Genomic DNA, 144,179 nt, shown 5'->3' on the forward strand with positions numbered 1-144,179 from the left:
GCGTGAAAACTTGTTTATGGTGACATTTGAAGTGAGAAATAATTAATTAGCATTCTAAGTATTGCCACAAGACAAGGTTTCTTTGATGCTACAGACGACAGTCTTCAACAAGGGAGGTAATTACAATTCGAAGACAATTAAAAAGGAGTTCCAAACGGGTACTTGTTTTATCTTTGTCCTTGGCTGAGATAAATAGTATATGACTGTCTTTACTGCAGTCGTTTAGGTCCTCTTACACTGAAATGCCTTTCAATGTTTGTGATATTGCCCAACAGTTAAAAATGGCAATATATATAAAAGAAATGAGCAGCTCATTGAACATTGGTCGGTCCAGGGGCATATTTCATCACCTTATTATATTCAAGTTAAACACTATGGGTAAAAACCGAAATACGGTTAATGATTGTAAAAATACTACTACTACTACTACTAATAATAATAATAAGAAGAATATAGCAAACAAAAAGAAATGGTTTAACTCAGAGTGTTACAATGCTAGAAAAGCATTTAAGGAGGCTCGGAATAGATTCGTAAAAAATAAACATAATATCCAGTTACTTCAGGAATACTTTAATGTTAAAAAAAACATATAACAGGATTAAACGAAAAGAAAAGAAACTCTTCCTTAAAAATGAGGGTTTTAGAATTGCTAAGCTGGCAAAAACAAAACCAAAACAGTTTTGGAAAAAATATCAAAAACCAGTACAAGAAAAATATACCCAGCTCTGAAGGTTTATCTATTGATGATTTGTATGATCATTTTAATAACCTTTTTGGTGCTACAAATAATGAACAAGATTTTAATGTGCCCTTTTTGGCGGATGAATCGCTGGATGGGATTATCTCGGAATCGGAACTCAAGAATGCTATATTTTCTCAAAAAAGCGGGAAAAGTCCCGGCAATGATATGTTAATTGCGGAAATTTTTAAGAATTCATTTGAAATTACTTCCCCATATTTGCTCAAATTGTAAAACAGAATGTTTAATAGCGCAGAATACCCGCAGTCATGGGGAGAAGGTATAATAACACCAATATTTAAAGGTGGTAACGCTAGTGAATCTAAAAATTATAGAGGCATTACGTTAAGCAATATATTAAGTAAGGTGTATTCTCAGATATTATTAAATAGGCTGACTAAATGGACAATTAACAATGAAAAAATAAGCGATTCACAATTTGGTTTCCAGAAAGGAAAATCGACTATTGATTGTATATTCGTGTTATTCTCTATCATTGCTAAAACCCTTAATGGTGGTAAAAAACTGTATTGCATTTTTGTTGATTATGAAAAGGCATATGACAAAATCGATAGAATTAAGCTTTGGACAAAGCTCATACAAGAAAATGTAAGCTCTAAAATAGTACTTTCACTTAAGGTGATGTATTCTGCGGTCAAATGTTGTGTTAGATACAAACAGTCAAGATCAGACTGGTTCGAATCTGGCACTGGCCTGAAACAAGGTTGCCCGAGTTCAAGTTTATTATTTTTATTCTTCGTGAATGACGTCACTGTCTTATATGAACAGTAATCAGGAAGGAATATTTACTATAAACGACATAAAGGTAGTTCTCCTTATGTTTACGGATGACGCAGCTTTATTTTCACATAACCCAAACTCTCTACAATGCATGTTAAATGATCTCCAAGATTATTGTAACACCTGGGTGTTAAAAATTAATGCTAAAAAAACGAAAGCTATGATTTTTGAAAAGGGCCGTCACACAGCCTACCAATTTTATCTCTACGACGCAGAGATAGAAATGGTTACTTCCTTTAAATATCTTGGGACGCATTTATATAAGAACAATAACTGGAACAGAACACAAAAGCGATTAGCACAGCACGCCTCATATTCTATGCACCTACCTATAAAAGAAAAAAAATATTGATAGTCTAGTGACACCAGTTCTTAACTATTCGGCAGAAGTATGGGGTTTTCACGATGCCAAAGATGTTGAAATGATACATACTAAATTTTGCAGAAAATTATTATGTGTTTAACGATCAACAAATTTAGAATGTTTGTATGGTGAATTAGGAAGGGTCCCAATGAAAATTAATAGAACGATTATAATGATCAGATACTGGATTAAAATTCTTAACTCCCCGAATAATATCCTGATCAAAATAGTATAAAATATGCTACGTGATGACATTAGCAATGATACTACGTATAACGGTAATAATCGGGCTTATCATATACAATCTTATTGAATCGCCTTGGGATGAATAACATTTGGCTTAATCAAGATACGTTATCTATTGATATAATACCTATAAGGATAATAATAATCGACAATTATAAACAGACATGGTATGGACAAATAAACAACCTACCTAAACTTTGCTCATATTCATTAATTAAACATGAGTTTGATCAGGAAACGTAACCTTAGTGATATCACTGAAAATAAATTTAGAATTGCTTTAACCAAACTAAGAACTTCATCTCACGATCTACAAATAGAAATAGGCAGATATACTAATACTCGTCGGCACGAAAGATTATGTAATAATTGTAACATGAGAACTATTGAGGATGAATACCATTTCCTTCTAGTTTGCCCTAAACACAGAGAATTGCGAAAAAAGTATTTAAGCAATTTTTACTGCAGATGGCCAACATTAACAAAATTCGAAAACCTTGTTATGTTATGTATGTACGGTATACATGTGTCATACATCATTACACCTGAACTATTTAAGTACGCTGAAAGTAAATCGCGTAGTAATTTCAATTTAGGACTTAACTTAATGAATTAACTTATGGGAATCTTAATTAATTAAGTTCGTCATTAACATGATTCACTTAAATATCGATGATATGTAGAAAGGCTATATATCATGTAAATACACAATGGAACGTGTCAGTCTCAATTTAAAATCGACTGATATTTTCTAACCGCTATGTGCAACTGCCTCATGCCTATCATGACAAACCATGTGCCGCCGTTGTTTACCAATAATGCTCGGTCGTTATAGTTTTACTGTATTCCGTAAAGAATTAAAATAATTAGAATTTCCGTATAAGATTATCACTCTATACTTCATGTATTTACAATATACTTTTTGTTCTCACCCTAATTTCCTAACGTATCTCCGATTCTTTTAAAGCGACAATTTCGATATGAATAATTGTTGATAATTTATCATACGATTTGATATAGATTAATAGCAGTTTATAACATGAAAGATGGGAAGGTAGTTGGAAGTTGGTGATTGGGGATTCGAATATTAAACTTACCTGCTAGATGCCAGTTGGGGATTCGAATATTCAACAACCAGCTACGTGTGTAGTATTGCCAGTCCGGAATACGAAAACAAAGATTTAGATGTATATGTTTATATTGGACATATCACGTGACTTAGTTTACAGGTGAAAATATTCCCATGTGAAAAAAGAGTCACTTAATGGATTTAAAAGCAATTTTAAGTATTTTTTTTTGCCGTGGATATGTACCTAATAAGTTTTCTACGTGGTTATTAAGCTTTTGAGTGCTTTATTGGATTTAAAATATGGCAAATAGTGATTTTTCTGTGCCAGTACAGAACAGGTATGGGGCTTTGTCCGAGCGGGAAAGTGGACAATCATTTCCTGGGCAAATTACAAGGCAAGACCTTATGCAGAGTTCATTAGACAATAAGATGGTGCATATGTTTGATGAGTTACGTTTTATTAGAAACGAGCAAGTGAATTGTAGTAAGGAAATAGTTTATCTTCATAAAACTGTTGTAAATGTCAATGAAAAATTGAGTCAAGTTATTTCAACAACAAATGAACAGTCGGACCTCCTTAAGACATTGGCTTATAAGTCCATTGATGTTGAAGCCAGATCTCGACGAAATAATTTGATATTTAGGGGATTTATTGAGAACAATGGAGAGAATTGCACACACATCTTGCTTGACTTTCTGAAAAACCATTTCGATATTGACCCACGTTGCATATACATTGCCCGAGCGCACAGACTAGGGTAGAGACATCCACGGAGGCAACACCAAAACAGGCCGATCATCGCTAATTTCCGCGACTTCGGAAACGTCGAGCTTGTGATGAGTAGCGTCCGGCGACTGAGAAACACCCCGTTTTCTATTGATTTTGATTTCCCGCGTGAGATCCAGGAAGCTCGGGGGCGTCTCTGGCCAAGATACAAGGCACTTAAAAACCAGGACACGCGATCGAGGGTGCAAATTGTGTACCCGGCCAAGCTGATCCAGGATGGTACCCTGGTGCACGATGAACTACCTGAGTGGGGCCAGTATATAGCGGCAAATAGACTCTCACAATTGGAAAACCTTAAAACGGTAAAACCCCAGTATATTCGTGATGAAAAGGAACTTGATCATCAGACTAACGTTTGCATTACAAACTCACCCTCTGCAAATCCCACCCCTGGTGTTATCCAACGGGATATAGTCGGTCATAGGGGCTGTGCAGCGCCGGTAAGCGGGGATGTGACACGGACGTACCACTGGTTAACTCTCGAACGCAGGCACAGGAGCCGCAGCACGTAATGCCAGTAAATAGCGCCAGCGGTTCGGGTAGGTCCATAACTTGTGAAAGTCCCTTAGTCATGGGTTTGGCAGCAAATGACGTTTCTGTCACCTCAGTGATGTCTACCAGTAACAATTCTCCGTATCCTACGCAAGCAGTTAGTGATACCTATGTGCAAAATCCGGTAACCACGACGCCAATCGATTTAAGCACAAACTATCCCACCGTTACGGCAATGGATGAAACTTCTGTTAAATCCAGTTTTATTGACCCTAACACTCTAAATATCAGTTCCGACGGAAACACACCTGCACATGGCCGCCCTAGGGTTGCAAGGTCTACAACAAGGGCTGATAGGCAGTCACAGTCAGCCATTCCTTATAAAAGACAAAACTCGTCTTCGAAGTCCAGAGTGAAAAGTGATCAGTCGGTTTTACCCAGTCACAAAAATAGCTCTCCGGTTTTGCCAAGTGTTAAAAATAGCACATGCACTCAGAAAGTACTGGCGAGCGTGATTCACGTGGGCGAAGATAAAGGACAGCAGCCGAAATCCGATGACGGGCGAAGCGGGGTTAACAACTAGCACGTGTTACAGAAGGCCATTTTGCGTTTTGCTTTATTAAATGTACAAGGACTAGCGACAAGGCGTGTAAATAAGTTGCAATCTGAGGAATTAATTAATGTGTATAACTCACATGACATTGTATTGTTTACAGAAACATGGGCCAATAACTTTTCAGATTTACAAGTAAATGGATTTGAGTATTTTGTCTTAAATAGAACCGAACTTTTAAAGACCAATAAAAGGTCATCAGGTGGAATTATAGTATATATTAGGAATGAATATGTTTGTAAAGATACACTTGTTTTTAAATGTCACGATGATATTATATGTGTAAAAATTTCAGCACCGAAAATATGTTTAGAACATGATTTGTATATTTGCTTATGTTATGTTGTACCAGAGGGTAGCTCGCGGCAAGCGATGGTAGACAGTCATACATTTGACAGGTTACTTAATTATGTTTGTGAGCTCGATTCTAAGTGTGGCGATAATCGTAATTTAATTGTGTGTGGAGATATGAATGCACATACATCCGATTTACCAGATTATGTGCCGGATGAAAATTGAAACCATATTGATTATTTGCCCGAAGGCTATTTTATTGATACATGTATTGCTAGAAATTCCCAGGACAAAGGCCGCATTAACAATAACGGCTTAATTTTATTAGATTTTTGTAAACAGACGGGCATGCGCATTTTAAATGGGAGATTTGACGATGATAAAGAAGGCCATTTTACTTTCCTTGGTAGAGCTGGGTCTAGTTTAGTTGATTATGTTATTTCAACGCCTGATATATTTAAATGTGTTGATAAATTCTGTGTTTGTGACCCAAATATTTTATCTGACCATTGTTTAATAGATTTCACGTTTATGTTTAGCAGTTCAATTTCAGTTGCTACGAGTAACAGTGAGACTGAGGACGAAATACAGAGTATACCTCATAAATATGTTTGGAATAATGACCATAAACAAACATATAAAGAAAGATTAAGCAGTGAGAATATTATTGATAGTTTAAATACATGGAATGATGTTGTTAGTAATAGTACTTCAATGCATGATATCGATGCTAGTATTTTACAGCTCAATGACATATTAGATACAGTTGTATCCCCTATTTTTAAACGAAAAATAAGACCTAACAATAATGATGCTAATATTGATAGCAACTCTGCTCATAAAGTTTGGTTTACTACTGAGTGTGCTGGGAAAAGAAATATATTTTATAGACAGTTGAATATTTATAGAAATGATAAGTCGGATGAACATAGGGTTTTACTTAATGCTGCCAGGTCAGAATATAAAACATGTATAAGAAAACATAGGCTTAACTATGATAAGTTACAGACTAAAAAGCTTGAGCAAGCTAGATTTAAAAATGCTAAATTATATTGGAATATGCTGAAGCAATCTGCTGGTATTCAGAATGCAAATGTCACATTGGGTGCTTTTGAGCAGTATTTTAAAAGTGTTAACAACCCAAATAGTATGTTTTTAAGCCAGATGATGATGTAGTTTATTTTTTGGAACGATATGTAAAAAATGAATTTAGTGTAATGTTCGAAGAATTAAATATACCGATCAATGTTGAAAGTATTTCTAAAGCTATTAAGGAATTAGATACTAATAAAAGTGGCGGTCCAGATATGCACTCAAATGAATTTTTTATTCACGGTAAAGATGTACTATTACCATATTTACATACTCTTTTTAACAAGATATTTGATTCCGGTCATTTTCAAGCGTCTTGGTCTGAAGGTTTTGTTGTGCCATTACATAAGCAAGGTAGTATAAATGATGAAAATAACTATAGGGGTATAACGCTACTAAGTACTCTGGGGAAACTTTTTACACGAATTTTGAACAACAGACTATCTGAGTGGGCCGAAGGTTACTCTGTATATATTGAAGCGCAGGCTTCATATTTAGGTCGAATATGGGTACTATAGATAATATTTTTGTACTTCATGGTTTATTAACGCATGTTCTTAATCAAGGCAAGCAACTGTACTGTGTATTCATCGATTTTACTAAAGCCTTTGATTATGTTGTTAGGGATAATCTCTGGAGTAAACTTATTAAGTTAGGATTACGAGGAAATTTTTTTGGTATAATTAAATCCATGTACTCGTCAGCGAAATCCAGAGTAAAGTATTGTAACCAGTTGAGTGGAACATATGAATGTGTGATAGGTGTACGACAAGGAGAATGTTTATCGCCTTTCTTGTTCTCGATGTTTTTAAATGATTTAGAGTCAATTTTTTATGAATAGGGTATTAATGGTATCAATATTGATTCGTTTAAACTTTTTCTAATACTATATGCTGCTGATATTATTGTGTTTGCAAATAATGCTGTGGAATTGCAAGAAAGTCTGAATTTATTGTCAGAATATTGTGAACGTTGGAAATTAGTTGTGAATACTGATAAACAAAAATAATTGTTTTTAGGAAGGGAGGACGGCTCCCGACAAATATTCATTTTTATTATAATGGTAATGAAATTCAGATTGATAATAAGTTTAATTATCTGGGAACGGTTTTACTCCCAGGGGCTCATTTTCAGATGCCCAAAATACAATTGCAGGGCAAGCTTTAAAAGCAATTATTACGATGAACAAATATTTGTATAAATTTACGGACCTTACTATTAAACACAAGTTAGATTTGTTTGATGAGCTTATTTCGCCCATTCTAAATTATGGTAGTGAAGTGTGGGGCTTTGTCAAAGGTAACGCCATAGAGCGAATACATATGCAATATTGTAAAAGATTGTTGGGTGTTAAAAGAAGTACACAGAATGATTTTATTTATGGTGAGCTTGGACGTGTAAACTATCAGACAATTAAATACAGTAATATTATAAAGTATTGGGTTAAGTTATTACGTACAAGTGATAATAAGTTTAATAAGAAAATATATCTTACTTTATTGAATGACTGTGAAAGGTACCCCTTAATAAAAGTTGGTGCTCGTTATTACGAGATCTGTTGAGTTCACTCGGTTTTTATGATGTATGGCTCTTCCAAGAAGTAGGGAACGATAAATTATTTCTTGCTTATGTTAAACAGAGACTAAATGATCATTTTATCCAAAACTGGAATGGAAGATTAGAAGCCTCTAGTAGAGCTTTGTTTTATAACAATATAGCATGTTTTAAACTCCAACCTTACTTAATCTCATGCAGTATTAAAAGTTTCGATTTAGTTTATCAAGATTACGTGTATCTGCACATAGACTTATGATCGAGAGTGGAAGATGGGCGAAACCCAATCCAATACCCGTTGATGAGAGAAAATGTAATACATGTCAAGTCGAATACCACTTTGTTCTGGAATGTTGCCTATACTCTGATATAAGACGTAAATATATACCAATATTTTATAGACGTAGACCAAACATGCAAAAGTTTATCCAATAAATTACATCTGATAAAGAAGACATATTAAGAAATCTTAGTATATATGTTTACAATACATTTTTAGTTAGATCAGTTGACATGTATGCGTCCTAATTATTGCACATGTATTGTGATCTATCCGTTTATCATGTAACGTTTTGTATTGTGTAGTTAGTTGTAAATATTTACTAGTTAAACAAACATGTATGATATACTTTTACATAGAAGTACTGTTACATAAGTGAGTGTTCAGCTTTTATTATTTAGTAAAACAAATTCGAAAGTGATAGTTGCATAAATGATGTATGCAAATACTTCTGGTGAAGTATCTCTACCTGAAACAAAATAAGTACGCATGATTGCTTAAATCCGTATAAGTATTTATTAAATATAACTTTTCACTTCGACACACACTCTCTGTCTGTATTGTTACTAGACTGAATATTTGCACACAGTGTTCATGTACAATGATTCTCTAAATTTTGTTACATTTACAGTCATTATCTAATCTTACCTGATTCAGATATGACTATTACAAAAGTGAATTTTAAAGTGTAAGTGATTTCCCTTAGGCTTCCTATAGTTTCGTTTTGTATAGGTTGTCCGATATAGGGAGTTGCAGATATTTTGCAAACACAACTCTCATTATAGAACAACTATTGTATATATGTACATGTATTTATTTCAACTTATCTGTGAATAAACATATAACGTTATTGACACGTTAATTTAATTAATAGATTGCATTATAACATATTTTGATTTACTGAACTTATGAAGTTGGTGTTTTTGCGTATTTGATATTTATGTTGTTGTTTTTTGTGGGGTTTTTTGTGTGTTTTTTTTTGTTGTTGTCTAGTTTTGTTATTTGTATGCATGGAATCACCTGAAAACACTATGTTGTATATATATTTGTCCACATGGGCTATGGCCTTCTGGATATTCTGTAAATAAATCTTGAAATCTATTAAGCTACTCGACTATTTCCAGTTGGATATTCCGAATATTCAGAAACAGAATTTGTCTTGTTTATGGTTAAAGGGTACACATCTAAAGAAATCAAACAATTATTGTATTTTATGTATGTACACATATATATCTTTGTAACAGAAACTGTTTAAAATCACCTTCAATCGTACATTCGCCAGTCGGATATTCGACCATTTCAAGTCGATTATTTACGAATTCTCAACTACTAACCAGTCAGGAGTTGGTGATTCAGATTTTGTCTATTGATATAGTTTGAAAGGTCACATATGGAGACATCACACGTCAAATGTATGTTTATGCATGTACACTACTGGGTCTTTGTAACAAACTCGGTTTTATATCACTATTATTCGTACATTCGCCAGTCTGATATTCGCGATTATTTAAATACGTACCAGTTGGTAGCTGGGGATTCAGATTTTGTCTTGTTTATGGTAAAAAAGTACACATTGAAAGAAATCAAATAGTAATTGTATTTTATTCATGTACACAGTAATAAGTATTTTATTAATTAACTATTACGTATGGTTCGACATTTTGGTTAAACTAATAACTTACCTCAAGTTTATATTTGAAACCTGTATATCGCTTGTTCATCCATTGTGTCTGCTTTTCTAGACTTGACTTGGCTGATTTTGACATGCATCCTTAAGCGACATTGCACTTATGAATAAAGCACTGTACAGTCTAAGGTAGCATGTCGTTTTGTTTTTATTTAGTAAATTGTTTGCCAAAACGTCAAATTTTCCACCTTCGTCGTCCATTTTGTCGATGTACAAAAACATTATACTCGTAAACCCACCAACGGGTTAAATACAACTGTAATATAAAACCGTACAAAGTAGTTAAAATATTTAATAGGGTAGTTATTCCAAACAGGTTTAAATGAATAATATAAGTCTCATATTAGGCGAGTTTCGACAGCCAATGAAAATGGCCCATTACTCAAATCAGATATTTGACAAGTTTTGTAGCCAATCAAAACGGAGGTAACTCATATTGGCCGAGTTTGGTTGACATTGGGCGAGTTTGGTCGATATTGGCCGGGTTTTGGCATATATTGTCTTCATTTGTCTGGTATTGGTACCGCGATTGTCTTCGTATCGCGTCAAGAACGTAATAGTTGATTAATAAGTACATGTATATCTTTGGTTTGTCTGTCTTGATTTGTAAGGCTTACCAGTCACTGTGACGTTGGCAGTTGGTTTTAGTACACAAAGTGTTCATCTGTATAAATAAATGAAAGTTTCATAAGCTCTTTCCCTATTTCAGTCTGCCTATCGGGGCAATATGTCGAAGTTCAATGTTGTTTGCTCTATCATCTGGATAACGTAATATCAACCACATTTTAATCTGTGAGCTCAATGATTTAATATACTAGTAATGTATAAGTTATCGTTCTCTTACAAAAACAGACAATGCTAACCTTCCCTGCAGCATGTGAGCTCTACGCCTAAATCGTGAACTGTGTTTAAATCATGTCGTTAAGTTATACAACCGCATTGTTTTCTTATTATTCTCATGTCGATGGATCTCATAAAACAATAAGCTATAAGCCGTGAGGACTTACTTAATGCTAAAATAGATCCAATGTGCTCACGGTGTTAACAATCGCACTACTCTTTTTTATAGTTGAAATACAACAAAATGCTAATTATAGTAACGAAGGCATTGTCGAAGCCACAATTAGTTCTCTGATTCATTCGAGGAGGCAATGTTGCACATTCAACATCTCTGTGTCCGATGATGTTTAGTTGTATACAAGTTATCATCCTCTGTGCGGTATGTTGTTAATATTTTCTACTCAGTTTTGAAATAATATTTATTTGAAAGCATACACATTGTTTTATCATGTCTGCCAATTTATGTTCAGTATCTTTTGAGTTTGTTCAGTAATTTTAATTCAATATTTATGTTCAGTATCTTTTGAGTTTGTTCAGTAATTTTAATTCAATATTTATGTTCAGTATCTTTTGAGTTTGTTCAGTAATTTTAATTCAATATTTATGTTCAGTATCTTTTGATTTTGTTCAGTAATTTTAATTCAATATTTATGTTCAGTATCTTTTGAGTTTGTTCAGTAATTTTAATTCAATATTTATGTTCAGTATCTTTTGAGTTTGTTCAGTAATTTTAATTCAATATTTATGTTCAGTATCTTTTGAGTTTGTTCAGTAATTTTAATTCAATATTTATGTTCAGTATCTTTTGAGTTTGTTCAGTAATTTTAATTCAATATTTATGTTCAGTATCTTTTGAGTTTGTTCAGTAATTTTAATTCAATATTTATGTTCAGTATCTTTTGAGTTTGTTCAGTAATTTTAATTCAATATTTATGTTCAGTATCTTTTGAGTTTGTTCAGTAATTTTAATTCAATATTTATGTTCAGTATCTTTTGAGTTTGTTCAGTAATTTTAATTCAATATTTATGTTCAGTATCTTTTGATTTTGTTCAGTAATTTTAATTCAATATTTATGTTCAGTATCTTTTGATTTTGTTCAGTAATTTTAATTCAATATTTATGTTCAGTATCTTTTGATTTTGTTCAGTAATTTTAATTCAATATTTATGTTCAGTATCTTTTGAGTTTGTTCAGTAATTTTAATTCAATATTTATGTTCAGTATCTTTTGAGTTTGTTCAGTAATTTTAATTCAATATTTATGTTCAGTATCTTTTGAGTTTGTTCAGTAATTTTAATTCAATATTTATGTTCAGTATCTTTTGAGTTTGTTCAGTAATTTTAATTCAATATTTATGTTCAGTATCTTTTGAGTTTGTTCAGTAATTTTAATTCAATATTTATGTTCAGTATCTTTTGAGTTTGTTCAGTAATTTTAATTCAATATCTATGTTCAGTATCTTTTGAGTTTGTTCAGTAATTTTAATTCAATATTTATGTTCAGTATCTTTTGAGTTTGTTCAGTAATTTTAATTCAATATTTATGTTCAGTATCTTTTGAGTTTGTTCAGTAATTTTAATTCAATATTTATGTTCAGTATCTTTTGAGTTTGTTCAGTAATTTTAATTCAATATTTATGTTCAGTATCTTTTGAGTTTGTTCAGTAATTTTAATTCAATATTTATGTTCAGTATCTTTTGAGTTTGTTCAGTAATTTTAATTCAATATTTATGTTCAGTATCTTTTGAGTTTGTTCAGTAATTTTAATTCAATATTTATGTTCAGTATCTTTTGAGTTTGTTCAGTAATTTTAATTCAATATTTATGTTCAGTATCTTTTGATTTTGTTCAGTCATTTTAATTCAATATTTATGTTCAGTATCTTTTGAGTTTGTTCAGTAATTTTAATTCAATATTTATGTTCAGTATCTTTTGAGTTTGTTCAGTAATTTTAATTCAATATTTATGTTCAGTATCTTTTGAGTTTGTTCAGTAATTTTAATTCAATATTTATGTTCAGTATCTTTTGAGTTTGTTCAGTAATTTTAATTCAATATTTATGTTCAGTATCTTTTGAGTTTGTTCAGTAATTTTAATTCAATATTTATGTTCAGTATCTTTTGAGTTTGTTCAGTAATTTTAATTCAATATTTATGTTCAGTATCTTTTGAGTTTGTTCAGTAATTTTAATTCAATATGTATGTTCAGTATCTTTTGAGTTTGTTCAGTAATTTTAATTCAATATTTATGTTCAGTATCTTTTGAGTTTGTTCAGTAATTTTAATTCAATATGTATGTTCAGTATCTTTTGAGTTTGTTCAGTAATTTTAATTCAATATTTATGTTCAGTATCTTTTGAGTTTGTTCAGTAATTTTAATTCAATATGTATGTTCAGTATCTTTTGAGTTTGTTCAGTAATTTTAATTCAATATGTATGTTCAGTATCTTTTGAGTTTGTTCAGTAATTTTAATTCAATATGTATGTTCAGTATCTTTTGAGTTTGTTCAGTAATTTTAATTCAATATGTATGTTCAGTATCTTTTGAGTTTGTTCAGTAATTTTAATTCAATATGTATGTTCAGTATTTTTGTTCAATATTTTTGTAAGTATTTGATTCAGTATTTTTTTTAGTATAAGAGCTTTTTATAGTGATGTCGTACTGAATAAAATCCATTCGGATAAGCGTCTGGTCGCTCTTCACTTAAAGCTGCACTCTCACAGATTTACCATTTTTATAACTTTTTTATGATTTGTCTTTGAAAGAGCAATTTTTTGCGTAAATATCTGCAAACAAGTGATATAAGACTGCTGACAAAAAATCAGATCGTAGATTTTCATATTTCCATTCGAAAATTAATGTTTCATGGCTTAAAACGTTACTAACGGTTTAAGAAAAATGCATAAAACGTTCATTTTTGAACTTAAATATAAAAATCTGCGATCTGATCTTTTGTCAGCAGTCTTATATCACTGGTTTCCATGGATTTTCTCAAAAAATGGCCCGTTCAAAGACAAAAAAATAAAAAAAGGTTGTCAAAACGTCCAGTCTGTGAGAGTGCAGCTTTAAAAGAACATGCATTGATTATCATCCATCTTTGTTTGGGTGTAGAAAGAAGAGAAAAGACACGAAACATCAGTCAGCTTGAACACGTTGTCTTTGGTTGATTTGACTACGCGCGCAAAACGGTTTACAGCCGATGCAGTATCGAATGAAAGCAGTAATATTGAAAACAGGAGTGCCTTTACAAAATCATCATTACTTTATAATTTACAATTTATACGCCGATAAAAAAACGATACCTTATGCCTTTTGTTTGATCTTAAGCTTTATCATAACAACTCGTTGTTTGTCGGGTTTCGGCGAGTTTAAAATAAGCCGTTAATGGTAATTCGGAAACAATGACCGCATACACTTCCAGAGCAGGTTTGTAGTTAAACGGTTTTTTTTTTGGTTTTTTTTTGCGACAACTTATTACGACATTGTATTAATTACTGTCGTTGGCACGATGTTACGCAAGATTGAAGTCATATGTCGAGGTCGAGACCGGAGTACTCGAAGAAAACCAATTTTTTTCATGAGCCCCAGATATTTATTATTTTAATTAAAACCATAAAATACAGCAGCTAATCGTAAAACACTGTAGTAAGTTTGATTCATTAAAATGATTGGATTGATTTGTATTATTATATATTTAATATTTTAGACATGCGACCATAGGAGTCCCTCATTTCTCCAGAAAATATGTTGTTTTTTTGCTCTCTCTCGATAAAATCATATCGGTGTTAAACAAATAAATATTCTTAATTCATTGAAATAAAAAAAACGTGGCAACTATTTGCTACAGTGCTTGTATGCACTATAAAGGGTGATTCGTTCGAATTATAAGCAGCTTAAAGTTTTGTTTCGATTTCATCCATGCTCATAAACGGCCAACTGTTATAATTCTTTTTACTTGACGCAAAAACTGTAATTCTTTCCCTAAATAAACCACCGAAATCTTAATTAAAACTAATGTTTACGCTCATGTGTCAGTCGCTCAGTATAATGTTTACGCTCATGTGTCAGTCGCTCAGTATAATGTTTACGCTCATGTGTCAGTCGCTCAGTATAATGTTTACGCTCATGTGTCAGTCGCTCAGTATAATGTTTACGCTCATGTGTCAGTCGCTCAGTATAATGTTTACGCTCATGTGTCAGTCGCTCAGTATAATGTTTACGCTCATGTGTCAGTCGCTCGGTATAATGTTTACGCTCATGTGTCAGTCGCTCAGTATAGACTATTTAGACAATATTGAGAAGACCTTAAATATTCCAGAAATGTAGGACCCATTTTTAGTCTATTTTTGTCTAGCATATGAAGACAAAAATAACGTACAAGTCCTTGTTCATTTCTATCTTAAGTCGATAGAATTCAAGCAGTAGTTTAAGTTTTGACTTCACTCGCGAAATAAGGCATTTGGTGCTCACTCATTGAACTATATGACAAGCTTACACTGGAACAAACAAGTATCACCTATATTTCATTATAAATGCAGAATTCACATTAACATCTCGGAAATGACCATTGTTTGTAGGGCAAATTGCACCGATAAGGAGGTGATTACTCAGAGTTACATGCTGTTTTTTTAACACATGCAACCAAATCAAAGTGTGGTCAAAGTCAAAGCCGGATGGGGAGAGCTATGTCAAATTACCACAAAATATCAAGTTTTACCGCAATCCATATAAGAATTATGACATTTAAAAACGTTTCTACCATTCAAATATTAATTTTTATGGCTTTTGAAAATTTTGGTAAAAGCTATGGAAGCCGACGAGGGTCACCATGGACACCAAACTGATTTCTTGCCGATTTTTATATATATTAATATTATATGTGTCTTTTAACGACATTTCTATACAGCTTGATTATGTCGGAAAAGACAGAAAAAAGGAGTGAAAAACTTATCCATTTTTTTTCTTTCGCAAAAACCGAATGTTGTCTATATTAGAAAAGCTGTAAATTCTGTATTTTATGAAAAAGAACTTTAACTTATCTTGTTTTCACTTGGTAATGTTTAACTTATGTAAATAATGAAGTTTTATGAACAAGACGAAAACACACCAATGCCACTGAACATGCAACTTTATCAATGTTCTAACTGAATTAGATTTTCACCCGGCTGGGAAATTTATAATGCAGTCATGTCCCCCTCCCCAAAACCGTATATTTATACACAACCTCTGTTAATTTTTCTTAATCTTATTGCTTAATTGTCTTATCAGATCTCCTATCTAAGTATCCTGCTGTGCAGTTTGGGATGTTTGATTATGAAAATGGACCCTAAATGGCCCTGTCAGCCAATAAACGAATACACAGGACCGTACTGTGACACCAGTGCAATTAGCAGTAGATGCACAGCAGGGGATTATCATGCCAAACATTCCTTAAACTAGGCCTTTAAATTAATGTCGATTTAATAGTAAGATCAAGGTTAATTATCAAAATAGCTCCCTTTGAATTAAAAAAGAGCAATGTTTTTCTCCCACCTCAGATAAGTAGATAAAAAATGGCCATGCTGGAAATTCTTTTAAGTAGATTCAAAAATTTAATCATGCTCGAAATTCTTATCTTGCCCACGGGCAAAGATAAAACAAATAGCCGTATGGACCTCCTTTCTAATTGTCATCACACAATTACCTTCCTTGTTGAGGACCGTCGTCTGTAGCATTATGGAAACCTTGTCTGGTGGCAATATTTAGAATGCTTTTGAATTATTTCTCGCTTCAATAGCACCATAAAACAGTTTTCACGCACCTTTCAAGAAATAATGTTTCACTCACCTCAAAACTATTCAAAGACCGATTTGACTCTTAACATAATCTGAATCACTGCGCGCATATCCATGATCTCCAATTATCACATATCGCATTTTTATTCACTACGCAAAAAGGAGTTCCAATTATAAATACATTTTTACTTTATTTTGTTTAACTGAGGTGGGAGAAAAACTTCTACCATAGCCACTGGTATAAGATAGGTTAAACGCAAACCTCGCGGGTCGGGATGAACTTATCTTACACTCTCGACCATGGAAGATACTTATAATCTTGCAAACGGGCAACGATAAAACAAGTACTTGTATGGAATTCCCTTTTATTAATGTCACGCAATTACCTCCCTTGTTGCAGACCGTCGTCTATAGCATCTAGGAAACATTGTCTCGTGGCAATATTTAAAATTCTAATGACTTATTTTCGCTTCAATTGGCACCATAAAAAAGGTTTCACAATGTTTACTAGAAATAATGCTGCAATCTTCTCAGAACTATTTTAATGGCGATTTCACTATTTACATAATCTGAATAACTGCGCGCATATCCATGACAACCACGAGTGATCACATATTATTTTCACTACGCACACAGGAGTTCCAGCGAAAAAAATACAATTTAACTTTATTTTGTTCAACTGAGAAGGAAGAAAAAGCATCTGCCATGGCCGAGAGTGTAAGAACCCTCGCACATGTTGTTCTGCGGAAACTCTGTAAACCTCGTTTCCGCAAAACACCCTACATTCGGGTTGGGATGTAACTATCTTACACTTTCGGCTATGAACGATACTTATAATCTTACACTCTCGGCCATAAAAGATACGTATACTTTATGTTGTAGTAATTACTTGCTGTTTGTAATCGCTATACAATACAGGTTGTTGTTATTGTTGTTGTTGTTGTGTTTTTTCTTCTAAACAAAATTATTTGAATTTATAATGGTACCAGGCACATCGAGATATATTGATCATTTGGGCCGTGGAGGGGGTAACCCTTACCTTCCAGCCAGATTTTTTTTAAATCATCTCTTATACACTTAATTTGCAGCACTTTTTACGGAGGTTTAAAAGGGTTTCATATGAAACAGTAGGCGAGGTCAGCTGCCTGAAGAGAAGTACATTATTAGAAAAGTTAAGGGTCAAGAAAAATAACTTATCATAACGGTAAATAATTGGTTCCGCGTTAGACCAGGAAAACAACGAGTTACCGTACAACTAACTGAACAACAAATGTTAGTGTGGTGTTGTCGCTAAGAAGAAATGAATTCTTCAAAGCAGTGCCTGCATCACCAAATTGTGGGAGTCGTACCTGACAATAGAATACTTTCATTCTTGATCAAGGGGTCCAACGTATTTTGTGTTTGCCGAAACTAAAGTGATGGAAGTGTAGGATGCCGAAAGGATTTAACTGTTTGGGGAGGATATTTTCACCTCGTAAGCGAGTTATATATTATATATTTCTCGCAACATAAATACGCCTACCCGGAGGCCACTAGTGTAAGCTCCTCTCAGTTTTTTAACTTTTGTTTCTAGAGGCCTTAACAAAATAGTTATTGAATGTATAAGTGAACGATTGGTTGTTTACAAAGTGATAATATAAATTGCGTGAATTGTGTTTTTAGTCAAAATGTACCTTCTTGTACCTTTTTAGCTTGATACACTTGCATACTATTTTAGTTATTCATATATGTGCTTATTAAATTATTACTCTTTATATTAATGTAAGAACTCTTGATGTAACACGAACGTCTCGCAATACGTCAAAAAATGAATGCAAAAATATTAGTCTGATACTATTTTACTACGAAAATCAAGAAAATACGTTTAAATCAATTGAAGTCCCCCCCCCACACACACACTTACTCACCAGGTCAAAATATCTCTCAAAATCCTTTCCAAAATGTCATTTTGATCCGCATCCAATATTTTCCTCACTCTTAAGGTTTCGGCAAACGCGAATTATCCCCTGTTTGATGACTAAATTCGGCAACTCATATCACATCATATTTTATTAATAGATATAGTAGTAGTTTTATTCGTGCATTATGTCAATAACAGTACATTTTACATCAATATAGGATATATCACATATTGTATTTGCATGCTATTTAGAAAAAATACCAAAGCAACTATATAAAAATTGTGCGTATTCTTAGAAAGCGCACTTATATTCATCTAAAATTTATGAATACAAAAAGACAAACTTTTCAAACAGATAACAGAAAATGCATTCGACGCTTTGGAAATATCAGGCAATCGCTTAAGTTTCTTTGCAATAGCACCTTTTAGATATACGTAGATTACTATTGTAAAAATTTAACTAATTACTCTTTATGGATCCATATATCAAGTAGGACATCTAATTCCACCTCTACCTGTGTTAACGTTTTTTCTTATTTTCGTTGTAGGTAATACCAAATTCCATAAACGGGATTTGGCCGTCGTTTTTTGATGATTCGAAAGAATATGACGAAATCTCCAGGGATAAGAGAGGTTCCATGCGGGACGACGACTACATAGACTCAGACAGCGACGATTCATCGGACGTTACCCCCGAGAGCGACAACCCTGATCAGACATGCAAGTGGTGCTTCAGATCCATCTGCCATGATCTACCGGCCCCCTTTGATAAGGCTTGTGACATCAAAGAAGGTACTCATTGTCCCCTTTGATAAGGCTTGTGATATTAAGGCTTGTGGTATTATAGAAGATACTCATGACCCCCCTTTGAAAAGGCTTGTGATATTAAAAGAGGTACTCATGTGCCCCTTTGATAAGGTTTGTGATATAAAAAAGGTACTCATTGATATTAAAAGTGGTACCTATGGGCCCCCTTTGATAAGGCTTGTGATCGTAAAGAAAGTACTCATTGTCCCTTTGATAAGGCTTGTTATAAAAGGAAGGAATTCATTGCCCCTTTGATTAGGCTTGCGATATTAAAGAAGGTACTGCTTGCCCCCTTTGTAAAGGCTTGTGATATTAGAAAGGTATTCATTGTCCCCTTTGATCAGACTTGTGATATTTAAGAAGGTACTTATTGCCCCCTTTGTCGATTGTTTAACTCCCTGACTACGCTCTTAGAAAAATATGTCTTTTGAAATATTTATATTTCAAAGATCGCATTTTTGAACTGTTTTCTGTTTTATCTTGTGACTTTGTGCCCTTTTATCAGGGTTCCCGTTAATATAGATTAATAATGATTTGTTGGGCAATGTTCATCTTATAAGGCGTAACGATTTATCTGGTGAGCCGTATCTAACACGTGTTGGAAAGTTCCATGGTTAGCCTTAAATTGTGACACGAACATTTAAAATGTATATTTTTATGTCCGCTTGTTGTTTGAGTAATTGATTTTAGAATACACATGGATCGAACATATTTTTCTTTGAAGATCAACATTCACATTAATTCATCCAATAAATTCCCAGGCCTGTATCTCCACCATTTACTTTGACTATTTGTGTGTAGCGGTTGGTCCCGGTGCCGTCTGCAATAAGAAGTTGCCGGTGAGCTGCATGGGTGATTCGGTGTGCCAGACCATGGGATGCACGGACATGTGTGTCTGCCGACCCGGTTACGCATTTTCGAACATCAGCGGATGTATCACCTGCCAGGAAAGTATGTCATATCTTAATATTTGCAAATCAATGACTTTAAAGAACTGATACTACAGTACAACTGCAACACCTTTTTAAACAATCTTGTTAAATTCACTTTTCTGAATGAAAAACTTTTGACTATTACTAAAGCCAGGTTTAGATTTAAAAAAGATCAACGCTTATACGTCTCCTAATAACAGAAATTACTAATTTACCGTTTAATGAGGTAAAATTCCAAAACAAGTCTATTGCTTTACTTTCCTTATATCTTTGGCCATGCTCCTATGCTAGCCATGTTTATGCTAGCCATGTCAAATATTAGTATGCTAGCGATGTCTCTTATGATAGCCATTCCTCATATGCTAGCTATGCCTCTAAAACAAGCCATGCCTCCAATACTAGCCATGCCTCCTATGCAGCCATGCCTCTTATACTATCCATGCATCCCATACTAGTCATGCCTCATATGCTGGCCATGCCTCATATGCTGGCCATAACTCTAATACTAGCCATATATCCAATACTAGCCATGCCTCATATGCTGGCCATAACTCTAATACTAGCCATATATCCAATACTAGCTATGCCTCCTATGCTAGCCACGCCTCTTATACAAGCCATGCATCCCATTCTAGCCATGCCTCATATGCTAGCCAATTCTATTATGCCAGCCATGCCTAAAATACTAGCGCTGCCTCATATGCTAGCCATGCCGCTTATACTAGCCATGCATCCCATACTAGCCATGCATCCCATACTAGCCATGCCTCCTATGCTAGCCATATCCGCTATGCTAGCTATTCCTCTTATGCTAGCCATGCCTCCTATACTAGGCATACCTCCTATGCTAGCCATGCCTCCAAAACTAGAAATGCCTCTTATGCTAGCAATGCCTTATATGCTAGCCAGGCCTCCAATGCTAGCCATGCTTCCAAAACCAAAACTAGCCATGATTCCTATGCTATCCATGCCTTTTATGATAGCCATACATCCAAAACTAGCCATGCCTCATATGCTTGCCATATCTGCTATGCTAGCCATTCCTCTTATGCTAACAATGCCTTATATGCTAGCCAGGCCTCCCATGCTAGCCATGCTTCCAAAACCAAAACTAGCCATGATTCCTATGCTATCCATGCCTTTTATGATAGCCATACATCCAAAACTTGCCATTCCTCTTTTGCTAGCCGTGCCAACTTTGCTAGCCAGGCCAAATATGCTTCCCATGGCTCCTATGCTAGCCAAGCCTCCTATGCTAGCCATGCCTCCTATGCTAGACATGCCTCATATGGTAAGCATGCCTCCTATGCTAGCCATGGCTACTATGCTAGTTGACTCTTATGCTAGCCATGCCTACAACACAAACCATGCCTCCTATGCTAGCAATGCCTTCTATGTTAGATGCCTCTTATGCTAGCCATGCCTACAACACATGCCATGAATTATATGCTAGCCATGCCTTCTTTGCGAGTCATGCCTCCCATGCTACCCATGCCTCCTATGCTAGCCATGCCCCCAAAACTAGACATGCTTCCTATGCTAGCCATGCCTCATATGCTAGCCATGCCTCCTATGCTGTCCATGCCTCTTATGTGATAGCCATGTATTTAAAGCTAGCCATGCCTCCCATGCCTCCTTTGTAGCATGCCTCATATGCTAGCAATGCCTCCAATGCTAGCCATGCCTCCTATTCTAGCCATGCCTTATATGATAGCCATGCATTCAAAAATAGCCATGCCTCTTTTGTTAGCCATGCCAACTATGCTTGCCATGCCAACTATGCTACTCATGGCTCTTTTGCCAGCCAAGCCTGCTATGCTAGCCATGCCTCCTATGCTAGCCATGCGGCCTATGCTAGCCATGTCTCTAATGCAAGCCTCTTATGCTTACCATGCCTCCTATGCTTGATATGCCTTCAATACAAGCCATGCCTCATATGCTATCCATGTCTCCTATCTAGCTATACCTCCTGTGCGAGCCATATCTCCTATCTATCCATGCCTAGTATGCTAGCCATGCCTCCTATGCTACCCTTGCATCCTGTGCTTGCCATGCCTTCTTTGCTAGCCATGCCTCCAAAACGAGATATGCCTCTTATGCTAGCCATGCCTCCTATGCTAGCCATGTCTCATATGCTTGCCCTGCCTCCAAAACTAGTCATGCCTCTTATGCTAGCCATGCCTCCTATGATAGCCAAATCCGCTATGCTAACCATTCCTCTTATGTTAGCCATCCCTCATATGCTAGCTATGCCTCTTATACTAGGCATGCCTCCTATGTTAGCCATGCCCTCCTTTGCAAGCCATGCCTCCTATGCTTGATAAGCCTCCTATGCTAGCCATCCCTCATATGCTAGCCATGCCTTCTTTGCGAGTCATGCCTCCAAAACTAGCACCGCCTTTTATGCTAGCCATGCCTCCTATGCTAGATGCCTCCTATGTTAGCCATGCCTCATATGCTAGCCATTCCTCCTATGATCACCATGCCTCCTATGCTAGCCATGCCTCAAAAACGAGACATGCTTCCTATGCTAGCCATGCATCCTATGCTGACCATGCCTCCACGGCTATCCATGCCTCTCAGCTAGCCATGCTTCATATGCTAACCATGTCTGTAATGCTAGCCATGCCTCCCATGCCTCATATGCTAGCATGTCTCATATGCTAGCAATGCCTCCAATGATAGCCATGCCTTCTATGCTAGCCATGCCTTATATGATAGCCATGCATCCAAAACTAGCCATGCCTCCTATGCTAATCATGCCTCCTATGCTAGCCATGCCTCCTATGCTAGCCATTCCTCTTATGCTAACCATGCCTCCTATGCTTTACATGCCTACAATACGAACCATGCCTCATATGCTATCCATGTCTCCTATCTAGCCATACCTCATGTGTGAGCCATATCTCCTATCTATCCATGCCTTCTATGCTAGCCATGCCTCATATGCTACCCTTGCCTCCTGGGCTGGCCATGCCCTCTTTGCTAGCCATGCATTTTGGGCTAGCCATGCCTCATATGCTTGCCCTGCCTCCATAACTAGCCATGCCTCCTATACTAGCCATATCCGCTATGCTAGCCATTCCTCTTATGCTAACCATGTCCTCGAAATTAGCCATGTCTCCATCGCTAGCCTTGTCTTATATGCTAGCCATGCCTCCAAAACTAGCCATAATTCTTATGCCTGCCATGCCATTATTGCTAGCCATGCCTTCAGAAGAAACCATATCTCCTATGCTAGATGCTTTCTATGCTAGCCATGCCTCCTATGCTTGATGCCTCCTATCCTTGCCATGCCCCTAAAACTAGCAATGCCTCTTATGCTAGATGCCTTCTTTGCTAGCCATGCCTCCTATGCTAGCCATGCCTCCAAAACTAGCCATGCCTCTTATGCTAGTCATGCCTCTTATGCTAGTCATGCCTCTTATGCTAGACTTGCCTCATATGCTAGCCATGCCCCCAGAACTAGCCATGTCTCCTATGCTAGCCATGCCTCCAGAACTAGTCATGTCTCCTATGCTAGCAATGCCTCCATAACTAGCCATGTCTCCTATGCTGCCCATGTCTGCATAACTAGCCATGTATCCTATGTCAGTCATGCCTCCAGAACTAGCCATGCCTCATTTGATAGTCATGCCTCCAGAAATAGCCATGCCTCATATGCTAGCCCTGCCTGCATAACTAGCCATTATCCTATGTCAGTCATGCCTCCAGAACTAGCCATGCCTCATTTGATAGTCATGCCTCCAGAAATAGCCATGCCTCATATGCTAGCCCTGCCTGCATAACTAGCCATGTATCCTATGTTAGCCATGCCTCCAGAACTAGCCATGCCTCCTATGCTAGACATGCCTCATATGCTAGCCATGCCTCCAGAACTAGCCATGTTCCCAGAACAAGCCATGTCTCCATTGTTAGGTGCCTCCAAAGCTGGCCATGCCTTTTATGCTAACCATGCCTCATAAGCTAGCCACACCTCTAAAACTAGCCATGTCTCCTATGCTAGATGCCTCTCCTATTGTAGATGTCTCCTATGCTAGACGCCCCAGTGTGCTAGATACCGCCTATGCTAGCCCAGCCTACTTTGCTAGCAAAGCTTAGCCATATTTTGTTGTAGACGACCATGACCTGAACGGGAGTTGTCCGGACCAGGCATGGTGCCAGCAGGCCAACTCCTCGTGTGTGAACAACACATGCGTCTGTCAGGAGAAGTACTACGTGGAGCTCGATCAATCTGGGCGGAAAACATGTGGTAATTTATTAATACCGCCTTTCTGCGTACTTCTGCATTTTCACAGAAATTATTTCTAAACTGCGACAAATTATACCTGTGTAGCTATGATTATACATCAAAATGGATCGAAAGGAATCCCGCATATCTAGGTATATGTAAAACATCTGTTGTGATATTTTCAACAGAACTGCGGTCTATGACCTGTTGTAATATTTCAGTACTTCCTCTGGGAGCGGACTGTGGCGTCGGGGATAAGTGTGGAGGAGACAACACGAGATGTTTCAATAAAAAATGCGCATGCTTGCCAGCTTATTTTCTCGACAGTCAAGGACAGTGCCAGCCGTGTAAGTAACTATTGTTAACTAAAGCGGCATACTGTTGGCAAACAATTACGAAGGTCCTTGTGTAATGGCACAGTGCTAAGTCTCAACCGCCACTTAAGCATAAGGGTAAAGACACAACTTTAGAAAATAGACAGACCGACCCCACGTGTATCAAAATAATTATATTCATTGATAAATGTTGTGATAACCGTCTTGGTGCCGTCAGCGAATGAAAGTGGAGCCTTGGGCTTTGACTAGTTTAGGTGCGTAGAGCCTCATACGTGTAACAAAGAGTGTACATGTACGATGAGGACATCAGGTATAGAACAAAAATAGGTATAGATGTTACACGCTGTCTTATGATCATTATTGGGGTAACGTTGTCCAGTTGTTACTTATAAAGCTATGCTCCACATTAATAGTTTTAATAAAAGTAAGGCATGCATTTTATAGGATTTGAAACCTTAATGGACTTTAGTCACTTATGGATTTCAGACCGAGATATAGGTGAAGCGTGTGGGACGAGGAACGAATGTGCTGACGAGTATACTGTTTGTGAACTCGGAGTGTGCACGTGCAATGGCTCCTTCAGCTATGAGTACACGGAAGGAGCAGAACGCTTTTGTGTTATTTGTATGTATTTTATTCTACAATATTAAGTTATTAACGTAAATTATTACTTCCGTGGACAAGGAATTTCTTATTCGGTGTGTGAAACATATAAAAAGGCCCGAATCTCTTTCTAGCAGTAGCAATTTATCAAAAGATAATCGCTTACTTTCAGAGAGTTAAACGCGCATCTGTTATTGGTAGGTATTACAAATGTCATGCTTTGTCCGAAAATGTCCCATGAACAAAAAGACTTAGTGATATGGTCAAAAGGTCCAGTTGGTGTGCGAGCACTTCGTAGCATAATGAAGCATTTTCTACAGTGACATGCTTGTCGATGTTCTACAAGCAGACGTATCTAGAGATCGTATGACTTACAGTGATTTGTTTTGGGCGCCAGCTCCTTCCCTGTTCATCTTTTGCTCTCAATTATAAAATAATGAGTTCTTGTACTCTACGTTGCATAAAATGAACAAAAAATATACATTTGTTCGTATATTTTTACATGTTTTTTTCATACAACTTTCATAATTCACAAGTTATGAAGATTCGCAGATTTCGGGTTGAGAAGTATGTAAGTATTCGAGCCCCAATCTCGAAGATTTATTTAATAAAACAACTGCATACGTGGCATTTATGTGTAGTATGAAGGTTCATAGCTCAACAAGCAAAACTAGTCGTATTTTTACAAGTTTCTTCAACAAAACTGGCTAAAAAAACAATATATTTACCGACTCAGATCTTTTGAGCTAATTGTGTGCATTCACACTAGCTCGTCGTAGCCGGACCTGGCATGCACTCTATAACTGTATACACCAACAGGAACCAGTCACGAAGTTAACAACGCCGTTTATTTTTTCTTTAAATTTTCCTGGTGCCAGCAGAGAACCAAGAGATCGGCCTCAAATCCAATAGCTTCCTTCGCAGTTGCAAGTAAAAAACATATTTTGAAGTGATCTTTTCAAAGTCAACAACTTTACTTTGTAAGCTTTCGGGCTATAGAAGATCCTATTGTTTATAGTTCGATTCACGGACTTGGCACGTGTAAATTTGGTTTGTGGTCACTAAGTCTGGCTAGTGGGTTGCCTCCGGTTTCCCCAACAACTCAATACTATACTCTCTGGTAACATCGTGGTATCTTAAATGTTGTAATAACTTGTTTCACTATTACCAGCTATTAATTATAAAATAGCTGTTGTTATCGAGAATAATCAACCCGTTTCATCATCTTGATGTTTACGTTTGCAATACACATCTAATCATTCAACAGATCCGCTTGAGGGCGCCTTACAGTAAATACGTAATCAAAAGATTCCCGCGCCCGCCAATTTCATTAAAGCATTTCATTGGTTAAAACTTAAAAAAGTGATTCAGCGCATGCGCTAAATCGAGCGCGTTACTACACCGCTTCACTTTCGTTCAGGCAGTCGAACCGAAAGGTCAGTTTTTTAACAGCTAGGATTGCTATTTAAGAAAAATTCCCTCCCTCCCACCCAATTGCCGTGCCTTTTGCTGCTTAGCTCTTGATTAGTTTACAGTTATGTTCACGAATTGCGGCATGTGTTGCATTTGTCTGCGCCCGTTTTGCATATCTGTTTTCAGCAGAGCTAAAACATCCATGGTCGTGTAAAGCCACCACGACGAACTTGCAAAGTCGCTGACCACTACGCAAGTTTTAACTAATGAAATGCTTTAATGAAATGGCGGGCGCGGGAATCTTTTGATTACGTATTTACTGTAAGGCGCCCTCAAGCGGATCTGTTGAATGATTAGATGTGTATTGCAAACGTAAACATCAAGATGATAAAACGGGTTGATTATTCTCGATAACAACAGCTATTTTATAATTAATAGCTGGTATTATCGATAAATCCTCAACTTACATGAACGATTAGAGCGCTTAGCTTCTCTTACTCGAAGTTCAACCATAACCATAACTTTCTTTCCCATATACAATAAAACAACAGAACAAATAACTTGTCAATATTTTATTTTGTTTTATTTACATTTAAAGTTTGGATTCAATGGCGAGGCTCCATGTTATTTACACAAGCACGAATTCACCAGCATAAACAGCGAACGAAGCAATCTGGTCACCTGCCAACTTGGCGTATTACTGGCGACCGCCCCAAAGGGCAAAGCAGCAGTTTTTCATAGCCCCCAGTGGGCTTTACGAGTTAAATGATGAAATAAACTTAAGTATATGAACGTGAATTCCGTCAAGGTGTGCTATGGCCGGAACTCACAAGTTAGCATTTTAATTTCAAATCTACTGTCCGTATTTATATAATTCAAATAGCTTAATACTTGTTTCACTATCGATGTAATATATACTAGTAAGCTAAAACTAAATATGGTTTTCTTGTTTATTTTGTTTTCTTTCCGACTCACCATTTTCCCCTGCTATGATCCTTTTTTTCTCTCGGCTTCCCTTTTCCAAGATTTATCAAAATTTTCCTTGGACGAATTCTTTTTTTCTGATCTGTGATGATTCCTTAAAATTAAAGTGGTATTTTCTGTGTCGATTTCTGGCAATTAAAGGGAAGACACTTAGTAAATGATCCCTGCTCCAAAAATATAACCAAGGGGAAGAACAACTTATAAAAACATTAAAGGTGATTTCCCTTAAATAAAACAGTAGTAACCCTAACATTATTTCGGCAAAATAACCTGTTTAATCGACAAATAATCTGCAATGATGTATCTCTTCGATTCAATAACAAAACAAGTACTTTACAGGACACCATCTTTCTCGTCTCCTCCGCTTTGTATATTAATATGGATATGGAACCAAATCATACACAATATATTTGTCTGTAAATCAATCTGTTTTCTTTTCTCTTGCAGACGAAAATGTCCTGAACAGAAGTTGTAATATTGCAGCACAGATGTGTGTTGGTCTCAATGTCGTCTGCAGTCCCGAGGGAACATGCGTTTGTGCGGATGGTGCCGAGGAGAGGGACGGAATCTGCTGTAAGTACCATCTAGTCTCTATGTATTCGATCGTTTCAAGAGGCGGCGGAGGATTCTCCTCGTGGCGCATGTACGTGAAGTTAGCGGTCTAACGGCCTAGCGCCCTAGCGGCGTGAAGTTAGCGGCCTAGCGGCCTGGTGGCCTAGCGGATTGAAGTTGGCGGCCTAGCGGCCTACCGGCCTGGCGGCCTAATTGTTTTCTCTATTTCCAAGCAATTGTTGATGCTTTTTTTATTCATACAGTTACATAGCAACCTTAAATTGTTTTCTATTCAGAACATTTTTCTATACGTTTTAATTTAAAACAATTATAATTAACTGTTTTATGCACATGTTATCACTCTGAAGCGTTTTTAACTTTTTTTCAAAAAAATCGATCAAGCACTTCAGCGGCCTAGCGGCGTGAAATTAGCGGCCTAGCGGCCTAAAATTGAATCCTATTTCAAAGCATGTAAACAAAAGTCGATCGAACACTTTAGCGGCTTAGCGGCGTGAAGTTAGCGGCCTGGAAAAAAATGTTGATAATCGCCTCAGAGTGATAGTCTGTGCATAAAAACAGTTAATATATCATTGTTTTAGAAAAAATGCATGTATACATGCTTTGAAATAGGATAGCATTTAAGGCCGCCAGGCCGCTAATCCGCTAGGCCGCTAACTTCCCGCCGCTAGGTGCTCGATCTACTTTTTTTTTTTAAAGTTGAAAAACGCTTCAGAGTGATAATTTGTGCATAAAAACAGTAAATATATCATTGTTTTAGAAGATCAGGCATGTTTAATGCTTTGAAATAGCTGACTGCTTAATCGACTTTTTTGAAAAAATATGTTGATTATCGCTAATAGCTTCAAAGTGTTAATTTGTGCAATCAAACAGTTAATATGCCATTGTTTTAGAAGAAAATGCATGTATACATGCTTGAAATAGGAAACCATTTTATGCCGCTAGGCCACTAACTTCACGCCGCTAGGCCGCTAGGCCGCTGAAGTGGTCGATCGACTTTTTTGGAAAAAAGTTGAAAAAACGCTTCAGAGTGATAATTTGTGCAGTAACAGTAAATACATCATTGTTTTAGAAGAACAGGCATGTTTAATGCTTTGAATTAGCTGACTGCTTTAACGACGTTTTTGAAAAAAACAAAACATGTTGATAATCGCTTCAGTGTGTTTATGTGTGCATAAAACAGTTAATATGTCATTGTTTTAGAAGAAAATGCATGTATACATGCTTTGAAATAGGATTTAATTTAGGCCGCTAGGCCGCCAGGCCGCTCATTTCACGCCGCTAGGCCGCTAGGTCGCTGAAGTGCTTGATCGATTTTTTTTGAAAAAAGTTGAAAAACGCTTCAGAGTGATAATTTGTGCATAAAACAGTTAATTTAAAATTGTTTTAGAATAAAAGGTAATGAAAAATGTTCTGAATAGAAAACAATTTAAGGCCGCTATGTAACTATATGAATAAAAATCTTTGATTTATCATGGTTTTTTAAAAAAAACGCATTAACACTTGCTTGGAAATAGAAAAAAATAATTAGGCCGCCAGACCGCTATGCCGCTAGGCCGCCAACTTCACGCACTAGGCCGCTAGGCCGCAAGGCCGCTAACTTCACGCCGCTAGGCCGCTAGGCAGCTAACTTCACGCCGCTAGGCCGCTAACTTCACGTACATTCGTGGCGCTTGGACTACCCAGATATGTATTTCGGGAAATGTTATTATACACATGCTATTGACTCTTATGTTTTATTTTACGATATTTCGTAAAAAAAACACTTTTATGGCATAATAAATGTACCGCCTCGAGAATGAGGCGATAGACCGCTTATAAGTATCAAGCGTACCGCCGCTTGGAATTAGGCGATAAGCCACTGATACATATCAAGCGTAACGCCACTAGGAATTAGGCGATAGACCGCTAATACATTACAAGCGTACCGCCGCTAGAAATTAGTCGATAAGCCGCTGATACATATCAAGCGTACCGCTGCTAGGAATTAGTCGATAAGCTGCTGATACATATCAAGCGTACCGCCACTAGGAATTAGGCGATAGACCGCTGATACATTACAAGCGTACCGCCGCTAGGAATAAGTCGATAAGCCGCTGATACATATCAAGCGTACCGCTGCTAGGAATTAGTCGATAAGCTGCTGATACATATCAAGCGTACCGCCACTAGGAATTAGGCGATAGACTGCTGATACATTACAAGCGTACCGCCGCTAGGAATAAGTCGATAAGCCGCTGATACATTACAAGCGTACCGTCGCTAGGAATTAGGCGATAAACCGCTGATACATAACAAGCGTACCGCCGCTAGGAATTAGTCGATAAGCCGCTGATACATTACAAGCGTACCGCCGCTAGGAATTAGTCGATAAGCCGCTGATACATTACAAGCGTACCGCCGCTAGGAATAAGTCGATAAGCCGCTGATACATAATCAAGTCAAGTCAAGTCAAGTCAAACAACGTTTATTCTCTCATACCATATACTATGGCAAATGAGGTATATAAAATGAACATAAATGACATGGCGGCAGATGCATGTTTAAATGAAGAATATGATACCCAACATGGGTATCGGAGAGTAATGAATTTGAACACACACAAACATACACACATTACATATATTATATTTTTTGAATTGAAGCAGCAATTTCTAACAAAAAGTCACTTGTGGAGTAAAGTACTATATTTTCTATTCCTATATGCATTCATTTGTATCGTATCACATACACATAGACGTAACTCGTTGATTAAATCACGATACAAATAAGCTGTACATTTAGTATATGCTAAGCTGTACAATACAATTAAAAGAATAATACAACCATATGAAAATCATGAAAATCAGTATAGTTAAAAATGACTCAAAATTACCACCAACCAACTACCTAATCTTTGAAAAAATAGTAGTTATTAATCTAAACAAATTTGTTTGCGTTTGCTTGTTGCTTGAATTCATTAATATTTCTAACTTATATGTATTAGGGTGTCTATAGAAGTATGGTTTGAGAAACTGTTTTCGTTCGTCATTAAAAAGGTTACAATCAAACAAATAGTGAAATTCATCACCAACTTTATTAACGCAATGATTACATACTCGTTCATTTAGTGGTATTCTAAGCCAGTTGCCAATTTCAATAGGCATCCTGTGATTTCTTGTTCTAAATTTTATAAATGAAAATAATTGCTTGTTTGGCGTTTTACTAAGGTTTTTTTTCAAGGCCAAATTCTTTTTTGAAAATTCTGTAAAAAATACTATTACTTGCATTTGCTATATTCGACGCCCAGTCATTTAAAAATAGATCATTTAACTTTTGCTTTACATTGTTTCTTAACCACGTAGGATTTATAATCTCTTGACTAATTTTATAAGGATAGTTTTAATGAAGTATATCCAAGGAATTTTTTCTTTAAAATGATATCATCTAAAGGCGATGCTATATTGTATATTACTCTATTTATCAGGGATGAGAGCTTTTCATGAGTGTTATTGTTAGGATAAAGTAATCTCCCCAAAAATGCTATACTTTTTTCTTCTATATTAATCGATACAGGTTTCATTCCTGTTTCGCCGTATATCATGTAGTTTGGCGTTGAGCGTTTCAATTTGAGTATATATTTTAAATATTTAAGTTCAACTCTTTCCAATATTTCATTGTTTCCAAAACCCCAGATTTCTGAACCATACAGCAAAATAGGTTTGATTGTTTTATCAAAAAGTTATATGCGAAGGTCAATGGGTAAAGATAAACGATTGGAATTTCGGATCAGACTATACATTGCTCGGGTGGCCTGAGCAGCTATATGCTTTTTGCGGCTAGCAAATGAACCGGTTCTACTAAAATAGATCCCGATGTATTTATATTCATTAACAACCTCTAGAGTGTTTTCTTTGAATTTGAAATTATATAACTTTTGTCGGCCTTTACTGAAAACAACTATATTTGATTTTGATGTGTTGACTGTTAATTTCCATATATCACAGTAGTTGTAGTATGTGTTTAGAGCGTTTTGTAACCCATTTTCAGTTTCTGACATGATTATTGTATCATCGGCATACAGCAATATAAATAGTTTTAGAAAAGTGTGCATACTGTCATTATGAACATTATCTTGAATGTCAACACCATCATTTATTATATTTTGAGCAAAATAGGAGTGTAAATCGTTTAGAAATAGTGAAAAAAGAAGCGGAGAAAGATTTTCACCTTGGCGGACACCCATATTACTTGGGAAGAAGTTTGAACATTCTGAGTTGTTCGATACACATGACTTTATATTTTTATTCTGAATCAATTTCAGACATTTTCCATTTATATTTGTATTAATCATTTTTTTCCACAGCCCAGATCTCCAGACTGTATCAAATGCTTGTTGTCCGTAGTGGAATAACCTTTTCTAAAACCGGCCTGACTACGATCAATAAGGTTATTAGATTCAACGTATTTATCAATTCGGTTATTCAGTATGCAAGTAAACAATTTACCAAGGCAACTTAACAATGTAATAGATCGATAATTTTCTGGACGACTGGGATCTCCTTTATTCTTATATATAAGATTAATAATACCAGTTGTCCAGCACAGGGGAATATCTCCTTTGTCTAGAATTAAATTGAATAATTTTTACGTATATATCCTTAAATATGTTAAATGTGCTTTCGATATGTTCATTTTTAACTTGATCAATCCCACACGCTTTATTATTTTTTAATGTTTTAATTGCTTTTTCAATCTCGTCAGCAGTAATTCTTGAATTTATTTCTTCATGGATTTCATTATTTCTTTAAGTTTCGCAAGTTTCTTATATTTTCGTTTTTTTCTCTATTTTTAAATACGGTCATTGTGGACTTGTATATTTTACTTTTACTTTTTAGATTTTCCTTGTTTTCTATATTTCTACGTAGTTTATACATATATTTAGCCCGATGAAAATCCCTGCGAGCTTTTTTACATTTATTTCCAAACCATTTTGGAACATTCGTAGTGTTCTGATCGTTTGATTTATTGCGGTCTATATATCCAAATGTACTTTCACATGATGATTTGAATACGGTATTTATAGACTCTACTATGTCATCTGCTATTTGTTGAGTAAACACGTTTGTTTCAGAACAACTTCTGAGACGTTCAAGTATAATTGAGACTTCTTGCTGATCAACTTTTTCGACGAAATTATTACATTTTTTATTTTCCCATAGTTTCAGTTTGTCTCCCTTGCATACAGCATTATGTATGTCATTGTCTATTTTAAAAGTGTAGCTCAAACTAACCGGAGTGTGTGCATCAGATAGCATTGAACAAAAGTCCATAACATTAAGACAATTTATGTACTTATCTAGCGTACCGCCGCTAGGAATTAGGCGATAGACCACTGATACATATCAAGCGTACCGCGCTAGGAATTAGTCGATAAGCCGCTGATACATATCAAGCGTACCGCCGCTAGGAATTAGGCGATAGACCACTGATACATATCAAGCGTACCGCGCTAGGAATTAGTCGATAAGCCGCTGATACATATCAAGCGTACCGCCGCTAGGAATTAGGCGATAGACCACTGATACATATCAAGCGTACCGCGCTAGGAATTAGTCGATAAGCCGCTGATACATATCTAGCGTACCGCCGCTAGGAATTAGGCGATAGACCACTGATACATATCAAGCGTACCGCGCTAGGAATTAGTCGATAAGCCGCTGATACATATCAAGCGTACCGCCGCTAGGAATTAGGCGATAGACCACTGATACATATCAAGCGTACCGCGCTAGGAATTAGTCGATAAGCCGCTGATACATATCAAGCGTACCGCCGCTAGGAATTAGGCGATAGACCGCTGATACATTACAAACGTACCGCCGCTAGAATAAGGCGATAAGCCACCGATGCATATCAAGCGTGCCGCTGGTAGGAATTAGGGAATATACCGCTGGTATATCGCCTCACAGCGATGTGATATAAAAATTATTAGTATCGCCTTTAATTTCACTACAATTAAATAATCAATATGGCAATAGCCAATATACACAATAAAAGGTGTAGTGTGGGGTATGAAAATGGGAAAGATACCAACATTTTACATATTAAAAGTAATTAATATTTAACTAAACATAACAGATTGTTTATTCAATTTAAGCATATATAGCTCATCGTTATAAACACAGAAATTAATACACATATTAAATATTGCATGCATGATAGAAAAACATGAATGGTTTTGCATTCTATTGTTTACAATCAAGTTATACAACACCGCGAGAAAAAAAGCAAACTTGACAATAATAATTTAGCAGTAGTGAATATGAGGAGGTCTTAAAGGGTGATTTATACATTCAAGTCTCTTATTTTAAAAGCTTTGGTACAAAAAATAGCTAATCGTACTAACAGAGATTTATTGTCAGAATAGAGTAATGATGTAAATTTTACCATACTAGGATGTCTGACATTATATCTAGGAATATACTTCTGCCTTATATCATTATACATTTGACAAACTAATACAAAATGAAATTCATCTTCAATATCGTTTAAATTACACAGTATACATTTCCTATCTTGTCTATGAATATTGTTATTTCTTCCAAGTTCAATGTTTTGATTATGGGAGGATAATCGGAGCTTAGCTAAAATATTTCTATATTTGAAATTTTCCAGTAAAACAATGTAATTTGATATTTTAAACGTTTCCTTGATTTCCTTAAACAAATACAATAATGAAAGTGTTTCCATGGTAACATAACTAATTGTAACCTAACATGGTTTTAAGGGACAAATCGGGAAGTTAAAACTATTTTTTTATTCAGATTAAAGGTACACTATTTGCAAGAAACAATAGATCATATTTTTACACTTGTCTTTGGTGTGTAAAGGAGTTGAGCAAATTCTAATGGCTTAGGTTTGGCTTATCCCTGTAATTTTTTATGATATTGTTTAAATGCCGCTATCACTTCTAGCGATATGAATATGTTTTGTGTCAAAGTATTCCATATTATTCAATCGTCAATATAGTGTGGTATAATGACGTTATCTTTCCACACAACACAGATATAAAACAAAAATGTGACTAATTTTCTTCTTCGTTACAATATAAGTTAAAATCTTTTTTTAAATAAGAAGAAATAAAAAGGTCAAAATACATTATTTGTTGGATGATTACAAAGAGTTTGGTACATAAGTCTATTCCCATATTTTTGTATAACATTTAAACACCCAAAACTATGTTAATAAAAAACCCGGCCCAGAAATAAGTTAATAATTAACCCGACCAGCAAATATGTGAGTAATTAATCCGACCTGCAAATATGTGAATACTTAACCCGATCAGCAGATATGTGAAAATTAACCCGACCAGCATATATGTGAAAAATTAACCCGACCAGCATATATGTGAAAAATTAACCCGACCAGCAAATATCTGAATAATTAACCCGACCAGCAAATATTTGAATTATTAACCTGACCAGCAAATATGTGAATTATTAACCCGAGCCACACATATGTGAATAAGGAACCCGACCCGCACGTATGTGAATAAGAAACCGGACCCACACATATGTGAATAAGAAACCGGACCCACAATATGTAAATACGGAACCCGACCTATACATATGGGAATAAGAAACCTGACCCACACATATGTGAATAAGGAACGCGATCTACACATATGTGAATACGAAACGCGACCTACACCTATGTGAATAAGGAACGCGACCTACACATATGTGAATAAGGAGTCCCACCAATACATATGTGAATAAAAAAACAGTCCTATACATATTTGAATAAGAACACAGACTTTTATATACGTGAATAAGGAATCCGACCCACGCATATGTGAATAAGAAATCAGGCCCATCATTTTTTGGATATTTGAAACCCGAATCACACATATGTGAATAGGGAACCTGACCAACAAATATGTGAATAAGAAACTCGACCGACACATATCCGAATACTTAACCCGACCCACACATATGCGATAAAATAACCAGACTCAGAATATATTTTATTATATTGATATCATTTGAAAGGTTTTCGTGTGTATATAACTAAAAATAATATTACAGATACAAATGACCTTTCAAAGATTGCAAATAAGTAATTTACGTCAGATTTCACTTACAATCATAGCAAATATACAAACTGTAATACATTTATGTATAATCATGGAACTGTAGAAATTGATACTTAAAAAACATTGAACTTGTACGTTTGAAAGGATAAAGTCTACATTTTGCACACCTTTTGCAAGTTCATTTATGTTTTGTCGAGCCCGCTTGTGAGTTTCAGTACAACCATGTTCATTTTTATACTTTCTGGTATTGTGATTGTGAAGAAAATTATGTTATAGCTAACTTTTTTAAACCAAAGAGAATACCAAATCAAAACAGAAAACAGGCGACTGTACAGTTCATAAGCAGGTTTGATACCGTTATTTGCAGGTTTGATATCGCTATTAGCAGGTTTGATATCGCTATTAGCAGGTTTGATACCGTTTATTAGCAGGTTTGATACCGTTTATTAGCAGGTTTGATACCGCTATTAACAGGTTTGATACCGCTTTTAACAGGTTTGATACCGCTATTAGCAGGTTTGATACCGTTTATTAGCAGGTTGGATACCGCTCTTTGCAGGTTTGATATCGCTAATTTACAAGTTTGATACTGCTATAAGCAGGTTTGATACCGGTTATTAGCAGGTTTGATACCGCTATTAACAGGTTTATAAGCAGGCTTTATACCGCTATAAGCAGGTTTTATACCGCTATTAACAGGTTTGATACCACTATAAGAAGGTTTGATACCGCTATCAACAGGTTTGATACCACTATAAGCAGGTTTGATACCGCTATTAACAGGTTTGATACCGCTATTAGCAGGTTTGATACCGTTTATTAGCAGGTTTGATACCGCTATTAGCAGGCTTGATACCGCTATAAGCAGGTTTGATACCGCTGTAAGCAGGTTTGATACCACTATAAGAAGGTTTGATACCGCTATTAACAGGCTTGATACCACTATAAGAAGGTTTGATACCGCTATTAGCAGGTTTGATACCTTTTATTAGCAGGTTTGATACCGTTTATTAGCAGGTTTGATACCGCTATTAGCAGGTTTGATACTGCTATGAGCAGGTTTGATACCGCTATTAACAGGCTTGATACCACTATAAGAAGGTTTGATACCGCTATTAGCAGGTTTGATACCTTTTATTAGCAGGTTTGATACCGTTTATTAGCAGGTTTGATACCTTTTATTAGCAGGTTTGATACCGTTTATTAGCAGGTTTGATACCGCTATTAGCAGGTTTGATACTGCTATTAGCAGGTTTGATACCACTATAAGAAGGTTTGATACCGCTATTAACAGGTTTGATACTGCTATTAGCAGGTTTGATACCACTATAAGAAGGTTTGATACCACTATAAGCAGGTTTGATACCGCTGTAAGCAGGTTTGATACCACTATAAGAAGGTTTGATACCGCTATTAGCAGGTTTGATACCGCTATTAGCAGGTTTGATACCGTTTATTAGCAGGTTTGATACCGTTTATTAGCAGGTTTGATACCGCTATTAGCAGGTTTGAAACCGTTTATTAGCAGGTTTGATACCGTTTATTAGCAGGTTTGATTCCGTTTATTAGCAGGTTTGAAACCGTTTATTAGCTATAATAGATGTTCAGATATAAGGAAGGCACGAACGTGAAATAATGCAATATGCTAAACTGTAGATACTTCCGAACTTGGGGACCCGTGCACGAAGACCGGCGGTTCCACGTGTAAGACGGAAGGCGCCGAGTGTAGCACTGTTGGGAATGCGGGACTTGTGTGTAACTGTGGACTACTCATTGCGGTGGAGGGAGAATGCTGTAAGTAGTCACATCTGTCACCGTACACGCTCATTGAAAATCTGAAACAGTGTTGTTTGTTGTTTTCAAATGCAAATAGAGACACATATCTGTGCCTTTGTCAAATAAACCAGATGCAATCAAACTCAGCCTCAACAGTATTTCTTCTATCGGAAGCCCGAAGGTTGTTCAAGGTCAGGTCATAAAATATATTGGTGTCCTTTATGCACACGAAGCATAAACTGCATCTGATTTTCGATATATCAAATACTATGACTTTTTTCCAGTTTAATATAATCATCCCGTAATTTTTGCATTAAAAATGTGTAATACAGCATTGTATTTGAATGTCATATGCATTTATGTGTGTGTATTTGTATTTGCTCCATGTTTCATAGTGTTTGTTCAGAAAATCTGTAGTCCATTAAACGAAACTACAAAACAACGCTGTCAAGCTCGCGCATATGACATCAATCGTTCGCTTTCCTCAACAATGTTGATCTCAACCCATTTTTGATAAGTGCTTTTAGTATTTTCTAAAACCAAAAACACACGATAAATAGAATAATGAAATAATATCGGTATCAAATATCAATGCATGTATATGCAACTGCAGTTGAACGATGAATAAAGCTAAGTCTTATTTTTAGATGGCTCGGATTTTAATGATCCTTGCGTTCCTTTCGCTGACACATGTTCTTACACAAATGGGAAATGCCATTCGTCAGAGGCCTCTCCGAGCTTATTCCGGTGCGGGTGTCAAGATGGACTCCAATACCTTCATGAAGAAGGTGGATGTTGTAAGTATTACTATACAAAAAGTGTTACGACCTTGCTTGCTTGTTCAGATAAATTTTGATAATCCTTCCTCAGGTATTGATGAATCTACTATTGTTAATATGTGTCTTCTATTGCAGATGGCGATGATGTTTGTGAGACCTGCACTAATGGTTCCATTAACACATGTTCTGGCGATAGGGTAGAGTGCTTGTTGGACAAAGAAAACTCAATATTCCGCTGTTCATGTCCTCCTGAGTTTGCTATACTAGTAGCTGGCAACTGTTGTAAGTTTTGAATATCAATAATCTTAGGTATAACGCATATTTAAGGTATTGACATTGGAAATAAATGTTGCATCCATATTAAACATTTTCCACATGTGATGCCTAATTATCTTTCGGAAACAGGTTTAACTGGTATTGATTAGTACGCCTTGTATCTAATATACAGATGGAACGAACTATAGTGATCCATGCCCACCCGATTCTTCGAACGCCGATATCTGCACGTATGCTAACGCGCAGTGCATCAACGGGACTTGCGGTTGTGTGGAAGGTCTGGACTATGATGGCACTGGTTGTTGTGAGTTTCAATTATTATTTCTTTATTGTATACACCTAAAATTCAAAACGATTTTGTTTTTAGTTTCTCGTTTAGTACCGTTCGAGAGAAGTCGCTAGAATCGGTACCATACCTATGATGAGATATAGAGTATCACTAGATGATAAGAACATGTACTGTTTCATTTTTCGAACACATCATTGCTTTGAATACCGTTTATTTTAGCCATTGCAGTGGTCATTATTTCAAAAGTAACACTCCTTTCTTTATATTTTAGATGGTAACGATCTATGTGATCCTTGCAACAATGATACTCTGAATTCTTGCATTGGCGATAGATCTGAGTGTCTCTTAGACTCGATCGATAATAAATTCCGTTGTTCATGTCCAGAAGACCTACCGGCTATTGTTTACGGAAACTGCTGTAAGTATAACATTAGTTACTGTTTTCAGAGACGCACTTATATATGTTTAACGTAGATTAATAGTACTTTCTATGTTTTGTAGTAATGATTGGGATTTTGAAAATTAATGAGAAAACAAGTTCATATTGAACAAGACTGTTTCAATTGCAGATGGCACTAACTACAGCGATCCGTGTCCGCTTGATCCAAGCGTGAATACGTGTTCATATGATAATGCGAAATGCATCAATGGGACTTGCGGATGTGAAGAGGGGTTACAGTTTGAAGGCGACGGTTGTTGTGAGTTAAATTACAATATCTAGTGAATAATGCTATGTTTCCTCATTTGTTCATGAATCGGTATTGATCTATTTTTGTGTTTAAATATTTTGCAGATGGCGACGATGTTTGTGAGACCTGCACAAATGGTTCCATTAACACATGTTCTGGCGATAGGGTAGAGTGCTTGTTGGACAAAGAAAACTCAATATTCCGCTGTTCATGTCCTCCTGAGTTTGCTGTACTAGTAGCTGGCAACTGTTGTAAGTTTTGAATATTAATAATCTTAGGTATAACGCATATTTAAGGTATTGACATTGGAAATAAATGTTGCATCAATATTAAACATTTTCCACATGTGATGCCTAATTATCTTTCGGAAACAGGTTTAACTGGTATTGATTAGTACGCCTTGTATCTAATATACAGATGGAACGAACTATAGTGATCCATGCCCACCCGATTTTTCGAACGCCGATATCTGCACGTATGCTAACGCGCAGTGCATCAACGGGACTTGCGGTTGTGTGGAAGGTCTGGACTATGATGGCACTGGTTGTTGTGAGTTTCAATTATTATTTCTTTATTGTATACACCTAAAATTCAAAACGATTTTGTTTTTAGTTTCTCGTTTAGTACCGTTCGAGAGAAGTCGCTAGAATCGGTACCATACCTATGATGAGATATAGAGTATCACTAGATGATAAGAACATGTACTGTTTCATTTTTCGAACACATCATTGCTTTGAATACCGTTCATTTTAGCCATTGCAGTGGTCATTATTTCAAAAGTAACACTCCTTTCTTTATATTTTAGATGGTAACGATCTATGTGATCCTTGCAACAATGATACTCTGAATTCTTGCATTGGCGATAGATCTGAGTGTCTCTTAGACTCGATCGATAATAAATTCCGTTGTTCATGTCCAGAAGACCTACCGGCTATTGTTTACGGAAACTGCTGTAAGTATAACATTAGTTACTGTTTTCAGAGACGCACTTATATATGTTTAACGTAGATTAATAGTACTTTCTATGTTTTGTAGTAATGATTGGGATTTTGAAAATTAATGAGAAAACAAGTTCATATTGAACAAGACTGTTTCAATTGCAGATGGCACTAACTACAGCGATCCGTGTCCGCTTGATCCAAGCGTGAATACGTGTTCATATGATAATGCGAAATGCATCAATGGGACTTGCGGATGTGAAGAGGGGTTACAGTTTGAAGGCGACGGTTGTTGTGAGTTAAATTACAATATCTAGTGAATAATGCTATGTTTCCTCATTTGTTCATGAATCGGTATTGATCTATTTTTGTGTTTAAATATTTTGCAGATGGCGACGATGTTTGTGAGACCTGCACTAATGGTTCCATTAACACATGTTCTGGCGATAGGGTAGAGTGCTTGTTGGACAAAGAAAACTCAATATTCCGCTGTTCATGTCCTCCTGAGTTTGCTGTACTAGTAGCTGGCAACTGTTGTAAGTTTTGAATATTAATAATCTTAGGTATAACGCATATTTAAGGTATTGACATTGGAAATAAATGTTGCATCAATATTAAACATTTTCCACATGTGATGCCTAATTATCTTTCGGAAACAGGTTTAACTGGTATTGATTAGTACGCCTTGTATCTAATATACAGATGGAACGAACTATAGTGATCCATGCCCACCCGATTCTTCGAACGCCGATATCTGCACGTATGCTAACGCGCAGTGCATCAACGGGACTTGCGGTTGTGTGGAAGGTCTGGACTATGATGGCACTGGTTGTTGTGAGTTTCAATTATTATTTCTTTATTGTATACACCTAAAATTCAAAACGATTTTGTTTTTAGTTTCTCGTTTAGTACCGTTCGAGAGAAGTCGCTAGAATCGGTACCATACCTATGATGAGATATAGAGTATCACCAGATGATAAGAACATGTACTGTTTCATTTTTCGAACACATCATTGCTTTGAATACCGTTCATTTTAGCCATTGCAGTGGTCATTATTTCAAAAGTAACACTCCTTTCTTTATATTTTAGATGGTAACGATCTATGTGATCCTTGCAACAATGAAACTCTGAATTCTTGCATTGGCGATAGATCTGAGTGTCTCTTAGACTCGATCGATAATAAATTCCGTTGTTCATGTCCAGAAGACCTACCGGCTATTGTTTACGGAAACTGCTGTAAGTATAACATTAGTTACTGTTTTCAGAGACGCACTTATATATGTTTAACGTAGATTAATAGTACTTTCTATGTTTTGTAGTAATGATTGGGATTTTGAAAATTAATGAGAAAACAAGTTCATATTGAACAAGACTGTTTCAATTGCAGATGGCACTAACTACAGCGATCCGTGTCCGCTTGATCCAAGCGTGAATACGTGTTCATATGATAATGCGAAATGCATCAATGGGACTTGCGGATGTGAAGAGGGGTTACAGTTTGAAGGCGACGGTTGTTGTGAGTTAAATTACAATATCTAGTGAATAATGCTATGTTTCCTCATTTGTTCATGAATCGGTATTGATCTATTTTTGTGTTTAAATATTTTGCAGATGGCGACGATGTTTGTGAGACCTGCACTAATGGTTCCATTAACACATGTTCTGGCGATAGGGTAGAGTGCTTGTTGGACAAAGAAAACTCAATATTCCGCTGTTCATGTCCTCATGAGTTTGCTGTACTAATAGCTGGCAACTGTTGTAAGTTTTGAATATTAATAATCTTAGGTATAACGCATATTTAAGGTATTGACATTGGAAATAAATGTTGCATCAATATTAAACATTTTCCACATGTGATGCCTAATTATCTTTCGGAAACAGGTTTAACTGGTATTGATTAGTACGCCTTGTATCTAATATACAGATGGAACGAACTATAGTGATCCATGCCCACCCGATTCTTCGAACGCCGATATCTGCACGTATGCTAACGCGCAGTGCATCAACGGGACTTGCGGTTGTGTGGAAGGTCTGGACTATGATGGCACTGGTTGTTGTGAGTTTCAATTATTATTTCTTTATTGTATACACCTAAAATTCAAAACGATTTTGTTTTTAGTTTCTCGTTTAGTACCGTTCGAGAGAAGTCGCTAGAATCGGTACCATACCTATGATGAGATATAGAGTATCACCAGATGATAAGAACATGTACTGTTTCATTTTTCGAACACATCATTGCTTTGAATACCGTTCATTTTAGCCATTGCAGTGGTCATTATTTCAAAAGTAACACTCCTTTCTTTATATTTTAGATGGTAACGATCTATGTGATCCTTGCAACAATGATACTCTGAATTCTTGCATTGGCGATAGATCTGAGTGTCTCTTAGACTCGATCGATAATAAATTCCGTTGTTCATGTCCAGAAGACCTACCGGCTATTGTTTACGGAAACTGCTGTAAGTATAACATTAGTTACTGTTTTCAGAGACGCACTTATATATGTTTAACGTAGATTAATAGTACTTTCTATGTTTTGTAGTAATGATTGGGATTTTGAAAATTAATGAGAAAACAAGTTCATATTGAACAAGACTGTTTCAATTGCAGATGGCACTAACTACAGCGATCCGTGTCCGCTTGATCCAAGCGTGAATACGTGTTCATATGATAATGCGAAATGCATCAATGGGACTTGCGGATGTGAAGAGGGGTTACAGTTTGAAGGCGACGGTTGTTGTGAGTTAAATTACAATATCTAGTGAATAATGCTATGTTTCCTCATTTGTTCATGAATCGGTATTGATCTATTTTTGTGTTTAAATATTTTGCAGATGGCGACGATGTTTGTGAGACCTGCACTAATGGTTCCATTAACACATGTTCTGGCGATAGGGTAGAGTGCTTGTTGGACAAAGAAAACTCAATATTCCGCTGTTCATGTCCTCCTAAGTTTGCTGTACTAGTAGCTGGCAACTGTTGTAAGTTTTGAATATTAATAATCTTAGGTATAACGCATATTTAAGGTATTGACATTGGAAATAAATGTTGCATCAATATTAAACATTTTCCACATGTGATGCCTAATTATCTTTCGGAAACAGGTTTAACTGGTATTGATTAGTACGCCTTGTATCTAATATACAGATGGAACGAACTATAGTGATCCATGCCCACCCGATTCTTCGAACGCCGATATCTGCACGTATGCTAACGCGCAGTGCATCAACGGGACTTGCGGTTGTGTGGAAGGTCTGGACTATGATGGCACTGGTTGTTGTGAGTTTCAATTATTATTTCTTTATTGTATACACCTAAAATTCAAAACGATTTTGTTTTTAGTTTCTCGTTTAGTACCGTTCGAGAGAAGTCGCTAGAATCGGTACCATACCTATGATGAGATATAGAGTATCACCAGATGATAAGAACATGTACTGTTTCATTTTTCGAACACATCATTGCTTTGAATACCGTTCATTTTAGCCATTGCAGTGGTCATTATTTCAAAAGTAACACTCCTTTCTTTATATTTTAGATGGTAACGATCTATGTGATCCTTGCAACAATGATACTCTGAATTCTTGCATTGGCGATAGATCTGAGTGTCTCTTAGACTCGATCGATAATAAATTCCGTTGTTCATGTCCAGAAGACCTACCGGCTATTGTTTACGGAAACTGCTGTAAGTATAACATTAGTTACTGTTTTCAGAGACGCACTTATATATGTTTAACGTAGATTAATAGTACTTTCTATGTTTTGTAGTAATGATTGGGATTTTGAAAATTAATGAGAAAACAAGTTCATATTGAACAAGACTGTTTCAATTGCAGATGGCACTAACTACAGCGATCCGTGTCCGCTTGATCCAAGCGTGAATACGTGTTCATATGATAATGCGAAATGCATCAATGGGACTTGCGGATGTGAAGAGGGGTTACAGTTTGAAGGCGACGGTTGTTGTGAGTTAAATTACAATATCTAGTGAATAATGCTATGTTTCCTCATTTGTTCATGAATCGGTATTGATCTATTTTTGTGTTTAAATATTTTGCAGATGGCGACGATGTTTGTGAGACCTGCACTAATGGTTCCATTAACACATGTTCTGGCGATAGGGTAGAGTGCTTGTTGGACAAAGAAAACTCAATATTCCGCTGTTCATGTCCTCCTGAGTTTGCTGTACTAGTAGCTGGCAACTGTTGTAAGTTTTGAATATTAATAATCTTAGGTATAACGCATATTTAAGGTATTGACATTGGAAATAAATGTTGCATCAATATTAAACATTTTCCACATGTGATGCCTAATTATCTTTCGGAAACAGGTTTAACTGGTATTGATTAGTACGCCTTGTATCTAATATACAGATGGAACGAACTATAGTGATCCATGCCCACCCGATTCTTCGAACGCCGATATCTGCACGTATGCTAACGCGCAGTGCATCAACGGGACTTGCGGTTGTCTGGAAGGTCTGGACTATGATGGCACTGGTTGTTGTGAGTTTCAATTATTATTTCTTTATTGTATACACCTAAAATTCAAAACGATTTTGTTTTTAGTTTCTCGTTTAGTACCGTTCGAGAGAAGTCGCTAGAATCGGTACCATACCTATGATGAGATATAGAGTATCACCAGATGATAAGAACATGTACTGTTTCATTTTTCGAACACATCATTGCTTTGAATACCGTTCATTTTAGCCATTGCAGTGGTCATTATTTCAAAAGTAACACTCCTTTCTTTATATTTTAGATGGTAACGATCTATGTGATCCTTGCAACAATGAAACTCTGAATTCTTGCATTGGCGATAGATCTGAGTGTCTCTTAGACTCGATCGATAATAAATTCCGTTGTTCATGTCCAGAAGACCTACCGGCTATTGTTTACGGAAACTGCTGTAAGTATAACATTAGTTACTGTTTTCAGAGACGCACTTATATATGTTTAACGTAGATTAATAGTACTTTCTATGTTTTGTAGTAATGATTGGGATTTTGAAAATTAATGAGAAAACAAGTTCATATTGAACAAGACTGTTTCAATTGCAGATGGCACTAACTACAGCGATCCGTGTCCGCTTGATCCAAGCGTGAATACGTGTTCATATGATAATGCGAAATGCATCAATGGGACTTGCGGATGTGAAGAGGGGTTACAGTTTGAAGGCGACGGTTGTTGTGAGTTAAATTACAATATCTAGTGAATAATGCTATGTTTCCTCATTTGTTCATGAATCTGTATTGATCTATTTTTGTGTTTAAATATTTTGCAGATGGCGACGATGTTTGTGAGACCTGCACTAATGGTTCCATTAACACATGTTCTGGCGATAGGGTAGAGTGCTTGTTGGACAAAGAAAACTCAATATTCCGCTGTTCATGTCCTCCTGAGTTTGCTGTACTAGTAGCTGGCAACTGTTGTAAGTTTTGAATATTAATAATCTTAGGTATAACGCATATTTAAGGTATTGACATTGGAAATAAATGTTGCATCAATATTAAACATTTTCCACATGTGATGCCTAATTATCTTTCGGAAACAGGTTTAACTGGTATTGATTAGTACGCCTTGTATCTAATATACAGATGGAACGAACTATAGTGATCCATGCCCACCCGATTCTTCAAACGCCGATATCTGCACGTATGCTAACGCGCAGTGCATCAACGGGACTTGCGGTTGTGTGGAAGGTCTGGACTATGATGGCACTGGTTGTTGTGAGTTTCAATTATTATTTCTTTATTGTATACACCTAAAATTCAAAACGATTTTGTTTTTAGTTTCTCGTTTAGTACCGTTCGAGAGAAGTCGCTAGAATCGGTACCATACCTATGATGAGATATAGAGTATCACCAGATGATAAGAACATGTACTGTTTCATTTTTCGAACACATCATTGCTTTGAATACCGTTCATTTTAGCCATTGCAGTGGTCATTATTTCAAAAGTAACACTCCTTTCTTTATATTTTAGATGGTAACGATCTATGTGATCCTTGCAACAATGAAACTCTGAATTCTTGCATTGGCGATAGATCTGAGTGTCTCTTAGACTCGATCGATAATAAATTCCGTTGTTCATGTCCAGAAGACCTACCGGCTATTGTTTACGGAAACTGCTGTAAGTATAACATTAGTTACTGTTTTCAGAGACGAACTTATATATGTTTAACGTAGATTAATAGTACTTTCTATGTTTTGTAGTAATGATTGGGATTTTGAAAATTAATGAGAAAACAAGTTCATATTGAACAAGACTGTTTCAATTGCAGATGGCACTAACTACAGCGATCCGTGTCCGCTTGATCCAAGCGTGAATACGTGTTCATATGATAATGCGAAATGCATCAATGGGACTTGCGGATGTGAAGAGGGGTTACAGTTTGAAGGCGACGGTTGTTGTGAGTTAAATTACAATATCTAGTGAATAATGCTATGTTTCCTCATTTGTTCATGAATCGGTATTGATCTATTTTTGTGTTTAAATATTTTGCAGATGGCGACGATGTTTGTGAGACCTGCACTAATGGTTCCATTAACACATGTTCTGGCGATAGGGTAGAGTGCTTGTTGGACAAAGAAAACTCAATATTCCACTGTTCATGTCCTCCTGAGTTTGCTGTACTAGTAGCTGGCAACTGTTGTAAGTTTTGAATATTAATAATCTTAGGTATAACGCATATTTAAGGTATTGACATTGGAAATAAATGTTGCATCAATATTAAACATTTTCCACATGTGATGCCTAATTATCTTTCGGAAACAGGTTTAACTGGTATTGATTAGTACGCCTTGTATCTAATATACAGATGGAACGAACTATAGTGATCCATGCCCACCCGATTCTTCGAACGCCGATATCTGCACGTATGCTAACGCGCAGTGCATCAACGGGACTTGCGGTTGTGTGGAAGGTCTGGACTATGATGGCGCTGGTTGTTGTGAGTTTCAATTATTATTTCTTTATTGTATACACCTAAAATTCAAAACGATTTTGTTTTTAGTTTCTCGTTTAGTACCGTTCGAGAGAAGTCGCTAGAATCGGTACCATACCTATGATGAGATATAGAGTATCACCAGATGATAAGAACATGTACTGTTTCATTTTTCGAACACATCATTGCTTTGAATACCGTTCATTTTAGCCATTGCAGTGGTCATTATTTCAAAAGTAACACTCCTTTCTTTATATTTTAGATGGTAACGATCTATGTGATCCTTGCAACAATGATACTCTGAATTCTTGCATTGGCGATAGATCTGAGTGTCTCTTAGACTCGATCGATAATAAATTCCGTTGTTCATGTCCAGAAGACCTACCGGCTATTGTTTACGGAAACTGCTGTAAGTATAACATTAGTTACTGTTTTCAGAGACGCACTTATATATGTTTAACGTAGATTAATAGTACTTTCTATGTTTTGTAGTAATGATTGGGATTTTGAAAATTAATGAGAAAACAAGTTCATATTGAACAAGACTGTTTCAATTGCAGATGGCACTAACTACAGCGATCCGTGTCCGCTTGATCCAAGCGTGAATACGTGTTCATATGATAATGCGAAATGCATCAATGGGACTTGCGGATGTGAAGAGGGGTTACAGTTTGAAGGCGACGGTTGTTGTGAGTTAAATTACAATATCTAGTGAATAATGCTATGTTTCCTCATTTGTTCATGAATCGGTATTGATCTATTTTTGTGTTTAAATATTTTGCAGATGGCGACGATGTTTGTGAGACCTGCACTAATGGTTCCATTAACACATGTTCTGGCGATAGGGTAGAGTGCTTGTTGGACAAAGAAAACTCAATATTCCGCTGTTCATGTCCTCCTGAGTTTGCTGTACTAGTAGCTGGCAACTGTTGTAAGTTTTGAATATTAATAATCTTAGGTATAACGCATATTTAAGGTATTGACATTGGAAATAAATGTTGCATCAATATTAAACATTTTCCACATGTGATGCCTAATTATCTTTCGGAAACAGGTTTAACTGGTATTGATTAGTACGCCTTGTATCTAATATACAGATGGAACGAACTATAGTGATCCATGCCCACCCGATTCTTCGAACGCCGATATCTGCACGTATGCTAACGCGCAGTGCATCAACGGGACTTGCGGTTGTGTGGAAGGTCTGGACTATGATGGCACTGGTTGTTGTGAGTTTCAATTATTATTTCTTTATTGTATACACCTAAAATTCAAAACGATTTTGTTTTTAGTTTCTCGTTTAGTACCGTTCGAGAGAAGTCGCTAGAATCGGTACCATACCTATGATGAGATATAGAGTATCACCAGATGATAAGAACATGTACTGTTTCATTTTTCGAACACATCATTGCTTTGAATACCGTTCATTTTAGCCATTGCAGTGGTCATTATTTCAAAAGTAACACTCCTTTCTTTATATTTTAGATGGTAACGATCTATGTGATCCTTGCAACAATGATACTCTGAATTCTTGCATTGGCGATAGATCTGAGTGTCTCTTAGACTCGATCGATAATAAATTCCGTTGTTCATGTCCAGAAGACCTACCGGCTATTGTTTACGGAAACTGCTGTAAGTATAACATTAGTTACTGTTTTCAGAGACGCACTTATATATGTTTAACGTAGATTAATAGTACTTTCTATGTTTTGTAGTAATGATTGGGATTTTGAAAGTTAATGAGAAAACAAGTTCATATTGAACAAGACTGTTTCAATTGCAGATGGCACTAACTACAGCGATCCGTGTCCGCTTGATCCAAGCGTGAATACGTGTTCATATGATAATGCGAAATGCATCAATGGGACTTGCGGATGTGAAGAGGGGTTACAGTTTGAAGGCGACGGTTGTTGTGAGTTAAATTACAATATCTAGTGAATAATGCTATGTTTCCTCATTTGTTCATGAATCGGTATTGATCTATTTTTGTGTTTAAATATTTTGCAGATGGCGACGATGTTTGTGAGACCTGCACTAATGGTTCCATTAACACATGTTCTGGCGATAGGGTAGAGTGCTTGTTGGACAAAGAAAACTCAATATTCCGCTGTTCATGTCCTCCTGAGTTTGCTGTACTAGTAGCTGGCAACTGTTGTAAGTTTTGAATATTAATAATCTTAGGTATAACGCATATTTAAGGTATTGACATTGGAAATAAATGTTGCATCAATATTAAACATTTTCCACATGTGATGCCTAATTATCTTTCGGAAACAGGTTTAACTGGTATTGATTAGTACGCCTTGTATCTAATATACAGATGGAACGAACTATAGTGATCCATGCCCACCCGATTCTTCGAACGCCGATATCTGCACGTATGCTAACGCGCAGTGCATCAACGGGACTTGCGGTTGTGTGGAAGGTCTGGACTATGATGGCACTGGTTGTTGTGAGTTTCAATTATTATTTCTTTATTGTATACACCTAAAATTCAAAACGATTTTGTTTTTAGTTTCTCGTTTAGTACCGTTCGAGAGAAGTCGCTAGAATCGGTACCATACCTATGATGAGATATAGAGTATCAGCAGATGATAAGAACATGTACTGTTTCATTTTTCGAACACATCATTGCTTTGAATACCGTTCATTTTAGCCTTTGCAGTGGTCATTATTTCAAAAGTAACACTCCTTTCTTTATATTTTAGATGGTAACGATCTATGTGATCCTTGCAACAATGAAACTCTGAATTCTTGCATTGGCGATAGATCTGAGTGTCTCTTAGACTCGATCGATAATAAATTCCGTTGTTCATGTCCAGAAGACCTACCGGCTATTGTTTACGGAAACTGCTGTAAGTATAACATTAGTTACTGTTTTCAGAGACGCACTTATATATGTTTAACGTAGATTAATAGTACTTTCTATGTTTTGTAGTAATGATTGGGATTTTGAAAATTAATGAGAAAACAAGTTCATATTGAACAAGACTGTTTCAATTGCAGATGGCACTAACTACAGCGATCCGTGTCCGCTTGATCCAAGCGTGAATACGTGTTCATATGATAATGCGAAATGCATCAATGGGACTTGCGGATGTGAAGAGGGGTTACAGTTTGAAGGCGACGGTTGTTGTGAGTTAAATTACAATATCTAGTGAATAATGCTATGTTTCCTCATTTGTTCATGAATCGGTATTGATCTATTTTTGTGTTTAAATATTTTGCAGATGGCGACGATGTTTGTGAGATCTGCACTAATGGTTCCATTAACACATGTTCTGGCGATAGGGTAGAGTGCTTGTTGGACAAAGAAAACTCAATATTCCGCTGTTCATGTCCTCCTGAGTTTGCTGTACTAGTAGCTGGCAACTGTTGTAAGTTTTGAATATTAATAATCTTAGGTATAACGCATATTTAAGGTATTGACATTGGAAATAAATGTTGCATCAATATTAAACATTTTCCACATGTGATGCCTAATTATCTTTCGGAAACAGGTTTAACTGGTATTGATTAGTACGCCTTGTATCTAATATACAGATGGAACGAACTATAGTGATCCATGCCCACCCGATTCTTCGAACGCCGATATCTGCACGTATGCTAACGCGCAGTGCATCAACGGGACTTGCGGTTGTGTGGAAGGTCTGGACTATGATGGCACTGGTTGTTGTGAGTTTCAATTATTATTTCTTTATTGTATACACCTAAAATTCAAAACGATTTTGTTTTTAGTTTCTCGTTTAGTACCGTTCGAGAGAAGTCGCTAGAATCGGTACCATACCTATGATGAGATATAAAGTATCAGCAGATGATAAGAACATGTACTGTTTCATTTTTCGAACACATCATTGCTTTGAATACCGTTCATTTTAGCCATTGCAGTGGTCATTATTTCAAAAGTAACACTCCTTTCTTTATATTTTAGATGGTAACGATCTATGTGATCCTTGCAACAATGATACTCTGAATTCTTGCATTGGCGATAGATCTGAGTGTCTCTTAGACTCGATCGATAATAAATTCCGTTGTTCATGTCCAGAAGACCTACCGGCTATTGTTTACGGAAACTGCTGTAAGTATAACATTAGTTACTGTTTTCAGAGACGCACTTATATATGTTTAACGTAGATTAATAGTACTTTCTATGTTTTGTAGTAATGATTGGGATTTTGAAAATTAATGAGAAAACAAGTTCATATTGAACAAGACTGTTTCGATTGCAGATGGCACTAACTACAGCGATCCGTGTCCGCTTGATCCAAGCGTGAATACGTGTTCATATGATAATGCGAAATGCATCAATGGGACTTGCGGATGTGAAGAGGGGTTACAGTTTGAAGGCGACGGTTGTTGTGAGTTAAATTACAATATCTAGTGAATAATGCTATGTTTCCTCATTTGTTCATGAATCGGTATTGATCTATTTTTGTGTTTAAATATTTTGCAGATGGCGACGATGTTTGTGAGACCTGCACTAATGGTTCCATTAACACATGTTCTGGCGATAGGGTAGAGTGCTTGTTGGACAAAGAAAACTCAATATTCCGCTGTTCATGTCCTCCTGAGTTTGCTGTACTAGTAGCTGGCAACTGTTGTAAGTTTTGAATATTAATAATCTTAGGTATAACGCATATTTAAGGTATTGACATTGGAAATAAATGTTGCATCAATATTAAACATTTTCCACATGTGATGCCTAATTATCTTTCGGAAACAGGTTTAACTGGTATTGATTAGTACGCCTTGTATCTAATATACAGATGGAACGAACTATAGTGATCCATGCCCACCCGGTTCTTCGAACGCCGATATCTGCACGTATGCTAACGCGCAGTGCATCAACGGGACTTGCGGTTGTGTGGAAGGTCTGGACTATGATGGCACTGGTTGTTGTGAGTTTCAATTATTATTTCTTTATTGTATACACCTAAAATTCAAAACGATTTTGTTTTTAGTTTCTCGTTTAGTACCGTTCGAGAGAAGTCGCTAGAATCGGTACCATACCTATGATGAGATATAGAGTATCACCAGATGATAAGAACATGTACTGTTTCATTTTTCGAACACATCATTGCTTTGAATACCGTTCATTTTAGCCATTGCAGTGGTCATTATTTCAAAAGTAACACTCCTTTCTTTATATTTTAGATGGTAACGATCTATGTGATCCTTGCAACAATGATACTCTGAATTCTTGCATTGGTGAAAGATCTGAGTGTCTCTTAGACTCGATCGATAATAAATTCCGTTGTTCATGTCCAGAAGACCTACCGGCTATTGTATACGGAAACTGCTGTAAGTATAACATTAGTTACTGTTTTCAGAGACGCACTTATATATGTTTAACGTAGATTAATAGTACTTTCTATGTTTTGTAGTAATGATTGGGATTTTGAAAATTAATGAGAAAACAAGTTCATATTGAACAAGACTGTTTCAATTGCAGATGGCACTAACTACAGCGATCCGTGTCCGCTTGATCCAAGCGTGAATACGTGTTCATATGATAATGCGAAATGCATCAATGGGACTTGCGGATGTGAAGAGGGGTTACAGTTTGAAGGCGACGGTTGTTGTGAGTTAAATTACAATATCTAGTGAATAATGCTATGTTTCCTCATTTGTTCATGAATCGGTATTGATCTATTTTTGTGTTTAAATATTTTGCAGATGGCGACGATGTTTGTGAGACCTGCACTAATGGTTCCATTAACACATGTTCTGGCGATAGGGTAGAGTGCTTGTTGGACAAAGAAAACTCAATATTCCGCTGTTCATGTCCTCCTGAGTTTGCTGTACTAGTAGCTGGCAACTGTTGTAAGTTTTGAATATTAATAATCTTAGGTATAACGCATATTTAAGGTATTGACATTGGAAATAAATGTTGCATCAATATTAAACATTTTCCACATGTGATGCCTAATTATCTTTCGGAAACAGGTTTAACTGGTATTGATTAGTACGCCTTGTATCTAATATACAGATGGAACGAACTATAGTGATCCATGCCCACCCGATTCTTCGAACGCCGATATCTGCACGTATGCTAACGCGCAGTGCATCAACGGGACTTGCGGTTGTGTGGAAGGTCTGGACTATGATGGCACTGGTTGTTGTGAGTTTCAATTATTATTTCTTTATTGTATACACCTAAAATTCAAAACGATTTTGTTTTTAGTTTCTCGTTTAGTACCGTTCGAGAGAAGTCGCTAGAATCGGTACCATACCTATGATGAGATATAGAGTATCAGCAGATGATAAGAACATGTACTGTTTCATTTTTCGAACACATCATTGCTTTGAATACCGTTCATTTTAGCCTTTGCAGTGGTCATTATTTCAAAAGTAACACTCCTTTCTTTATATTTTAGATGGTAACGATCTATGTGATCCTTGCAACAATGATACTCTGAATTCTTGCATTGGCGATAGATCTGAGTGTCTCTTAGACTCGATCGATAATAAATTCCGTTGTTCATGTCCAGAAGACCTACCGGCTATTGTTTACGGAAACTGCTGTAAGTATAACATTAGTTACTGTTTTCAGAGACGCACTTATATATGTTTAACGTAGATTAATAGTACTTTCTATGTTTTGTAGTAATGATTGGGATTTTGAACATTAATGAGAAAACAAGTTCATATTGAACAAGACTGTTTCAATTGCAGATGGCACTAACTACAGCGATCCGTGTCCGCTTGATCCAAGCGTGAATACGTGTTCATATGATAATGCGAAATGCATCAATGGGACTTGCGGATGTGAAGAGGGGTTACAGTTTGAAGGCGACGGTTGTTGTGAGTTAAATTACAATATCTAGTGAATAATGCTATGTTTCCTCATTTGTTCATGAATCGGTATTGATCTATTTTTGTGTTTAAATATTTTGCAGATGGCGACGATGTTTGTGAGACCTGCACTAATGGTTCCATTAACACATGTTCTGGCGATAGGGTAGAGTGCTTGTTGGACAAAGAAAACTCAATATTCCGCTGTTCATGTCCTCCTGAGTTTGCTATACTAGTAGCTGGCAACTGTTGTAAGTTTTGAATATCAATAATCTTAGGTATAACGCATATTTAAGGTATTGACATTGGAAATAAATGTTGCATCAATATTAAACATTTTCCACATGTGATGCCTAATTATCTTTCGGAAACAGGTTTAACTGGTATTGATTAGTACGCCTTGTATCTAATATACAGATGGAACGAACTATAGTGATCCATGCCCACCCGATTCTTCGAACGCCGATATCTGCACGTATGCTAACGCGCAGTGCATCAACGGGACTTGCGGTTGTGTGGAAGGTCTGGACTATGATGGCACTGGTTGTTGTGAGTTTCAATTATTATTTCTTTATTGTATACACCTAAAATTCAAAACGATTTTGTTTTTAGTTTCTCGTTTAGTACCGTTCGAGAGAAGTCGCTAGAATCGGTACCATACCTATGATGAGATATAGAGTATCACTAGATGATAAGAACATGTACTGTTTCATTTTTCGAACACATCATTGCTTTGAATACCGTTCATTTTAGCCATTGCAGTGGTCATTATTTCAAAAGTAACACTCCTTTCTTTATATTTTAGATGGTAACGATCTATGTGATCCTTGCAACAATGATACTCTGAATTCTTGCATTGGCGATAGATCTGAGTGTCTCTTAGACTCGATCGATAATAAATTCCGTTGTTCATGTCCAGAAGACCTACCGGCTATTGTTTACGGAAACTGCTGTAAGTATAACATTAGTTTACTGTTTTCAGAGACGCACTTATATATGTTTAACGTAGATTAATAGTACTTTCTATGTTTTGTAGTAATGATTGGGATTTTGAAAATTAATGAGAAAACAAGTTCATATTGAACAAGACTGTTTCAATTGCAGATGGCACTAACTACAGCGATCCGTGTCCGCTTGATCCAAGCGTGAATACGTGTTCATATGATAATGCGAAATGCATCAATGGGACTTGCGGATGTGAAGAGGGGTTACAGTTTGAAGGCGACGGTTGTTGTGAGTTAAATTACAATATCTAGTGAATAATGCTATGTTTCCTCATTTGTTCATGAATCGGTATTGATCTATTTTTGTGTTTAAATATTTTGCAGATGGCGACGATGTTTGTGAGACCTGCACTAATGGTTCCATTAACACATGTTCTGGCGATAGGGTAGAGTGCTTGTTGGACAAAGAAAACTCAATATTCCGCTGTTCATGTCCTCCTGAGTTTGCTATACTAGTAGCTGGCAACTGTTGTAAGTTTTGAATATCAATAATCTTAGGTATAACGCATATTTAAGGTATTGACATTGGAAATAAATGTTGCATCAATATTAAACATTTTCCACATGTGATGCCTAATTATCTTTCGGAAACAGGTTTAACTGGTATTGATTAGTACGCCTTGTATCTAATATACAGATGGAACGAACTATAGTGATCCATGCCCACCCGATTCTTTGAACGCCGATATCTGCACGTATGCTAACGCGCAGTGCATCAACGGGACTTGCGGTTGTGTGGAAGGTCTGGACTATGATGGCACTGGTTGTTGTGAGTTTCAATTATTATTTCTTTATTGTATACACCTAAAATTCAAAACGATTTTGTTTTTAGTTTCTCGTTTAGTACCGTTTGAGAGAAGTCGCTAGAATCGGTACCATACCTATGATGAGATATAGAGTATCACCAGATGATAAGAACATGTACTGTTTCATTTTTCGAACACATCATTACCTTGAATACCTTTCATTTTAGCCATTGCAGTGGTCATTATTTCAAAAGTAACACTCCTTTCTTTATATTTTAGATGGTAACGATCTATGTGATCCTTGCAACAATGATACTCTGAATTCTTGCATTGGTGAAAGATCTGAGTGTCTCTTAGACTCGATCGATAATAAATTCCGTTGTTCATGTCCAGAAGACCTACCGGCTATTGTTTACGGAAACTGCTGTAAGTATAACATTAGTTACTGTTTTCAGAGACGCACTTATATATGTTTAACGTAGATTAATAGTACTTTCTATGTTTTGTAGTAATGATTGGGATTTTGAACATTAATGAGAAAACAAGTTCATATTGAACAAGACTGTTTCAATTGCAGATGGCACTAACTACAGCGATCCGTGTCCGCTTGATCCAAGCGTGAATACGTGTTCATATGATAATGCGAAATGCATCAATGGGACTTGCGGATGTGAAGAGGGGTTACAGTTTGAAGGCGACGGTTGTTGTGAGTTAAATTACAATATCTAGTGAATAATGCTATGTTTCCTCATTTGTTCATGAATCGGTATTGATCTATTTTTGTGTTTAAATATTTTGCAGATGGCGACGATGTTTGTGAGACCTGCACTAATGGTTCCATTAACACATGTTCTGGCGATAGGGTAGAGTGCTTGTTGGACAAAGAAAACTCAATATTCCGCTGTTCATGTCCTCCTGAGTTTGCTATACTAGTAGCTGGCAACTGTTGTAAGTTTTGAATATCAATAATCTTAGGTATAACGCATATTTAAGGTATTGACATTGGAAATAAATGTTGCATCAATATTAAACATTTTCCACATGTGATGCCTAATTATCTTTCGGAAACAGGTTTAACTGGTATTGATTAGTACGCCTTGTATCTAATATACAGATGGAACGAACTATAGTGATCCATGCCCACCCGATTCTTCGAACGCCGATATCTGCACGTATGCTAACGCGCAGTGCATCAACGGGACTTGCGGTTGTGTGGAAGGTCTGGACTATGATGGCACTGGTTGTTGTGAGTTTCAATTATTATTTCTTTATTGTATACACCTAAAATTCAAGACGATTTTGTTTTTAGTTTCTCGTTTAGTACCGTTCGAGAGAAGTCGCTAGAATCGGTACCATACCTATGATGAGATATAGAGTATCAGCAGATGATAATAACATGTACTGTTTCATTTTTCGAACACATCATTGCTTTGAATACCGTTCATTTTAGCCATTGCAGTGGTCATTATTTCAAAAGTAACACTCCTTTCTTTATATTTTAGATGGTAACGATCTATGTGATCCTTGCAACAATGATACTCTGAATTCTTGCATTGGCGATAGATCTGAGTGTCTCTTAGACTCGATCGATAATAAATTCCGTTGTTCATGTCCAGAAGACCTACCGGCTATTGTTTACGGAAACTGCTGTAAGTATTACATTTGTTACTGTTTTTAGAGACGCACTTATATATGTTTAACGTAGATTAATAGTACTTTCTATGTTTTGTAGTAATGATTGGGATTTTGAAAATTAATGAGAAAACAAGTTCATATTGAACAAGACTGTTTCAATTGCAGATGGCACTAACTACAGCGATCCGTGTCCGCTTGATCCAAGCGTGAATACGTGTTCATATGATAATGCGAAATGCATCAATGGGACTTGCGGATGTGAAGAGGGGTTACAGTTTGAAGGCGACGGTTGTTGTGAGTTAAATTACAATATCTAGTGAATAATGCTATGTTTCCTCATTTGTTCATGAATCGGTATTGATCTATTTTTGTGTTTAAATATTTTGCAGATGGCGACGATGTTTGTGAGACCTGCACTAATGGTTCCATTAACACATGTTCTGGCGATAGGGTAGAGTGCTTGTTGGACAAAGAAAACTCAATATTCCGCTGTTCATGTCCTCCTGAGTTTGCTATACTAGTAGCTGGCAACTGTTGTAAGTTTTGAATATCAATAATCTTAGGTATAACGCATATTTAAGGTATTGACATTGGAAATAAATGTTGCATCAATATTAAACATTTTCCACATGTGATGCCTAATTATCTTTCGGAAACAGGTTTAACTGGTATTGATTAGTACGCCTTGTATCTAATATACAGATGGAACGAACTATAGTGATCCATGCCCACCCGATTCTTCGAACGCCGATATCTGCACGTATGCTAACGCGCAGTGCATCAACGGGACTTGCGGTTGTGTGGAAGGTCTGGACTATGATGGCACTGGTTGTTGTGAGTTTCAATTATTATTTCTTTATTGTATACACCTAAAATTCAAAACGATTTTGTTTTTAGTTTCTCGTTTAGTACCGTTCGAGAGAAGTCGCTAGAATCGGTACCATACCTATGATGAGATATAGAGTATCAGCAGATGATAAGAACATGCACTGTTTCATTTTTCGAACACATCATTGCTTTGAATACCGTTTATTTTAGCCATTGCAGTGGTCATTATTTCAAAAGTAACACTCCTTTCTTTATATTTTAGATGGTAACGATCTATGTGATCCTTGCAACAATGATACTCTGAATTCTTGCATTGGCGATAGATCTGAGTGTCTCTTAGACTCGATCGATAATAAATTCCGTTGTTCATGTCCAGAAGACCTACCGGCTATTGTTTACGGAAACTGCTGTAAGTATTACATTTGTTACTGTTTTCAGAGACGCACTTATACATGTTTAATTTAGATTAATAGTACTTTCTATGTTTTGTAGTTATTATTGGGATTTTAAAACTTAAATTAGGAAACAGGTTTATATCAAACATCAGAAGTTCTGTTGCAGACCGTGTTCCGTGTTTTTTTAACCAAACATGAACATGTGTTCATATGATAATCATTTGATGGGTTTTTGTAAGAGATGCATTTAAAACTGTTGTACCTTATCTATTCTGCGCGCTGCGTATATCAATTAAAGTGTTGGGAGACGTAACATATTTTTTTTAATATAAATATATTCTACTATCACGAGTGTGTGTATACCACGAGATTAATTACGGCATAAATGCAACAAGAAGTATTCCTTAAAATTGTGATAAAACATAGGCAGTATTTTCTTCAATTGAGTAATTGTTTCACAAGAAGTTTAACAGAAAAGATACATTTGTATAAAGGGAATATTATGTTAGTCTGTTGATCCGTGGTGTTGTATCACAACACCAAGGTTTGGTCTCGTGTGAAACGGATTATTCCACAAGCAACTCGAAGTGATACAACACCATGGTTCCTTTCATTATATACTTTTAAACTCTTTCTGAATAAAAACAACAAACGACATTGTGTAACGTCACTTATGAATTGACTAAATCAAAAGTAAACGCGCGACATTTTTAAAAGTAAACGATTGTCGAGTTGAACTGTTGAACTTGTAAATGTGAGTTTTATTCAGGGAACTAATAACTTTACGGGTACTCAATCACTGTCACGATCGATAACACGAATCCGTCTACGTTTGTTTTTTTCTGTGGCGATCTGTCATATTGGTTGATAGTGATTTAACAGTTGAGTAGGCGAGCATTTTGAAGTGTTTGTGGAAATTTCTTCGGACATGTGGTTTGCGATACTGAATTGGATTTGAGTGGAGATATCAGCCGATCGAGCCGGTACTGCAAACGTTTTATTGCTTAACATTTCTTTACTTTATTAAGAATTGCTGTCATATACAACTGAACAATAATACTATTTTAACGATTTGTAAAGTAAACCCGGTCAATTTAAAAATAGAATCGGAATGGCAGAAATTACCGAACATGTACGATTAAAAAAGAAGTCCCGGTCTAGTGTGTGATACGGAAGCAGAAAACAACAGAGTGTGATACGGGATTTTTTGTCCGATCATTTGTATTTTTCAGTTAAAAATGCATTTTTTTAAAGGAATATTTATAGGTATATAATAAAAAGGAATTGCTTTTTGTACCGTCGTATATAATTGATTATATGATGTCGCACTTATCCGATTGGAGCAATTTTGATATAAACAATGCCGTCATAATACCTTGAGTGTAAGATAGGTTCATCCCGACCCGAGCGTATGGTCGTTTGCGGAAACGAGATTTATCGAGTTTTCCACAAAACACCCTGCGCGAGGGTTGGAATGAACCTATCTTACACGATCGGCTATAGTAGATGCTTTTTCTCCCACCCCAGTTAAACAAAATTAAGTTAAAATGTATTTTTGGTTATGTCGACTTTTTCGGGACCTAGTGAAAAAAGTCGAGATAACGAAAAGTCGACTCATCCAAATTACAAAAAATTATCACCAATCCCAACACTTTTGAGTTGGATTTCCGATGTTTTACATCCACAATTGAACGGTCTAGTTAAATATTTTCGTCGTGAAAACAGCAAACTTATTATTGAAAAATAAAGTGAAACAAAAGAAGAATTATTTGTGTCAAATTCATTTCTTTTGCGTTTATGGATCACACAAAACACATATAAAACCACAATTGCATATATTTGTACATTGTAAGATTTTATACCGGGTCTTTCTCTGAATTGGTCGACCAGAGCAGTGGAACTAACATTTGACATTTTGAAGTTATTCTTTCTGATCCCATTCGGGATTGATATCTAATCAATAAAATGTTCATGTTTTATACAATACCAAAGAGCTTGAGCAATAAATGTCTCTTTAATTAAATACATAAACAAACAACTTTAATTAATCGCACTTACCAATTACATTTTGTATCCCTCAATTATGACAGTTTGTTATATTGACACGCACGGTATCTTGCGACATGCCGCAAACCGTCATGAATATTTTCACACCTACGTCTCAATCTACAGTTTGATATAAAGAACATAGGAAATGTGTGAAATTCGACCACTGGGACTGAAAAACGAGGTCGACATAGCGAAAAAGTCGAGATAAAAAATCGACACAAACAGATTTATTTTATATAGAATAAGAAGGAATAAATTCGGGACCGGAAAAAAAGTCGACATAACCGGAAAGTCGACTTATCCGACGTCGACATCGCGAGGTTCGACTGTAGTCAAATCGGTCTTTAAATAGTTCTGAAGAGAATGAAGCATTATATCTTAAAAGGTGCGTGAAAACTTTATTATGGCGACATTTAAAGCGAGAAATAATTAGTTAGCATTCTAAATATTTCCACAAGACAAGGTTTCTATGATGTTACAGACGACAGTCTTCAACAAGGGAGGTAATTACAATTTGATGACCATTTAAAAGGAGTTCCATACTTGTTTTATTTCGCCCGTGGGCAAGATAAGAATTTCTAGCACGGTTAAATTTTTAGATCAACCTATCTGAGGTGGGAGAAAGAATTTTCCAGCACGGCTGAATTTACCAAAATAATAATAATTGTTATGTGTTTCCGGTCCGGATAGAAAAATCTGACCCGAGGGCACCTGCGTTGCCAGGTTACGACGCTTGCCGAATTACTGGCTACGCAGCGTGCTCGACGGACGGATTTTTCTATCCAGACCGGACACAAACGATTGATATATTTTCTAGCATACCTTAAATTACATGTTTGTGTAGTATATTAAATAGAAAAGCGCATTTTGTACATTTCACCAAAAGCGCTTGGGAGGATGTTTACGTACGTCATGACGCGCAGTTATTTTTATTCACTGCATACGTCAAAAAGTTCCTCCAGTATCAGTTTTTTAAAGGGTTATTCTGTTTTGTTTTGAAGGTATGTTTTTTGCAAAGTTAATATTTATGGAGCTCAACTATGGAAATCACATAATTATGGTTATTAAGGTGTAAAATAAACGAAATAAAAAGTATAACGTCACAGCGCGTGACTCATCTGGCATGGGGGTGCCAGAAATAATTTTCCAGCACGGTTGAAATCACCGGAAATGCCTATCCGGTGTGCTAGAAATGCCTATCCGGTGTGCTAGAAATGCCAATCCGGTGTGCTAGAAAGTTTTTCTTTACAAAAGACTAAGCGAATGTAAATATTATCATTTGATGGACCATAACTTAAATATATTTTTAGCATTTCGTGTTTCATTCCTCACTTGTTGCTTAACATTCCTGTTAAGTTTCATCACAATGTTCAATGTGATTTTAACAAACGATATTGTGGCCTACGCATGGGATGATAGACGAACGGACCTGCGGACGGACGGGTGGACGGAAAATGTGACAGCTGTATATGTGGGTACATTAATACGATCATGTCGAAAACCAGAAGGCTAAGAGCTTATTTATTCGTTAAATTGCATTGCATCAACCCTTTAAGAGCCTTACACCGTATACAAATGAGTGCGGAAAGCCTTACACCGTATACAAGTGAGTGCGGAAAGCCTTACACCGTATACAAGTGAGTGCGGAAAGCCTTACACCGTATACAAGTGAGTGCGGAAAGCCTTACACCGTATACAAGTGAGTGCGGAGAGCCTTACACCGTATACAAGTGAGTGCGGAAAGCCTTACACCGTATACAAGTGAGTGCGGAGAGCCTTACACCGTATACAAGTGAGTGCGGAGATCCTTACACCGTATACAAGTGAGTGCGGAAAGCCTTACAACGTATACAATTGAGTGCGGAAAGCCTTACACCGTATACAAGTGAGTGCGGAGAGCCTTACACCGTATACAAGTGAGTGCGGAGAGCCTTACACCGTATACAAGTGAGTGCGGAAAGCCTTACACCGTATACAAGTGAGTGCGGAAAGCCTTACACCGTATACAAGTGAGTGCGGAGAGCCAAAAGTTATAGTGTTAAATTGTGTTGTAGCTACAATAATGAGCGATCAGGGATACTTTTTTTTACATTTCTTATGTATCCACAAGTCTGCCATAATAAAAAATCGTCAAAAGACTCGTTGACGGGCATTTAGGTGGACTAAAATGTGTTGGTGATAAAGTAATGTGTTATGACAAAACAAAAGTCGACCTAATCAACAATGAATTGTGGTTTCTGGAAGAAAGCTGAATTAATAATAACTTCCTAATTTATTTCTTTAAGTAGAAGAATTCAACGCGAATCCACAAAACCAATGTTAATTCGGAAGTCTGAAATATTTTGGCGCCAACACATATTCATTTTGTAGATAAATGCAAATCGTTTTATCCTTGAGTCCTTATTACATCCTGTTGCAAAGGGTGTATGCATTATGCTTGCTAAATATTGAAACTAAAAACTAAATAAAAATGAAGTATTAAAACAGTGTATGTGTTTGTTCTTAAACCAACCTTTGCACTGTGATTGCCCGGATGTATACAACATTCGACAACATAAACCAACCTTTGCACTGTGATTGCCCGGATGTATACAACATTCGACAACATAAACCAACCTTTGCACTGTGATTGCCCGGATGTATACAGCATTCGACAACATAAACCAACCTTTGCACTGTGATTGCCCGGATGTATACAGCATTCGACAACATAAACCAACCTTTGCACTGTGATTGCCCGGATGTATACAACATTCGACAACATAAACCAACCTTTGCACTGTGATTGCCCGGATGTATACAACATTCGACAACATAAACCAACCTTTGCACTGTGATTGCCCGGATATATACAACATTCGACAACATAAACTTGTATTTATATATTTCGCTTTGTCAGTTTTAGCAATGTCAGTTCTAAAGGCATCCTTACAAAAAGCCCAAGTCCAAGTCTAATCTCAGACACAAAAAGCACTTTTACTAAATCAGTTTCATATAAATAAATGTGTTTCAATAGTAAAACAATGAGTACATTTCATCATCAAAACTCAACTAGAAGAAAGAAACATTGAAATTTGCAGTTTTGCCACTTGAGTCTGAACTTAGACTTGAGACTGTTCGTTATCAGGGCCTCCTGACCCCTGTACACCACACATGAAGTATCAATGTTGTAGATGGTACTATGTACTTGGACGCGTGCCCACCGGATGAGAGTGGGGTGGACACGTGCACATATGCAAATGGCGAGTGCGTTAACGGGACCTGCCTTTGTGAGGTGGACCTCGAGTTTATGGGCGATGGCTGTTGTGAGTACATAGATGCTAACATATAGTACATGTGTCATAGAATAGTGTGTTTACATAAATGCTGTAAAAGTGTGTTATTCTATTCCATTTCACTATTCATTTTATCAAACCCAGGAATAAGGTTTATAATCAACACACTAACTAAGCCGATTAGTAATTCTTGTGGTGGTCTCGATAATATTGATTAACGATTCATGAGGTGGTGTTGATAATGTTTATTATTGTGTCGAGTGATGTGTTGCTTATAGTCATTAATAGACAAAGTAATCACCATAATGAACACCACCAACCGACATGTTACACGGGTACTTATGATTATATCGTGAATTGACAGTGCTTGCAAATAAATTATAGCCGAAAGTTCGCGGAATGACATAAAGAGTAAAGCGTAATAGAATTCAGAACGAAGCATATTGCACTTGTCACTTTAAATAATCAAAGGAATATCACTCATATCAGTTGAAATAGCGACACATTTTAGAAAACATAAATAACAGTAGTATCAAATAAAGTTTACCAAATCGGTAAATGGAGTTCAAATATAAATTGCATGTATGAGAAATATTGGTTTTCTTAAATGTGCTTAAAATGGCAAAATAAGATGTAACAACAAACAGTAAATATTATAATAAAGGCGTGATTGTCTGGCATATAGCAAATAAAAAGACAGTTTTCGCACAACGAAATGGCCAACGATCATTACATACACTGGAATGGAATATTTACCCTTTTAGCCTTCCATATTGGTCTGGAATTTAGAAGCTTTAAGTGTTTCTCATTTGTGCCAAATAACGGTTACAGAAGAAAACACGGCAAAATACTTTCGATGTACCTAAGAATGTTCACTAGTCATGGTGGCATCAACAACCTGCTCATAAATCCGATCAGCTCTTCTTTCCATCTCATTTAAATTTTAAAAAAATGATTGAAAGGAGAATTCGGGTAGCAAGGACATTGTTAATTCACTGCGGACCACCAACACTGCATGGCTATCTTAGCTGAAACAAAACAGGTTGTTTTTCAAAAGATAGACCCTTGGGATTAGAACGAACTGCATATTTGGTTGCCTACATCCAACCCAAGGAATTACCCATAGTCCCTGGCCTTGAAGATGTTCCCACCAGGGTCAGAGCGTTGGTATAGTAAAGCTTGCTGTCATTGCACTATCAGAGATTACATGTGTCATGTCTTGACTTTGAATTATTCCATAAAAATATTTACTCTTCTTAACGATTAAAATTCATGGATAAATCTCTAAATAGAGTGTTTACAGTAATATGTCCCATATAAAAGCATCACGTAAATCCCGTACACTAGTGTCCGTATTGCAATGAACCAAGCAATCACTACTTATAATAATAGCGTTGAAAGCGGAGAAAGGCTGTAGGCGGTGTGATTTTACTTTTTTACAATTCTAATCGCAGGAAATAATATAATGTCATCATAGGGGTTTGAACGCAATTGGGCTGGTGTGTGGAGTCCACGCGTATACTTTGACCAGCCCAATTGCGTTCATATCCCCGATAATGACATCAATACCGCAATTCATTCCTCATACATGTACTTACACCAATAGTTCATTATTTCATTCAAGAATTGTTAAAAATCTCTTTATTTCATTTAAGGAAAACTTTCAGTAATCCTTTCTTACCCATTCTGTAAATAGATCGACCCGACTGTAACCGGAAACAGTTTATCAAATGACGTTACAATAACGCGGAAAAAAATAACCACTTGAAATCACTTTTAAACGTAAAATTGAAACACTTATGGCAACAATACATTTAACATATGATAAATTAACACTTTCTAAAATGTTGATTTATATTTTACGGGACCCGCAGACACAATTCAAACAATAACAAGATCAACAATGCCCATGTATATTGTTATGCGATGAATTGCGATCCGAACATATCCGAAGATGCTGCATTCATCGAATGATAAGCCCAATTGCCGAAAGGCAGTTCATATAAGGAATGGAAGAGGTGTAAATATATTTATTATAATAATTCTAATGTTTTATAACGTACCTCATCATCTGGTTAACAGAAAGAAAATTGATGATTTCTTTACACTTTGCAGTCGGCTCGGAGATCTACGAGGTGTGTCGGGCAGTGCCAGACTCCTGCGATAGTTCTCTGGATCTTGTCTGCGTTAATGGAACGTGCCTCTGTGCGTATCCGCTCACCGAGGTCAACTACATTTGTGGTAAGACTCGTGAATTTCTTCGAAGCTTTACTTTCTTGTGAATGTGGTCTTTAATATACTAAAGAATGCACTAAAATTAAAGATAATTAAATGTGCTATACTGATCATGTAAGGAAGACAATAAACATAGTTATATCGACTGGTTACAGTACATATGAGCATGGTCATTTGCTTGTGTTTATTGAATATTCGGCATCCAGTATAATATTGATGACCATGTTACTGTGTCAAAACGTCTCAACATGGTGGGTCTGGTAAAGGTAAGAACGGCGGAATTTGCGGATAATATCATGACGTAAGGAAAACACGTTATAAAATTTGTATGAACAAAATGTTAAAAGCTAAATGTTAATACTTCGAACTTTGGATATGAATACGCATGCATAGCGATTTTAACACGAACCAAAAGGGAAGTGGCCTTTATTCCATCATTTTTCAGCGTGTAAAACACAAACACCACTATAACGTGTTATTATAAGGTTTAAGCTTCAAACTCGAGCCTTTTCAATGTTCAGGGTTTTGCTAAATTAACCTTGTCGACTTTTTTACGTTACAATTTTTCTTCCTACTCTTACAAAAAGTTGCAACAGTATTTATGTGACTCCATCGTGAATGCAATTCAATGAGCAGCTTGATCATATCAGTAGCTTTCGAGTTTTGAATCTTTTCCAATTGATATAACCTTGCCACATTTCAAATTCACTCCTTACCTTATTTGACTATAGTATTTCGGTTCCTGTTTCAAGTGGCCAATATAATGGTAATATAATAGCGAAAATTTGTGCACATAAACTGGTTTAACCCCCCAGTAAATTTACATTTTACTGACCGTTCCAAGGCGGTACCTAACAATTCTTGATAAACATACCTATTTATATATATATATATTATATATAGTATGTATGCACTGTGATGTTTGTGGAGTTTTTTGCTGTTCTGTGTTTCTTGTTTGTGATTTTATGTTCTATATCTTTAGCGTTTGCCCAGTTTATGTTAAAAAAAATACTATTGGGCTTGTTTCTGTAGCTTTTTGCATATGTATTACAATGGAACTTCAAGGACATATCCTGTAGCCAAACAATTACAAACACCTTGTTTAAAGGCACAGTGCTATGGCGAAACATATACTGTACTAAAGACAAACAACGTACAGAACAATGACAAAATGTTTTTTATCGTTAATTGTTTGGGTCACCGGCTTGGCGAAAAGGGAGTTCACTGGGACTATAAACTACAGTTGGGTTATGCCCCTTTGTCAATTTTTTAACAAATAAGCGGTTCTTGACCATTTTGTACATTTAACTTGTTTATATAATTTCATAGTTGTTGAGGATGAAATGCAATGTTCTTTGTGCGCTTGTTAGTACTATACCGTCTTCCCAATCTGCCTCTCCATGTGTCATGAAAAAGTACAGCCTCATTATGCCAATAGTGGCCTGCAGTACTCTCAGTACTTTGATTTATATCATTTGAGCATATCATTCAAATATAAACAAGAAATAATGGACAACAGTCAAAAAGAAATACTATTGTTATATAACTATTTCATGAAAGATATTCGGTGTTTTTTTCGCATCAACAAAAGTTTTGTGAGTCTTAAATGCACTCTCACATAAATTTGAACATTTTTCAGTGGAAGGTATACTGGACGACATATGTGACGTCAATCCCGACACGTGCACGACGCTGTTCTCGGAGTGCGCGGTGAACGGCACGTGTCAGTGTAAGGACAACTACGTGCGGGAAGACGGTATTTGCAGTAAGTATACACTGCCACATTTTGTCTCTACAATCCTCGGCTTTATCGATTAAAATGTATTTCATAACATAATATAATATTTTGTTATTTGAGGCAACTCACCAAGAATACATTTAACACAGTTTAAGTATTAATGTATAGTATATATATATTATTAAAAAACCCACGATACAAAAAGTGAGAGATATATGGTATATATATATATATATATATATATATATATATATATATATATATATATATATATATATATATATATATATATTTGTCTATCAGTATTAAAAAAAACAACAAAAAACATGTATTTCAATTTTCAAATTATCTGATTAACTTAAATCCAGGGAAACTGAAAGTTAATTACACGTATTTTAAATGCACTTTTCCATTCAAGAATTAGCAATGTCAATCTTAATCTTTTTTAACATTTAATTTGGACTGGTGTATTGGAATGCGCGATATTGGTTTATGGCCCCTCCAGATGTGCAAATTATGTAATAGTTGTCCATCGTTTATGATGTACGAGAGGACATTGAGCGGGATACACTTGTGGTCCTTACATTTATTGCTTGGACCAATTCTAGGGAGTTTCAGAAGTTAATATGCTTGATTTATAATTTGACGACTCTCCCGTTATTTACTTTTAAAACCAAATATGTATTTCCTGAAATTGAACTTGATTGGCTATTCTAAATATCAAAATATATATTTGGTGCAAGCGACCATTAGTGGTATTGCGAAAGTAGATTTACATACGGGCACTTAGCTTTTATGTGACACAGTGTATAATAAGAACTAGATAATAAGGATGGCCACACATGGGTTTTTAATCATATGCTTTTCTAGATGGAAATGTACCAGCTATGAAATAAAAAGGGACTATTATGTTGGTCGATCGATCGGTGGTATTGTATCACTTCGAATTCCATGTGACACGAGGATGTCGAGTACGATGTATATCTACGCAAGCAAAGGGAGCTGTTAAAAAACAAACAACAGCATATTACCCTAGTTCTTTATTCCAATATTTTGTTTTAATATAAATAGCATTTGTTTCTTTAAAAAGTTTAAAATTCAAACCTCTATCCTCTTTCTTTTCGCGGCTAGGCCGCTTTTGTTGATTGAAGTTATGCGGAAGTTTATTTGCGTATATGCATTACGACATTGCGTGATACGGAATCAGAAAGTACAGTGTGTAAAACGAACGTTATGTATAGACTATTTTTTGATAAACTCCTGCAGTAGTTAGTTTAGCCAGAATGTGTACAGGTATAAAGCTAAGAAATATGTCAGGAATACCCAGGAGACCGTTTTTGCGAGGTAGGACAGTATACTACTGGTTAGTAGTGAATGTATCACTACGTATGACATTTTACTCGCAGGGCCGATACTTGGAGCGGATTGTGACCCGGTGCTTAACGGGACGGACCAGTGCGCAGACCCTAACGCAGCGTGTGGCGTGCTGTCGGAACAGAAAGAGTTCTGCAATAACGTGTGCTGGTGCACAGACGGCTTCGTTATCGACATCCAGGACAATTGCGGTGGAACATGTGTACCACGTAAGTAGTTCACCGAATGTATGCCGGAACATGTGTTCCACATAAGTAGTCCACCGATGTATGCCGGAACATGTGTACTGGAACATGTGTACCACGTATGTAGTCCACCAATGTATGCCGGAACAGGTGTACCACGTATGAAGTCCACCAATGTATGTCGGAACATGTACCACGTATGAAGTCCACCAATGTATGTCGGAACAGGTGTGCCACGTATGAAGTCCACCAATGTATGTCGGAACAGGTGCACAACGTATGAAGTCCACCAATGTATGTCGGAACAGGTGTACCACGTAAGAGGTCCACCAATGTATGTCGGAACAGGTGTACCACGTATGAAGTCCACCAATGTATGTCGGAACAGGTGTACCACGTATGTAGTTCACCAATGTATGTCGGAACAGGTGAACCACGTATGAAGTCCACCAATGTATGTCGGAACAGGTGTACCACGTATGAGGTTCACCAATGTATGTCGGAACAGGTGCACCACGTATGAAATCCACCAATGTATGTCGGAACAGGTGTACCACGTATGAAGTCCAACAATGTATGTCGGAACATGTACCACGTATGAGGTTCACCAATGTATGTCGGAACAGGTGTACCACGTTTGTAGTCCACCAATGTATGTCGGAACATGTACTACGTATGCAGTCCAGCATTGTATGTCGGAACACTTGAACATGTCTGGCTTGACCAGCGGATTTGTTTATATTTGATTTATAAGATTGTTTTTCATCAAAATCTTACGTAGTATAAAATGTAAACTGTAATTTTGAATGAAGACAAGTTCACAAAAGAATAGACAGGCGTTTTACAAATATTCTGAAAAAAGTCAGCTTTAATAATACTAATTTATATGAAGTAGTATATGTAATAATGGGCAATAATGATCCTCCAACATATGTATTGCAAATGGAGTCGGTGGGCGGAATATTCGTAGTCACTGTAAATTGTACATGGTAAAATATTCGGTGGTTTCACATATGGAGATTGAAAACAAGAGCGCTGTGTTGTGACATCTAGGTAGCAGTCAATACATTATTTTCCAGAGAAGACGTACAGTGAGGTGTGTGATCCGTCTATCAGAGACATTTGTGCCCCCGTGGATACGCTCGAGTGCTCGGTTAACGGCACGGAGTTCGTCTGCGACTGTCTGACTGGCTTTGTCTACAACGGGACAGAATGTGTCAGACCAGGTACGGGTAATATACGGTACTATAGAGGCAGTGTGTGACCAGGTACAGGTAATATACAGAACTATAGAGGCAGTGTGAGACGAGGTACGGGTAATATACGTCAATAGAGGCAGTGTCAGACCAGGTACGGGTAATATACGGTACTGAAGAGGCAGTGTGAGACCAGGTACGGGTAATAAACGGTACTATAGAGGCAGTGTGAGACCGGGTACGGGTAATATACGGTACTATAGAGGCAGTGTGAGACCAGGTACGAGTAATATACGGTACTATAGAGGCAGTGTGAGACGAGGTACGGGTAATATACGTCAATAGAGGCAGTGTCAGACCAGGTACAGGTAATATACGGTACTGCAGAGGCAGTGTGAGACCAGGTACGGGTAATATACGGTACTATGGAGGCAGTGTGAGACCAGGTACGGGTAATATACGTCAATAGAGGCAGTGTCAGACCAGGTACGGGTAATATACGGTACTGAAGACGCAGTGTGAGACCAGGTACGGGTAATATACGGTACTATGGAGGCAGTGTGAGACCAGGTACGGGTAATAAACGGTACTATAAAGGCAGTGTGAGGCCAGGTACGGGTAATATATGTCAATAGAGGCAGTGTCAGACCAGGTACGGGTAATATACGGTACTGCTGAGGCAGTGTGAGACCAGGTACGGGTTATATACGGTACTATGGAGGTAGTGTGAGACCAGGTATGGGTAATAAACGATACTATAGAGGCAGTGAAATACTTATAGTGCTTGAATTTATATATGTAGCTACCCGAATCAGAAGAAGTTTCAGTTTGTCTTAAAGATTCTTCACGATGCGAAAATGGGTTTGAAGGTCAAAACACAAATTATTTCAAACATTTAACTTTTATGTCTTTTTAAGATTGAGTCTTTTGCAAGTATAATGCGGGCTTGAAGACAAACGCGAAGCGTTTGTCTGTACACGCCCTCTTACGGTTTGTACGTAAATGCAACGGACTACTTCTTTTTGCCGGAGTGATAGGTATGAAAAGATTTGGGCACCACTGAACCATGAAAATGAGAACCAGAAAAGCTTGTCATACATTGTTCATATAAAGCGCGTGCACGCCGGCAGGCAAATTGTACATGTTTTGGGCGGGGTTTGACCTCCGTAAACCAATGAAAATTCATTACCGAAACAACCGAGGTACATGTGCTTTTTAGATCGGAACTTCCATATATGGATATGAGTTAAAAATAGTACTTCATTTAATAGGAAAGCGTGTTTACTTATACGCAATACAGTATGAAGCAAAAAAAAATGTCATTGAAGCAGTTATTACATCCGACAAAATCACTTAGTATCGCTGAAACTAAATGTTTATAGAATCAAAGTTGAATATATTAATCCGCATTTCACGCTGCACTGAATTTGATGAAGATTTCAAGCGAGCATTGGACGCCATTTTGTTTATAGGGAACAACAACAACAACAAATGAAGCCGTTACAAATCCTACTCCCGGTTTGGAAGCAGACCAAATAGAGCTGATTTAATTATTAAGGTGAGTTTATCTGAGATGCATGTTTTTATTTTTTTATTAAATTACTTATTTTGAAAACTGTTCACGTTTTATCTATCTTCGCGTTGCTCTTTTATAAATTTCAGGTTTTTGACTTATCCCTCAATACTTCTTAATACATTTCAACATTCTGTAAAAGCACAAATGTATTGGTTCTTTTTTATAGCCACCTGGTTGCTGAACCTCTAGAGGACCTTTATGGACAAAAAATCCTGTTCAAGATAGTTCTGTCTGGAATTCCATACCACCTCCAGAGAATGGAAAATGTCTTCAACTAAAAAGAGATTCTAAGCAAGTGCATTTCTGACTCCTACAAAATGCTTCTTTGTAGTCAATTACCTTGGAGTTGTTAAATACTCATTGCAAAATATTCAAACATTATATATTTCATCTATTTTGTCTTGATCTTTGAATCCGTCAAATTACACTATGACTATGTGACTATATCAAATTTATGACTACATATAGAATTTTGTATGCCTCAAATGATTGTTAACTGGTATACCTTCACAGTAGTAGTTAGTACTTGTATTCTGTTAAAAACATTGCATTTATGTTATTTGCAGATTCTGATGTGCCAGCAGCCTGAAGTGGTCAAACAATTTGAAACTCGATGCAGCACAGAATCCCATATTTCAAGAGAATGCAGATGTTAGTCACCCCTGTCTAACTTGTTTGTGTGTAAATAATACAAAATGTGACATTTACAGCAAATATGTAATAATTGAGCAACGTATAGACAATTGCAAGACTCTGTTCTGTTAATTTTGTGCCATATTTAGCATTTAAAACCAGATACTTTCAGTTTTTGCTGGTTTGTTCGGTTTCTTTTATTCATGATTTTTTCAAGAAGAAATCAGTTCGGTGTAAGTTTAATATGGTGTTTAAACTGTCAATGAATCCAAGATCACTGTATGTTGTTGAACTGATATGTATGTTAAACATTTAAGATCCAGCTGTCAGTACAGTAAACATTGATTGTGCTTTTGAGAACACTGAATTTTATCAACATAATTTGACACTGTACATATTGCAAGCATTTTTTCAGATAAATCTATACGAGTATTAATTAATTGTAGATAACTGTAGCCTTAATTTGTGCATATTAACATATGTGAATAATTTAATAGCCTCATGATATCATTCTGTATAAATTATGTAATATAATCATTTTAATTGTTTTCATATATAAATGGTTTTGGAACTGAAATTTGGTCTTGCTCTATTGGCTGGTACACTCAACAAATATAAAAATTATATGAAATAGTGCTTAGTGAGCTCATCTGACAGTTTTCAATGGGTTCTTATTTGGGTGTGTTCCAACAATATCACTGACTTGATTACTTTTATTGTATATTCTATATAGGTGCTAAATTTAGAATATATTTTCAGCTCTGTTGAATGTTGATTGTAATTGCAATTTATCATTTCTTTTTAGATCACCCTTTGGGTTAAACATTATGTGAGGGTTAGAAGTAATTTGTTTGTAATTACACCTTGATAAGTTTAAACTTTAATATACTTGGTCTTTAAGAAAGTCCCATGATATGAACAATTGGTTTTGACTATTTTCATGCTTGATTTAGAATATACCTCATAAGAGGTCATAACATATTTGACCTTTAAAAGTCTAGAAATTTTTAACATTAATTTATTCATACAATTTTATTTCCCACCAGATGTAAAAAAACAACAACCTTTTTATCAAAAAGGTCATTGTTGGTGATCTGTAAAAAATACATGTGTTGCTACATATTTAACTGTCACAGGTCTTTTAGTTTATACCTGATTTTAGCAAAGCTGTTTACAATATTCATTAATTGAAATTTAGATAATTTTGATCATTAGACATGATGTTTGTCAGATTTGTCATTGCAAACACAAATTATTTTAAAGTTTAAAGTGGGATGAATGTTTTTGTAACAAACAAATAAGAATATATTCTGTATTCTCACTGAGATATTTTGCAGACAATTTGCCAGAGCTTCTTGGCTACATTGTTCATATACAATCATAATTATTAGTAATTAATTGAATGTTTTGCCATGTTTTACCATCATATTTAAATAGATTTTTGCCCATTCAATTCTAGTTAAAATTATAATTACCCCTGCTTGTAATATACTTCAGTGCAACATTATTGGTATGTGATCATTTTTAGCTCGACTATTCGAAGAATAAGGATAGCTATCCTAGTCACCCGAGCGTCGGCGTCAGCGTCAGCATAACCACTTATGTTTAAGTTTGTGTACCACTTCAAATATTTTCAAAGTCCATTGACATATGGTTTTGAAACTTTGCACACTTGTTCACCATCATGCCCCCAACCTGTACACAGAAGGAGGTAACTCTATCAAGCATTTTGACAAAATTATGCCTCTTTTTCTACTTAGAATTTACGTTAAAGTTTGCGTACCACCTCAAATATTTTCAAAGTCCATTGACATATGGCTTTGAAACCTTGCACACTGGTTCACCATCATGCCCCCAACCTGTACACAGGAGGAGGTAACTCTATCAAGCATTTTGACAAAATTATGCCCCCTTTTCGACTTAGAATTTACGTTAAAGTTTGTGTACCACCTCAAATATTTTCAAAGTCCATTGACATCTGGCTTTAAAACTTAGCACGCTTGTTCACCATCATGTCCCAAACCTGTACACAGGAGGAGGTAACTCTATCAAACATTTTGACAGAATAAGGCCCCTTTTTCGACTTAGAATTTACGTTGAAGTTTGCGTACCACCTCAAATATTTTCAAAGTCCATTGACATCTGGCTTTGAAACTTCGCATGCTTGTTCATCATCATGCCGCCAACCTGTACACAGGAGGAAGTCACTGTATCGAGCATTTTGATATAATTATGCCCTTTTTTACTTAGAATTTACGTTAAAGTTTGCGTACCACCTCAAATATTTTCAAATTCAATTTATGTTAATATCTCAGCACATCATGTTTTGCATTGGTATCTAATATAACAGTGATCAATGCATGTTTCGCCAAAACTTTTCAGTCCATACACCGAAAAGTGGCGGAATAGTCGAGCGCGCTGTCTCTGTGACAGCTCTTGTTTTTATATATTTTCTGTTTGTAACATATTCCTCAAATGCGTTTGTGTACTTGATCTCAAATGCATAGTAGCTTTATTTAAGTTGAAGAATAACTCTAAACTTCATATAAAATATATAGTAATGCATTATATATAATGTATACACTATTATTGAAGATTGTTGCGTATATACTAAATAAATTGCTAACAGCAACAGAACTGCTGTTATTTAAAAAGTTTTATTAACATATACAAAAAAACGTTTCCATTTTACTCTTAGTATGTTTCACTTACTCATGTAGTAAACTTAAAGTGTCCGGCAATAACACTTCAAGCCCGTAGAGGCAGCGCCTTAGTTCATATTACTTACATTTTTCAAACAAGGACAGGTATTTTAAAGAGCTTTGGATTTTTTTTCTAGAAATTTAGCCGAGAATTTGCATTTGCATTTTTAGCTCGACTATTCGAAGAATAGGTGGGCTATACTAATCGCCCCAGCGTCGGCGTCCGGTTAAAGTTTTAGGGCAAGTTGGGATTTTCACTTATAAGTCCAATACCCTACATTCAATTGACTTAATACTTTACGCAGTTGTTCAGGGCCATCACATGATGAGGTTAGATAACTCCATATTATTCTTTACACAGATTATGGCCCTTGATTGACTATGGAACTTGGGTTAAAGTTTTAGGGCAAGTTGGAGTATTTATTAATAACTTCTATATCCTTTGTTCAATTAACTTAATACTTCACACATTTGTTCAGGACCATCCCACAATGAGGTTACATAACTCCATATTATCCTAAATACAAGTTACGGCCCCTGATTGACTTAGGTTAAAGTTTGAGGGCAGGTTAAAATTTTAGGGCAAGTTGGGATTTTCACTTAAAACTCCAATACCATTCATTCAATTGACTTAATACTTCACACAGATGTTCAGAGCCATCACATAATGAGGTTAGATAACTCCATATTATCTTTTTATACAAATTATGGCCCCTGATTGACTATGGAACTTAGGTTAAAGTTTTAGGGCAGGTTGGGATATTGTTTAATAACTTCTATACCCTTCATTCAATTGACTTAATACTTCACACAATTGTTCAGGACCATCACCCAGTGAGGTTACATAACTCCATACCCTTAATACAAGTTATGGCCCCTGAGTTTTGGGCAAGTAAAAGTTTAGGGCAAGTTGGGATTTTAATAAAAAAAACTTCTATACCGTTCATTAAATGCACTTAATAAAATTCAAAATTATATACGACCATCTTACAACAAGAAACATAACTCCGTTTTAAGCCTAAATACAAGTTATGGCCCTTGATTTTTTTTTTTTTTAATTTCCTTTGAAAGGCATATTTGTATATTCTTAACCACATTTTCATAATGGGAAATCGAGTTATTTGAATGACTTGTGTCATTGTTTGGGCGGGCTGGTGGGAGGGCAGCATCAAAGTCACCTTATGTATCAAATAATTTTAGTTAGGTTTGACATAAAGAGACCAAACTTGGTATTATTATATATCGTTATTGTATTCTAAGTCAAAGCGGCGTAGTCGAGCGCGCTGTCTTACGACGGCTCTTGTTATTCAAAAGTGTTACAAAATTAGAAATGGCTCTAGGTGCCAAAATTGCTCTTCCCGGTTAACAATGTCTTGTGTCTGTGTGGTGATTGCTTCTATTTTTGCGTTTTAGTAACCAGGAAGTGAATTGTAGACACCTTTTTCAATATTTTATTGAAATTCTTTCTTATCTGAAATGACATCATCATGAAGCCACAAGACTTTGTTGATACTATTGAACATTTAAACATAAAACATATTCACATTGCCGAAATACCTTTCTGGAAATAAGCAAACGGATGTTCGACAATTATCTGAAAAAGTATTCCTTCGTCGAATGTGTACAATTCATTATTGCAACAAAACATGTTGCAAAATATGCATTTAATTTACACTCGGAAAGAATCGTACCTCAAAACTATATCGTAATGAAATTTTGAATGTCTTTTTATTTATTTTTTGACTTTCCCACCCACTTTAGTATTTTAAGAAAACCATTAAAGGTCGGTTTTGAAGCCTATTACGTTTATCTCGAGAATTTTTGTCACTAACGTTCGTCAAGCACGAGCCGAGACAGACTTGTATGATGTACATCACTTATTTACATATGCCCTTGATACCGTTCCAAAGTATACATAATTTAATGACGTACTCGTAGTACTCAAAAAGTAGATCCCTAGTACACGTATACGTACGAATAGAGTCTATCAATTTTTCTGCTTTGTTCGACATGATCGAGACGTTACTGTAGATACATTACATTTAATGTCTGTGTGTGCTTACGTTTTAAAACGAAGTCATAGAAATGTTATGCTTTTTTAGCCATAATAACAACATTAGACTGTATTCACCTGCTTAGTGTTCATGTGTGATAAGCAATGTTTTCCACTCAAAGAATTGATCGCAAGTCGGTATGCAAATAAGTTCCATATCCTCGACGAATGTAAATATTAACTCGAAAAGCATGCCTGTACTGCAGACCTGTATTACAACGACACATGCACGTGCGAGGATATCTGCCTGCCGCCTGAAACTGTCGTCTGCAACTCTACCACCGGAAAGTGTGACTGTCGTGAAGGTTTTATCTACAACGCAACTAGCGGTCAGTGCGAGCGGCCACCGGGTGACGGAAGTAAGTTAATGTATTTTACTATTGCTAATCAGTGTAGTTAAACAAAAAATCAACGTATAGCGAACGGTTTTTCTTCTTTATAAAAATATGTATTTCCAGTTTGTTATATAAAACAAATCTAATGAATTATGTGACAAACGAATATAGAAAGTTGCTTAACATTAAGTGATTGGCGTGAATGCGTTATATTCAAGCTTTGGACTGTTGCAATAGAAACTATGAAATTTCAAAAAAGGTAATAAACACAATACAAATATAGCAGATGAGTGTGTATAAAAATCACCCATATCCATTCAGTTGACCTTGGTGATCCGTGCTTAGCGGCAGTGTCGTGTGGCCAGTACCCAAACGTGAAGTGCGAGTTTCCGGATACACAGGGTACAGGCAAAAAACAAAAGGTGTGTCAGTGTGACGACGACAAGGACTTCTGTGAGGTGGACGGCGTCTGTGTACTCAGCGCGTCGCCCTGCCCTTAATCCGCACTGTCGACCCGCCAGTGGCCAAGTCACTTCAGACTTGCTCGACCTACCACCAAATCAATGTACTTTACATTGGCTGAACATCGAGTGTTATATCATGTATCTTTTTCATAAACAGTTTACGACAACCTAGTGTCTACTATCAAGGACCAAAAAATGTTTGATATCTAATATTTGTATTGTTTATCTATTATCAGCCTACTTGCCTGACCCAAATGGCTTCATCGCCGTGATTAATACTTAATGCGGTTCCAATTATCAACCTTAGTTTCGTGACACAGTCTTCAATGATACTTGCAACTCTTTTTCGATCCCTTATTCCGAACGTTGTTCTAAAACTGTGATACCATAGGTTTTATTTAAACCAAGAAACAACTTGACTTCATATTTCATTTCTCATTTTATTTTAGGCAAATGACATTTAAACGGTTTGGAATATTTATCATGACTCTATTCTAAGTTTAAGTCCATTCATTTGGACACAGTAATCAATTGGTTGCAAAATAGCAAATTATCACAGAGTGATATAATATGATGATCAAAAAGCAAGATCACAAAGCGATATACAATGTTGGACGTGCATAATAATTCTGGAAAGAAAAATATTCGATTAGTATTGACCCGATAAAGGCCGTTTGGTCAACTGCCACATGTTGGCGTCTTCCATGGCGACCAACCCTAAAGGGTTGAGTAATATGCAATGTCAATAATTGCAACAATAAAGCAATTTATTTCCTAATATTACATGAAATAGTGCTGCCGAACGCCAATTTTAAGTCATTTTATTTCATTTTCAAAAATATAATATGGTTGATAAAATGGTTAAAGTTGTTCCCAGATAGTTAGCCTACCTTGATAAAAATTGAAAAAAGCTTGTACCCAGATAGTTTCGCTTAAGTTGACAATGGAATGGCCAACTGGGGAGAATGCATGAATGGAATGGCCAACTGGGGAGAATGCATGTATGGAATGGCCAACTGGGGAGAATGCATGTATGGAATGGCCAACTGGGGAGAATGCATGTATGGAATGGCCAACTGGGGAGAATGCATGTATGGAATGGCCAACTGGGGAGAATGCATGTATGGAATAGCCAACTGGGGAGAATGCATGTATGGAATGGCCAACTGGGGAGAATGCATGTATGGAATGGCCAACTGGGGAGAATGCATGTATGGAATGGCTAACTGGGGAGAATGCATGTTTTGTTGTTGTTAAGGGCTTAGCAAAGTTTTCATTGAATTTAGTTTAAAGGGCAATTTCATCCAAACACGCGCAATATAATAAATAATTTGCTACAAAATAGAAATATATTTAGGTATCAAAATGCTCGACTTGATTCAATCAACAAACAATTGTGGCATTGTGATATTTGATTTTTTGGTAACAGGGAAGCTTATTATTTTATTTTATTATTTAATAACTGTTTTTCATTAGCTTTTTAATAAGTTAAATTAGATATCAAGAAGCCAAAAGCTTTGTTTCAAGTTTTACCATTTAAACCCATGTCACATGACAAACAGAACTGTAGAACATATATATCATATACATATTGAAGAATTGCAAACGTATTTTATTTACTTAACATAAGTATTCATTTAATATATTTATATGATCAGTTTTAAACATTAGTATGTGCTACATTTAGAATGTTACATACACACAGTTAAGTACCTAGGGGGTCACTTATCAAACTATATTTATAAACAACATACTTCAATTATACTCTTTGTCAGCGTAGCATATGCCATGTCTCATCTGTTTTTTTTATGCATTTTATCTAATTAGAGGAGCAGAATTAATATAAGTTATTTCTTGTTTTCTAATCCTCGATCATATTGTGATGTATTCCATTTCTATACATATAACGTATGAATGTATGTATGTATGTGTGTGTGTGTGTGTGTGTGCGTGCGTGCGTGCGTGCGTGCGTGTATGTATGCTGTTTGTCGAATAAATAAAGTTTAAACTAACATACTTCAGGAATTTACATAATCTTATGACATTTGACACTATGATCATCTGGTTTAACCTTCGAATTTTAAAACATTTAGAGACCGTGATTGTCTGTCTACAAATATACTTACTATATCCAGCTTTAGAAGTTTAAATCCAAATAAACTATTCTATTCTTAAAACGTAAAAATATTAAATGATTGGTGAGTGCTAAAAGATTAAGTGCGATCTACTATCGTCTCATGAGGTAGAAATACCGTGTTTTATGCTCATTTCTTTCAAATAAAACTCGGGTTCCTTCATAAGAACCATTGTTTTCGACATCTTTCATCTTTCTGGTTGGTATATTTAAACAATTGTATTAATTGTGGTAAATCTTATTTTGTAGTAAGAGAGCATCTTTAAGAACCTCTTTCGGGACATTTAACTCTTTCTTAAATACTTACTATATGTTTTCACTCTTATACTGTTACACTTTCCTCGTTGTGTTATTTGTTCGGGTTTATATTATATATGTCGCCATGACACTGTTTGAAATGGTCATAAGCCGATGATGCATAGGCCGCGTTTGCCAATGAACTTTAAACTTCTATCAGGGTTACCGTGTGACAAGCAGAGGGACAGATAATCACAACAACGTCTGCGTCCCTTCCTGGAACATCAAATGTACTTGTTGAACATGTTGTTGATTGAACATGTTAATGTTTATTTGTTATTAATCTATTAAGTGCAAAAATACGACCCTTAATGGTCTGTAAGGTGTGCAACTGGCCGTACACCGTGAACAGTAATGACTATAGGTGCGACCATCACAATGGCATTAAACAAAACGGTGTGTACTAACCTAAGAAACTTATTGATGAAATACCGTGAATATTGTCATAGCAATTGTGATTGTCATAACTATTAACGCACATTCTGCGATATTGCTAATAGTTTGTCATCACCATATTGTCCACTTCACAACCCCTGAAAGCGTGTGCTGCCGCTGCCAGGCACTGACGAATCGCGTGAATCGTCTGCCACCAGCCCGCGCACTAGCCCGGCCACCAATTGGCCAAAGGCTGCTCTACATCCGCCGATATAAGGCGCACGCCGCGACACCGCTCCACAACACTGGAAAAGGCGTGGATATCAATATTTTGGACAGCACACGCATCCAAAAAAAAGGTATTTCATTGTTGTAAGTGCATGATGATATCGCAAATATGTGTTTAATTTCTTAAAATACACAATAACTACTGTACAGTGAATTTATGTATGCCTGTTAGTTCCAGCTTTTACATGTTCTTATTAGGAAAAAAGTACATGTTTATTGTTTAGATTTTTTCTCTTAATATACGCATTACTACGAGGGTTGCCGGATAGTTTTAATACTAAGAATACAAATGAAACCACAAAATTACAGCACCTTAAAAGTACATCTTTAGTATAATATGCATCAAAGTGTGAGTTGAGTACTACACCCAAGGATCGGTTAACGGCGCAGTTTCTTTAACAAAGACATTACATCACCCATTTATATGCAAAAATAGTCAGCAAAAAATACATCTTGCCTTCTGACGTGTCCATCTATCTTGATTGTATTGTAAACTCGTTGTTTAAGCAACAATGATAGCTTCGGGAACGTTCCTTCGAGTATCTCTGTATGTCCATGTGACATTCATCATTTGCATGTATATTTATTTGAATGTATTTGTTTTATGAACAATAAGCCGGTCAATTATCATTATTTATCTTAGTTTATACATAAAATAATGCTTATTACCCGTTAGGTAGTTATCTCATAACTCTTCAAATACTGTATTGAATAACAATGTCAGCATGCCGCACACCCACTTGTTGTTATTTTAAGAGCATTCCATGACGCGTTCAATGTCGGTATTTTAAAATGATCTTATTTAGTTTAATTTCCGTAATTCTTCCATCATCATCATCATCATCATCATCATCATCATCATCATCATCATCATCATCATCATCATCAATCAACAACAACACCACCACCACCACCACCACCATCATCATCATCATCATTGCGCATGTTATTAAAATCAGCAATAAAGAATTTACAGCATAAGATACTAAAGGAATTCTGCCCTAAATTCAGCTAGTTCTCTGATTGATCCATTTACCTTAATGTTAAAGTGTGGTGCCTTCTGACCTGGTATGTTCTTGCTCACTAATCCATTTACCTTAATGTTAAAGTGTGGTGCCTTCTGACCTGGTATGTTCTTGCTCATATATCCATTTACCTTAATGTTAAAGTGTGGTGCCTTCTGACCTGGTATGTTCTTGCTCATTAATCCATTTACCTTAATGTTAAAGTGTGGTGCCTTCTGACCTGGTATGTTCTTGCTCATTAATCCATTTACCTTAATATTAAAGTGTGGTGCCTTCTGACCTGGTATGTTCTTGCTCATTACTTATACGAAAAATAAATGAACAAGTGACCTAAAGTTATAACAGTTTGAAACTTTGCTCACTAACTAAAATGACGTATAGTTTATGCAATATTTGATGTGTTAAAACATATTAATGTCATCATTTTTGTTAACTGCCTATATTATCTGTACACAATACCCTTTCTAGTGATACCAATACTTGTGGACCGTATACCTTAATTGAATGTTGATATACGCTTATGCAAAGGCTAAGTCTTAAAACAATACTGACAGCCCCCGTGTAACCCCCTGACAACGTACGCAATCCGTCATCTTACATGTATACGTTTTATTTACTGAACCTGCTTTTATTACTTACGATCTGATCGACAATAGCAGGTTCTAATTTGTTGTTTAAGTGTTTTTTAAATTTCAAAATGAAATTATAAACTTATGTTTCGAAATAGTTCATGTTCACCTATTCAATGTATAACTTAAACAACAGGGATAACTCGAACAAAACAAAATTAAAAACCACATGCATCTATAATCCACACCCATAAATAATATCAAAAGGAGCATCGCCTGCTGTTTCTCAACACACTGTGGAATAACAACAAGTACTTTATGTAGCCATCTTCACAATTATTCTAAAATGTTCAGTAAATCGATAATGCAGTAAGGATCTATTAATACACAGAATAAGGCAATGCAACATGACAGTGAAAGCACTGCTCCATGTTGTCGGAAGATAAAGCCAAGCTCCCTAATCCAGACAGACACTCTTGACATTTTTCACACGTCTAAAACTGAACGCCTACAAACATTGGATGTTTCCTTGCCTATCCAAGCTGTTTGGTTAAAAAGATACTCGGACGCAAATAATAAATAACTTTTTTTTTTAAAAAAGTGTCAGGAGATAGCACTTTCTTGAATGACGTTCTGGAATCATGGAACAAACAGGCTTTAGACTCACATAAACTAAAACTAGCCAAAACAGTTATATTTAACAATACAAGCGTTCGTAATACAGGAAACTTTATATTCTATAAAACAACTATCCCAGTGAAAATGATGATGCAGCTGATTAAAGATGGAATAAACCCCATAATAACATATAAATCCATGAAGGAATATGAAATAAACCGCATGGTAACATAACAATCCATGAAGGAATAGGAAATAAACCGCCTGGTAACATAACAGTCCATGAAGGAATATGAAATAAACCCCATAATAACATAACAATCCATAAAGGAATCTGAAACAAACCCCATAATAACATAACAGTCCATGAAAGAATATGAAATAAACCCCATAATAACATAACAGTCCATGAAGGAATATGAAATAAACCTCATAATAACATAACAATCCATGGAGGAATATGAAATAAACCCCATGGTAACATAACAATCCATGGAGGAATATGAAATAAACCCCATAATAACATAACAGTCCATGAAGGAATATGAATAAACCCCATAATAACATAACAGTCCATGGAGGAATATGAAATAAACCCCATGGTAGCATAACAGTCCATGGAGGAATATGAAATAAACCCCATAATAACATAACAATCCATAAAGGAATATGAAATAAACCCCATGGTAACATAACAGTCCATGGAGGAATATGAAATAAACCCCATAATAACATAACAGTCTATGGAGGAATATGAAATAAACCGCATGGTAACATAACAATCCATGAAGGAATATGAAATAAACCCCATAATAACTTAACAATCCATGGAGGAATATGAAATAAACCCCATAATAACATAACAGTCCATGAAGGAATATGAAATAAACCCCATAATAACATAACAGTCCATGGAGGAATATGAAATAAACCCCATAATAACATAACAGTCCATGGAGGAATATGAAATAAACCGCATGGTAACATAACAATCCATGAAGGAATATGAAATAAACCGCATGGTAACATAACAATCCATGAAGGAATATGAAATAAACCGCATGGTAACATAACAATCCATGAAGGAATATGAAATAAACCCCATGATAACATAACAATCCATGAAGGAATATGAAATAAACCGCATGGTAACATAACAATCCATGAAGGAATATGAAATAAACCCCATAATAACATAACAGTCCATGGAGGAATATGAAATAAACCGGATAATAACATAACAGTCCATGGAGGAATATGAAATAAACCGCATAATATCAACAGTCCATGGAGGAATATGAAATAAACCGCATAATAACATAACAATCCATGGAGGAATATGGAATAAACCGCATAATAACATAACAGTCCATGGAGGAATATGAATAAACCGCATAATAACATAACAATCCATGGAGGAATATGAAATAAACCGCATAATAACATAACAGTCCATGGAGGAATATGAATAAACCGCATAATAACATAACAATCCATGGAGGAATATGAAATAAACCGCATAATAACATAACAGTCCATGGAGGAATATGAAATAAACCGCATAACAACATAACAGTCCATGGAGGAATATGAAATAAACCGCATAATAACATAACAGTCCATGGAGGAATAGGAAATTGTAAAATCGAAACGATGTAACACCGTTATGGCTGAATAAAAGTTTATATATCATTGACACCATCTTCGGAATAAAATGGGCCGAAACCACCTCAGGCGATCGAACAACTGGAATAGTAATATGTACAAATCAACAATAGACACCTTGCGCAGTTTTTATTCAAATTTCCTTTTGAAAATTATAATTACTTAAAATTACTTTTTATGTTCAAACTTGTCGATTGTACTTTTTTGTAAATTCTGTAATTCAGGAGTTAAATACATGTGTGCCTCTTCGTTGCAAAAAGCCATTGTGATGCGTTTTATTCACCGATTCACGAGAAGTTTATTTCCAAACAGTACTTTAGAGGGAAATAACTTGGCCTGGTTTCCCTTTACAATTCAAGCCACATTACAGACTAAGCTAGGATTATTTCTGTTTAATTGGATTTAAAGTGTTCAGGTTGTTGTTTTATAAACCGGCTACAGTCTTCCCCTTTAAGACGACACAACTGTGTACCCAGTTTTTTTTTAGAAATAAGCGTTATTGTCAATATCAATCAGACATGGTGAAAAAACAAGTGTTCGTATTCTCTGACTGCCACCTATGAGCTGAACAGTTACTTGACCAAACTTTTATAAATAACCATTCGAGAACTGAAAAGATATCGGTCAACAGTATGCAATAATTTCCACAACATGGCAGCGAATTTATAATTGAAAACAAACAAAATAGCAAAAATGTCCTTGTTCTTACCCGAAAAAAACAACAACAAAAAATGCACTTTGTTAGTTAAATTTTAAATTTCATATTGCGAAAGAGCCATGTTCTTATATCTAATTCAGATACTTTTAATCCTGACATTGGCAAGTTCTATGTTTGCTATATTTCAGGCCGCCATGCCTCCACGTGGCCTCTGCTGTGCGACGGTCCTACTGGGTAAGTGACTCATTATCATCGTGCTTCTACTTATTTACTTACGTTACACACTTTATTAGTTTTTGCCTTTTAGCTACTTGTACTCTTGGTATCATTTTAACGCGTTCATTTTGTATGACTATGGTGGTGTAAGTAGTTTATACACCGTGTCCCGGTGTGAGCTCATTGAAGGGTCCCAGAGTGACAGTTCAACCACCGCTAACCTATCCTGGGCAGACAATCAGGAGGTTAACCAGTACTAGGTGCCTTCACATCTGCAAGGAACTGACAACTTCTGTACATGCCAGGGGCAGTGGTACAGTGCCAATGGTCGTAGAAAGGATTTTATAACCAATCACAGCAGAAGTGACCTGGTCCGCCCGGGAATAGAACCCGGGTTTTCCGATTCACAGTCCAACGCTCTACTAATTGAGCTAACCGGGTGGACTTTTGTATGACTATTTATATATTGTACACTTATAAGGAGATGGCTGAATAGTCTGGATGGTTTACAGAGATCACATGAGAAGTCAAGTGACCTGATAAGCCCGCGTGCCTTAACAAATCTCCTGATTGGCTGATCGCGGTCAGCTGACTGATAAAGGCACTGCTAATGAAATATTCGTTGCACAATGACATAAAGAATTGTATATGTGCATAAAATACTATAAACATAAAGTAAAGGTCTCTTTTCAAGACAAACTGTTTACAGGATGGTTGTTTGTCTTGAACACATGCACACGAGGCTCTTCACGTTCATCAGCAGGGAGAAACCAAAACATGCGCCTCGTGTTTTAAATTGCAAAGCATTACGGCAATTTATGTACATATTCTCAATCATCAAACATAACCCTTTCGCTCCAAAAATTTAATTTGGGGGTTGGGGTGCATGCATACAAAAATAAAATTGTAGCTTATTTGTGGACAAACTATTGATAAACTAGTGGACGAAGGCATAACATTACCATGAGCTGGGCTATCACATAACAGAGTTATATATATTAAAGCTGCACTCTTACAGATTGAACGTTTTGACAACTTTTTTTTATTATTTGTCTTGGAACGAGCAAATTTTTGCGAAAATGTATGGAAACCAGTCATCTAAGACTGCTGACAAAATATTTTTATATTTAAGTTCAAAACTGATGTCTTATGCATTTTTCTTAAACCGTTCGTAATGGTTAAAACGTTCGTAACGGTTTAAGCCATAAAACATTAATTTTCGAACGGAAATATGAAAATCTGCGATCTGGTCTTTTGTCAGCCGTCTTATATCATTGGTTTGCAAATATTTACGCAAAATTTTGCTCTTTCCAAGACAAAAAAAAAGTTGTCAAAACGTTCAATCTATGAGAGTGCAGCATAAAAATTGAATTATCAAAACTCGCGTACAGTTTGGCCAGTCTAAAATCGTAACATCCTGTTACACATCACCGCAAAAACAGTGGAATATTATTTCTCCCACATTAGATAAGTATAGATCCAATAATTAAACCGTGCTAGATATTATTATCTTGCCCACGGGCGAAGATAAAAAGCCCGTATGGAACTCCTTTTTAATGGACGCCAAATTGTAATTACCTCCCTTGTTGAAGACTGTCGTCTGTAACATCATGGAAACCTTGTCTTGTAGAAATATTTAGAACGCTAACTAATTATTTATCGTTTCAAAATTTGAATGTCACCATAAAGCAGTTTTCACGCACCTTTTAAGAAATAATGCTTTACTCTCCTTAGAACTTTTTATAAAGACCGATTTGACTATTAACATAATCTGAATCACTCCGCGCATATCCATGACAACAGCGAATTATTGCATATCCATACGCAATTATTTTTACTAAGCACAAAAGAGTTCCAGCAAAACAAATACATTTTTACTTAATTTTGTTCAACTGAGGTGGGAGAAAAAGCATCTACCATAGCCGCTCGTGTATGATAGTTTCCTCCCGACCCTCGCGCAGGGTGTTTTGCAAAAACTCGGTAAACCTCGTTTCCACAAAACCGTACGCTCGGGTCGGAATGAACCTATCTTACACTCTAGGCCATGGAAGATACTTATAATCCGATGTGCAAGAAAAGAGTGTCGTGTATTTTTAGTTTACTCATACTTTATCTGTCAACAGAATGAATAACATAAAATTTACACCTACACCTACAAATAAATCAAGCAAAAAGAGTCTATGGAATAAGCTGGAAGTTATGACAACATTAGTTCCAGCTCTTCTAAGGCATTCATGTAACGTCAATGTCGTTATAACCTTTGATTTAACGTAACAAGAAAAAGTATAATATGTTAGAAGTGCCGTGTATACGTCTATGATACACAAGTGTCCCCTGGGGAAAAGGGAAAGATGGCTCAGACCTCTAGACAACTTAGCTTGTCCATTGCTTATATATATATGTACTAGAAATGCAGTTATATATAACACACACAAAACAAAGTTTATGAATGCAATTATTGGAACAACTTTGACCCATGACGTGTCTGTCAAGAAAGTCTTTGCGACGGACGACGGTGATTTTGCGGCTTAGATCTGTCAACACAAGCAGTTTGTAAACAAGGAAACTCTTGCGATTTGACAATCTTAATCAAATATAACAATAGGGACAAGCCGGGTGGATCAGGTCTATTAATGACATTTATCCATTTAGTGCATCACATTCAAATTAAAACAACATATTAATCATTCGTCTTGTTGCTAAGCAAATGAGAAAAAAATAGAGTTTTTACGAAACGCTTAATTAATCATTTCAACAGTTGACCATCAGAACAAAGCATATTCCTTATATGTGCAAATTAAATTCAAAACTCTTTATAAAACAACGACCATTCTCAAAATAAAGTGATTCGGTGTCGTATAAAAAAATGTGTGAAAGTTATTTAATCTTAGGTTTAAAAACATATGCAACAATTAACGTTTTGTGAATAGTTCAAAGGCTTTTGATTGTTGTTGCTTGGTTTGCTTCAAATTTCATAACAGTATAGTCGTACGTGTCATAAATACCCTTCCGTATCGTTTAGAACACAAACTATGTTCGGCAAACGTATTGTTATAGCTCTGACGTATTTATGGGTATTATCGAAGACGTAAACAACACTTATTTTCTCATATTCCTTGATGAGGTTTGGTCGGCTGCATGTCCCCTTCAATGTCAAATACCAATGTAGTACAAGAGATGGATATCTTCAACCGTTCCCTGTCAAGGAGCAGTCAAGTCTAAAACATATGCTTTCCCTGGTCCTAATATTTACATATAAATTCCATCTGAATTGCTAATAAAGTCCGTCTTTCATTTGCTTGATAGTTGAATCGATGCAAAACGCGCAGGAGTCTTAATTTGTTTTTTTTTTCTTCAGCGAAGTGATGTTGTCTCATTCTGCCTAGTATTCTACAGAAAACAAACAAGATGACATTTTGTGGTTATATCAACCAGAGTAATCAGTGATGGCGTACGAGGGGTGTTTCAAATGCACTATTTACAGATAGATGGCATTGAAGGGTTGTTTCATATGTCGTATCTTGTAGGAAAATGGCTTACGTGGAGTATTTCATGTGTACTTCTTGTAGAGAGATGGCGTGCGAGGGGTGTTTCACGTGTATTTCTTTTAGAGATATCTCCGGGACGGACTCTTTAAGCGACATAGACTGCCCTTTGTTTCATTTAAAATGATGAAAAAAAAAGAAAATTAACTTTGTTTAATGTCTTGATTCGAAGCAAAATATTGTCTTCCGACGTAGCATTTATGACGTTATTTATCATTTTATTTATCATATATTTGATATTACTTATGAATTATTCAAACTAAGGGACCAGTTCATAAATTGCAGAACAAAGCTTTCAATATTTTACACGTTGCATTATAAAATGTGAAGTTTAGTGTGTTTTATAAAAAAATACACTTAATTGCCCTGCTTATCATTTTGATAATTTTGATTTTAAATACCAACTCAATCATAACAACTCGGCCATCTCCGGCAAGCTTCGAGATAGATACTGGCCGAGGTGTTCCGATTTATACCAACTTCCCCCCCACACCACCACCCCAACCCCACAACCCCCTCAAAAAATAGATGAAGGTTACACTGTACTATTACAATATCCTTATGTTTCTAAACCTCCTACGCAGTAACCTCCCTTGGCGACAGGAAAAAGGAGAGTTTTGAAAAATTAACATTGAGCTTAATTGTTTGTTTTGAAAATTTCATTCGAAAGAATGAACTCCAGATAATTCTCTCTCAATGTATATTATTTGTATCCCCGTTCTATTTACTCATAAGAGTAAAATGTGTTCACAAAAACATATAAATATATAAAGCCAGGAATTCACATAACATGTCGGTACAATTAAAAGGTTACCTCCATGCTATTGAAATCCATGTATTAGACCATTGACTCTATTTCTTCCGAAGAAACGTGTGTATATTTTTGGTATAATTTAGTTTGTACCGGAGCTTAAACTATTGTAACAATATTATCAATCATAATCTCCTTCGAACATATGTATATCCAACATATCATCATTGAAATAATAACCATTTTTTGGTTATCTACATGCACGTTTTTCTTCTAATTGTATTGCGTCGACTTGTTCTTTGTGACTTCATACCGTATTGAATGGTATAGCTTAATTTCCCCCTTTGGGCTGCTTACGCAGTGAGTCAAGCCATAATGCAGCCAATAGGCGCATGCAGACCTTAATAACTCTAACCACCTCCTGATGATAATCCTTCTGTTTCAGGAATGTGTATAGCTGCACAAGAGCTCACCAACGTCCCAAACCACGATGACGACGTTAACCCGTCTCCAAAAGCAAAAACAAACGAACTGTTAACAGAAGGCCCACGAACACGTGAACGCTTGGGAGATCTAGGTAAATCTATAAAATCACTCATCCAGGAGCAAAAACGGTTTGGAGTAATTCTTGGCAGAGGGATGTCTTTCGGGAAGAGAACGCAAGACAAACTTTTCAAGGAAAACGCAGATATTACATTCGTAGAACCCAGCCGTGATGATGCCAAAAGCGGAGGATACGAAATAGATTCTGACATTAACACGGTTGATCTTGATGGCCCAACCGATGATAAAAGAACGGCCATGCAAAGTAAGTACGGTATAAGGTATCCGGTTGCTGAAAGATCAAAGAGGTCCGCTTTTCCCATGGAATCACGAAATAGACGCTGGTATTTTGGCAGCGTGCTGGGACGCGGGTTCGCTATGGGCAAACGGATTTCTAATACCGAACCGACTGAAACCATGTTTGAACAGTTTGAACCTTATTATCTGAAAAATGACAATCCTGACGACAGGGAGCCTCCTCCATATGATGGTGACATAGAAAATGAGTTCTTTTACGTCGGAATCCCAGGGATAGGTATGTTAGGCAAGAAACCTATGAATTTCGTCCGTGGTTATGGCAAAAACATACCGCCTTGGAGCTCTGTAAGACGTGATGGATATGAAAATGATGAAACAAACAGTAACTTATATTCAGATGATTTGGATGCAGAGCCATCTGTTATTTTGACACCTGGAAAAGAGATACATTCAATTGATCGAGAAGAGGAAGGATTAATGTCGAAAAGGTATTTCCACAGCAGTCCCGGATATCGTTTCCTCTTTGGTAATCGCGATAAGCGGTATGGCTTTCTTCTTGGCAGGGGACTGTTTTCCGGTGGAATAAAACGTTTCCATGGTGATTCTCAAAACGATCATCGGTACGGTCATATGCTTGGAAGTGGTTATAGCTTTGGGAAAAGAAGTTTCGGTGGGTATAATGAAATCGATGAAAATATGTCCAATCCCAAAGAAGTTGATAAACGAGGGTCGTCCATGGTGCTGGGGAGGGGATTTCTGATGGGCAAACGAGGAATGAAGAGGTTTGGATGGGTGCTAGGAAACGGCCTTAAATTTGGCAAGAGGTCAGAGGAAGAATTAAACAATCCAGAGTATGATAGTGACGTTTATTTCTTTATCGACGATGATGGTAATACCTTCAAATTTAACGACGATATGGCTTACATGAATAGAAATGAATCTAACGACATTCAAGTTGGCGATGATATTCAAGAAGCAGGGACTTTCCCCTCAGATGAACCCGAGAATCGACCCGAAAAACGATTTGGTTTTATACTGGGCCGGGGGATGGGGTTTGGAAAACGAGGATCCTGGAGGGGCTTTGGCCACATTATTGGCAATGGTTTCGCGTTTGGAAAGTAAAAGTACCATACTACAGTTCATTTTTCCAACTTAACAGGAATAGGATATTGTTGCATAAATATATCTACGTATGCTTGGGGCTGATTGTTTAGATACGGTTTTCTTATTGTAATTTATTCTTAATAATGCATTATTATTTTTATTGATGTAAAAAGAGGAACACATTTATGAAATGAAAGAGAAGATTCTCAATTTAGGAATGTCGAGTCATTGGAAGATAGGAATGTCGAGTTATTGGAAGATAGGAATGTCGAGTTATTGGAAGATAGGAATGTCGAGGAATGTCGAGTTATTGGAAGATAGGAATGTCGAGTTATTGGAAGATAGGAATGTCGAGTCATTGGAAGAATGGTAAAACAATGAAGCAGCTTATCATAAAAATGTTAACGCCTAATGCTCATCTCTTTGCATATACTCACGTGTTATCATTGTGCTGAAAAGCCTCGAGTCACAATTACCCGATAAAAATTAACAAGCATAACTTCCTTATGTATAGAGAAATATGGTAGTGCAGTTTGTTAACCACTTCATAAGATTTGAAATTCAAATGCTTTAGTGCAAAACCCACACAACATGACATACAGGTTGATTGAAAACTAATGTCATAAAACAACATCTAGTTTGTGAATGTGTGTATATATGCTAGTCGTTTTCGTGTTGAATTGTAATTATTATGTTTGATTCTGATGTTGCAATAAAACTACATGAAAGCAAACGTCTTCTATGACAACCAGGAGTATGGCCGATAAGATGCGTCACTTTAAGCATATTTGCACAAAACAAAATTGTTTGAAAAACATATTTTTCTTTCGAAAACTTTCATGGCTCTTAGTTTACATAGTTTTACTCAGTTGTACTTAAAGACATAGCGTAAAGCCTTTCAGACCCCCCCCCCCCCCCAACCCCCGCTCCTTTGAACTAAGTGAGACACCATATTGCAAATGCATAAGTCAATATTTAACCAAAATAGGAGTCAAACGTCCAATTAAAAACAGTCTCAAAACATTGTTATATACTTGAAAAGGTGTTGAAATGCCAATTGTATTATGCTCTAAATTTGAATTTTGGTTATGGAATACGGATTCTCCATATAATTGTTTGCAGTAAAATGTATTAGTTTTTAATTAAACAATCCATATATTTCATTTGGGACTTGTTTTCTGCTTATGAAATGCCAGAATGCCCCTGTAGGGCGGAAGAATTAATCACGCCCGCCTATAGTGGAATGTATTGGTGAAGATTATTCTGTTAAGCCGACTTATGTTACAGTCAAGGAAACAATAAACACTGTAAAAGTGCAAATTGTTTGATAGTGACTTATCAATATAATTTTGAAAGAATGATCCCAACTCTTTTTGATGATCACTTGCGACCAGTTGAACTATCAAGAACCTAATTCGATATAAAATATCGTCATAAATAAAAAGGGTAACGTTTTAAGTAGATTTAAGTCGATATTGAAGTAAAGCGAATACGTTGTAAATATTAAAGTGTCATTTGTGCACATCAGGCGCGTAGCTTGATAAAAATAAATGTGTAGACCACTTTCTTGGGGGTCTACCCCTCCCAATTTTTATTTTAGCTAGGTTGTCGTAGGTGCGTTTTGTTGTAAAAAAAACATTAATGAAAACAACAATATCACTGTGTTTTACCTTGAATTAAATCTATATTAAGGCGCATTTGTCGGGATTTCAAATTTACGACTCTAACCCCATATGCCTTTAGTTTTTATTGCAGATTTGGCATTTTTATTATTGCGTTTTCTGTGCAAAATGTGTAGGCCGTGGCTAACACGGTCTAAAGGAAGCTACGCCCCTGCACATCCTCGCGGATCATATCTTTGGTGAGGTCTTTGTATGAGATGCTATGTGCGTGCATCACATGGGAAATGACATGTATTCTGCTCTCGTACTGTTCAAACGTGCTTTGATCATATGCAAAGAGTTTGTCACTTTTATTACAATTGATCGACTCACAGCGATTTCCCTCCACAAAATCAATGTATTATCAAAGATATGACCAAATCCATAATCCAAACCACTGGCGACCTGAGTATAATACAGATATAAATGTCCTGTGGGCCGCAAATGTACTTGGATCTGTTTGAAAAGGGAATCACAATAACATGCAGGGAGGATTGTTGCATCGGTTTCATAGAAAGCCATTTTTAGGATTTTAATCGTAATATGTTTGTTTGTTAATCGTACTATTGTAATAAATGCCGTTCGGGTAGGCTTTAACTATGGTATTTATTTGGATTGTTATAGATTATAAAAGGTTTTATCAACAGTTTTGGTCTAAGCTATTTGTAATAGGAATTAAAGTTTATTGTGACAAAATACATAAATTACAGATAGAATCAAACTAAGCTCCGTAGTCTATTTAACGTTGTGGATTTAGGCTTCTGATTTATTACTTGAATAGCTTGGTTCATAGTGCAAAATTATAATCGTGTATCGATGTATCGATTGAATGGCAGAAAATGGCTTTGAATTAGACTTTCAAGCATTTAAAAAGCAATTTTGTCTTAAAATTGTCTTTACAATCCACGCATTTAATTTAATGTCGATGTCGATGCGGGTTTAAGTTAAAGACACTTCATTATTCAGTTATATTTAGTTTAAATATATTGTGGAGTTAACGTTTGTGGAAGTGTTGGGGAAGTGCAAGAATGACGGGGTCGGAGGGCGAAAAGTCCTTCATAATCGTCAAATACGGAGGTGAGTAAAAAACTGTCTTTATATTTGCTGTAGATATCTCATGGAAATGGCTTATTTATAAATTCAATGAATTTTCGATCCATTTTTATTCTGTGTCGTACTAAAGTTTATAAAATGATTAACTACTGTTAATAAAACATGTAATTACAAAACTATTGTAGGTTTTTGGAATTAAAATAAATGAACAAATGTTGCACACGATATCAGGGACTAGTGGGATAGTGTGTGTATAATATCTGGGTTATGTCAACGATATGATGGTACATATATACAGAACAGAACATTTGTTTTAATATATAATTTCTACAGCCGACCAGTCATGTTGTTCACAGTTTTATTCTGCCTTTAACCACGTCTGTATGGGCATCTGCCTGACAGTGATTAATTCATCACGTTAGCCTAGACCTACCTTCCTAAGAGTGCATTGTCTCCATTACATTACTTGTGAACGGTTAGCGACATTTCATCGTCAGATCTCTGAACTGTTTTGTGCGCCAAATATTAGCTCCACGTTATAACAAGCCATATTCTTCTCGTTCGGATATAATAAATATACTTTCTAATGTTTCTCCTTCCAAATGAATATAAGAGAACAAAAGTCTTATTTTAACACTTATACACGCGCGTGCGTATTTTATCAGTTATTGGTTGCATTTCGAATGCTTTTCGGGGAGTGGAGGCGTTAAAGCTACAGAGCGATCGCCAGAAGACTATAAAGCATTGTACAATGTACTAACCGGCATAATGGATAATGACATATTTTATACAAACACTTCTGCTTGTGGTGGCCTTGTTCAATCATTCAAGTGGACCATTGTTGGAGAAAACAGCTATGTAATTGAAATAATTGGATTAGTTTTAAGTATTTCTGCATTGCGATCATTAACGTCTATAAAACGGATTCAATTTGAGAAAAAAATTGTTATGTACCAGGTACTGTTTTTGGTCATGGAGTTTTACTTAATTATCACTTCATCTTTATCTATATAATAAAACAATTATAAGAACACGTCAGTAGGCCCGTGTACTATCCCGTGCCCCTGTCTCCCAGAACAATAGGCCCGTATACTATCCCGTGCCCCAGTCTCCCAGAACAATAGGCCCGTTTACTATCCCTTGTCCCAGTCTCCCAGAACAATAGGCCCGTATACTATCCCGTGCCCCAGTCTCCCAGAACAATAGGCCCGTATACTATCCCGTGCCCCAGTCTCCCAGAACAATAGGCCCGTATACTCTCCTTTGCCCCAGTCTCCCAGAACAATAGGCCCGTATACTATCCCGTGCCCCAGTCTCCCAGAATAATAGGCCCGTATACTATCCCGTGCCCCAGTCTCCCAGAACAATAGGCCCGTATACCATCCCTTGCCCCAGTCTCCCAGAACAATAGGCCCGTATACTATCCCTTGTCCCAGTCTCCCAGAACAATAGGCCCGTGTACTATCCCTTGTCCCAGTCTCCCAGAACAATAGGCCCGTATATTATCCCTTGTCCCAGTCTCCCAGAAAAATAGGCCCGTGTACTATCCCTTGTCCCAGTCTCCCAGAACAATAGGCCCGTGTACTATCCCTTGTCCCAGTCTCCCAGATCAATAGGCCCGTGTACTATCCCTTGTCCCAGTCTCCCAGAACAATAGGCCCGTGTACTATCCCGTGCCCCAGTCTCCCAGAACAATAGGCCCGTGTACTATCCCTTGTCCCAGTCTCCCAGAACAATAGGCCCGTATACTATCCCTTGGCCCAGTCTCCCAGAACAACAGGCCCGTATACCCTCCCTTGTCCCAGTCTCCCAGAACAAGAGGCCCGTATACTCTCCCTTGCCCCAGTCTCCAAGAACAATAGGCCCGTATACTATCCCTTGTCCCAGTCTCCCAGAACAATAGGCCCGTGTACTATCCCTTGTCCCAGTCTCCCAGAACAATAGGCCCGTATATTATCCCTTGTCCCAGTCTCCCAGAAAAATAGGCCCGTGTACTATCCCTTGTCCCAGTCTCCCAGAACAATAGGCCCGTGTACTATCCCTTGTCCCAGTCTCCCAGATCAATAGGCCCGTGTACTATCCCTTGTCCCAGTCTCCCAGAACAATAGGCCCGTGTACTATCCCTTGTCCCAGTCTCCCAGAACAATAGGCCCGTGTACTATCCCTTGTCCCAGTCTCCCAGAACAATAGGCCCGTATACTATCCCTTGGCCCAGTCTCCCAGAACAACAGGCCCGTATACCCTCCCTTGTCCCAGTCTCCCAGAACAAGAGGCCCGTATACTCTCCCTTGCCCCAGTCTCCCAGAACAATAGGCCCGTATACTATCCCGTGCCCCAGTCTCCCAGAACAATAGGCCCGTATACTATCCCTTGTCTCAGTCTCCAAGAACAATAGGCCCGTATACTATCCCTTGTCCCAGTCTCCCAGAACAATAGGCCCGTATACTATCCCTTGTCCCAGTCTCCCAGAACAATAGGCCCGTATACTATCCCTTGTCCCAGTCTCCCAGAACAATAGGCCCGTATACTATCCCTAGTCCCAGTCTCCCAGAACAATAGGCCCGTATACTATCCCTTGTCCCAGTCTCCCAGAACAATAGGCCCGTATACTTTCCCTTGTCCCAGTCTCCCAGAACAACAGGCCCGTATACTATCCCTTGTCCCAGTCTCCCAGAACAATAGGCCCGTATACTATCCCGTGCCCCAGTCTCCCTTAACAATAGGCCCGTATACTATCCCGTGCCCCAGTCTCCCAGAACAATAGGCCCGTATACTATCCCTTGTTCCAGTCTCCCAGAACAATAGGCCCGTATACTATCCCGTGCCCCAGTCTCCCAGAACAATAGGCCCGTGTACTCTCCTTTGCCCCAGTCTCCCAGAACAATAAGCCCGTATACTCTCCTTTGCCCCAGTCTCCCAGAACAATGCTTTCCTATGAATCAGACTGTATTTCACATGGTACACGCTGATGTGAGTAGGAGATCTTTATTAAGACCCTAGAACAACAAAGGAAATTGGTTAACGATTTATTTCTACATATTTTGTCAACGATTTGCAAATAATTGTCGTCGTACAAGGCCCTAATTTCTGTACAAATTGATGTACGATATTCCACAGAGAGCACAAGACGTTCAACTCCTGTCGTTCTCAAGATTCTCATCTTTCATTCAGCGCCACGAACGTATTACCTTTAAACAAGGCATTCGTGGATATTTTGGGGTACTGGGCTTGAAAAATTGAAAAGCGAGAACTTATATTAGACAAATACTATTGTTAGCAAATACACTTTGTAGAATGTGTTTGTCAATCAGTTAAACAAATCCGATCGCAGTCCCATCTTGCACCGGTGAACTATTCAAAGCATTACATAAGTCGTTTTTGTGAGCGTAATTTAACACTACGAATGACTTCGTCGGGTGCAATGGAACCAATGCAAACTGCACATGTATAGACGCCTTCCGGAGTAATAAGTTCATATATTCAGCAGTTAGTTCCCCTTGCAACGTAAAATGATACGACAAATCGCGGACGGGGGCAGACGGGATTTTTTTATGTGTGAAGTCAATTAACTGGCTAGATATGTTGAACTTGGTGGTTTGGGGCGAGGGAAAAGCCATGATCATGCAATGCTTCAAATGCTTCAGGTCGGAGCGGAGACGTGAGCGTAAACAAATGTAATAATGTGTTTGTTGTTTCAGAGAATGAGGAGGCGCTGTTTAACCCTTGGTGCACAAGCTATACCCTTATGGAGTGGATCAGGAAAAAATGCAACTGTGATGAAGAAAGTCAGTAGTCTACTTTCATTATTTAACATATCTACGTTAATTATTTCTTCATAATTATATGATTATAAAGCGACAGAACGATGAATATAACGCAACAGTAGGATTATGAAAACGCGATAGTACGCTGTTGATAATGCGATGGTATGATGATGATAACGCGATAGTATGATGATGATGATAACGCGACAGTACGATAATTAAAACGCGACAGAACGCTGATTATAACGCGACAGTTTAATTATGAAAACGCGACAGTACGCTGATTATAACGCGACAGTTGAATTATGAAAACGCGACAGTACGCTGATTTTAACGCGACAGTTTAATTATGAAAACGCGACAGTACGCTGATGATAACGAGATAGAACGATGATGATTACGCGACAGAACGATGATGATAACGCGACAGTAACATGATGAAAACGCGACAGAACATTGATGCAAACGCGACAGTACGCTGATGCAAACGCGACAGTACGCTGATGAAAACGCGACAGTACGCTGATGAAAATGAGATAGAACGATGATGATTACACGACAGAACGATGATGAAAACGCGACAGTATATTGATGAAATCGTGACAGTTCGCTGTTGATCCAGGCGATAGTACGATTATGAAGACGCGATAGTACGGTTATGATAACGCAACAGTACGATGATGAAAAAGAGATACTTTCAGTGTGCTATGTTGAAATGACGTCATTAAACAAAACAGTGCGTCATTAAAATGACATGAATTGTAAACACATGTGTATGTAAGTGATTTAACCAGTAATGTATATAAAAAAGGATTAAAAGTACTACGTTTCATTTGAAATGTCGTATTCGACTCGGGTGGATTTTTGCAGATTATGATTTCACTCAGCTTGCGCCTCGTAAAATCTGAATCTGCAAAAATCCACTCGAGTCGAATACAACCTCCCGGTCCAAAACTCAGTAAGCACTTATAACCATATTTTATATCTGTCCCGCAGTAACGCTGTATTTGTCTCATAGTAATGATACATTCTTCTGTCCGACAGTAACCTTGTTTATATCTGTCTCCAGTAAAGTTGTTAATTTCTGCCCGGCAGTAACGCTGTTTATATTTGAACTTTGTCCCGCTGTTTATCTATCCACGCAATAAACGCTGTGTGTATCTTGTTCGCAGTTCTTCCTTACCAAACTCCACGCAGCGGTTACTTCCCTTTGCTGTACATATTACCTACCGTCACACATATCACATTATGAAGACAACATTCACTAACTGTTATATATGCAACTTAACAGTACGGTAAAGATATTTCTATTTGTGGGACAGAGATAACAGCTCGTAAAGGGAGATCCCTGCATAGGTGATTGCTACTTAACAGTACGGTAAAGATATTTCTATTTATGAGACAGAGATAACAGCTCGTAAAGGGAGATCCCTGCATAGGTGATTGCTACTTAACAGTACGGTAAAGATATTTCTATTTGTGGGACAGAGATAACAGCTCGTCAAGGGAGATTCCTGCATAGGTGATTGCTACTTAACAGTATGGTAAAGATATTTCTATTTGTGGGACAGAGATAACAGCTCGTCAAGGGAGATCCCTGCATAGGTGATTGCTACTTAACAGTATGGTAAAGATATTTCTATTTGTGGGACAGAGATGACAGCTCGTCAAGGGAGATCCCTGCATAGGTGATTGCTACTTAACAGTACGGTAAAGATATTTCTATTTGTGGGACAGAGATGACAGCTCGTAAAGGGAGATTCCTGCATAGGTGATTGCTACTTAACAGTATGGTAAAGATATTTCTATTTGTGGGACAGAGATAACAGCTCGTCAAGGGAGATCCCTGTATAGGCGATTGCTACTTAACGTTGTTTATATCTCTCCCACAGTAACCATCGACCTGGTGGACCTGGACGGTCAGGTGACCAACCTGTCGGGGCGGGCTAAGGACTACGCACACGAGCTGGTCAATCCGAGGGGCATCTACATTCTCATACGCGTAGACCGTGAGTACTACACACACACGTTCTAAAATAAAACATGAGTATTTGTATCGCGTGAATTCAACATTAACAGCTTATGGTTTGAAGGCGGCATGGTTTATGATAACAACGCAATTGAATACAAATAATATGTAATTTAATTATAACAAATTCAAGTAGCAAGGTCATGTCAGTTTGCAAAATCGCATTTTCTAGACTGATTGGTTACTAATAGCATGTTTTAAAACTGGGGTCCACTTTTTCCAAATTTAAATTAATTGCAAAACAACAACTGCATATGTGCCTATTTTATTTGTTAAATTATGAACGCCAATTATTGCAATGTAAATATTTGACTTTGCTGGGCTTCAGTTTGACCATCTTGTGTCTATATTGGTATAAACTTATTGAATTATACTATTTAACTGATATAAAACTGCAGTTATTGCTATATATAGATATAGTCCGTCAAAAGGTAAACACATAAGAGGCAACGAAATATTGGTCAAACATAAATTCAATTATGATTCCGTTTTAAGCTTGTAAACATATATAATTCGCCAGATGGAATTTATTAAAAATGTCTTAGGTCAATTTCGATTCCGAACGTTTATAAGTTAAAGAATTAAATTGTTATTCGCGTAAAATGCATATCGGGCATTTACCTTATACATATGTACTAAACCACATGTACTAAACAAATACATTCATTCGACTGCTGGTTAAAACGAAAGTGAATTGTCAAAACATTCAAAAAGGTCTTGTAAATTGTAAAATTTGTATATATTGCACTGAATTAAAATCATTTTCTAAAATTAAATAATATTATTGAACACATAACATTACAGGGTTACCTGATAACGGCCAGTTCCACTACACTTCCCTGCTTAACAACCTGGAGGAGACCAACCCCGAACTCATGGGTTAGTAGCGAACAGGTTGCCTGTAGTGTGCCATGTACCGAGTATGTAGCGTAAAGAGTGGGTCAGTATCTATTTTGTAGCGTGTAGAGTGGGTCAGTATCTATTTTGTAGCGTGTAGAGTGGGTCAGTATCTATTTTGTAGAGTGTAAAGTGGGTTAGTACCGAACATGTTGCCTGTAGTGTGCCATGTACAGAGTATGTAGCGTGTAAAGTGGGCCAGTACCGAACGTGTTGCCTGTAGTGTGCCATGTACAGAGTATGTAGCGTGTAAAGTGGGTCAGTGCCTAGCATGTTGCCTGTAGTGTGCCATATATAGAGTATGTAGCATGAAGAGTGGGTCAGTACCGAGTATGTAGCGTATAGAGTGGATTAGAATTAAGAGTGTATAATGGGTCAGTACCGATTGTGCAGCTTGTAGAGTGGGTCAGTAGCTAGAGTGGGTCAGTAGCGATCATGTTGCCTGTAAATGTGCCATGTGCCGAGTATGTAGTGTGTAGAGTGAGTCAGACATGTTGCCTATACGTACCGAGCATGTTGCGTCTAGGATGGGTCATTACCGAGTATGTAGTTAGTAAAGTGGATCAGCACAGAACATGCAGTTAGTATAGTGGGTCAGTGGCGAATTTGTAGCTTGTAGAGTGGGTCAGTACAGAAGATTTAGTTGGTATTGTGGGTGAATAGCGAACATTTAGCATGTATAGGGGTCAGTTCAGAATATGTAGTTAGAAAGGTGGATAAGAAGCGAACATGAAGCGTGTAGATTGGGTCGATACAGAACATGTAGTTGGTAATAGGGGTTAGTAACGAACACGTAGCTTTTATAGTTGGTCAGTACTGAGCATGAATCGTGTAAATAGATTGTCAGTACCAAGCTCGTACCGGATTGAGTTGGTCACTACCAAGCAAGTAGCGTGTATAATTGGCCAGTACCAAGCATGTAGAGTGTATAGAACATGCAGTTAGGAAAGTGAGTAAGTAGCGAACATGTAGAGTGTAAAAGTGGTCATAACCAGGCATGTAACATGTAAATAGTTTGTAAGTACCAAGCTCGTACCGGATTGAGTTGGTCACTACCAAGCAAGTAGCGTGTATAATTGGCCAACACCAAGCATGTAGAGTGTATAGAACATGCAGTTAGGAAAGTGAGTAAGTAGCGAACATGTAGGGTGTAAAAGTGGTCATAACCAGGCATGTAACATGTAAATAGTTTGTCAGTACCAAACTTGTAGCGTATTTAGTTGGTCAGTACCAAGCAAGTAGCGTGTATAATTGGCCAACACCAAGCATGTAGAGTGTAAAGTGGTCAGTTAAGAACATGCAGCTGTGAAAGTGAGTAAGTAGCGATCATGTAGCGTGTAGAGTGGGTCAATTCAGAACATGTAGTATAGTGGGCCAGTACCGAGTATGAAGTTAGTATAGTGGGCCAGTACCGAGTATGTAGTTAGTATAGTGGGCCAGTACCGAGTATGTAGTTAGTATAGTGGGCCAGTACCGAGTATGTATTTAGTATAGTGGGCCAGTACCGAGTATGTAGTTAGTATAGTGGGCCAGTACCGAGTATGTAGTTAGTATAGTGGGCCAGTACCGAGTATGTAGTTAGTATAGTGGGCCAGTACCGAGTATGTAGATAGTATAGTGGGCCAGTACCGAGTATGAAGTTAGTATAGTGGGCCAGTACCGAGTATGAAGTTAGTATAGTGGGCCAGTACCGAGTATGTAGTTAGTATAGTGGGCCAGTACCGAGTATGAAGTTAGTATAGTGGGCCAGTACCGAGTATGTAGTTAGTATAGTGGGCCAGTACCGAGTATGAAGTTAGTATAGTGGGCCAGTACCGAGTATGTAGTTAGTATAGTGGGCCAGTACCGAGTATGTAGTTAGTATAGTGGGCCAGTACCGAGTATGTAGTTCGTATAGTGGGCCAGTACCGAGTATGTAGTTAGTATAGTAAGCCAGTACCGAGTATGTAGTTAGTATAGTAAGCCAGTACCGAGTATGTAGTTAGTACAGTAAGCCAGTACCGAGTATGTAGTTAGTATAGTGGGCCAGTACCGAGTATGAAGTTAGTATAGTGGGCCAGTACCGAGTATGTAGTTAGTATAGTGGGCCAGTACCGAGTATGAAGTTAGTATAGTAAGCCAGTACCGAGTATGAAGTTAGTATAGTGGGCCAGTACCGAGTATGAAGTTAGTATAGTGGGCCAGTACCGAGTATGAAGTTAGTATAGTGGGCCAGTACCGAGTATGTAGTTAGTATAGTGGGCCAGTACCGAGTATGAAGTTAGTATAGTGGGCCAGTACCGAGTATGTAGTTAGTATAGTGGGCCAGTACCGAGTATGTAGTTAGTATAGTGGGCCAGTACCTAGTATGTAGTTAGTATAGTGGGCCAGTACCGAGTATGTAGTTAGTATAGTGGGCCAGTACCGAGTATGTAGTTAGTATAGTGGGCCAGTACCGAATATGAAGTTAGTATAGTGGGCCAGTACCGAGTATGTAGTTAGTATAGTGGGCCAGTACCGAGTATGAAGTTAGTATAGTGGGCCAGTACCGAGTATGTAGTTAGTATAGTGGGCCAGTACCGAGTATGTAGTTAGTATAGTGGGCCAGTAACGAGTATGTAGTTAGAATAGTGGGTCACTACAGATCATGTAGCGTGTAGAGTGGGTCAGTACCGAATATTTAGTTTGTACAGTGCGTCGGTAACGTGTAGCGTGAAAAGTGGGTCAGTCCCAAACGTGTAGCATGTAAAGTTGATCAGTACCCAATAGGTAGCGTGTCAAGTCGGTAAGTATCGAGCTTGTAGCGTGTTCCAAGCATGTAGCGTGTATAGTTACTCAATAACAAACATGTAGCGAGTAAAGTAGGTCAGTAACGAACATGAAGCGTGTAAAGTTGGACAGTACCAAACATCTAGCGTATTTAGTGCCTGTGTCAGTACCGAGGATGTTACGTGTGTTATGTGTCAGTAGCGAGCATGTAGCGTATATATGCTGTGTAAATAAATTGTGGATATGTAGCGTGTAGTTGGTCGGTGGTAAACACAAAGCGTAATATAGTTGGTCGGTAACGAGAATACAGCATGCATATTGTGTCAGTACCGAGCATGTAGCTTGTATGTTGTGTCAGTAACGTATATAGTAGGTAATATCCGGGCATGTAGCTTGTTAATACGGTCAGTATGGAGAATGTTATGTGAAAAGTTGGTAAGTGCCTAGAATGTAGCGTGCCTAGTGGACCAGTATAGAGCTTTTAGTGTATTTTCTGGATATGTTGTAGATATGAAGCATGTGTAGTGGTTCAGTACCGAACATGAAGCGTGTACAGTGTGTCTGTGCAGAGCATGTAATGCGTAAAGTTGGTTAAGTACCAAGCATGTAGCGTGTATGGTGTGTCACTACGGAGCATGTAGCGTGCACAGTGGGTCAGTACCGAGAATGAAGCCTGTGTAGTTGGTCAGTACTGACCATTTACCGTTTACAGTGGGTCAGTACGGAACGTGTAGCGTGTAAACTTGGTCAATACCGAGAATGGAGCGTCTGTAGTGGGTAAGGACGGAACGTGTGGCGTGTAAACTTGGTCAATACCGAGAATGGAGCGTGTGTAGTGGGTAAGGACGGAACGTATGGCGTGTAAACTTGGTCAATACCGAGAATGTAGCGTGTGTAGTGGGTCAGTACAGAACATGAAGCGTGTATAGTGAGTCGATACGGAGCATGTAGTATGTATAGTGGGTCAGATCCGATCAAGTAGGGCGTATAGTTAGTAAGTACAAGTACTGAATATGTATACTTAAAGTGTGCTAATGCCGAGCATGTAGCGTGTATAGTGGACCTGAACGGAGCATATAGCATGGATCGTCGGTCATAACCAAGCATATTACTTGTAACATCTTTGTCAGTTCCAATCATATAGCGTGTATAGTTGGTCAGTACCAAGCAGTTAGCGTGTATAATTGGCCAGTACCAAGTATGTTACATGTAAACAGTTTGTCAGTACCAAGCATAAATTGTGTGTGTACATGTAGTTGGTCAGTACCAATCATGTAGCTTGTATAGTTAGTCAGTACCAAGCATGTGGCGTGTAGAGATGGTCAGTACCGAACATGTATCTTGTAAAGTTGGTCATAAACAAGCATGAAGCGTGTGTTGTTCGTCAGTACCAAGCATGTAGCGTGTACAAATGGTCATAACCAAGCATGTAGCGTGTAAAAATGGTCATAACCAAGCATGTAGCGTGTAAATATGGCCATTACCAAGCATGCAGCGTGTAAAGATGGTCATTATCAAGCACGTAACGTGTAAAGCTGGGCATCACCAAGCCTGAAGCGTATAAAGATGGTCATAATCAAGCATGAAGCGTCTGAAGATGGTTATAACTAAAGCATGTAGCGTGTAAAGTTGGTCAGTACCAAGCATGTAAAAAGTAAAGATGGATATAACCAAGCAGAAAACGTGTAAATATGGTCTTAACCACGTATGTGGCGTGTAAAGATTGTCATAACCAAGCATGTAGCGTGTAAGCTTGGGGTAGATCAATACGTTAATTGTTAGTAGGTATAGTCGTGATCTTCAATCTTATTTGATACAAATAAAGTGTCTTCTTTGCATTGCTGTTTTAATTAAAGATTGTGAAGTTGTATTTGCTAAGCCGCATTATTTTATCTTTGTAGTGAAATTAAACAGTTTATCGCGGCCGACAACACGTGCCAGAAATGTGAAACAAAAGGGAGGTAAAAAGACCCAGTCACAGAAACTACGACAGGAGTCGGCTAACCGGAGGCCGGGCAGCAGCGAGAGAAAGAAGGGGAAATGATGCCAGTGTTGGGGAGGACTTTGTGAAACCCCAAGGTCGTGGCCAGTGTACGTGGGATAGGGACAGCTGGTGACCAATGTATGTGGGGTGGAGACTGTTAGGGGCATGGCTTAATACACTGCTGCTGACATGTACAGGCGCCACTCTGCTGAACATAGTTACATTCTGACAGCCCATGTTAATTAATGTTTGTAAATAGCTTTATGTTATTTTGTTCATTAGCATTGTTAAATCAAATTATATTTTACGTATTTACTTAAAGCAATAAAATTAATGTTTAAACTTTAAAACTAGTTTTGTTTCATTATATATCATACCGATCTATATGCAAATACATTTGTATCGGACAAAGGCAATATTTGTATATTCAAGGCATAGTATGGTGCATTGTGTGATCTTTTAATCAAACAATAGATGTAACTAAACACTGATAGCTTTTTACCTTACACACATATATATATATATATATAAGCAGCCAGTATTCAAGTGGGCTGGTATTCAATATTAGTTTTAAATGGATCTAAGAACGATGTAGCTGATCAGACTACTTGTTATTAATAAATGACCAATATAATGAATGAAGTCAATGATGTATGACCATAAGATTAACTTAAATTGAATTTTGAATACCAGCTCAGGTTAAGTCTTTGGTTTGGTAAAAGTTGGCCAATTTTGTATTGATTGGTCAATATTTGTCCAACAATCACTTTTGACCAATCAACGTTCTTTCTGTTACGATTAGACTAGTCGAATAATAACCCGTCTGAACTTGTTCAGTTATATACCATTGGCCGCAGATGAATAAGGCTGAAACGAAACACATGTATTTGAATGGTGCAAATACATAACATTTGTTTTTGTATTTAATCGTGTAATAGAACAATTGTAAACTTAACTAGTTTTAAGTCAAACCAACTGAGATACAATCAAACCCAGTAACTATACAACAACTCAATGCGTTCACACAGAGCTGTAAATGATAAAATCTGTTTAACCCCAACAATAACATGTTGTAAGCCTTAATGACAAAGCGACACTGAAAGTAACTAAAGCAAAGCACAGACAAAATCCAATATTGCAGTCAATGGAATATTATACAAGTCAGCCAGAGAGACAGACACTTCATTATATTGCTAGCCCTGGACACTAAGGTATTTGTTTTGTCACAACTTAATAAAATTCACTATTCTAGTATATGACCAAATCTGGCGAAACACCAATATCTGTCACAGAAAAATGGTGTAATGGTAGTGTTATAGAGTGTTGAATTTATCATAATTAATAAAACTGTCAAAACTATTATTATCTTTATATTACTTTACATATTGTCAAAATCTAGTTCGCCCACTAACATCACCATAGGTAATAAATACTGTAGTGTCAGGTTTTGTGCCAATAGAAGTGATTGTAGGTTTCAGCCAATATGCACTAACCAATCAATTTAAAGGAGCACAATATAGGTGGATTTCTTTTTTATTTTTAATCCAAAATGCGTGTGATTTATGTAAAGACAAAAACATATTCGCGATGTTTTGGCGCGTTTACTGGGGAATATGTGACCACGTAGCTATTAATTTAAAAAAGCTAATACTTTTATCTGTACCTCAATCATATGTGTTTTTATCGCTAAAATCAAAAAATTATAACAAAAAAATGCATCCACCTTTATTGTGAGCCTATAGTCATCCATATGTTGACCTACACTGTATACCTGACAACATGTCCACCTACACTGTATACCTGACAACATGTCCACCTACACTGTATACCTGACAACATGTCGACCTACACTGTATACCTGACAACATGTTCACCTACACTGTATACCTGACAACATGTCGACCTACACTGTATACCTGACAACATGTTCACCTACACTGTATACCTGACAACATGTCGACCTACACTGTATACCTGACAACATGTTCACCTACACTGTATACCTGACAACATGTTCACCTACACTGTATACCTGACAACATGTTCACCTACACTGTATACCTGACAACATGTCGACCTACACTGTATATCTGACAAAATGTTCACCTACACTGTATATCTGACAATATGTCCACCTACACTGTATACCTGACAACATGTCGACCTACACTGTATATCTGACAACATGTTCACCTACACTGTATATCTGACAACATGTCCACCTACACTGTATACCTGACAACATGTCCACCTACACTGTATACCTGACAACATGTCCACCTACACTGTATACCTGACAACATGTCCACTTACACTGTATATCTGACAACATGTTCACCTACACTGTATACCTGACAACATGTCCACCTTCACTGTATTCCTGACAACATGTTCACCTACACTGTATATCTGACAACATGTTCACCTACACTGTATATCTGACAACATGTTCACCTACACTGTAAACCTGACAACATGTCCACCTACACTGTATACCTGACAACATGTTCACCTACACTGTATACCTGACAACATGTTCACCTACACTGTATACCAACATGTCCACCTACACTGTATACCTGACATGTTCATCTACACTGTATTCCTGACAACATGTTCACCTACACTGTATACCTGACAACATGTCCACCTGCACTGTATACCTGACAACATGTTCACCTACACTGTATACCTGACAACATGTCCACCTACACTGTATACCTGGCAACATGTCCACCTACACTGTATACCTGACAACATGTCCACCTACACTGTATACCTGACAACATGTCCACCTGCACTGTATACCTGACAACATGTTCACCTACACTGTATACCTGACAACATGTTCACCTGCACTGTATACCTGACAACATGTCCACCTTCACTGTATACCTGACAACATGTCCACCTGCACTGTATACCTGACAACATGTCCACCTACACTGAATACCTGACAACATGTTCACCTACACTGAATATCTGACAACATGTTCACCTACACTGTATACCTGACAACATGTCCACCTACACTGTATACCGGACAACATGTCCACCTACACTGAATACCTGACAACATGTTCACCTACACTGTATACCTGACAACATGTTCACCTACACTGTATACCTGACAACATGTCGACCTACACTGTATACCTGACAACATGTTCACCTACACTGTATACCTGACAACATGTCGACCTACACTGTATACCTGACAACATGTTCACCTACACTGTATACCTGACAACATGTTCACCTACACTGTATACCTGACAACATGTTCACCTACACTGTATACCTGACAACATGTCGACCTACACTGTATATCTGACAAAATGTTCACCTACACTGTATATCTGACAATATGTCCACCTACACTGTATATCTGACAACATGTCGACCTACACTGTATATCTGACAACATGTTCACCTACACTGTATATCTGACAACATGTTCACCTACACTGTATACCTGACAACATGTCCACCTACACTGTATACCTGACGACATGTTCACCTACACTGTATACCTGACAACATGTCCACTTACACTGTATATCTGACAACATGTTCACCTACACTGTATACCTGACAACATGTCCACCTTCACTGTATTCCTGACAACATGTTCACCTACACTGTATATCTGACAACATGTTCACCTACACTGTATATCTGACAACATGTTCACCTACACTGTAAACCTGACAACATGTCCACCTACACTGTATACCTGACAACATGTTCACCTACACTGTATACCTGACAACATGTTCACCTACACTGTATACCAACATGTCCACCTACACTGTATACCTGACATGTTCACCTACACTGTATTCCTGACAACATGTTCACCTACACTGTATACCTGACAACATGTCCACCTACACTGTATACCTGACAACATGTTCACCTACACTGTATACCTGACAACATGTCCACCTACACTGTATACCTGACAACATGTCCACCTACACTGTATACCTGACAACATGTCCACCTACACTGTATACCTGACAACATGTCCACCTGCACTGTATACCTGACAACATGTTCACCTACACTGTATACCTGACAACATGTTCACCTGCACTGTATACCTGACAACATGTCCACCTTCACTGTATACCTGACAACATGTCCACCTGCACTGTATACCTGACAACATGTCCACCTACACTGAATACCTGACAACATGTTCACCTACACTGAATATCTGACAACATGTTCACCTACACTGTATACCTGACAACATGTCCACCTACACTGTATACCGGACAACATGTCCACCTACACTGAATACCTGACAACATGTTCACCTACACTGTATATCTGACAACATGTTCACCTACACTGTATACCTGACAACATGTCCACCTACACTGTATACCTGACAACATGTTCACCTACACTGTATACCTGACAACATGTACACCTACACTGTATTTCTGACAACATGTTCACCTACACTGTATACCTGACAACATGTCCACCTACACTGTATACCTGACAACATGTTCACCTGACAACATGTTCACCTACACTGTATACCTGACAACATGTTCACCTACACTGTATACCTGACAACATGTCGACCTACACTGTATACCTGACAACATGTCCACCTACACTGTATACCTGACAACATGTCCACCTACACTGTATACCTGACAACATGTCCACCTACACTGTATACCTGACAACATGTCGACCTACACTGTATACCAGACAACATGTTCACCTACACTGTATACCTGACAACATGTCCACCTACACTGTATACCTGACAACATGTCCACCTACGCTGTATACCTGACAACATGTCGACCTACACTGTATACCTCACAACATGTTCAGCTACACTGTATACCTGACAACATGTCGACCTACACTGTATATCTGACAACATGTCCACCTACACTGTATACCTGACAACATGTTCACCTACACTGTATACCTGACAACATGTTCACCTACACTGTATACCTGACAACATGTCCACCTACACTGTATACCTGACAACATGTTCACCTACACTGTATACCTGACAACATGTCGACCTACACTGTATACCTGACAACATGTCCACCTACACTGTATACCTGACAACATGTCCACCTACACTGTATACCTGACAACATGTCCACCTGCACTGTATACCTGACAACATGTTCAACTACACTGTATACCTGACAACATGTTCACCTGCACTGTATACCTGACAACATGTCCACCTACACTGTATACCTGACAACATGTCCACCTGCACTGTATACCTGACAACATGTCCACCTACACTGAATACCTGACAACATGTTCACCTACACTGTATATCTGACAACATGTTCACCTACACTGTATACCTGACAACATGTCCACCTACACTGTATACCGGACAACATGTCCACCTACACTGAATACCTGACAACATGTTCACCTACACTGTATATCTGACAACATGTTCACCTACACTGTATACCTGACAACATGTCCACCTACACTGTATACCTGACAACATGTTCACCTACACTTTATACCTGACAACATGTTCACCTACACTATATACCTGACAACATGTCCACCTACACTGTATTTCTGACAACATGTTCACCTACACTGTATACCTGACAACATGTCCACCTACACTGTATACCTGACAACATGTTCACCTACACTGTATACCTGACAACATGTTCACCTACACTGTATTCCTGACAACATGTTCACCTACACTGTATACCTGACAACATGTTCACCTACACTGTATACCTGACAACATGTTCACCTACACTGTATACCTGACAACATGTCCACCTACACTGTATACCTGACAACATGTCCAACTACACTGTATACCTGACAACATGTCCACCTACACTGTATACCTGACAACATGTCCACCTACACTGCATACCTGACAACATGTTCACCTACACTGTATACATGTTTTTCACCTACACTGTATTCCTGACAACATTTTCACCTACACTGTATACCAACATGTCCACCTACACTGCATACCTGACAACATGTCCACCTTCACTGTATACCTGGCAACATGTTCACCAGCACTGTATACCTGACAACATGTCCACCTACACTGTATACCTGACAACATGTCCACCTTCACTGTATACCTGGCAACATGTCCACCTACACTGTATACCTGACAACATGTTCACCTACACTGCATACCTGACAACATGTCCATTTACGCTGTATGCCTGACAACATGATCACCTACACTGCATACCTGACAACATGTCCACCTACACTGTATACCTGACAACATGATCACCTACACTGTATACCTGACAACATGTTCACCTACACTGTATACCTGACAACATGTTCACCTACACAGTATTCTTGACAACATGTTCACCTACACTGTATACCTGACAACATGTCCACCTACACTGTATACCGGACAACATGTCCACCTACACTGTATACCTGACAACATGTCCACCTACACTGTATACCTGACAACATGTCCACCTACACTGTATACCTGAAAACATGTTCACCTACACTGTATTCCTGACAACATGTTCACCTACACTGTATTCCTGACAACATGTTCACCTACACGGTATACCTGACAACATGTTCACCTACACTGTATCCCTGACAACATGTCCACCTACACGGTATACCTGACAACATGTTCACATACACTGTATACCTGACAACATGTCCACCTACACTGTATACCTGACAACATGTTCACCTACAATGTATACATGTTTTTCACCTACACTGTGTACCTGACAACATGTTCACCTACACTGTATACCAACATGTCCACCTACACTGCATACCTGACAACATGTCCACCTACACTGCATACCTGACAACATGTCCACCTTCATTGTATACCTGGCAACATGTTCACCTACACTGTATACCTGACAACATGTCCACCTACACTGTATACCTGACAACATGTCCACCTTCACTGTATATCTGACAACATGTTCACCTACACTGTATATCTGACAACATGTTCACCTACACTGTATACCTGACAACATGTCCACCTACACTGTATACCTGACAACATGTCCACCTACACTGTATACCTGACAACATGTCGACCTACACTGTATACCTGACAACATGCTCACCTACACTGTATACCTGACAACATGTTCACCTACACTGTATACCTGACAACATGTCCACCTACACTGTATACCTGACATGTTCACCTACACTGTATTCCTGACAACATGTTCACCTACACTGTATACTGACAACATGTCCACCTGCACTGTATACCTGACAACATGTTCACCTACACTGTATACCTGACAACATGTCCACCTACACTGTATACCTGACAACATGTCCACCTACACTGTATACCTGACAACATGTCCACCTACACTGTATACCTGACAACATGTCCACCTGCACTGTATACCTGACAACATGTTCACCTACACTGTATACCTGACAACATGTTCACCTGCACTGTATACCTGACAACATGTCCACCTACACTGTATACCTGACAACATGTCCACCTGCACTGTATACCTGACAACATGTCCACCTACACTGAATACCTGACAACATGTTCACCTACACTGTATATCTGACAACATGTTCACCTTCACTGTATACCTGACAACATGTCCACCTACACTGTATACCGGACAACATGTCCACCTACACTGAATACCTGACAACATGTTCACCTACACTGTATATCTGACAACATGTTCACCTACACTGTATACCTGACAACATGTCCACCTACACTGTATACCTGACAACATGTTCACCTACACTGTATACCTGACAACATGTTCACCTACACTGTATACCTGACAACATGTCCACCTACACTGTATTTCTGACAACATGTTCACCTACACTGTATACCTGACAACATGTCCACCTACACTGTATACCTGACAACATGTTCACCTACACTGTATACCTGACAACATGTTCACCTACACTGTATTCCTGACAACATGTTCACCTACCCTGTATACCTGACAACATGTTCACCTACACTGTATACCTGACAACATGTTCACCTACACTGTATACCTGACAACATGTCCACCTACACTGTATACCTGACAACATGTCCACCTACACTGTATACCTGACAACATGTCCACCTACACTGTATACCTGACAACATGTCCACCTACACTGCATACCTTACAACATGTTCACCTACACTGTATACATGTTTTTCACCTACACTGTATTCCTGACAACATGTTCACCTACACTGTATACCAACATGTCCACCTACACTGCATACCTGACAACATGTCCACCTTCACTGTATACCTGGCAACATGTTCACCAGCACTGTATACCTGACAACATGTCCACCTACACTGTATACCTGACACCATGTCCACCTTCACTGTATACCTAGCAACATGTCCACCTACACTGTATACCTGACAACATGTTCACCTACACTGCATACCTGACAACATGTCCATTTACGCTGTATGCCTGACAACATGATCACCTACACTGCATACCTGACAACATGTCCACCTACACTGTATACCTGACAACATGATCACCTACACTGTATACCTGACAACATGTTCACCTACACTGTATACCTGACAACATGTTCACCTACACAGTATTCTTGACAACATGTTCACCTACACTGTATACCTGACAACATGTTCACCTACACTGTATACCTGACAACATGTCCACCTACACTGTATACCTGACAACATGTCCACCTACACTGTATACCTGACAACATGTCCACCTACACTGTTTACCTGAAAACATGTTCACCTACACTGTATTCCTGACAACATGTTCACCTACACTGTATTCCTGACAACATGTTCACCTACACGGTATACCTGACAACATGTTCACCTACACTGTATCCCTGACAACATGTCCACCTACACGGTATACCTGACAACATGTTCACATACACTGTATACCTGACAACATGTCCACCTACACTGTATACCTGACAACATGTTCACCTACAATGTACACATGTTTTTCACCTACACTGTGTACCTGACAACATGTTCACCTACACTGTATACCAACATGTCCACCTACACTGCATACCTGACAACATGTCCACCTACACTGCATACCTGACAACATGTCCACCTTCATTGTATACCTGGCAACATGTTCACCTACACTGTATACCTGACAACATGTCCACCTACACTGTATACCTGACAACATGTCCACCTTCACTGTATACCTGGCAACATGTCCACCTACACTGTATAACTGACAACATGTTCACCTACACTGCATACCTGACAACATGTCCATTTACACTGTATGCCTGACAACATGTTCACCTACACTGCATACCTGACAACATATCCACCTACACTGTATACCTGACAACATGATCACCTACACTGTATACCTGACAACATGTTCACCAGCACTGTATATCTGACAACATATTCACCTACACTGTATACCTAACAACATGTCCACCTACACTGTATACCTGACAACATGTCCACCTACACTGTATACCTGACGACATGTTCACCTACACTGTATACCTGACAACATGTCCACTTACACTGTATACCTGACAACATGTCCACCTACACTGTATACCTGACAACATGTTCACCTACACTGTATACCTGACAACATGTTCACCTACACTGTATCCCTGACAACATGTCCACCTACACTGTATACCTGACAACATGTCCACCTACACTGTATTCCTGACAACATGTTCACCTACACTGTATTCCTGACAACATGTTCACCTACACTGTATACCTGACAACATGTTCACCTACACTGTATACCTGACAACATGTTCACCTACACTGTATACCTGACAACATGTCCACCTACACTGTATACCTGACAACATGTTCACCTACACTGTATACCTGACAACATGTCGACCTACACTGTATACCTGACAACATGTCCACCTACACTGTATACCTGACAACATGTTCACCTACACTGTATACCTGACAACATGTCCACCTACACTGTATATCTGACAACATGTTCACCTACACTGTATATCTGACAATACGTCCACCTACACTGTATATCTGACAACATGTCGACCTACACTGTATATCTGACAACATTTTCACCTACACTGTATATCTGACAACATGTTCACCTACACTGTATACCTGACAACATGTCCAGCTACACTGTATACCTGACAACATGTCCACCTACACTGTATACCTGACAACATGTCCACCTACACTGTATACCTGACAACATGTTCACCTACACTGTATACCTGACAACATGTTCACCTACACTGTATACCTGACAACATGTCCACCTACACTGTATACCTGACATGTTCACCTACACTGTATTCCTGACAACATGTTCACCTACACTGTATACTGACAACATGTCCACCTGCACTGTATACCTGACAACATGTTCACCTACACTGTATACCTGACAACATGTCCACCTACACTGTATACCTGACAACATGTCCACCTACACTGTATACCTGACAACATGTCCACCTACACTGTATACCTGACAACATGTCCACCTGCACTGTATACCTGACAACATGTTCACCTACACTGTATACCTGACAACATGTTCACCTGCACTGTATACCTGACAACAGGTCCACCTACACTGTATACCTGACAACATGTCCACCTGCACTGTATACCTGACAACATGTCCACCTACACTGAATACCTGACAACATGTTCACCTACACTGTATATCTGACAACATGTTCACCTACACTGTATACCTGACAACATGTCCACCTACACTGTATACCGGACAACATGTCCACCTACACTGAATACCTGACAACATGTTCACCTACACTGTATATCTGACAACATGTTCACCTACACTGTATACCTGACAACATGTCCACCTACACTGTATACCTGACAACATGTTCACCTACACTGTATACCTGACAACATGTTCACCTACACTATATACCTGACAACATGTCCACCTACACTGTATATCTGACAACATGTTCACCTACACTGTATACCTGACAACATGTCCACCTACACTGTATACCTGACAACATGTTCACCTACACTGTATACCTGACAACATGTTCACCTACACTGTATACCTGACAACATGTTCACCTACACTGTATACCTGACAACATGTTCACCTACACTGTATACCTGACAACATGTTCACCTACACTGTATACCTGACAACATGTCCACCTACACTGTATACCTGACAACATGTCCACCTACACTGTATACCTGACAACATGTCCACCTACACTGTATACCTGACAACATGTCCACCTACACTGCATACCTGACAACATGTTCACCTACACTGTATACATGTTTTTCACCTACACTGTATTCCTGACAACATGTTCACCTACACTGTATACCAACATGTCCACCTACACTGCATACCTGACAACATGTCCACCTTCACTGTATACCTGGCAACATGTTCACCAGCACTGTATACCTGACAACATGTCCACCTACACTGTATACCTGACAACATGTCCACCTTCACTGTATACCTGGCAACATGTCCACCTACACTCTATACCTGACAACATGTTCACCTACACTGCATACCTGACAACATGTCCATTTACGCTGTATGCCTGACAACATGATCACCTACACTGCATACCTGACAACATGTCCACCTACACTGTATACCTGACAACATGATCACCTACACTGTATACCTGACAACATGTTCACCTACACTGTATACCTGACAACATGTTCACCTACACAGTATTCTTGACAGCATGTTCACCTACACTGTATACCTGACAACATGTCCACCTACACTGTATACCTGACAACATGTCCACCTACACTGTATACCTGACAACATGTCCACCTACACTGTATACCTGAAAACATGTTCACCTACACTGTATTCCTGACAACATGTTCACCTACACTGTATTCCTGACAACATGTTCACCTACACGGTATACCTGACAACATGTTCACCTACACTGTATCCCTGACAACATGTCCACCTACACTGTATACCTGACAACATGTCCACCTACACTGTATACCTGACAACATGTCCACCTACACTGTATACCTGACAACATGTCCACCTACACTGTATACATGTTTTTCACCTACACTGTGTACTTGACAACATGTTCACCTACACTGTATACCAACATGTCCACCTACACTGTATACCTGACAACATGTCCACCTACACTGCATACCTGACAACATGTCCACCTTCACTGTATACCTGGCAACATGTTCACCTACACTGTATACCTGACAACATGTCCACCTACACTGTATACCTGACAACATGTCCACCTACACTGTATACCTGGCAACATGTCCACCTACACTGTATACCTGACAACATGTTCACCTACACTGTATACCTGACAACATGTCCACCTACACTGTATACCTGACAACATGTCCACTTACACTGTATACCTGACAACTTATCAATCAGATTTAATATGTGCTTAAATTAACAGCTTTTGTAGTTATACTTTTAATACATCTACAGGTAAATCCCCATTCTTTTTGTTTATCCCTTTTTCTATTGTTATGACGAAATGATGGTTTATTTCATGTTTTTCGATGACCTGTGGAGTAGTATCAATACAAACAATAACATATTTTCACTGCATTCTAAGGAGTGAAAATATCAACTTCAAGAACTTCTTTTAAAATCAAGTGTAGTAACTTCCCCTTCATCAAAATCAAACACATCATTTTAAAACCGGTAAATGTTGCCAAAAATATTAATCAGATATTAAAAAAGGTTGCATGTTATAGATATTTCTGGAAATAAACATGAGTTACCGTGTATTAGCGAAATGGTAATCCTGATTTTTAAAAGTTTTTTTTTTCTTTTTTAAACTTAGAGGCTGAATAATTGAAATATCGATTTTCTTTTGTTTTAGATATATAGATATAGATGATCGGCACCAACGCATGAGTTTGTTGTTATTCCGCCCCGAGCTCTACCTCCCAAAAACATAATCACAATATTAATTAAGTCACTCATATAGTACTGTGATGATGACGCTACATTATACAAACATAAAAATAATCAACAAAGGATTGTACAGTAGATGTACAGAATAGAGGTATATAATTGATGCAAACTATTGATGTACGGTATAGATGTACGGAGTATATGTACATACATGAGGACGGACATGTACAGAAAAGATGGGTTTTATGATCCATAACCAATCAAAGAGTGCCACAGAAATAAGTGGCAATTCTTCAGTAAGACCAGAGAGGTTTGTAAAAAGTTATTTACGAGTAATATTACTGATCCATTCGTTTTGATGATTGCATTAGTCGCGAACGAAACTAACATCATGCTTCATGCCGTTGAACAAACACGTACAAGCATTCAACTTGAAACATTGAATATATACATATAGATCATTATTCATCAATACCATAATGAATAGAACAGTCGATTGAGAGTGGTAGCCACGACCGGACCTGTTACGATGTGGAGGCAGTCCGAGATGTCCATGAATACACAACCCTCGCTCTCGTCGCCAAAACATGAGCGATTCTCTTTAAAAGGCAATAAGATTTGATGGTCAATATTCAATTTTTCAAATATTTCTTGTTGACCATGAAGGCTCTTGTACAGTAAAGGAATTGCCAGGAAATTAAAATACCATATATAAATAATGTTAAAGTAGAAACCATTGCCAAAAATGTTCTTTTTTGAGCTTAAACGTTCTTAAAAGTATCAAATTCTTGCTTCCAGCATTTGTAAACAACAGACTGGTCGAAGATTTTCCTTCGATAACTTTTTTATTCCGTAACCTAGAAGCATGAAATAAAAAGCCGAGGGAGGCATGGTAATTGTAGAGCCGAATGCGCGTCATGATATTTTGAAAATATATACTACTTACCAGGCGAAAACAGGTTCCGAAAATCCTAATTTATCATTGTTTTGGCGCCATCTTGCATATCAGACTCCAAATCCTCACTTAAACCGTTGCAGATTCGGAATACGTGTACCCCCTGGATGTCTTTACTTTCTTTTCAATGTTCTTGTTGTGTTTAAAAATAATGCATCATTTCACCTTAACATAAACGATATATGATTAAATAAACGACTTTTTATTGAAAAAAAGAAGTTTTATTATTAACTCGGCCCTCCAGATGCAACCCCCGAAAAGCATTCCATAAGACAATTAATTAAGCGAGTGCCAATAATGATTTTTGAATACTTCATGATTGTCTAAGCTTGGGACTTGTGTTCATAATTATATAGCTTTTTGAAAAGAGTAACAACAACTGAAACGATTGGCGGTTTTAAATAAGCAGGTAGATATTGATGGTCATAATATGTGGCTAACGCTCAAATAGGTAGCATATAATCTGATCTCCAACTAAACTGTATACGCACTTGATATATCAGTGTAGTAAATCTGTTGGAGCTATAAACAACATTGATGAAACAGCAATGAAACAGAGGTTAATAGTGAAAAAGAGTTGAAACAGTGATAAAACATAGATAAAACCGTGAGAAACAGAGATGAAACAGTGATAAAACATAGATAAAACCGTGAGAAACAGAGATGAAACAGTGAGAAACAAAGATGAGACAGTGAGAAACAGAGATAAAACAGTGAGAAACAGACATGAAACAGTGAGAAGCAGAGGTGAAACAGTGAGAAACAGAGATGTAAAGGTGTGATGAACCAGTGAGAAACCGAGGTGAAACAGTGAGTAACCGAGATGTCACAGTAAGAAACAGAAATGAAACAGTGAGAAACGGAGGTGAAACAGTGAGAAACCGAGATGTAACCGTAAGAAACAGAGATGAACCAGTGAGAGACAGAGATAAACCAGTGAGAAACAGAGATGAATCAGTGAGAAACAGAGGTGAAACAGTGAGAAACCGGGATGCAACAGTGAGAAACAGAGATGAAACATTGAGAAACAGAGTTAAAACAGTGAGAAACAGAGATGAACCAGTGAGAGACAGAGATGAACTAGTGAGAAACAGAGATGAACCGTGAGAAATAGAGATGTAACAGTGAGGAACAGAGATGAACTGCATTTGAGTAAAGTATGCCCGAGAACTTAAACACGAAACCGTGATGCAACAGAAATAAACCAGAGATGAAAAAGTGATGAAACCGAGATAAAACAGTGATGACAGATGAAACAGTGACAAAACACAGATGAAACTATTATGCAAACAGGTATTAAACAGTGATAAAACAAAGATGTAGCAGAAATGAAACAGATAGAGAAAAAGATGAAGTGCATTTGAATAAGATATACAAGGAACTAGAACATGTGAGTCCACTGCATTTTTACAGAGTTACCAAGTTGTGTAACTCACACATAAAATAGAATCGTGTTGGGAATCAATTCCAGAAATTCTACAATGAATAAAGGCTTGATATGGTGCGTAATGCTGACCAAGATATACTTTATGAAGTAGGACCTGTATATGTTTGTAAGACTTTGTCTTAATAGACTTGTGAATACAACGTTTGTTTTCATTGTAATGCTGAGTTTCTTGTTATCTCCTTACGATTGTTTCCTAAGAGAGTTTAATGGGGATTGTTTGGTTTCGTTCCTTTATATGGATCCCATATGTATATACTGAAAGATTGATGGACCAGACATTTAACTATTTTAATTTTCATTAAAAAACGTCTACTTCATTTTCGACATCTTTTCATTTTCGGTTTGAAATACATGTACAACTATGAAACCAGCACATTAAAACACATATAGCATAAAAGCATGACCATAAAAAGGAATCAAATGATATGTCTTCATGCGTACCTCGAGTTTCAATAGCAAAGAAAGCAACCTTACAGGAAATAGAAATCTGAGCAATCGTATTGCACAATATATCTTTAGCGTCATGTATGCAACTATATTTTTATGCAAATTATGAACAAGACTTGAATTTGTTTTTATTTATCAAGTTGCATGGCAAAACGTATATGAATTGGCAGATGCTTTCACAGGGTGTGAACGCCAATCAGGTGTAAACTTTCAATCAGAAGTCTGTGTGGGTGGTGGATAAAAGTATACAAACATTTATACGCCTCCTCGATGCCATGTTTAACATAAGCATGGATCAATACTTCCATCTTATGAACGTTAAATGAAAGAGATATACATAAATTGGTCATATACTTAAACAAAACTATTAAGTCGTGAATAAGGATTTACAATGACGGTAATACATTATTATTTTATTTATCTTTCTAATTTATTTTGAAAATGCTTGCTGAAATAAAAAACATGGTCGTACTCCTCCAAAAGAATTTATCCTACATTAAATCGAAACAATAGTATTTTATCTGCATGAGCATTGTGAACTATTTCTTATACTATTAATATTAATCATACGAGTAGATTCAAAACAGATGGCTTGGCTACGTTATTTCCCTATCTGTGTTGCTGTTACCGGGGAAAATATGGAATTTTGAAACTTTCGATTTTATAAACGTCATAACTGCAATGCGATTATGTTTAAAGTGATGACATGTTTAGGATTTATGTTATGTCGGTACTCTAGTGAAGTCTTTCTTTATAATGAATGTTGTCACGATCTACCTCTAGCTTAACGTGGTTCTTTGTGTGGCGAACGTGCTGATGGTGGTTGCGGTCGTCATGGAGATCCTGTGTATCGGGTTGCCGTATTGGGCGTGGTTAGAGCCTGGGGGTGGGGCAAGTAGGATGTGGTACGGGCTTTGGGAGATCTGCGCAAGCGTCAACAACGACGTATACGTGTGTAGAACGTACAACGCAGGTAAATAGGGGGTCGGGCAATAACATTCTTGTCAAAACAAAACATATACATAACAGACTGATTTCCATTCATGTGACTTATTGACCGTGTAAGGATCTGCAGTAGTTGCCAATTATCGAGTATAAGAGGAAGAGTTAAATTTTGCAGCCTCTTTGACGCATGAGGACTGGCTGGTGGCGGTCGGAGCGCTCGAGATCCTTGCGTTGATCGTGATGGCAGTGGCCCTGGTGTGCGGGTTGCTCGCCCACTGCTGCCTCCCTTACAGCCCCCTGCTCTTCATAATCGCGTTCGCCCTCGCACTGTTCGGCGGTAGGTCATAGTGCGATTATTTCACCACATTCGATAAGTTTTGAGAAAGTTCATGAAATAGTATGAATTGGTGATTATTTACCGGTACTTGAAACAAAATGATCAGTGTCTTATGCTGTCTGTTTCAGCCGCCGTTGACCTGATAGCGGTGATCGTGTACGGGGCAGAGTTTGGTTCCGGGAACGCCCTGGACGGCAGCAATCTACACGCCAGCTTCTATCTGGCACTGTTCGCTGTCGTGGTGGCCCTCGTGGCGGCCATTCTGTACGTCGTTTCCAAACCCGCCCGCACCATGAAACGTTTACGTTGAGCGACGGTATCGGACTAATTTAATGGTTGTTACCGCATCCACACAAATGTTACACATACCAGCTGCTTTCTTAACGCTGAATTATTGCTTATAGTGGCATAGTAAAAATTAACTCTGTTGCAGTCAAAATTATACACACTTTAGAACACAATGCGAAAAAAAAAACACATAAACTCTCTGAAGATACAATTGATTACTGGTATTTTAGATAGAAATTGCGGAATGTAGATAACATTCAAATGCATCGCATGAGTATTTGCGCTTGATTAACGTATGGTTCTTTTTTACTTGCATTTCAAACAATGTGGGTGTTTTAAATAAAGTATGTGGTTCCCGCACGTACCTGTGTATCCGCTTTTCTCCAGCGCGTACTGGATGTTGGATATTTGCTCGAGAAGACGATGTGCGCCAGATGAGTGGGGTCCACCGCCACATCCCCTGTCCGGATGTCGATAGGCGACTGCTTCACACCACCTCAGTGCGAATAGTCCATATGCCAATGGTCTGGACCTACAGACATAAACACACACGTACAGGCGGTCAACATCTGACGTGCACATTACATAGCATGCACGTGTGTGGTATCGAAAAATAATGTTGCAATGGAGTTAATATTGAAAGACGAATGACAATGTGATATATTCGTGTAGTTGTGTGTTTAAAGTGTTCCCGCGTTATTATTTCTTGTATTAAAAACTTTTCCCTCGAAACTCTCTGTATGTCCATACATTTCATACAAAATAATTATAATATTCATGCTTATGAAATATTCTAGCAGTATCGTAATCATTGGAACTGTTTGGATGTTTTTATTTTGAAAGGTGTATGTAATGCACTGCTTCGCACAAGCTTGCTTCGGGTCCCCCCCCCCCCCACAACAAACGCATATCGATGCCGTATATAATAAATGATGTTATAACGATGATTGTGTTTTCGTTTGTTTCATCCTTGTATAAAATGACTCTTGGCTCAATAAAAATATACAAAAAGTCCGTGTAGTGACAATAGGATTATCAAAACCATCTAATGTAATTTGTTTATGTTTATTATTAACATTTTATTTCTTTACACATAAAACCCTTTCACATAGTACCCACATACTACAGGTCCACATCGGATACCTCAAGTGCGGGTATTAAATAGTACCCACATAATACAGGCCTACATCGAATACCTCAAGTGCGGGTATTAAATAATACCCACATAATACAGGCCACATCGGATACCTCAAGTGCGGGTATTAAATAGTACCAACATATTACAGGCAACAACGGATACCTCAAAGGCGGGTATTAAATATTACCCTCATAGTACAGGGCCACATCGGATACCTAAAAGGCGGGTATTAAATAGTACCCACATAATACATGTCTACATCGGATACCTCAAGTGCGGGTATTAAATAGTACCCACATAATACAGGTCCACATCGGATACCTCAAGTGCGGGTATTAAATAGTACCCACATACTACAGGTCCACATCGGATACCTCAAAGGCGGGTATTAAATATTACCCTCATAGTACAGGTCCACATCGGATACCTCAAGTGCGGGTATTTAATAGTACCCACATAATACATATCCACATCGGATACCTCAAAAGCGGGTATCAAATAGTACCCACATAGTACAGGTCCACATCGGATACCTCAAAGGCGGGTATTAAATAGTACCCACATAGTACAGGTCCACATCGTATACCTCAAAGGCGGGTATTAAATATTACCCTCATAATACAGGTCCACATCGGATACTTCAAGTGCGGGTATTAAATAGTACCCACATAGTACACGTCCACATCGGATACCACAAGTGAGGGTATTAAATAGTACCCACATAGTACAGGTCCACATCGGATACCTCAAGTGCGGGTATTAAAAAGTACCCACATAGTACAGGTCCACATCGGATACCTCAAGTGCGGGTATTAAATAGTACCCACATAGTACATGTCCACATCGGATACCTCAAAGGCGGGTATCAAATAGTACCCACATAGTACAGGTCTACATCGGATACCTCAAGTGCGGGTATTAAATAGTACCCACATAGTACAGGCCCACATCTGATACCTCCAGTGTGGGTATTAAACAGTACCCATATAACACAGGCCCACATCGGATTCCTGAAGTGCGGGTATTAAATAGTACCCACATACTACAGGTCTACATCGGATACCTCAAGTGCGGGTATTAAATAGTACCCACATAGTACAGGCCCACATCTGATACCTCAAGTGTGGGTATTAAACAGTACCCATATAACACAGGCCCACATCGGATTCCTGAAGTGCGGGTATTAAATAGTACCCACATACTACAGGTCCACATCGGATACCTCAAAGGCGGGTATTAAATAGTACCCTCATAGTACAGGCCCACATCGGATATCTCAAAGGCGGGTATTAAATAGTACCCACATAACACATGTCCACATCGGATACCTCAAAGGCGGGTATTAAATAGTACCCACATAACACATGTCCACATCGTATACCTCAAATGCTGGTATTAAGTAGTACCCACATAATACAGGCCCACATCGGATACCTTAAAGGCGGATATTAAATAGTACCCACATAACACATGTCCACATCGTATACCTCAAATGCTGGTATTAAGTAGTACCCACATAATACAGGCCCACATCGGATACCTTAAAGGCGGATATTAAATAGTACCCACATAATACATGTCCACATCGGATACCTCAAAGGCGGGGATTAAATAGTACCCACATAATACACGTCCACATCGGATACCTCAAAGGCGGGGATTAAATAGTACCCACATAATACATGTCCACATCGGATACCTCAAAGGCGGGGATTAAATAGTACCCACATAATACAGACCCACATCGGATACCTCAAAGGCGGGGATTAAATAGTACCCACATAATACAGACCCACATCGGATACCTCAAAGGCGGGGATTAAATTGTACCCACATAATACACGTCCACATCGGATATCTCAAAGACGGGGATTAAATAGTACCCACATAATACACGTCCACATCGGATACCTCAAAGGCGGGGATTAAATAGTACCCACATAATACAAACCCACATCGGATACCTCAAAGGCGGGTATTAAATAGTACCCACATAATACAGACCCACATCGGATACCTCAAAGGCGGGGATTAAATTGTACCCACATAATACACGTCCACATCGGATATCTCAAAGACGGGGATTAAATAGTACCCACATAATACACGTCCACATCGGATACCTCAAAGGCGGGGATTAAATAGTACCCACATAATACATGTCCACATCGGATATCTCAAAGACGGGTATTCAATAGTACCCACATAGTACAGGTCCACATCGGATACCTCAAAGGCGGGTATTAAATAGTACCCACATAGTACAGGTCCACAACGGATATCTCAAAGGCGGGTATTAAATAGTACCCATATAGTTCCGGTCCACAACGGATATCTCAAAGGCGGGTATTAAATAGTACCAATATAGTACAGGTCCACATCGTATACCTCAAAGGCGGGTATTAAATAGTACCCATATAGTACAGGTCCACATCGGATACCTCAAAAGCGGGTATTAAATAGTACCCATATAGTACAGGCCCACAACGGATACCTCAAAGGCGGGTTTTAAATAGTACCCATATAGTTCCGGTCCACAACGGATACCTCAAAGGCGGGTATTAAATAGTACCCATATAGTACAGGTCCACATCGGATACCTCAAAGGCGGGTATTAAATAGTACCCATATAGTACAGGTCCACATCGGATACCTCAAGTGCGGGTATTAAATAGTACCCATATAGTACAGGTCCACATCGGATACCTCAAAGGCGGGTATTAAATAGTACCCATATAGTACAGGTCCACATCGGATACCTCAAGTGCGGGTATTAAATAGTACCCATATAGTACAGGTCCACAACGGATACCTCAAAGGCGGGTATTAAATAGTACCCATATAGTACAGGTCCACATCGGATACCTCAAAGGCGGGTATTAAATAGTACCCACATAATACATGTCCACATCGGATATCTCAAAGACGGGTATTAAATAGTACCCACATAGTACAGGTCCACATCGGATACCTCAAAGGCGGGTATTAAATAGTACCCACATAGTACAGGTCCACAACGGATACCTCAAGTGCGGGTATTAAATAGTACCCATATAGTAAATGTCCACATCGGATACCTCAAAGGCGGGTATTAAATAGTACCCATATAGTAAATGTCCACATCGGATACCTCAAAGGCGGGTATTAAATAGTACCCATATAGTACAGGCCCACTTCGGATACCTCAAAGGCGGGTATTAAATAGTACCCACATAATACAGGCCCACATCGGATACCTCTAGTGCGGTTATTAAATAGTACCCACATAGTACAGGTCCACATCGGATACCTCAAGTGCGGGTGTTATCCAACAGCAGTTACCTCAAGTGCGGCTATTATCCTTCATCGGATACTCAAGTGTGGCTATTATCCTACATCGGATACATCAAGTGAGGATATTATCCTACATCGGATACATCAAGTGCGGCTATTATCCGTTCGGTTGTAAACACTTGATGCAACAAAAACGTTTGCAGTCATTGACACAAACATCTCCGTACATGATACTTATTTTTTTTGTCAACATGAAGTGTCTGTACTCAGTTGGAGTTAAATTGATTTTGAAATATAACAGTGGTTGGTGTTGGTGTTGTTTTTATGTTGTTGTTTTTGTTGTGATTGTTGTGTTTGTTGCTGTGTATGTTGTTGTGATTGTTGTGTTTGTTGCTGTGTATGTTGTTGTGATTGTTGTGTTTGTTGCTGTGTATGTTGTTGTGATTGTTGTGTTTGTTGCTGTGTATGTTGCTGTGTTTGTTGCTGTGTATGTTGTTGTGGTTGTTGTGTTTGTTGCTGTGTATGTTGTTGTGATTGTTGTGTTTGTTGCTGTGTATGTTGTTGTGATTGTTGTGTGTGTTGCTGTGTATGTTGTTGTGCTTGTTGCTGTGTATGTTGTTGTGATTGTTGTGTTTGTTGCTGTGTATGTTGTTGTGATTGTTGTGTTTGTTGCTGTGTATGTTGTTGTGATTGTTGTGTTTGTTGCTGTGTATGTTGTTGTGATTGTTGTGTTTGTTGTTGTGTATGTTGTTGTGTTTGTTGTCTTTGTTGCTGTGTATGTTGTTGTGATTGTTGTGTTTGTTGCTGTGTATGATGTTGTGTTTGTTGCTGTGTATGTTGTTGTGATTGTTGTGTTTGTTGCTGTGTATGTTGTTGTGATTGTTGTGTTTGTTGCTGTGTATGTTGTTGTGATTGTTGTGTTTGTTGCTGTGTATGTTGTTGTGTTTGTTGTGTTTGTTGCTGTGTATGTTGTTGTGGTTGTTGTGTTTGTTGCTGTGTATGATGTTGTGTTTGTTGCTGTGTATGTTGTTGTGATTGTTGTGTTTGTTGCTGTGTATGTTGTTGTGATTGTTGTGTTTGTTGCTGTGTATGTTGTTGTGATTGTTGTGTTTGTTGCTGTGTATGTTGTTGTGATTGTTGTGTTTGTTGCTGTGTATGTTGTTGTGATTGTTGTGTTTGTTGCTGTGTATGTTGTTGTGATTGTTGTGTTTGTTGCTGTGTATGTTGTTGTGATTGTTGTGTTTGTTCTGTGTATGTTGTTGTGATTGTTGTGTTTGTTGCTGTGTATGTTGTTGTGATTGTTGTGTTTGTTGCTGTGTATGTTGTTGTGGTTGTTATTGTGGTTATTGAAGTTTTAGAGATAGGCAGACACTGCGATATCAACTGAATGTATCATAATTGCGAACAATAATACCAACGACTTAATCACGCATCAAGAGATAACAATGTATACCGGACCAAAGTCCTGTTATCGTATCATTTCGAAAGGATGTGCGGAATATCAAAGATGGAGTCCTTTGAGACGTCTTAGATTATTTATCCACTTCTTAAGTAAATAAGTACCATCAGAATTATTTCTATGATCTTGAAGAAAATTTAGCATTTACAACAGACGTCCGCTGACGTGGCGCTATCGAGATGGACATCTTTAATTGGAAAATCAAGTACCATAAACCAACCTCACAAACCCACCAAAGGCAGTTATCTTCTTCATTTTTGTAATAAATTTTACTGTAGACAATCACTTTAATTACATTTTGAGGAAGTCTTAAACAACCTTCAAAATGTATTTCAGTAACTCATGGCTCATGGTTAACCCTGTAAACCCTAAAAACTGAATTGTTTATTAAATAAGTTCAATTCCAACAAGAATCAATTCTAACTAACAAAAAGGGTTGGCAAATGTTCGCTTACTAATATATAAGTTGTCAAGTGATCAATGCAATATTTATAATATATAGAACATACTATATGACATCGCATAGAGTACAAAACTTATAACTATTGTATACATGTAGAGTAAAATCAATACATGACAATATATGACAGCGAGAGATCAGTGTGAAATAACGTTTATATAGGCTATCACTAGTTATAATGATAATGATACTTGTTTCTTAAACTAAATGCATAATTAACATACATGGCTAAATTTCTATTCACTTTAACATTTTCGGATTGCATTAATTCAACAAATTTTGGTACGCTTAGTCTATTTCGATAATACTTAGTGATATATGACTTTCGTAATTGGTTATAGAACAGAACAGAACAGAACAGATAATTTATTGAGACTTGTACAAAGTACATCATCTTCTTAACCATATACATATAATAATTGAACACATGGTGAGAACACATGTAATACAATAATGAGTAAATTAGAATACAGATGTATGGACATATTCAAATTAGGTGAGGATGAACAAAAATATAACAAAAAATGAATCATTGTTATAATTCAATATTAAGAGTTGTTCGTCTTATACATAACGCTTCTTTGACAAATAAAGATAGTTTTATAAGTTCTTGTCTAGTTGTTGAATTTAACAGTTCAATAAATTTTAGTACAGACGGACGTATATAATAATTACGTTTGATGTGTTTCTTTCTAATAAGATTAAAACATGGACAAATAAAAATAAAATGGAACTCGTCTTCTATATCTCTTCTATTACAACATAAACAATATCTTTCATCACGTTGAATTTGATTACAGTTATATCTACCCGTTTGAATCCTTAAAGGGTGAACAGAAAGTCTAAGTCTACAAAAGAATAGGCGTAAGCTTTTAGGTAAAATGTCTAAATTATGTTCATAACCAAAAGTGGTTTTAAAGTCTTTTTACAAAAACAAGACTGGACTATCAAGAGAGCGATACCACTCTTGCCTAAAACAATCAATTATTCTAGTTTTTAAAGAGAGAAAATACTTTTCATTTGGAACACTGGCATTATCAAATACATATCCAAAGCCAAACTCGCTCAAAAGCTTTCTAACATTTGATACCCAATTATTCTTTCCTTTTACACAGTCTGATAATGCATACCTATATACAGTGCGCATTAGCGCATTATGATATTATCACTTCTTACAACCTTAAGCCAATATTGTATAATTCTAACAAATCTATGTACATAAAGAGGATATCTGCCAAGCTCACCATAAACACTTGCTGTACATGTATTTTTTCTAACATTTAATAGACGTTTACAATTTTTTTTGGTTACTTATAGAAACTGTTTTGTTATGCAACACATGTTTAGATACATACATTGTATTGTATTATACATGTCACCTCAAAACACATACTTGTAATATGTGATGAGAGTAAAATAAAACTGTAAAAAAAAACTGTAAACAAAAGTTTAAATGAATTCTTTCAATTTCTTTAGACTTGGTATAACCCCATATTTCCGAAGCATAATTTAGAACAGGAGCTACAAAAGCATCAAATAGTTGACATAGAATCTTTGATTTCAGGTCATATTCCCTACATTTACATAATAATACATTTAGTGCTTTTAAAGCATTACCAGTTAAATGTTCTTGCTTTAAAGCATAATTATATTAGTTGAAAACAGTTCCTAAGTAATTAAAATCATTCACAACTTCAATAGACTGGCCATTGTAGGTCCAATGTTCTGAAGGCAATAGCCCTCCCCTTTTACGAAAAACCATAATTTTTGTTTTAAGTATATTTACAGATAAACCCCAGTTATTACAGTATTATAAAAATCTATCCAAATGTTGTTGTATTTCTTCAGATGATTTTCCTACGATAGCCATGTCATCTGCAATAACGACAATATAAGGACAATATCATCAATTAGAAGTCCAGAATCTACATCATTCTGTAAAAATAATTATAAGTCTTCAACAAAGAGAGAAAATAGTAAAGGAGACATAACTTCCCCTTGACGGAGGCCTACAGCATAGTCGAAGTAATCAGAATATGTAAAACATGATTTAACACAAGATTTAACTTTTTGATACATATCTCGTACTATTCTAAGTAGTTTTCCTTGAATACCGCATTTGTACAGTTTCAACCATAAAGCATTTCTATAAATAGAATCAAAACATTTCATCATATCAACATAAACAACATAAAGTCTTTTATTGTCATTCAAATATTTTTGCACTAATGACGTAAGAATAAAAATAGCATCTACAGTTGATCGCCCTTTCCGAAATCCGAACTGAGCGCTCGAAATTATGTTATGTTCATTACAAAATGTATCAATGCGTTTATTAAGTACAGTTGTAAAAAGCTTAGACAGGCAACTAACGAGTGTAATTCCCCTATAATTATTAACGTCATCTAAATTTCCCTTTTTATGCAATGGTATAATAACACCTTCCATCCACTTATCGGGAAAAAATCCTGAGTTTAAAATACCGTTAAAATATCACATACATGCGAAGGCAAAATATCGAACGTCTCTATAAAGTATTCATTCATCAGAATGTCACTCCCAGAAGATTTATTACGCTTCAATGATTTAATAGCAATATGTATTTCATTGACAGTTATAGGCTGATCTAATTCGGAAAATGAAACATCAACATCATCAAAATCATGCGTGTTGCAAAAAAAATCAAACTCTTCGTTAAAACATTCAAAGACACTACTACCAAATGCTGAAAAATATTCCCTAAATGTTTCATTTGGTATACTGTCAGCCGTTGGTTTGGATTTTGGTTTAAAATATTTCCAAAAATCTCTAGGATTACTTTTTTTAATTGTTCTATTTCTTGCATTTTTTAATCTGTATGCATTATTTTTCTTTCTACTAACAATATTTTTATACAGAGGACATTCAAGAATAAAATGAAATTCATCTTCCAATACCTCACACAAAATACATTTTCTATTTTCAAAAGATATTGGTTCGGGTCTGTGCCATCTTCCTGCTTCTATTTCTAATCTATGAGATGATACTCTTAATTTACATAGATCTTTCTAAATTTATATATATTAACATTTGTCAAATAAGGTTGCAACATAAAATTACAAAACATTGTATAAGTTCTTGCACGTGACGAGTTATAAGTTCTGACCTCCAGTTTTGGATAAATGTATCATTAAGTCTAGACTTCAACAAAGACATAAACATATTTTCATCACCAACACCTTGATTCAAACAAGCATAATGAAATCCAAGAGATTGTAACAAAGTACATACAGATTTTGCCCAAGACTTACAGTTTGGCTGTGTTCCTAGGTAACTAAACATTTGAGTGTAAACACCTTTAGTATATTTATGATCTTCTAATTTAACAACTGTTAACCAATATCTTATTACATTAACAGCTCTTCTGCTTAACAATGAAGTTTCTACCAAGCTCTCTATAGATGAAATTATTCTGAGTTTGAATTTTACAAAAATATAAATAAACGCTTTCTAGAACAAGGTCATAAGTCCCATTCGTGCGCTTGCTCGTGTTAAGGGTTTCGCACCATTTTAGTTGTATATTGGGTAAATAGGCTTAAGGAGTCATTTTCATTTCCCTATCCCGCATAACCTGCCTAAATCTTAGGTTATTCACATAAACCATCATCTGGGGAAAGGTCTCGTCTACTCAGTAACGTAAGTAACTATGGTCCCCGTGCTCGTTTAAAGGTTTCCGCACAATAACAATGCCAGAATATGAGCAAATAGACATGGGGAGCCTTTTCTATGCTCCTTTCCTGCATAGCCTGCCTACAATCCTAGGTTATTCATTCGTACTATCACCTAGGACTAGGTTTCGGCTACATGGTGACATAGGTCGCTATGGTCCCGTTTCTAGTTTTAAGGTTTATGCACCATAACATATATTACATATGAGGCAAATAGACATTGGAAGCCTTTTCCATGTCCCTATTTCGCATAGCCTGCCTTCAACCCTAGGTTATTCATTGGAACTATCACCTAGGACTAGGTTCCGGTTACATGGTGACATATGTCGATATGGTCCCCTTGCTCGTTTTAATGTTTCCTTGCCATAACCAGTTAATGACTATGCGGCAAAATAGACAGTTTGGGCCTATTCCATGTTCCTCTTCCGCAAAGCCTGCCTAAAATCCTAGGTTATTCACATATACTATTACCTAGGCCTAGTCCTCAGCTACACGATGACATAGGTGTCATATGGTCTCCTTGCTCATTTTGAGGTTTCCGCACCATAGTTATACCATTTCATGCGATAAATATTTGGAGCCTATTTCATGTCCTTATTCCGCCTATTCGGCCTGAAATCCTAGGATATTCACATGTTCTATCACCTATGGCCATATCTTGGCTACACGGTGACATAGATCACTATGGTCCCATCGCTCATTTTAAGGTTTCCCCTGTATATGTGTTACTGACTATGTGGCAAATAGCCATTATGTGCTTATTCCCATATACGGCATAGCCGGCCTGAAATCCTAGGTTATTCGCATGTACCTTTTACCTATGGCTAGGTCTTGCCCCCCATAGTGTAATAGGTGTAATATCCAAGAATAAGAGACACTTAATACTAGTAGTATACTGATATGACAATATTATGGAGATACGATGCTAGCACCGCATCACCGCGGTGACATGGTGATACGGTGCTACGGTGCTTACTTCACGCACATTCTTATGGGTTACTATTAAAACTAACGCCACTCAAAATTATGCATTTTCGAAAATATTGATGTAGATCAAACGAAAAATTTCGCCTTGACGAACACCAATGGAGCACGAAAAGTAGCTTTAACGTTTGTCGTTTTCAGAAACACACGATTTTGCCTGATTATACATATATTTTATAATGTCTATGAACCGACCATTGATATTGTATGGCAACAGCTTAGACCATAGAAAGGGTCTATTTATAGTATCAAATGCAAGGTCTATAAACGAACAAAATAAAAACAACTTATGCTTTGCATAAATTAAATTATACAATTCAACACAAACATGTTAAGGACAGTAAAATAACCTTTAACCCTTAATGTGGTTGAAGATTTGTGATCATCGTACAATTATGTAATGCCAGTGCACTGGGTGTTTGAGTTGTCAACTCTGTACCGTCTACAATTATCAATGTTGTTGGAATGCCATTCCTATAGTCTTGTTTTTATAATTGTGTCTTTTTGTGGCCAAATAGAAAGCTGACCAAGCTCCAGATACATCATATCAATCCATGCTTTTAATACTACACTGCTTGTTTTAAGTCGAAATCGTGTTTCCAAATATTTTAACCCGAAATCATGTTGCAGTCTGCATTATGTTAAAACAGTGCATCTTTTGGTTCAACCCCATTCAATTCTCTTCTGCAAGACTCATACATTACCTCAAAACCTTCAGGTTTTATAAATAACAATAACGCTAATAACGTGTTTATATAATTCTCGTGTAATAATTAAACAACTTGCTCAATTTTGATTCTTTGAGCAAAACGTTCGACATTTAAAGATTTAATTTTTCTACATTTGGATAAAAGTGCAGATTGTAATTTTTCAACTTTAGCTTCTTTATGTGACAACTACAAAGTGATACTCTTATTTAAAGTCAATACACACACACATGTCTAACAAACATACAAATTGAGTGATAAACCTGTAACTACTTACTAAATTGTGCCTTAATGAAAATATTAATGACTGATATCAAAATTGTTACTGCTAAAAATACACAAATATTAAATGACTGATTCAATTCAATGTCTTTATTTCCTCCTTGTAGGAGATATGCAAATGTGTTTTCTGCACCTTCTTTTAAATTAAACACAGTATACATGATAACCATCGTTTTCGAAATGTATTTATCCTTTTCAGTAAAATAAGACAATTGTATTAATTGTGGTATTGCTTTTTTTGGAGGATGAGTGCCTATTTAAGCGAAGAATTTCCAGCGCTAGCAAACATATTCAATGGCGATTTCACTGGCAAATATATGGCAAATTATTTATTTTTGTATTCCAGACAAAAGTTTTGAAGCAGAGGCCTTCCACTTCTCAACATTGTGTACATGATTTTGTATATAATTTTTATCTGTACAAAATCATATTTTTTTTGTTTTTGTTTTGATGGTTCACTGTGTGTACGTGTTTGCCAAGCGTCATAAACTGTCTGCATGCGTGCGTCAATCGTCATTTACTGTGTGTACGTCTATGCGAAGCGTCATGAATTGTTTTCAAGTCGGTTGAACGGTTGAGGATCGTTGTATAAAGTTTCATTGCAATGCATCAAGTAGCTGCTGAGATATTAACCAATGTGTGCTTACATGAAATATCTTATCCGGAATTTAAATCTAGAATAATAAAGGTTATCCAACCTGATTAATTAAGTAGGTTGGATAGTTGGGATCACATGCCTACAGTTTCGATACAAGATGTATTTGCTGAGCTATTGACTTAAATGTGGTTACATGCAAAACCTTAACCAGAATTTTAAGTTGAAAAGGGGGCATTTTTAGAATAATATGCAGATAAGAGTTATCTAACTTGGTTATTTAATTAGGTTGGATGGTTTAGTACCGTTGTATAAAGTCAATAGTTGTATAACTATATATGTTTACATGCAAAACCTTAACCAGATGTTTTCCTGGTCGAATTATAAAGCGCAACAATTTTAATTATATTCCAGATAGAGTTATTTAACTTGATTAATTAAGTTAGCTGGGTAGATGGGAAAACATGTCTACCGTTCCAATGCAATACGTGAAAAACTTGCTGAGATATTGACTTACATGTGGTTATATTCAAAACCTTAACCAGGACGTCTAAGTCGAATAATAAAGCGCCATACTTTGCATTTTAAGCAAAATAGGTTGGTTGATTGAATGCAATTGTATTAAGTATCAATGCATTACATCAAGTATTTGCTGAGATATTAAGAAATTTGCGCTTTCATGTCAATCCTTTGCCAGAATTTGAAGTCGAATAATAAAGGCCCATTATTTGCATTATATTCAAATAAGTGTAATCTAACTTCATTAGTTAAATAGATCTGATAGTTAGAGATACATATCTCAAGTTTTAATGCAATGCATGATATATTTGCTGAGATGATGACTTGAACGTGCTTTCATGCAAAACCTAAACCAAGATGTGATGCCGACGCATACGCCGACGCTAGTGTTAGTAGTATAGCTCTCCTTATTTAATGGCAAACCGTCGAGTATTTAGTCTGTAAAAATAAGCCCGACATTAGCGTTTCATAGGATCTTACTGTTGGACAAAATTATCCAGGCATAATTCCTATAGTGATCTTTTACCTGCACTTCCACTCACTGAGGAAATCTGCGCTCCCAAGATGCAGCAAAGTACGCCCCATACCTCCATGTTGCCTGCGATGTCCAAATGTAAGTTAAAACTCAGAGGTCGAGAGTCCACACAATACTTCAGTGTTTCTGAGTATAGGATATTCCGCTGGTCTCAAAAAGTGCATAGCGTATTTTTCACGAGCTAACAATAACTGCATATAAATATTTAAATAAAATGATGTTGTATCACCAAGCCCTTCCCCCTATCCCGAGCATTGCCCAGTCGCCGAGAAGTGAGTAACCACCGCAGAACTGACCAGTCCTTTACACCCCGACTCCGTCAAGCGGCAGTAAATTTTCAAAGTTGAAACTGCAGACCACCTATAACACCATACAGTTTCACGCGCTCATTTTGTATTTTGTGTTAAGTAATCATCGGCAAATAATATTTTGCGTCTATCTATTTTTCCATCTGAAAAGGCTCTGGTTACACTACCTCGGGCATGCATTCGAAACAGACGATCGCCATAAATGCATCGATATAATATGAGAATTATTAAGGTCCAAGTTGATAAGATGATCTTTTTTTTCTTTATTAAAAACATTAAAAAGTGTTTAAGATTCATTTACGCTAACATATGACGTGTACTTCAAACCTTTAACATGGATGTCTTTACCATCTATTGGTACATAATTCATGTCAGTTTCGATATGCACGTAGTGTGACCACAACAAAAGATAAAAACGAAACTAGAATTCCGCGTAAGTGCACGTGTCGCCTGTTGGAGCGCACATCATAGTCGAACCAAATAGAATACCAATGGTCAGGTAAAAGGATCAAATATCGTAATAAAGTGAGACAATACCAAACTGTATTTTAATGATAGAGTAAGCATTACGCTGGTGTTGCTTGAGATATTTATCCCACGATCGAATTTTACCTAGACATTATGGTAGGGATGTTTCGATGATCGATTATAATCGGAAGTTAATTGGCTGGGCCTGAAATTGGCGACAATCTATAACAACCTCTAATGTATGCCGGTACAAAGGCTGAAGTAGTTCGTAAAAATTTAAATAATAGTGTTGATTAATAGTAGTGTTTTAACGTGTGTTTTGTATAACTAAGTTCAAATTGATTGCCAGTAAAGAGTATAATTGCAAATATAATTAAGATTCCCAAGAGTAAAGTTATAAAGTTTACTGCTAAAATGAAATTACTACGCGATCTACTTGCAGCGATGATAAAATGTATAGATTAACCGTCGTTAACATTCGATCGAAAATGGCCGAGGAGCTCCGAATGTTCGGCGGTCAGTTGTTATCGTTAACAATATGGCCGAAAGAAAAATAAAACACAAAATAACTTCAAACATACACATAACGTAAGCATAAGTAAGGATTACAATTACTGTACAAGAATAAAACTACTATTAACGTTTTGTCAAAAAACGATTGTACTTTCGATTATCAGTTACTTAAGTGGAACCAATGATCGATAGTCAAACTGAAACCGATTCCCAACACTACATTATGCCCACAAAAACTGCCACCGAGTTTCAACATAATTATTGTCTGAACAAGTAATAATCCAAATATTATTAATGTAAAAGGGCATCGCTCTGGAGTTGCTACGGCTATTTATCCAACGATTAAAACTCGACGAAGACCTTATGTCGACATACACTGTCACCAATTTTCATAATGATTTGAAAATAAATACTTAGGTAATTGTTTTAACAAACAATAAGCCGACTATTTTTTATATAGTAAGGGGCTTAACTCTCGAGTTACTGGGGTGATTTAACCCATAATCGATCTGAACTAAGACATCATGTCTACATTCAATATCAACAGGTTTCGTTTCGATTGGATATTTAAAACTTAAGTAATAGTCTGAACAAGGTTTTGCTGTCACCGTCGACGCCGATAGTAATATATATCGGGCATACAAGCCAATTTCACACGCACACACACGCACACACACGCACACACACACACGCACACATACACACGCACACGCACACGCACACACACACACACACACACACACACACACCTATAGTTTCAACAAGTCTATTCGGGAAAGAAGTCAAATACTATGTGTACTGGAAAAAATATAATTATACATTCTCATAACGAATAAATTCACATAGTAAGTATGGCCCGATGACGTCAGGTCCCACCCATAGCACATTTCAACATAACACTTTTTAAAGGCCTTTACCGGCGATACAATAAGTATACTTACGTAATTACAAAATGCCCCTTTATGGAAATCTGCATGTTCATTACATGATAGAAAACGTCTTACTATTTCTGAAACTGCTATTGGATACCCTATGCTCCTTCGTGAACCCTACAAAGAGTCACAGTGCTGTTCATGTAGAAAGTTATAAAGAATGCTACAAGATAAATATAAACACAGTTATCACTCGAAACATATGCATAAACGGACATAAAAGTTATACCTTTGCAGATTTTTATACGCGTACATAATGGGCCAGTATCGAGCATGCCACGTACATAGTGGGCCATTATCGATCGTGTTACGTACATAGTGGGCCATTATCGATCATGTCACGTACATAGTGGGCCAGTATCGATCAGGTCACGTACATAGTGGGCCATTATCGATCGTGTTACGTACATAGTGGGCCATTATCGATCATGTCACGTACAAAGTGGGCCAGTATCGATCAGGTCACGTACATAGTGGGTCATTATCGATCATGTCACGTACATAGTGGGTTATTATCGATCATGTCACGTACATAGTGGGTCATTATCGATCATGTCACGTACATAGTGGGCCAGTATCGATCAGGTCACGTACATAGTGGGTTATTATCGATCATGTCACGTACATAGTGGGTCATTATCGATCGTGTTACGTACATAGTGGGTCATTATCGATCATGTCACGTACATAGTGGGCCAGTATCGATCAGGTCACGTACATAGTGGGTCATTATCGATCATGTCACGTTCATAGTGGGTCATTATCGATCATGTCACGTACATAGTGGGTCATTATCGATCATGTCACGTACATAGTGGGTCATTATCGATCATGTCACGTACATAGTGGGTCATTATCGATCGTAATAGTGTGTTAGTACCGGGTATGAAACGTTCATGTTTCTAAATTGTTATTGAATATCATTATCATTGAAATATCAAATTATATTTTACGTATGTATGTCTTAAAACAAACATTGTTTAAATCTTTAAAACTTGTTTGGTTATCTTATAAGTTATACCGATGTATGTATGTATGGTATGGAACAAGAGCGGCTTGCATATTCAAGGCAAAGTGTAGTTTTTTGCGAGATGTTTTAATCCGAAAATGCATGTAACTGAAGTAACGTTTATTTCAAAAAATGAAAATAAACTCCGGTTATATTTTACAGTATACATACATGTAAGAAACAGATGGATAAGGCTGACAATTAAAGACACATGTAAAAGTATTGGTCCAAAAATTAACAAAGTATTTGGTTTTTGTAGTCAATGGTGAAATAAAACAATTGTTAGCTTAAGTACTATGATGTCAAAACAACAAGGATTCGAATTCATACTATAAAACCCAGTTACTAAACAACAAATCAAATGTCTTCATATAAAGCTGTAAATCATAAACTCTCCATAATCCCAACAATAACAAGGTGTAAGTTTTAATGACAAAACAACAGTGAAAACCACTGAGGCAAAGCACACACATATATAAATCCTATATTGCAGTGAATCGAAGAAACATACAGGTCAGACAGAGAGACAGACCATTAAATATCTACCTTGGACACTTAAAAAGATGTTTGTTTTGTCACAAATTAATGAAATTTACAATTCTAAATTCATATGACCAAATATTGCGTAATACCAAATGGAGTCAGAAAAAAGTGCTCTGGTAATAAAATAACACTACCACAATAAAAAATCACAAATAAACTTGATTACGAAGCTGCATTTACAAACTGTACACTGATAAACATACTTTTTCCGAATAAATGTACATAAAAAGATGGGGTTTATGATGAAAGAAACAGACGGAGAGTGCCACAGTTATGATAAGTTTGTTGTAATTCATTCTGTATTTCCACACAGGTTTGAAAGTATTTATTCACGAGTAATATTAGTGATTCGCTAGATTTGAAGATGGCATTAGTCGCGAACGATACTGATGTTTCATTTCATTGAACACACACGTACAAGCATTAGATATACCTTAATATAAAAGAACATAAGTAATTAGATCTAACATCTGTTAATATGTTAAACACCCTGAACACTTGTTGCAGGCTGATGCAGTGTAATTTCAAATAATTGAGTTGATCATTTCCGTATATGCAGAATGATATTGCCATTAACATGTCGTATCTTATTGTATAAACTGCTGCAGCTATTAGTTTGTCAATCAATGCTCATTAGTAGATATGAAGATGTGGGATAAAAAATACCACGTACACAATCATACATACCACGTACACAATCATACATAACATGCACGTACACAATCATACATAGCATGCACGTACACAATCATAGATAGCATGCACGTACACAATCATACATAACAAGCACGTACACAATCATACATACCACGTACATTCATTCCAATATCTATAAGTATACGGTTCGAAGCACTTAACAATGCATTTCGCATCTGCCGTTAAACTAATCACTCTCGTCATCACAAATATAGTTTTCTGAGATACATGCATTAACATCCTTATGACATTCTTCTTTGAAATATTACATAATATACTTATAGAGCAATATTCATCAACACCATAATGAATAGAACAGTCGATACAAGGCTTGTAATTGCGTTAGCGGTGGACGGGTTGTCATCCAGGGTGGCGACAGGGCCGGATACGAAGTGGAGGGACGTGTGGCTGGCGTACACTCGGCGCCGGTGGAGGCACTGCACGGGCCGGTAGTCGTCCGAGATGTCGATGGATACCCCACCCTCGCTTTCGTCGTTTTCAAAAATTGTTGTCCGGAACGCCTGAAGCTGCAAGCAAGGAGATAAAGCTTCATATAACCCACACGTCATGATTTTTCTTCTTCTAAGCAAATACGAACCTTTATAGAATGACTACGAGTTTTAGTAGTATCAACCTAAAAGTAAAACTCGGCGTTAACCATCGTTGAAAATAAGCATTATTCTGGTTCATTAGTTAAATGATTAATACATCCATAGATCGGTGTTTTAGCAGTATGCAGACCTGTTCTTCAGCAATCTCTATAGTCTCGTTGAAGAGTGTCCACGTGACACTCTCGTAGCAGGGAGGCGTGGTAAGAGATCCCTGATACCGGAAGTAGTTGAACAGGCGCGCCGGGATCAGCTCCATCAGCGGTATCGAGTGGATCGGCACGTTCTCGTCTGTAACACGTGAAAGGGCCGGGTTACAGAAAGGACATGTAACAGGACACAACCATTTAATTAATGTTCGCAAATTGCTATTAGCTTATCAACGTCCAATCAAAGCAGTTTATTTGAATGGGGTTACTTCAAGTGAACAGAGATGAAACAGGGATGAACCAAGTGAAGAAACCTAGA

General features: G+C 37.2%; 4 protein-coding genes across 4 annotated transcripts in view; 3 read left to right on the forward strand and 1 right to left on the reverse strand.

Annotated features, from left to right (window-relative positions):
- Positions 1–25,135: 25,135 nt before the first annotated feature.
- LOC128231087 (fibrillin-2-like) lies at positions 25,136–79,508 on the forward strand. Its single transcript, XM_052943507.1, has 55 exons — positions 25,136–25,148; positions 25,325–25,462; positions 28,286–28,411; positions 38,142–38,279; positions 39,176–39,322; positions 39,489–39,620; positions 40,175–40,303; positions 40,399–40,545; positions 40,712–40,843; positions 41,398–41,526; positions 41,622–41,768; positions 41,935–42,066; positions 42,621–42,749; positions 43,158–43,289; positions 43,844–43,972; positions 44,381–44,512; positions 45,067–45,195; positions 45,291–45,437; positions 45,604–45,735; positions 46,290–46,418; positions 46,514–46,660; positions 46,827–46,958; positions 47,513–47,641; positions 47,737–47,883; positions 48,050–48,181; positions 48,736–48,864; positions 48,960–49,106; positions 49,273–49,404; positions 49,959–50,087; positions 50,183–50,329; positions 50,496–50,627; positions 51,182–51,310; positions 51,406–51,552; positions 51,719–51,850; positions 52,405–52,533; positions 52,629–52,775; positions 52,942–53,073; positions 53,628–53,756; positions 53,852–53,998; positions 54,165–54,296; positions 54,851–54,979; positions 55,388–55,519; positions 56,075–56,203; positions 56,612–56,743; positions 57,298–57,426; positions 57,835–57,966; positions 58,521–58,649; positions 59,058–59,189; positions 64,801–64,932; positions 67,018–67,143; positions 68,777–68,902; positions 70,282–70,458; positions 71,514–71,660; positions 78,801–78,953; positions 79,251–79,508. Exons 1-55 carry the CDS (start codon positions 25,136–25,138, stop codon positions 79,427–79,429), a joined length of 7,380 nt encoding a protein of 2,459 aa, XP_052799467.1. The 3' UTR covers positions 79,430–79,508.
- A 16,091-nt stretch (positions 79,509–95,599) lies between these two features.
- Positions 95,600–107,925, forward strand: LOC128232509 (uncharacterized protein CXorf65 homolog). The gene is made up of 5 exons (XM_052946093.1): positions 95,600–96,177; positions 99,852–99,938; positions 101,810–101,926; positions 102,751–102,825; positions 107,493–107,925. Exons 1-5 carry the CDS (start codon positions 96,129–96,131, stop codon positions 107,633–107,635), a joined length of 471 nt encoding a protein of 156 aa, XP_052802053.1. The 5' UTR covers positions 95,600–96,128; the 3' UTR covers positions 107,636–107,925.
- A 15,716-nt stretch (positions 107,926–123,641) lies between these two features.
- On the forward strand, positions 123,642–125,920 carry LOC128232686 (uncharacterized). The gene is made up of 4 exons (XM_052946386.1): positions 123,642–123,802; positions 124,189–124,378; positions 124,526–124,687; positions 124,816–125,920. The coding sequence occupies exons 1-4, from the start codon at positions 123,797–123,799 to the stop codon at positions 124,995–124,997; spliced, it is 540 nt and encodes a 179-aa protein (XP_052802346.1). The 5' UTR covers positions 123,642–123,796; the 3' UTR covers positions 124,998–125,920.
- A 16,049-nt stretch (positions 125,921–141,969) lies between these two features.
- LOC128233055 (carbonic anhydrase 2-like) overlaps positions 141,970–144,179 on the reverse strand; it is a 20,162-nt gene continuing 17,952 nt past the window's right edge. The window contains exons 7-8 of the mRNA XM_052946931.1: positions 143,845–144,002; positions 141,970–143,630 (exon numbers count right to left, since the gene is read on the reverse strand). Coding sequence (XP_052802891.1) covers positions 143,382–143,630; positions 143,845–144,002 — 407 coding nt within the window. The 3' untranslated portion in view covers positions 141,970–143,381. The remainder of the gene's footprint in view (positions 143,631–143,844; positions 144,003–144,179) is intronic.

Source organism: Mya arenaria, chromosome 4, assembly GCF_026914265.1.
Source record: "Mya arenaria isolate MELC-2E11 chromosome 4, ASM2691426v1".
NCBI lineage: Eukaryota > Metazoa > Mollusca > Bivalvia > Myida > Myidae > Mya > Mya arenaria.

What these genes read in the sequence shown, in the direction of transcription:
- LOC128231087 (XM_052943507.1), top strand. An exon ending in GTTTGAAGGCGACGGTTGTT is followed by an intron (nt 43,973 to 44,380) that starts GTGAGTTAAATT and finishes TCTAATATACAG; the next exon opens with ATGGAACGAACTATAGTGAT. An exon ending in ACTAGTAGCTGGCAACTGTT is followed by an intron (nt 53,999 to 54,164) that starts GTAAGTTTTGAA and finishes TCTAATATACAG; the next exon opens with ATGGAACGAACTATAGTGAT.
- LOC128232509 (XM_052946093.1), top strand. Translation starts at nt 96,129, where the DNA reads ATGACGGGGTCGGAGGGCGAAAAGTCCTTCATAATCGTCAAATACGGA. An exon ending in CATAATCGTCAAATACGGAG is followed by an intron (nt 96,178 to 99,851) that starts GTGAGTAAAAAA and finishes TTGTTGTTTCAG; the next exon opens with AGAATGAGGAGGCGCTGTTT. An exon ending in ATGCAACTGTGATGAAGAAA is followed by an intron (nt 99,939 to 101,809) that starts GTCAGTAGTCTA and finishes TCTCTCCCACAG; the next exon opens with TAACCATCGACCTGGTGGAC.
- LOC128232686 (XM_052946386.1), top strand. An exon ending in GTGTAGAACGTACAACGCAG is followed by an intron (nt 124,379 to 124,525) that starts GTAAATAGGGGG and finishes TAAATTTTGCAG; the next exon opens with CCTCTTTGACGCATGAGGAC. An exon ending in CGCCCTCGCACTGTTCGGCG is followed by an intron (nt 124,688 to 124,815) that starts GTAGGTCATAGT and finishes TGTCTGTTTCAG; the next exon opens with CCGCCGTTGACCTGATAGCG.